At 41.4% G+C, this 120,253-nt stretch overlaps 7 protein-coding genes across 7 annotated transcripts in view; 5 read left to right on the forward strand and 2 right to left on the reverse strand.

Annotated features, from left to right (window-relative positions):
- The window catches only part of LOC139292945 (platelet-derived growth factor subunit A-like), a 10,934-nt gene extending 8,089 nt beyond the window's left edge, over positions 1-2,845 (reverse strand). The window contains exons 1-2 of the mRNA XM_070915358.1: positions 2,783-2,845; positions 2,359-2,455 (exon numbers count right to left, since the gene is read on the reverse strand). Of these exons, the coding sequence (XP_070771459.1) occupies positions 2,359-2,455; positions 2,783-2,845 (160 nt within the window). The remainder of the gene's footprint in view (positions 1-2,358; positions 2,456-2,782) is intronic.
- A 28,126-nt stretch (positions 2,846-30,971) lies between these two features.
- Positions 30,972-42,134, reverse strand: pla2g6 (phospholipase A2, group VI (cytosolic, calcium-independent)). Its single transcript, XM_070920603.1, has 17 exons — positions 41,920-42,134; positions 40,857-41,066; positions 39,268-39,448; positions 38,856-39,043; positions 38,069-38,165; positions 37,512-37,694; positions 37,062-37,170; positions 35,726-35,842; positions 35,001-35,091; positions 34,738-34,901; positions 34,504-34,654; positions 33,650-33,786; positions 32,444-32,598; positions 32,214-32,265; positions 31,995-32,110; positions 31,674-31,747; positions 30,972-31,116 (listed from the first exon to the last, which is right to left on the reverse strand). The coding sequence occupies exons 1-17, from the start codon at positions 42,132-42,134 to the stop codon at positions 30,972-30,974; spliced, it is 2,385 nt and encodes a 794-aa protein (XP_070776704.1).
- A 2,992-nt stretch (positions 42,135-45,126) lies between these two features.
- On the forward strand, positions 45,127-49,772 carry cbx6a (chromobox homolog 6a). The gene is made up of 5 exons (XM_070925631.1): positions 45,127-45,195; positions 46,456-46,499; positions 46,710-46,775; positions 47,426-47,492; positions 48,486-49,772. The coding sequence occupies exons 1-5, from the start codon at positions 45,127-45,129 to the stop codon at positions 49,770-49,772; spliced, it is 1,533 nt and encodes a 510-aa protein (XP_070781732.1).
- Positions 49,773-58,427: 8,655 nt separating this feature from the next.
- On the forward strand, positions 58,428-67,616 carry nptxrb (neuronal pentraxin receptor b). Its single transcript, XM_070921228.1, has 5 exons — positions 58,428-59,174; positions 61,634-62,018; positions 64,217-64,458; positions 65,548-65,727; positions 67,371-67,616. The coding sequence occupies exons 1-5, from the start codon at positions 58,428-58,430 to the stop codon at positions 67,614-67,616; spliced, it is 1,800 nt and encodes a 599-aa protein (XP_070777329.1).
- Positions 67,617-75,921: 8,305 nt separating this feature from the next.
- LOC139300991 (dynein axonemal light chain 4) lies at positions 75,922-78,477 on the forward strand. Its single transcript, XM_070924219.1, has 3 exons — positions 75,922-75,995; positions 77,101-77,184; positions 77,422-78,477. Exons 1-3 carry the CDS (start codon positions 75,924-75,926, stop codon positions 77,584-77,586), a joined length of 321 nt encoding a protein of 106 aa, XP_070780320.1. The 5' UTR covers positions 75,922-75,923; the 3' UTR covers positions 77,587-78,477.
- A 9,701-nt stretch (positions 78,478-88,178) lies between these two features.
- On the forward strand, positions 88,179-119,739 carry LOC139297061 (extracellular serine/threonine protein kinase FAM20C-like). Its single transcript, XM_070919647.1, has 10 exons — positions 88,179-88,693; positions 89,610-89,785; positions 91,686-91,764; positions 92,117-92,209; positions 92,396-92,511; positions 92,705-92,885; positions 93,387-93,496; positions 118,852-118,933; positions 119,021-119,080; positions 119,466-119,739. Exons 1-10 carry the CDS (start codon positions 88,179-88,181, stop codon positions 119,737-119,739), a joined length of 1,686 nt encoding a protein of 561 aa, XP_070775748.1.
- Positions 94,998-118,019, forward strand: LOC139301509 (dynein heavy chain domain-containing protein 1). Its single transcript, XM_070924933.1, is given in 44 exon segments — positions 94,998-95,371; positions 95,740-95,934; positions 96,067-96,270; positions 96,355-96,465; positions 96,623-96,779; positions 96,918-96,986; positions 97,100-97,351; positions 97,668-97,811; positions 98,294-98,405; positions 98,653-98,867; positions 98,980-99,223; positions 99,472-99,629; positions 100,111-100,236; positions 100,400-100,676; positions 100,906-101,033; positions 101,381-101,579; positions 101,660-101,751; positions 101,888-102,116; positions 102,277-102,402; positions 102,520-102,617; positions 102,746-105,878; positions 105,979-106,099; positions 106,289-106,448; positions 106,549-106,831; positions 106,934-108,485; positions 108,831-108,936; positions 109,143-109,281; positions 109,371-109,557; positions 109,955-110,057; positions 110,400-110,528; positions 110,686-110,877; positions 110,973-111,392; positions 111,501-111,912; positions 112,253-112,351; positions 112,457-112,633; positions 112,969-113,147; positions 113,998-115,026; positions 115,122-115,296; positions 115,422-115,496; positions 115,779-116,004; positions 116,230-116,321; positions 116,403-116,552; positions 116,820-117,445; positions 117,591-118,019. Coding segments are annotated over 44 exon segments (13,704 nt in total).
- Positions 119,740-120,253: the final 514 nt, after the last annotated feature.

Raw genomic sequence — 120,253 nt, forward strand, 5'->3', positions numbered from 1 at the left:
TCCACCTTTAAACTTGAAAGAAACAATGATTTGACATTCATTGTGATAATTATCGATGTTGACTGACATGATTTTTGGCCATATTATCCAGCCCTGGTATCATGAGATACTGTAAAAGTCAATCAAGTGTTTCTAAAGTGTTCACAGATCCATCAAACCATTTCAGCACTCAGCACTGCCAAACCACAGAATATCCACAGACTCGTTTATAGGCAATAAATTATGAGCTAAGTTTGTGTGTGTGGTGTGGACCTGTATGTGTGTGTGTGTGTGTGAGAGAGAGGGTGATAAAAGAAAGAAAGATTCCCGGAAATCAGCATAAATGATGTCTGGGCAGGACTGATTTAATTTGTTTCTGAATACCAAACCTCACACTTCTTTGTGTGTGTGTGTGTGTGTGTGTGTCACTCTTGCCTGCATGCAGAGCTCCCTGCCATGTGTGTGTGCAAGCAGTCACGCACACACGCTCGCCTATATACACAATGTGCTTCTAAAACACAACAAAGTCCACCTTCAGCATTTCTCTCTCCCTCTCTCTGTCTGTGTCTCTCGCTCTCTCTCGCCCTGACATGCAGGAATTTGAGCATGAATTATACATAGCAACACAGCAGCCTTCCAGCGGGCCCTGCTCTCAAACCAATAATGGGCAGCATGACAACAGCATAATGAAGCGAGCCACTTGACCCCCACCGAGCCGGGGAGCCGTCACACCCGACATTTGCATCTCAATGATGCCAGGATTAATGGTGGCACCGCTCCGAACGGCAGACATTAAAAAATGAATCAACTATTTTTCACAGGCAACGAGAAGTTCAGAGTTTGTGCGGCAGGAGTTTGAGTTTGACTGACTCGGGGCATAAATGCAATAAAGCCGGTTTTGTGCCACAGTTATTTCCTCCTGTCTCACCTCACTGATTCAGTCAGTTCTGATTTATTACCTGGATAATGAGAACTGGCATCTACTGTATTTATTGAAGGTGAATATTGGTGCAATTTGCTTTACTTATGTAATGTTTACTTTTCTTCTTTTGGGTGTTTTTTAAAGCACAACCAAAACCTTTTTACAAATTGCAGTTGCAGATTGAACTTATCTGCCCTTCCAGCTAAGAAAGATGCCACAAAAAGGAAGACAGAGAGGTCACAATTAAGTTTTTAAAGGGAAAATGTTTTTAAAGGGGTTAATTCCTGGTGGGGAGACTCCGGTTTCCTCCTGTGAGTGCCAGGTGTTTGATAGAAAGCCCAGGAAACATTTAATGTAATGTGTACATTGATATGGAGACTTTTACTCAATAAAAATGACTGTTTCATTGAAGTTGTTTCTTAAACTTTATGGCAGTAAATGGGTTCTTCTGATTGAAAGGGTTAATGTTAAAAATATTCAGACTCTTTGGAGACACCAGCAGGAAGTTTGGTAACAGTGGGGCAACCAAGACCATCAGCACATAGTAAAGGCGTATCATCGCACTTACATCATTTTGGAGGACTTGTTCAAAAGATAATGGTCAAAACCGTGCAGCAGGTGTCGAGATATCCCAACTTTTAATCCTTAGCATGGGTCGAGCTAAAAAAAACCCCACTACAATTCCCATAATGCAGCTGTCTCTTCATTAGACCCTCTTTGCCTTGTAAATGCTCACATCTTTAAAACTCCACACCCTCTGCAGTTTCTAAGGCAGGCTCTCCATTAAAAACAATCACGACGAGATAACCCTGCTGACATCGAAGCTCCTCCAGAGCAACAGCAGACCAAATACAACTGTTTTCACAGGTTGAGTTGTACTTAACATGACCAGTAAACTGATTCTGATGTGTAAAATTGGTGGAATGCCCCTTTAAACACCCCATTACTAGTGTACCATTGGAAGTGGCTGATAAGCACAAAGTTAACTCTGTCTCAGAGTTCATGGAGGGTGTAAGACGGGCCGCTGGTCTCCTAGCAACATCCGGTGAGTTATTCCAGTAATGAGACAAGAGGACAGCATCCTCTCTTACTGTGCACTGAACCAGATGCAACTAATACCTCAATTCAGAGTCTTTCAAGGCGCAGACAGGGAGGGAGGCAGCAGCCCTGACTGGAAGCCTCTGGTGGCCGATGTGTCTGTGTTGAGTGAGGACTCACTGATGATCTGTCAAGGCTACAGGTACATCATGTTCATGTTCTGTCAATGAAATCCTAAAATAAGATTGACACAACCACCGCTCCTAATTTCAGACGTCCACAGACATTTCATCCTCATAATAATCCTTTACCCTGAAAAACATTATGGTGCTCATATCACAAACTGAATGTTTTTCATGTAAGGCTCACTAATCCATCTTGTGGGAGTGAGAGAGATGTATTATAATGAAGCGCTTTACCTACGGAGTCTATCTCTAGCAGCCGCTGGAGGTCGCTGATGCTGCGGATCTCGCTGCGGGAGAGCCGCTCCAGCAGCTCCCGGGGGAGAGGAGACTCCTGTGGGAAGAAAGTCAGTCGATGAGCCGCTTTATCGGGGATGGAGATACAGAGCTGCGCGTGTTTGTGCTAAAGGACGCAAACTCATGCAAGCATCACTCATCTCCAAACTCAGTGACTCAGTTCCAGCCAACTTGTCGCATTTATAAACATGAAGAAAGGACAAGACTCTCTGCGCCAAAGAAAGAGTAAACATTGTGCGTAATTACGCGGTGAATCGAATCTGATGCATATTCCGCAGTTACCTTTTTGTTTCTGTGTGAGATGCTACTAATGTGTAACAAACCTCACTGTAAGCTGCAGCAAACATCAACCACATAGCATTACCTCAGCAGCGGTGCGTAACAGGCAGAGGCAGCCGGCGAGGAGGTGGTATACCGCAGCTCTCATCTCCTCTCAGATCCGCTGCATAGGCACCAGGACGAGGCGAAGGTCCACTGCAGGAGCCGGGCTGTCGCTCCCTGTTCTCGGGGGCCCAGAAACATCCCTCGGGAGAACAGGTCACCACCACGACCTCAATGAAAGAGCGAGCCAGGAGCGTCTACAACTTCACTTCTGATGCTTAAACTCCTGAATGAAATGCGGTTAAAGTACAGAGCCAAGCTTGTTCAGCTCCTGCATTCAGTGTCAGTCACTGTAGGTGAGAGGGGTTGATTTCCAACATAATATGAAAGGGAGCGTAAAACCCGTTTAAGTCCGAGGAGCAGGGGAAACGCTCCCAGCTGCACAGCCTTTTGTCCAGCAGCTTGAAGCATCAAAGCTCACCAAACTATCAAACCTGATTCAGGTCAAGTTGATGTCCAGCAGCTCTTCGTGTTGGCATCAAAAGAACAGGTGTCCAAATGTGAAACCTTTCTTTTACATGCACACATCCAACAATATCCATCATTTTGTCTTCAGTATGATCCGTTCAAAATCCCACATCTGTGTCCTGCAGCAATGGAGCATCATTTATATCTAAACTGAAACTTCCAGGAATAACCAGTTCTGTCCCGAGGAGGAAAAAAAGGCAAATGGCATCAACGAACGAAACAAGACAAAAGCGCTCCGCTCTGCAGCCCGGTGGAGTTTGCTGTCAGTTCCCTGCGGTCCTCTGATCTCCGGGGTGAATGAAGTCGGGATGCTTCCAGTCACAGGATATAGCCATGCGCGTCCCCGCGGCACTAAACTGCGAGCGCGCTTTGCACAATAGACTACAGAAGACTGTAGGAGCTCAAACTGCATTACAACCTCACACAACTTTGGCCGAGCAATTTACTGGAAAGAAGTGGGAAATTTGTTGAGATAAATTTAGCCAGTTTAACCAACTGATGTACATATGTCCCAAATGTTGCTTTAAAGTTTTATGATTTCATCAAATATATTTACAAATGTCCTTTTTCACTTCATCTTTGCTTTTTGTGATATATCAAGGGAAAAAAAAATCTCATTTGGATTTTGCCCTTTGTTAAAGTGAACAGGTGACGATGATAATCTTGTACACCACTAAGGACTGACTGTGGGAATTAGCTGTCTTGATGGAGGCTAATTTATAACCAACCTAAAACCATTTGTGAATCAGTTGCCCTGAAGTTGTCCTCCTCCCCAAACTCTGTGCGTGAGAGTGGGACAGCTCAGTGACCATGTCAGTGTTTAATTGCTGTGTAATAAAGCTGATTAATGAGTGTCCAGACTGGAGACTGACTGCCCTGAGAGGGAGAGAGTGAACATTTTGGCCTGATGGTGGTGCTATATACAAGGTCAAGGGGTCAACCATACTAGAGTTCATCATTTGGGAGAGCTTCCCATGGGGTGTGCTAACAGGAATCTTTGGGATACAGTAAAAAGAAACTGTATACTAAATATTGGCAGGTCTGAGTTGTGGAACTATCCCAAAACCTCTTAGGGCAGAGTTTGGGATTAATGATTGTGACAACATAAGATCTGGAGTCAGAGACCGCAGTTCACATCTTGTTACCCGCCAAGAATCAACTTTGATTTCTTTTAATCCTGAACACGAGCTTTCCCTGACTTTAATCAAGTACTTTTAGTTGTAACTAAAAAAAATGTCAACCTTAAAATGGTTACATGAGTAATTAGCGGCTTTAGAAGGCTCAGATCAGAAAATTAAATAAATGAGTTTGTTTAGGAAGGCAATGACAAACAACCTTCAAGTTTCACACTGCAATTTCATTTTCAAGCATCCATCCATCCATCCATCCATTATCTACACCACCTGATCAGGGTTGCAGGAGGCTGGAGCTCAGCACACATTGGGCGAGAGGCAGGTTCATCATCTGAAATGAATGGAAGTCAATGGCCAAGGTCAGTCTAAAAGAGCTGTGGTGTTCTTTGGATGGTTATAGTTGACAACAATGTTATGTGTGTTGTGAGCATAAACATAGAACACCTCTAACTAGGTCCTGTTAATGCATCTAACTGAGAGTCTGTGAAGTGAAAAGCAGTTTGCATTTATCCATTTCTTTGGGTTAGTGAAGGAAATTGTTGAGGGAATGTAAAAGACTTTCCGGCTCTAAAGCTTCGTAAAGCAGCGCTGGAATCTGGAAATCCAGCCTCAAGCATTCAAACATGCACGTACACATTTATTCTCCCTTTGTCTGTCTCACTTTCCCATGCTCACACAGACACATGCACAGCAATTTACCCAATATCCTTCATCCCACCACAACACACACACAGTCAACAGTTAATCTGACTCAATCTTACAGGTTCCTGTGAGGACTAAGGAAAGGGACCAAGAGGGGAGAAAGAAGGAGGTAGAGAAGGAGGAGGAAAAAGGACAGAAAAACTGGTAGTTACAAAAAAGTTGAGGACAAGAATGGCAGAGATAAGCTTGTTGATACCAAGATGAAGGCTATTTGGATGAAAGAAGACGACAGCGGGGTGTGTGTGTGTGTGTGTGTGTGTGTGTGTGTGTGTGTGTGTGGAAAGTCCAGGCTGTGTTGGACCAAACACTCCACCAATTAAAGCCCATTTAGCCTGACAGAGGCTAATACCATCACAACAGAAATCCACCTCTGTCTCTCTCCCTCCATCTCCCCTTGAATGGCTTCAGTGCACTCGACACACACACACACAGACACACACACACACACACAGACAAAGAACCGGAATGATGGAGGGGAAACGGGTCGGAACCGATTCGGATCTTGAATGGCGACACACTCGTGCCTTGACGCTGTCACTTCCTCTTGGCAGCAGCTTCTCCTCTGATGCATCCCACTCGTTCTGTTCTGTCTTCTGTCTTTTTTTACCCCCTCTTCCGTTGATGTTGTCCCAGTCGAGCTCCCTGCTGTCAAAAGGGCAAGTGTGACTGTTACAGACAGAGAGGAGGAGAAACTTTAAGTTCAACTTTCAAAAAGCACTAGAAACATTTTCTTGGAAAATCATAGTTTTGCTTTAAAGGCCTGGTCACAACAGAAAGTGGCATCGTCATGTCTTCACAAAATATCTGGTTGTAGAAGCTTGATGACATAGAAACTTTGGTCAGTCACAACATCTCTTGAAGCTCTCTCATCTCATCATGTACAGACTGTACATCAATTCATTCAATGAAGAATTATTAAAGAGGTGGGAAAAAAGCTCTATTGTCGAGACAATAAGTTCACACAGTTTACTCAAAAGACGTATTTGTACCGCCACCTCCTGTCTCATAACTGTCTGCAAACCATTTCTCTCGAAGGTGGATGGAGCTAAACATTTCACGAGGCACGATACCTTCGTCTGTTTTGGACTCTGGTAGCTCAAAGGTCAGCACTCTCAAGATGTTGTTGGTGTTGGTGAGCATTGCTGTCTGAAATAATGTCCTTTTTGAGAGCACCACTGGGAGGTGTCAATGTTATAAATTCAACACATAGTGGCTTTAAAAGTTTTGATTATGCTAAATATGTGTATATGTTTTATTTTCTTTTATCAGATAAAAGTTTTTGTAATAACATTGGAAATTTGTATTTTACATTGTCTACTTAAGTGAGAGTTAAAGCTGTTTAAACCTTCTGCAGAGAAACGTCTTTAAAACCCCACTACTTATATTTAAAAACACTTTATATGGCCATCAAGCTAAATATAGAGCTGCCCTTAAGTTCTCTGTGTTAAAAAGTTTTCATCTAAAAGGGCAGAGAGTTGAATTACTTTTTCTCCCACATAACTTTCCAAGTGGAGTAGATATTTTATAGAGTTTATTTATAACAACCCAGGGAAAAGCTTGAATCGCTTTATTTCTATAACTTTTCCAGTTTTTTTTTTTCCGAGAAGCAGACTGACACAAATACAGTATGCACCACATTGGGGTTTGGTGACCTTGCTCAGGAGCGCTTCAGCAGCTCTCCCACCCAAACTGCTGACCTGAGAGAAAAGATGCCACCAGTGCAAATAGAGTTAAATGAAAATATAAGAGACAGATTTGGGGAGGGGGTTGTTGGAGATATGAGCAGCAACAAAAGAAAGAGAGTGTTTAAGAGAGAGAGAAGCAGTAAAAGTTAATCCATCAAGGGATAAAAACTTTTACGAGCAGGGTGGGGGTTAAGGGCTATCCCCGAATTTATTCACAAAATACAAGCACATGCTGGAAAAAAACCCTTTATACACATTTTTCCACTCTTCAGTCAATCCGACATTAATTATTAAAGCGCTTTCCAAAAAAAGTCAGAATAGATTTCACCGTTAAACTCAGAGTAAGTCCACTATTGGACACCTGCCAAAACCTATTGTGCGACGCATGAATGTTTGGTCATCAGCCAACTGGAGACTTATCCTGGATTACCATCTCAAATATGCCGGCATTTACCTACATGTAATGCTACCCAACACCACCCCCTCCAACCACCCCACCCGTCTGTTCATCACAGGCCACAAGGCTCTGAGAGAATGCTTTATTTAGGTCTGTTTGGGAAAAGGGAAAACACAGGGCCCTTGTACTGTGTGAACTCATAGTCTTGAAGAGAGAGAGCCAGCTTAACTGAAGGGGCCATACAGTAAGTGCTGGACCTCCCACCAATCTGAATCAGATTTTCTCCACATTAAAGACTAAACTGGAAAGCGCTCAGGGAGCGCATACCTCCACAAACGTAGCACAAATTTCTAATTTTGTTATTTGAATAAAAGATAAATATTTAGAAATCTTTATTGAAATACACATGGTCATAGAGAATCAGGGGACACAATCGTGTGGCAGATGTTTTGTGTAAGTGCAAAATCTAAACTGTACTTCCAAGTGATTTAAATCAAACCCTTCAAATGTGATTGGATTGCTCAAAAGTGTGCGTGGTTAAGGGAACAAACCGTGAGTGTGGCAGGACTGTTGGTCGGAGGAGGAGGGTTAAATGAATAAATTAGCCAACACACACACCTCCTCGGGTAGTTACCCACCAGCTAAGTTCAAGTTTTACATGATGGGTAACCGCCCTCGAGTACGAGATGAGTCATCAAAAATATTTTTATGTTTTACAGGAAGATGTAAGAGAGGGAAACACATATTGACACATATTTAGCCTGTAACGAGAGATGAATGAACAACTAACACAGTGACACAGGATTAACATGTATTTTTCATTTCACTGTGTCCATGAGGATGTTTCTAAATGCATCTGTCCTTTGATCAGGATACTCAAAATAATCGCTGGCTCCTTGGTCAGTGGCCAAGCTGTATGAAAATGCTGCTTTCATACTCTTTTGCTTCTATCCACTCCCCAACGTGTGAAAACAAATGAGCTTTTTTCCCCATTAGCTTTGAAGGGCATTGGGAGCAGAGAGGAGGGCAACAGGCCAGAGGACGTCGCCTCCCTGATTGGATGATTGACCAGTTATGTTCCAGTGTGGCTGAGTCAAATAGAAGCTGTGAGCTGCGTTATTATGTTTCAGCCCTCTTTCAGATTTCTCTTGGATTCAAGCATACCTTAACCACACACTGTATCCCTGAACACTTTGGCATCCTGTCCTCAGGGGACAGAGAACCAGGCCTGTGATCATAAGGTTGAGTCTCTCAGCCAGCTGGGAAATTGTGAAAGAGGACAGTAAATCAGCGACGCTCTGTCCTTCAACGATGACCACCGATATGCCCTTGAGCACGGTGCTGCAGGGCAGATCTCAGGTGTGAACGTGAAGCAGAGCAGTGTGATGCTGATAAAATGCACATGGATACTTGAGCTAGGCTGGGAAAAAAATGAAATAAATCTATTTTGCCATACTTCTATAATGTTGCCCATACCACATTATAGGAAATAAATAAACTCTCAATATGCGAACTAAATAGAAGAATGTCTGAACATCTTATCTGAGCCTTGAGACAAAACATCACAGCACTGATCCAGCCTGAGTACTTCCTGTACTGTTGTTAACATCTGTAATCCTTCTCTGTGTGTTCAGGTGGTGCTGGTTCTGCACACAAGGAAGTGAAAGCAACAAGGTAATGACACTCGCACAACAGATGAGACTCCACTGCTGTTTCAGGAGACTGTCCTCCCGACAAGAACCACAGAATCAGTCGTTTCAGCAAACGCCCACGAAACGATGTGCGTTCAAGTGGCAAAGCCCTCTAGCAGCAGTGGTAATTATGACGGGAGCAAAGGAGGAAGTCAGGTGACGTCGTCATGGAGCGACAAAGTCTGTGTGAGGAGGAGGTTGAGGTGGACGGACGGGTTAACAAAACATTGGACTTCAACACGGGAGAAAGCTGTTAAGTTTCCCGTTTCAAACCGACAGCCAATGTTTTGTTTTTAAGCATGACCCCAATCCTTAACCACATGTTTATTATTGTAACCATGACAATGAATTTTAAACCCTACCACAATGTTTCCCTAACATTGACAAAGTACTTATTTAACTCAAACAACGACGTTTCCCTAAACCTTCACCGTTCAGCGTTGTCACAGTATAAATTTACTTATATTTTTATTCAAGAGTGATTTGTAACAGTTTTTAAAAGGCACAGCGGACGATGATGTTGTCCTGCAGGTAGTGGCATCAGATCAGAAAACACTTCTGTGTCACTCTAGAGGGTGTGGACAAATTACTTCTTTTGTAGTTACATTTGGAAGACTTGCTACAACACAGTTCAGATGCTCCATGAAGACACAGAAACACTAGCCCTGATGAACATTACAAAAGCAAAAGCAATAAAACGCCTTGTACCAAATGCGAAGGTGAGGCTCATCTTGAGCTCTGGAGCTTAATGAGCCTAATTGCACTTGGCAATGTTGCCAAATGGTGATTCACTCTATAACCGCTTCACAAAAGCTTCGACTTTTCTAAACACCGCTGAGTAGGATTTTGCTGGGGAACGATGCATTTAATGCAGCAGTGGCACTGGTTTGTTTAGAATAAAGTTAGTGAGCAAGAACAACGACCGCCATCACGGAAGAGAAGAGCAGCAACAACAGAAACTTAAACATCATCAATAGAAACCCATGGAGACGTCACAGAGGTGGAGCTTTTAAGTCACTCACTGTTGTGCAAAATACAATCACACAAAAGACATTGTTGTAAATCGAGTTGTAAGCACTAGAAAGGTTAGCAGTAATCTAGTGCAGTATAAGTATTCACAGCAGTAAATTTAACAGCAGTACCACAACTAGTAGTCCTAGTATCAGCAGTAGTAAGTCTCAGTTCTTCACTGGTTGTCTCGAGCCCTCTTACCTGGTTCCCTGATTTTCTCTTCCCTCAAGAGTAGATGTTTGAGTCCAAGTCCTCCACACCTGCAAGAACCAACAGTAGCAGTGATAGTAATAGTAACACAATTATGGTTGTGTACAAGGGAGACATATTTGAGGTGCTCTATTAGGTATTATTGCCAGAATCTTTTCTGTTTTGCGTGATGAAAACCAGACGTAAAGCTAAAGAGCAGTGATAAAGGTGGACAGAGTATCATGTGGAATTTCAGGGCTGCACGTGTAGTTTCACCTCATTTATTAACACCAGGTTAAAATGACACTATCCAATAGACTGTGAGAAGATATTCAGTTTATCGTTACTGGCCGGTGGAGAGTCCGAGGCATTTAAACCTGGCTGGGTCATTCACGGCACAGCTGAATAAAGCCTATTGAACTGAATTGAATTGAATTGAGAAAGAAAATGTTTTACACACAAATGAATCAAAACACAGCTGGTCAGGGCAGAGGTGGCTTGAAGGTTATGAAATTGCACTTGTGACACGATGATCGCTGTTTTTCGTTCCAAGACTGATGACATTTGGATGTTAAAGTGACAAAACGTGCATTTGTTCTTCCCTTTGTTACCAATGCTGAGGTCCCCTTGAGTCAGGCACTAAATCCCCTCTGATCCAGTGGAGCTGCTCAGTGGCAGACAGATCAGACTGTTCTGAGTAGCTTCCAGGTGTGAAAGTGTGTGATTATTGAGCAGAACTTTCATTTGAAATAGCTATCATACTCAGCTAATCTATATTGGTTTCATTTAAAAAAAATGCTCCAATAATCTTGATGTGCACAGCCTTGAGTACTGATGGTGTCTTTCCGTCCATACTTCTTTTTCTAATGTCCTTATTAACACAAGATTTGTTACATTTTAGGAGTCAGCGGATCGATCAGTGATGTTATTATTATTAAGTGAGATTTAGCATTTTTACCTCATTTTCAAATAAGGGACAAAAGAAAATCAGCATGTGATAATCCAAAACATTAATAAAATATGTTAAGATTTGAATTGTCTTTTAGTGTGTCCCGAGTCTGACCGTCTCCCACTTCCAGCCAGCTGCAGCAGAAGGTTAACACCTCTTCCCTTTTCCTCTTCCTCCTATTCTATCACCTCTCCCTCCGATGTCTGCCAATTGATTTATGTGATAAGGTGATGATCAACATAACTGTGATCGAGACAGCTGGGACTGGGCGACAAAAAAAACAAAAACAAAATCCACTCAGATTGACAAGGCCTGCCCAGCTGACAGCTGTTAGGGAACTATGACTGCTCAGTGTGAAATCAGGCGCCGCTGGATCATTTGACCAGTGGAAGATTTGATTCAAATGTTCGTCCGGGTCCCAATTGTTCATCGTCTCAGTTGGGAGAGTTTAATCTCCTCTGCGGAAATAATTTGGAGGCTGTGAGGGAGTTAATTGTGTTTTCCATTGATGAATCATCAGGAAGTGAGGTGTTGGTGAACCCCGCTGACCACACACACACTCGAATATGTGCACAGGCGTAGGAACACACACACACACATGAAGGAGTACACACACGGACTAACTGTGAGCACATGCATAGCCCACATAATAACAGACACACACAAGTATGTTATAGTGCTGTATGTACACACACACACACACACGTACATGCACACTTTTTCAAATGCTTACCACACTTATATACACAAACGAACATTTGCACACACACACACATACTGACCACACACATACACACTCACAGAGACCATATATGCACATGTATGCATTAACACACACACACATAAGCACAGATAACCACTGTGGGTAAACCTCTCTCTCTCTCTCTCTCTCTCTCTCCTATCTTCTCATATTCAACCTCTCTCACCCTCTCTGTTGCTTGATTTCGCTGCCGTTTCAAAAGATTAAGAGGCCAATTAGTAAAGCTCTCACGGCAGTTATTACCACGCTGGGAACTGGAGAGAGAAGAAATCCCCCTCTCTCCTCTTCCAAAAGAAGGATTTCTCCCTCATTGTCGCTGGGTTGAGAGCGAAGGATGTGGGGTGTATTTGGAGGGCTGCTGATGTGGTAATTTTGGCTCGGAAACAATGCTACGCTGTCTAAAGAGGGGTAATGGAGGGAAGTAGCGGAGGTAGTGTTTGCACTGTCTGTGTGTGTGTGTGTGTGTGTGTGTGTTCACATGTGATACACATGCTGCAGACACACACACAGTGAGGTGACATCATGGCATCACTCTGAAGGCCATGCTAGCTTCCAGATGAAGGAGGAAGCATCGCATTAACTCCAAATCAGGACGATGACACAGACGCTTTGTGTGATTGTAATGAGCACCAGGAAAGACAGAGTGGAACAGAGAGTGAGGCTGTTCTCCTATTAGTGTGTTTAAGTACCTGTGAAGGTAAAACCAACCCTAAATACTTATTTGCTTTTATAGACATCCAGTCTGTGATATTTTGTTGATTAATTGTGTTGTGTTCTGCTCAATCTGGGGTTTTGACAATGCCTTTCAACAGAACTGATAATAAGAGACAAATGATGACATTCATCACTGATGTTTTAGGATAATTTTTGAACTGAGTGAAGCTCAGTAATTGAAATATTTGTATGTGACCTCTATCCCCGATGCAGTATCGTCATAGTTCAAATCACAGTCCTGGAAGAGGCTACTGGAGTGAAGTGTCCATTTCTGGCATTTAATGTTGATAAAATACAGTATTGGATGAAAATGTTCAATAATGAATATGAAAAATGAACCTGTCGGAAGGAAGGTGAACTTCTCAGTGCTCTGGGAAAAGCGAAGTAAGTGGACCATGCGTTAAGTGTATTTATCACAGATCTGTTTCCCTAAGGTCAAGAATGAATCTCAGTGCTCATGAACTTCCTAATCTATTTGACTAAAATCAGGCAAATAGTTTTTGAGGTGACCTAACAGAAAGTCAAACAGACAAACTAGACGAAAAACACAACCTCCTTGATGACGGTAATTGCATGCTGTGTAACAGAGACACTTTTCATTTACCTCAGTCAGCAGGAGAACAGACATAACGCAATAAGAAAATGGCCTGTCAGCAGTGAGAGCCAGCTTGTTACACAGGTATGTGTATACACAGGCAGCAAAACATCTTTGATCCAAAGCTGCCACTAATGGCTTTTTAATAAAGTCTAAAGCTCACAGGTATTTCAAATTTAAAAAACTCTGGTACCAGAGTTTACACTGGAATGCAGTGCCTGAGACGGTACTATTTTGACGGCATTTTTGGCAAAGCCAACAAAACTGAAGCATACTTGTGGGTGTTTATGTGTTAATTATACAGTGTTGTTATTACCTGCTTGCCAACTCGCCAGCAGGTGATGGCGGCAAGACAAGAGATTCTCACTTGTGTTGAGACATGAAGTAGCCTGGCTCCGCTCTCCTTTTCATCAGCCCTCATTATTATCCTCCATATCTCTGCAGAGAAGTCAATAAAAGTCCCGGATAAAGACAGAGACAAGCGCTCAACAAGCCCGAGCTGGAGGGGCTGAACACGAGAGGGTGGAGGGTGAACCGCAGAGGAAAAAAGTTATAAAAGCTAATGAGGCTTTGCTCTGGCATTAAGGGGCAATACTTACTGGTTTGTCTTATTAATCTGTCTGGTGGTGTTTGGCACTGAGAAACAGTAGTATTGATTGAAAACAGAATAAATCACGTTTATATTTCTATATAAACAACAGATCAAATTACTGTGTAACGTGTCGTTTGTAGAGAATTATCACCCGACTCTGCAATTCCTCTCTACAGAGCTTTTTAGCCCTTTTCAGCCGCTGCAGGCAGATCAGAAATCAGACAAGCTCTGGAGAACCACTGTTAACCACCTGCCCGGCACAGAACAGCAGCCAGCAGCCAAGGAGCCAGACATTTCCCTCAAGAGTTGGTGGAGAGCAAAACGTAGCTAACAGAAGAGTGAATAATGACCTTGCATTGGCGGCCACAAACATGACTCCACATGAATGTTAATGTTGTGTCTTCTCAATGTGTAAATAGTCCACTGTTTGCTAACAACGTCATATCATGGTGATAATATATTGTGTTTATAGCTTGTTCCACTTCTCCCAAGTCGCCAAAAAATCCATTCATTCGTACAGGTTTAACAAATCACTATTTCTTGTCTGTGGTATTTTATGCATATTCATGTATATTAATTGTGGTAACAATACAGAAAGCTTTCAAAAGTTCACAGTACAGAATAACACAGTACTATAAGATGTTTCTGGAAAGGTTTAAGAGAAATTATTATGAGACATTATCAAATCTCAGTTTATCATTGGGCCTCTTGATTGTAAAAGTTCACCTTGAAATACTGATTAGAGGTGGTCCTGATACACTGTACACACAGATGCAGGTGTGTTATTTTATTCCCGTGTATTATTTCAGTGTGCTCACCTGCTGGTCGCCTCATGACTATGAGGTCAGCATGCACAACACCTGAGTCTAGTTTTTATGTTAGCAACAGTTAAGAAATATGTGAAATTCATAGTTTTCATAAGGGTTTTGATGACTGAAGAATTTGGGCTTGATACTTACTTTTAATTCTGCTAACACAGGTATCAATTTATGTTTATGAAATTCCGATGGATATAAGATAATAATCATTCACAGCTGCTCTCGGTCTCACCTGTCCTTACCCATCCTGCTGCATCTATAATCAAACTTCTCACAGTCAGGTGTGTGCAGTTAATCCAGTGAATACATTTGATATATTTCATTCCCTAAAGCTATTTCCCAGAGAGCAGCAATGGGCCTTTGCAAAACAAAGAACCATTAAAGAACTGTATTAAGTTTAAACCCTGGTACGATTAACTTTAACGCATGCAAAGCATTGACCTTGGTCTCAGGTTCAAACACAGTCTGGTCTGTCCACACAGAGCAGCATGAGAACAATCAGTCACCCCTTGTTATCTGTCTCATCAGTGTTGTCAAACATGCTAATGGGTTTTACTGGACTAACTGCAGCGAAAAACACTTGAGTCGTGTCAAAACAGTAGCAGGCTTACAGCGGCTAGCTGGTCACACATGACGGGTCAGCTGCTAAGCTGCATTAAGAGCTGCGATCCATTTTGCTTTGCCTCATTGTTGTTCATCTACTCTGTGCTTTCTGCACTTAAGTGTCACTGATCGTAAAATCAAGGTGATTAATGCTTGACTGTCTTTCACACACACACACACACACACTCACACACACACACACACACACACACACACACTCACACACACTCACACACACACACACACAGTTACAGTAATAATTATGATCTTTTGCACAATATTTATACAGGAGCACAAACAAAGCTAATTGTCTTCACATAGCTTACCTCTCTTTTACTGCACAGACTTCACACACACACACACACACACACACACACACACACACACACACACACACTCTGGCCTTGTCTCACTATCAGAGACTTCCTGTTTCTTTATGTTATGGCTGGGCACTGGGCACTATTAACCAACTCACACATGCCCTGCACCTGTTACGGGTACCAAGCATTTTCTAACATTATCTGTTGAATTTTCTCCATTTGATAAACTGAGAGCAGGGGGGTTTGACCGGGCTCCAGAAGAGAGGTCCCCGGACACATTTCCCATGAACGGCATCACATCAGCTAACCAGCTAACAGTGGAAACTATTACTGAATACACAAAGCCCACGTGGGTGTTGAGAAAAGGTGGCCAAAGGCCTCAGCAGCCTATTACTCTGCAGACAGGGAGACAAACTCAATCTCCTGCTGAGGTCATGTGCTGTGATGATGGCGCCCTCTGGAGGACAGACTCCCAGCTGCGAAAGAGCAGATTGAGGAATCAATACTGCATGTTTTACCTGAGCTGATGCATACTGGTCATTTTTTCTCTGGATGTACTCCAGAGAGAAAAGTGTGCACCTCATTTTGCTGGTGGTGACATTTTGATGGGGGGCAACAACTTTGACTGGTTTAAAAGCTTGCTTTTAGTTTCAGAGCTGCATATTACCCACTCAAATATCAACAAACAGCCCAATCCAGCCTTTACTTACATTTTTACTTTTACTTGTACTTATATTTTTTGGATGAGTATAAATTCAGCTGTTGTTACAAATACGGTCATACTTTCTGATTAGAAGCTGAAGGACTTGATTTTTGCAGAAGCTGGATGTGTGTTTATGGGTTTCATCCTGTACATCTCAGGTATGACTGATACAATAGTAACTTTAAACTGTAAGAAAAAAATATCACAGCTCTACTGAAATATAGGAGTGAAATTGTAGAAAACTGTTGATGGATGGAAAACTTAAATTAACACCCAACCGATTTGAAAAAAAAAAAAAGATTATCACTTTACCTGATGGAATGAGCTTTGCAAATGTCCTGCAAAGCGTGATTTTGCTGATCTGTCCACGTTTGCTTCAGTTAAAAGGGTTCAGGGACGAGCAAACATCCCATCGCTGGCATGAAATGGTACACCGCACACTGGGATGGATACAAGTTTGTTCAGAATGAGCTCTCTGCGGATGGAAGTCATGTAACGGTCTTGAAGTCTCAGTGGGTGAGTGACGACGTGTTATAGCCTTAAATTGTAAAGATTGTGAAATATAATGGCTAACTGACTAAATTCACCAAAAAGTGACACCATTTATTTTACTCTGTCACATCGACCTGCTTCAATGTGACCTACGCTAAAGGGAGAATGTGTTTGTTTAGGCAGACATCAGTGGATGAGCCCTGCTCCATCACATTTCCCGGAGGTTACGTTTCCCTCTAATGCCTTTAAAGACACGATCATTTCACATTCAACAATTCATGTCATTGAATCAGTACGTTATAGACATGTTCAGAAGACTCTGGTCATACTGACCTGTCACATCAGCTGTCCTCTGATTGACACCCACACTGCCTATAGGTGGTACAGACATGGGTATTTCACATACAGTGAGAGTCAACAGTTTTCAGGTTCCTGCTCCTCTGATGAAAGACTCTCGTGTGCTGTACAAGACCACGAGGTTCTGCTTTCTGCTCAAGTCTGTGAGTATGAACCAACTTAGGGTCTGTTATAACTCGGGACCAGGACATTTTTGTCGTTTGTCTCCGATGTTAGAGAGGAAATAAAAAATAACATAGTTTGAATAATGTTCAAACATCAGAGGAGGTGGACAAAATAACAAAGACCTTACCAGCTGTCCTCCGACAGATAACACAACCTACATCTGGTACTTGAACAGTCGACCTCTGACCCAGCCAGAGAAACAAAACAAACACCTGGTTCTAGACCCAGTCAGCGGTCAGCATGCAGGAAGCTACTCCTGTGCTGCCAAAATCCACAACAACATCAGCTCCTGTGAAGAGACATTCACCATCTACAGAAAAATGGGAATATGGACACTAGCAGCCGCTGCAAGAGTCGTAGCTGTTCTCCTGGTTATAATACTCCTTACTATCTTTTCGTGGATTAGGTGAGAAACACTGTGCTTTGTTTCAGAGTATAGACTGTATATAAAGATAGACGACATGACAGCCAAAACCTCTCGATCGCCCCCTGGTGGCTGGCTGCAGTATAGGTCATAAACCCTGCCCCCTCCGGGTTAGCGGATGGGACACGGGCCAAACAAAAAAAATCAAAGTACACGTTAAATACATTTTTCCCAAAGATGATTTCTGTCATTTTAAGTAGTTCTTATCATCTGATGTTTGTTCAAGTGTTCATTTTGGTTTTAATTAGTTTGATTGAAAAAAATATTTCTTTATATTATATTCTATATTATATTCTGTTGTTAACGTTAACCAACCAGATAACATTGACTGCCTCACTTTCTGCAGCTCTCATTCCGACAACTTTTTGATGAATAGATGTCGCAGGTTGTTTTTGCATGTTGTATAAAAAGCCAAAAAATAAAGTAGGTAATGACTGTGTTGATTAAAGCATGACACCATAAACTACAAGACGAACAAGGAGTTGTCACTTTTTGTTTCCTTTTTACTAAGAATATCAACCACTTAAGGTGGAAGGAAGTGACATTTTGCTGTCAGAGCTGCATGCAATCTATTTGCAAACCGCCATCACATTGACCAACAGGCTACCCTTTAGGTTGTAAGCAAACTGCTGTTGATTTTAACTACTGGATTACATTTTCTTTTCTTTTTGGGCGTTTTGGTTTTTATAAATGCAGCCATTGTGAAAAGGCCAATACAATCAACTTTCTGATTAGAAACTGAAGGACTACAACAGTCATGTTATTGGCAGAAGCTGGATGTGTGTTTATGGGCTTTATCCTGTGTAACTCAGGTATGTATGAAAATTATTATGAACTGTAAACTATTTTAAAATATTTTACTGAAGTGTATGAGTCAAAATGCGAAAAACATTTTTGACTTACTGTCAAACTAAAAGATTTAACTAAACTGAAAATTGATTCATAGAAACAAAAAAATTTGATATTACGATTATCGATTACGATTTGATATTACGATATTACGATTATCGATTACGATTAAGATTATGACCTGTTACAATTAGCTCTTCAAATTGTAGAAATCTGTCCAGATGTTAAATAAAATCTTCTGTTAAAGGGGTTCAGGGACGAGCAAACAGCGTCTGTGCCTTAAAAGGCTCGTCAGTGCATCTGCCCTGCTCAGCTGAACATCCCACTTCAAGCATGAAATGGTACACCATTTACATGAATGACTCCACATTAATCCAGAATGAGCTCTCTGCAGATGGGAATCATGTAACGTACAACATGTCGGAAGAGAGTAACTTCACTCTAACAATCAAAGATCTGAGAGACAGTGATGCAAAGTTTTACAGCTGCAGAGAAACTACTGACAAACAAGAAAACTGGTGGAAAACCGCAGTTCAGCTCCAAGTCGCAGGTACAGTGGTTGTCACTAATTTATTACTTCAAGAATAATCAGGACATTAATTCTTATCTTATACACCATCATCCCAGACCTGCAGGTAAAGGTGACTCCTGCCACAGAGGGACAGACAGTAACACTGATGTGTAGCACCAGCTGTCCTCTGACTGAAAACCCTGCAGCCTACATCTGGTACAAGAACAGAAGGTTTCTCTATCAGGACTGGTCTCCCTGGTACCAGCAGCTGGTCAGCAGTGAGGACGCAGTCAGATACTCCTGTGCTATCAGAGGCTACGAGGATCTCAGAGCCCCTGAAGTCTCAGTGGGTGAGTGACAACATTTAGTTCCTGATCATGTTACACAACCTGTGTTTTAACATGTTACATTTTCAAGAAAAACTGAACCATTGAGGAACCTATGACACAATAATTCTATGTTCGCCAATATAAATACCTGGTTCATTTATTTTTGTTCAGATTCTGTCACATCGACCTGCTTTAGTGTGACCTACGCTAAAGGGAGAATGTGTTCTTACAAGCAGACATCAGTGCATGAGCCCTGCTCCATCACATATCCAACAGGTTAAGTGTATCAAACATTTACAAACCTCTCACCCTCAGACCTCTATTCATTTTTCAACAATACAGATCTAAATCACAATCAGTCATTTGATTTGATCTTTTTCTCATGTTTTATTTATTATATACAAATTTTACAAATTCTGTTTCTGTACCAATCACACTTTGAGAGTTTATATTTTGCACTGATGTAATTATTAGTTTATTTAATTTAATATGGGACAAATGAAAAGTGTATTTGTCATCTTCCAACAGAAGTAACAGAAGTACATGTTCATAGGACTTCTGGGGCACTGTTTGCACTGACCTGTACCACCAGCTGTCCTCTGACTGACCCTAGACCTGCCTATAGCTGGTACCTGAACAGAAAATTACACAGACACAATCAACAATTTTCAGTTCACAACTCCGCTGAAAGCTTCTCCTGTGCTGTAAAAGGCTTTGAGCATCTTCTGTCTGCTGAAGTCTGTGAGTATGAGTCTATTAACGTACTGTGTCGTCTGTTTTAACTCACGGTACATCGGTGTCATAAATCTGAATACATAAAAAGGAAACAAGAAAGATGATGATCTGAATAATGCTGCAGCATCATAGGAGTGGAAAAAATAACAGTAATACTGTACAGTTTATAGCCCTGAAGTAAGTTCCATGTATCCTCCTTTCACTCCATTATTTGATTCAATCTAGAAAATTTCGATTTTGTTACTTTTGTGGGTATCAGGAATGGAAAATGAGTGTGTGTTTTCCTGGTTAGGAGTCAGGCGGGGAAAACAGGGGCATTGTCTCGTCATAAAACTGTTCAATAAAACGGGAAATTGGACAAATCTGGTTGAGTCAACAGTTCTACAACAGTCTGCATTGTAGAGCATACAGAAACTTTTGCAACTCAAGAAATTCTTTGAAACATTTTCATTTGACTCCGAACGCATATAGGTAAAATATGGGGATATATACTGTATATATATATATACAGTGCTTAACAAATTTATTAGACCACCACCCAGTGGAAGGTGTTTGCCACCGCTGCCCTAAATTAACAGTATTGCTGATGACCAAAATACTTTATGTTTCTGTAATGGTTAATCCACCAGTATGTGCAAGCCAAGCTCTTTAATCAAAATGATATCTTTAATGCTAAAATATAATTATTGTTGTTATCCATGAATTCTCAAATTTACTGTTTTACAAAAAAGCAGAAAAAAATAGTAAAGCACATTATTGTTTTTGATTGAGATGCCAAATTACAGTTATTCACTTGCATTCCTGAACAGAAAAATTTGTTTTGTGGTTGCAAGAATGCAAGCTGTTATCAGGGCCAAAGGAGGTCGTACAAAATATTACGATTTTTGGTTAATATATGTGAATATATATATATATATATATATATATATATATATATAGATAGATAGATAGATATAGATATATATATATATAATACAAATATTCCATTTCCAAATTGATGATGAAAAGTCATCCATAAGTCCCTGATACTGAGACACACTCTGTTGTTAATGTCGTCAATGAGTGATAATCATTTATCCTAAAGAACTACTCTTAGTCCTTTATCTATATTTCAGGTACTGAGGATAAGAACTGCTGGAGTGTGAATTATGTCACCAGGAGAATCTGCGCCCTGCAGGGCTCTTCAGTCAACATTTCAAGTGAATATTCGCATCCTGACAGCCAGAAGCCAAAGTCGAAATCATGGTATAAAATAAAGAGAGGTGGGAGGGAAGAGGCTCGAGAGCCGAATAAGGCTGCAGGTCGTGTGGAGTATCATGACGACATGAGAAACCACCACATCCTGACAATCAATAACCTGAAGAAGAATGACTCAGCAGAATACACATTCAGACTCCAACGACAAAATGAAGAATGGAAACGCTCGGACTTTCCTGGGGTGACTTTGGTTGTCACAGGTAATTCTGTAGAATAAATACAGTGCTGATGGTACCTCATTGTGAACGTTTGTCTAACAATTAGGAACAAAAATGACTGATTACAGCGTTTTAGTTTGTTGTTTTTTGTTGCAATGTGCATAAGAACAGGTGATTTTTTCTGTAGCCCAAAGTCTCCGGTTCACCTCACTAATACTTTTTCTATAGGCAATCTCAAAATGTCTTCTTCCTCATCCAAATATGCACAGCCAATCAGTGTATTTTGTTTGTTCTTTGTGAATAAACTCTCACAGTAGCAAAGGTAGAACAGAACTAGCAAGATGTTGTTATATCACTTCAAAGCAATGTTCTGAAAACGTTCATATGAGTCATTTTTGGAAGAGTCATTGAACTGTTTGTTTTTTTGGGGCACTGACAAATTAGCTATTGTGTCGTTTAGGTATATGGTCTTGTTATTTATGTTTGAGTACATTTACTGACACATTAAATAATCTTTCAGGCCTGAGGGTGAAGTTGCATCCTGCAGAGGTGACAGACGGCCAGAGTGTCACAATGAGCTGCATTACCAGCTGTCCTCTGGCTGACAACACAACCTACATTTGGTACTTGAACGGTCAAGCTCTGACCCTGCCACACAACCAAAACAAACATGTGGTTCTCGACGCAGTCAGCAGTCAGCATGCAGGAAACTACTCCTGTGCTGTCAAAAGCGGCACAAAAAACGTTACCTCTAAGGAAAAAACTCTGACTGTCCAAAATATTGACGTGAAACCAACATCAGCAGCAGCGACTCCTGCAGCTGCTGCTCTCCTGGTTATCATACCCCTTGTTGTCTTCTTATGGATTAGGTGAGTAACACTGTGCTCTGCTGCAGATCATTGGCATTCAATTTCTAATCTAAGATCTCTTGTTCTATATATTCATTCCTTTCACCAAGCAGAAGAAAGAGGACTTCTCCTCGAACTGAAGCAACCGATAACATTGAGCAGGTAAAGATTAGACAATCAACAATGTTCTGGCTCAACATTTAAGTCTTAAAAACATGACCATAGGATTTAAAACTCTTAACAGCAAAGGAGCAAAAACATCGCACACAGTGTTGTGTGTACACTTGTACTCAATTTCTTAAAACAAAAAAAAATCATCACTGTTAATAAAGTGAGCACAGCACTGGAAGTAAGATTGATTGGATTTTTGGCTTCTTCTCAAAAAACAGTATTTTAGAAATTCTGCTGCAATAGAAAACATCACCCTCATCAATCCTGCTTACTCTGTTACTCTGTTATGCTCTATGTAAATGCTGCTAAGCACCCCCAAAATTCATCAGTCCAGTTTCCAGTGTAGTGGTTTAGTGTCCCACCATGTTAACTAATATTAATTGTCTTGTCTCCTCATCAGCCAAACCCTGTGTATGAAAACATCTCCGCTCAACCAGCAGAGCAGGAAGAACTTCACTACAGCAGAGTCCGCTTCTGTAAGACCCGGACAGATCCTCTTTACTCCACCGTCCACCCACATGGGCCCAAAGAAGAGGAGCAGGTCGCTTATGCTTCTGTCAACTTTAGATACGACACGACCCCTGAGTGAGCTTCTCTTACCATTACAACTGATTCAGGATCTACTTAGCGGCCTTACTAATCATGATCAGCAGTACTATTTCCAACAATCCCTCAATACACAGTGGTGTGTCCTCACTCCATGCTAATGTGGAGCAATACCAGCAACACCAATAGTGTTAAGAACAACATTATTTCAAGACCAATGAGTTTTGACTTGTGGCTTTCATCGGGGGCATCAATATTGTAAAACAATATTGACGTGAGGTTTCCGGCCACTTTTAAATGCAGCGTTCTTGGACAAGAAGCACTATCCTGTGCTCCACAACTCCCACTGGACTTTAGATTTTTGATGGACATTGTGCGTCATTGGGACAAACTTCTGTAGGGGAATCTTAAAATTTTGATGGACCTTTGTATCCGTCAACATCACATCTTCGACACACATGTCCTTATGTGTAAGATTCAAGTAGAAAAGCATCTGAAGCGCTAAAAGCCAGTGCAGCGCAGCATGCAACACTGCTCAAAGAAAGGTTTTATGAACAGATTCCATCATCTAAAGGCGAAAAGGCGACAGATCGTGCTCCTCACTGATCCTGTCACTGCTGAATAAATCTGTTTTAAAGCCACATTATTGGCAGGTTAAGTAGCTTCTCAAGGTAAAATTGAGCAGACTGACCATACCTCATCTGCTGTACAGATTATTTGAAATTATAAAGTAATAATTATAAAGTAGATAAATGGCATTGCCAGACCACAATGCAACAAATGTGGAGTCTGGAGTGGCTTTGTCAGGTGCCTCATGTTCTGTGTTATTAGCAGCTGTGACTGTGAAAAAGCTTTTGTCAAACTGATTTTGCTCTCAAAGGCATGTTCTGCAGCGTATCAAAAGATCATACATTACATTTGCAGCTTGGTCTTCATAGAAGTTTTGTCCCAATACAAACCAACAACAGACAGCTTCACAACAGATCTCTCCACTCCCGTTCTGGCAACTTTGCGATGAAAATATTAAGCAGTTTAACACGTCTACATGTTGCATGAGGAGCCAATACATTATGTAAAAACTGAAAACAACAATATCAATGATTGTGATAAAATAAATGTGTCAAAATATCACATCAAACAACTACTGCACTACATAGATTATTCACTAGAGGTCTCTTGTTACTACTAATGATAATAATAAGGAGGAAGGAAGTGGACTTTTGGTGTCAGAGCTGCATGCAGTGTGTCTGCCAGCTGCCCTCAAAATGACTAACAGTTCATTCTGTCTCTGTAAGAAGGCTGCTGTTGGTTTTGACCATTCATTTATACTCTTTATGTTTAAATACACACAGCATTTGTAATGAGACCATTCAATTATAATCAACTTTCTGATTAGAAGCTGGAGAATACGACAGTCATGTTATTGGCAGAAGCTGGATGTGTGTGTATGGGTTTTATCCTGTACTTTTCAGGTATGAAAGACTGTTTATCCATTCTTATATAATACTACTTAACTGTTAACTGTAATGTTTTTCAGGAGTGTACAGTAGGTAGACTAATTGCAGGAAATTGCAGATTACTTCATAAAAAATGGTAAAGACGATTGAATGTCAGCTATCAAAATGTTCACACATTTGGCTGTTATCAGATCTTTAGATGTATTACAGCATATTAGTACGATCCTTTACAATATCATACTATTATCATTCGGTGATTATTGCAGAGAAGCATGTTATAAGAGGTTTAAATCTGTCCACACGTTTGCGAATAAAATCTTCTGTTAAAGGGGTTCAGGGACGAGCAAACAGCATCTGTGCCTTAAAAGGCTCGTCAGTGGATCTGCCCTGCTCAGCTGAACATCCCACTTCAAGCATGAAATGGTACACCATTTACATGAATGACTCCACATTTATCCAGAATGAGCTCTCTGCAGATGGGAATCATGTAACGTACAACATGTCGGAAGAGAGTAACTTCACTCTAACAATCAAAGATCTGAGAGACAGTGATGCAAAGTTTTACAGCTGCAGAGAAGCTACTGACAAACAAGAAAACAGGTGGAAAACCGCAGTTCAGCTCCAAGTCGCAGGTACAGTGGTTGTCACTAATTTATTACTTCAAGAATAATCAGGACATTAATTCTTATCTTATACACCATCATCCCAGACCTGCAGGTAAAGGTGACTCCTGCCACAGAGGGACGGACAGTAACACTGATGTGTAGCACCAGCTGTCCTCTGACTGAAAACCCTGCAGCCTACATCTGGTACAAGAACAGAAGGTTTCTCTATCAGGACTGGTCTCCCTGGTACCAGCAGCTGGTCAGCAGTGAGGACGCAGTCAGATACTCCTGTGCTATCAGAGGCTACGAGGATCTCAGAGCCCCTGAAGTCTCAGTGGGTGAGTGACAACATTTAGCCCCTTATCATGTTACAATAACTCTAGCTAAATATGTTATGCCTAAAGGAATAAATTATTCATGCAGTGGAACATTAAATTACAAAGCTTTTAAATTACTGTGACTGTGTACACCACTCAAAGTAATGTATTTCTTTGTGTGCAGATTCTGTCACATTGGCCTGCTTTAGTGTGACCTACGCTAAAGGGAGAATGTGTTCTTATGAACAGACATCAGTGGTTGAGCCCTGCTCCATCACATATCCCAGAGGTTAAGTTTATTTATCAAATATCCACAAAACACAAACCCACCTCCCTCCCATGGTTCACTTTGTGTTCACACTATCACATTGTTGTTCTTGTTTTCCTCCAAATTGTTATTTTGTTACAAGGACAATAACTACAGTTTTACATATTATCTCTTTCTGGATTAACCATGCTTTGACTTTATATTAAATAATTTAGGTAATAATTATTTTACATTTACTTAATTTAACAACTGATGAAAAATGTATTTGTAATATCCCGACAGAGGTACATGTTGAAAGGACTCCTACAGCCACACGGGGCAATGTCAGACTGACCTGTAACACCAGCTGTCCTCCGACTCCCTTTATATGGTACAAGAACAGAAACTTTGACAAAGAGCATGAGAAACCACAGTTTGTAGGTCTCAGCAGCTCTGCCGACAGCTTCTCCTGTGCTGTAAAAGGTCACGAGGATCTGCGCTCGGCTGAAGTCTGTGAGTATAAACCAACTTATGGCCTTATGGTATAATTACAACAGATAATAAGGTAAAATAGTAAAGACATTTCATTATGGATGGTAAGACAGTAATCACTGTTAGATCACAAACAAATTTAATATAAATCCAATCAGTGTTATATCATTTTTGGCCCACTTGTTACTACCTTATGAAAAGATTTATGAAGTATACAAGTTTGAGACTGGAGGGTCCTGATTTCTAACATTTATGTCTACAACAAAGTGGACATCTTTTACCACGCGGGAATTTTAGTTTAAATATGACTATATGACTTGTTAAGTAACTTAATGAGTGATTTAAAGTGAAACTGCCTCTTGTCTTTCTATATTTCAGGTATTGAGGATAAGAACTGCTGGACTGTGAATTGTGTCCGCAGGAGAATCTGCGCCCTGCAGGGCTCTTCAGTCAACATTTCATGTGAATATTCGCATCCTGACAACGAGAAGCCAAAGTCGAAATCATGGTATAAAATAAAGAGAGGTGGGAAGGAAGAGGCTCGAGAGCCGATTAAGGCTGCAGGTCATATGGAGTATTACGACAACATGAGAAACCACCACATCCTGACAATCAATAACCTGAAGAAGAATGACTCAGCAGAATACACATTCAGACTCCAACGACAAAATGAAGAATGGAAACGCTCGGACTTTCCCGGAGTGACTTTGGTTGTCACAGGTCATTCTTTAGATTAAATACACTACTTTTGCATAGTGATTATTGACTTCCACACCGTGTAGTCTACACCCAGCAGTCAGCATACTGAAAGGCCAGTTACACATGAAGCATGAATCAGCCTTTCAGTGTTCAGTGTATTAAGTTTATTAAATGTATTAAACAATCTAATTCAATTTACCAACTTTGTCTAAATTAGAAGAGTTGCATTCAGTCTACTTTTCCTACTGTTTTCATATGGTTGGGATAGGTGGTTGGTGCACAAAACATGCAACTTTGACACTAGAGTTTAAAGTTCACGTCTCCTACAAACAGACTGACTCCTAAAACTGCAGAAAACACTCTTTTTGCATGTATGGGTTGCTTTAGAAGACGCTGACAAACAACCTACTTCGTTGTTAAGGTATGAGGACTTGTGAGATCATACGTCTCTTCTACATTGACTGACCTATCTAACCATCTCTCAGGTCTGAAGGTGAAGTTTGCTCCTTCTGCAGAGGTGACAGAGGGCCAGAGAGTCACACTGACCTGCCGCACCAGCTGTCCTCTGACTGACAACACAACCTACGTTTGGTACTTGAACAGTCAACCTCTGACCCGGCCGGAGAGACAAAACAAACACCTGGTTCTAGACCCAGTCAGCGGTCAGCATGCAGGAAGCTACTCCTGTGCTGTCAAAACTGCTCAAAACACCATCTCCCGAGAAAAAACTCTCACTGTCCAAAGTAAAACGGGAAAATGGACACCAGCAGCAGCAGGAGTCTGTGCTGCTCTCCTGGTTTTAATACCTCTCGCTGTCTTTTTGTGGATTAGGTAAGCAACACTGTCCTCTGTCTTCAGAGCAATGACATTCACACACTGACATGGCATTACCTATCAATTTTTATATTCACATATTTATTATTATTCACTAACCATAAGAAAGAGGACTTCCAGCCAATCTCCTAGAACTGAAACCTCAGCCAACTTGGAGCAGGTAAAGAAAATAATTTCAACTACTAATTCTGCTACATTAGAAAAACATCACCATCTTCTATCCTGCTTTTCTTCAGTCAGAACCGCAGCTTCAACTCAATAATAGATAGATTTTTCTGTCTCACTAAAATCATAACATTATTCCCTACCCTTGTTTAATGCTTTTTTCTAAGGTTCTTATTTCTTAACTGTTATTCCGGTGACACAGAAACACGGGAGTTCAATGGGCCCTATATTTTGCAATGTAGGACGTAAATATTGTTCTACTGCAGTCCATATTAGGCCAATCAGTCTTTTGTAAAATAATACATATCTACTAGTCATGTTGTTCACCACTGATATGATGAAGATTACTCTCTGACTTTAGAACAGTCTGTAAAAGCTGCCACACAATTAGTTTTCTTGATGTTGGTTTCACTTCACTTGTTTTAATTTTTGCTCTAGTTGGAATCATTAAATATTGCTTTGCTTAGGAGGACCAAACTTTAAATTCAATATAATGCAGGATAGTATTATTTCTCTTGTCTCTTCATCAGCTAAACCCTGGTCACGTGTATGACGAAATCTCAGCTCAACCAACAGAGCAGGATGATCTTCACTATGGCAGAGTCCTCTTCCCTCAGAAGCACACAGATGCTGTCTACAGCACAGTCCAGCCACATCAGCCCCAAGAACAAGAGCACGTCCCCTATGCTGTTGTAAACTTTAGACCCAACACGACCCCTAAGTGAGCATCTCTTGCCATTACATCAGATTCAGGCTCTATTTGAGGGATACACTGTAAGAAATATGTAGCTTATACAGGTTGGTATCTTAGACCCTATTGGTACTATTATGATAAAACGTTTTTTCACTCTGATGTTTTAAGTTTACATTGATTTCCATGTTGGGATGATGATTGACAGTCAAAATTCAAGGGTACTTATGCCCATTGTCTCACATCACTGATCTGATTTTTATGAAACTTGAAATGGTGACAAACTGGGTTACAGGCTGCAAACCTTATAATCTAAATGTAGTCAAGGAGCCTGACAATGAGAACATTGCTTTTCTTAAATATGTTTTTTAACACTTTGTCACATGTTTAACCTACAATAGATTAACACATTATTTTCTTTACTTTATTTACCTGCGTCTAAGATGTACGGTAATTGGACATTGTTCTGTTCATGATTTAGGGACTTCAGGTGATGAGCTTATCTACACTAGCTTACTGTAAATTAGCAGGCAGTCATCCAGCATCTTATGGACACCTGCCATGGTCCAGTCTGTTAAACCATATAGCAATGACTTGCTGAGCAGACCTTTACTGTGTCAAAAATACCAGCGGTGGACAGCAATTTACTTTCCAATATGCAACAACAATACTTAATGCAATTTCTGAGAAACTTAAGAAAGTTAACAAAAACTTCTTTATCCGGCAAAATAGCCAAGACTCCTTCACTCCTGGAACATATTCCAGGGGGACTTTTTATATTTCTGAGAGATGAATGTATTTTAGGATATAGTTCAGTCAGTTCCGTCCTACAGGACAAACAAGCCAAGGTAATGTCTTTGAAATTAGCACTGAAGAGAAAAAACACCTTTCTATCAAAGTCATAACAAAATCTGGTTCTCGAAAATGTTATACTGTTGTAATGTAATGTGTTATAATATAATAAAGTATAATTATTTACAAAATGAAATGTGCTTATTGGATGGATGCAGGTCGTTCAAGTTATTATGTCCAATAACTGTATGTCTTTAGGACATTTGCTAGCTAGCTACAGGAAGCTGCTAAGTAACTGAATCAATGGCTTTGAAAAGCTAAATAATTTGTTGCTAACCAAACCAACCAAAGCACTTCATGGTTGGTTTGCAAGTCATGCTAACAGTTAGCATCTCTTCGCTATGCTAACAATGGCTAACATTAGAGCTAGGTTACTTCTTTATCTAAAATTAATATTAAGGAACTTGCGTTACTATCTCATGCCGGATTGTACGTTTAAATCAAATTGACTCTGTTGTCTTATGCTTGTGCTCTGAATTGTTTAATGGCCACATTGATTCATTAATAAAATATAGGAAAGCAGTCAGACCCAGCTTGAATTAAAGTACAAGCCAAGTGATTTAAGCAAGAGCGTGACTGCTACAACAAAGAAACAACAAGTCCTGGATACAAGTTTAGTCCATATTAATATATTTTATTATCATACCAGTATACATTTCAGTTATTAATCCAAATACAAAAAACATAGGAAATCATTTGTAATCCCTAGTTTATGTTGTGCAAGTAGCAGAGGGTACTCTGTCTCTTTGTCTTTCAAGTAAGTTGAAAATTAAAGTCTAGTTTCAAGTCCAGTTGTAACAGTACATATTAATATGTGCCCAAGACACTTTGGGCACATATTAACTGAGAGACTGAGAGGTTGTAACCGTGTAGAGTATGCAAGCAAGTAATCCATGGGAGTGAGGTCAAATATTGTGTTTAAAGTCAGTATAAACACCTTATAAAGTAAAGGCATGAAAATGGGTTGTGGAGCAAAGGAAGGAAACAGTACATATGTGGGTCCCAGACACATAAGGCAGAACTGGTTCGTCATCACCATCATCCAAGCTGTGTTACAGTATACTGCAGATCTTGTTGTGGTACTGCAGGGTCCCTTTGATCGCATGGCCTCATGAAAAATATCTGCATACTGAGTGCCCTTGTAGCTACTTGAGTAAAAAAAAAAAAAAAAAGGAGGAAGTATTTGTTATATAACACTATGACGCGGAGTGGGGGGCAACAGTTAGCTGACAGTGTCACTTTTAGTCTGTGTTACTTTTAGTTTAACTCGGTCGGTTACATGACAACACGTTTAATTTCACTGGTTTATATACAAACAGTAAACTTCAGAAACCATGATAGCGATAAGGTCAGTGATAAGGTCACATGATGCTACATAACTTAAGTGAGTCAGTTTTCCCTGTTCCTCGTTTCACACGTTTGCTTCCATGTGTGTCATTGTGGTCACGTCGTCTCAAGAAGTTTGTCTTAAAGAAAGAGCACACCAACACGGACATTACAATCTTGAATCAGACACATGGCTCACTATTCTTTGTGCCTCGTCCAATCACACTTGTTTTTGACTCCATTCTCATGTATCTTCATCTCTTCTGCTCTCATAGTCCCATCATCGCAGCCTCTCCTGGTGATTTTCTTGTGCGTTCAGTTGTCCAGTAGCAGCTTTGCCAGGGACTGGAGGTTCTCCCTCTTCTCGTACAGGTACATCTGGGTTTCCCACAGCATGTCCACCAGGACCGCGTCACTCACCTCATCCAGCATCACCTCCTGAGACAATTGGGGACTCAATCTGCACAAAAGACAATAAACACAGTGATTTGTCAAGTAGAGTTTCAAAGTACTTTAGAAATAATAAAGCAATATTAAATAAATGCAAATGTGACAAACACTAATAACATAGGATACATATGAAAGCTTGCAGTATTGTGTTTGAATATAGTGTTATGTCAAGTGGTGCAGTCATGTCTCCATAACTACACAATTCAGTCTGATGGCAAATTATTATCAAAACCGCCAGAAATATTGGCTAAAGCTATGAAAGTGAGGGTCTCAATACCTAACAATGTTCTTCATATGCATTGTAGTGTATTTGCTTGACTGACAGTTGACTAACAGTCTATAGCAACTAATTGATAACTCTTTTCCAGACATAACTGTTTGGTCTGTGTCGTTACACCTTCCAGCCCTCGTAAAGAAAAACGAACGGTGTAAAACACACGTAAAGGAAGTGTGATAAGGATGTTTACTCAGTCAAACGGATGGGGGGAGGTTGAATCAGAGATAAAACAGAGAGCAAAGGGAGCAGTAAATGAGAACAAAAGTGCAGCAGGTTAAAAGTCAGCTGACCTGTGGTAGATGGTATCGATCATTTCACACCAGGCTCTGGCTCTGTCCACTGCACAGCCATCAGAGTCCGTACACTGTTCAGTCAGAGAGAGAGAGGGGAAGATTTTTAGAATCAGACACAAAAAGACACTTTCTGAAACCTTATTGGTTATGTTCAAAATATCAGGAATATTAACAGGCTCCACAAAAAGTGGATGGAGTGGACGAATTAAAATGAAAAGTGACTTTCAGCTGTAGAATGTGGTGATGAGTATCCAGCAGTCACTGATTAAAGTGCTGTGATCACAAACAGATTGAAGCAGGTGCTGTAGCCGAACTCACGCAGTCTACCAGCATCTTGCCCAACTCCTTGGCTCCTACGAAGCTCTTGGCCAGCTCCAGGGGGTTGGAAGGTCGGAAAACATCCACAGAGCTCACCACCACCTGGGGAGGTTTACCTGGAGATACACAACGAACAGGGGAACTTTGCTCAGAGACAGTGATCTCTCAGGTTAGTTATTCACAATGTGCTGTGTGACTTTTCACAATGAAGTAGCTTACCTGTACCAAGGGAGACCACCATACCCAACTTCTTGAGTTCCTTCTCATGGCCCTGAGAGGGAAGAGGGTTAAGAAGAGTCAGAAAAGGACGGGACAGATGAATAAATGATGGAATGAAAAGGCTTAAAGCTTAAAAGCTTTAAAATCCAATTGGGTTAGCGACTGAATGTGAACTTAATGGAAGACCAAGGGAGAACTAATATACAGCATGCAACTGTCAGGCTGCCTACCTCTGCTTTTAAGGCTTTATTGTACAGATGAATTTCTGACATGGCGTCTAGCGTCGGGTTATTGGCCAGCAGCCCTCCATCCAGAAAGCGGCCCATTGGTCGGAAGTAGGTGGGGGCAGCGCCACTGGAGCGGGCAGCTCGCCACACAAGTTGTTCTGGTGTGAAGACAGGGATATAAAGATTACAAAAAGGCATGAAACAATTACGCAGAGACTTTGATTCTGGGTGCACGCATTCAGAATACAATTTGCAGAGAAAGATTGTTAGCACCCAAAACATTCACATTCCATGCTGAAAAGGGGAAACGGTGGAAACATGAATTTACTGCTGTGCTCTTAAAAGTAAGCCTGTATTTTGTATGGAATTACATTCAAAGGAAATTTTGAGAAAACACGATTATTCACTTTCTTGCTGAGACTTAGATGAGAAGACGGATACCACTCTCATATCTGCACGGTAAGAATGAAGCAACCGGCGGCAATTAGCAACAGGCTAACTTAGCTTAGCATAAAGATGGGGGGAAACAGCTAGCCTCTGTCTGAAGGTAACACAATCCACATACCAGCACCTCTAAAACTAACTAACAAATTAACATGTTTGTATCGTTATCTTGTTACAAACATGAAAGTGGTATCAATCTTCTCATCAAACTTTCAGCAAGAAAGTAAATAAGAGTATTTCCCAAGATGTCAAACTATTCTTTTAAACATGGAAGAGTGGGAATTTGTGGGGTGTTGCCCAAAACCTGAGTGACAAAATAACATTTTTTGTGATCCTGTTTCTTTTAGATGTTTCTAGTCTCTCACTCACACCGACACACACCTTCGTCTGCCACCTTCTTACGCTTAGTGGTTGGCTCCTCTGTGTATCCTACTATCAACACATCCTCATCCTCCCATCCTGCAACAACAACATGGCTGGCACTCAGACAACACAGCAGAACTAGACTTGTTCAGGAACACGATGATGCATACATTCAGACGTAGGTTTTACGGTCACCCGGAGCCTCACTTTCATTTCCTGAGAATGTATCATTCTTTTACCGTTGAGATTACCCAACCCCAGCATTTAAAGCCACTAAGTGTAGGGGTTGAAACCTGCTCACTTTGACGCCATCCAGTGGTAGCATCAATGCACTGCACACAGTACATTTGAGCATCGGTGAAGTAGGCCCAAAATCATAATTGGTTCCATTTGTTGAAGTACCTTGTGGGATGGTGAGGGGCTTGAACGTGGCATTGGTGGCATATGGTGGCTCTCTGTGGACGGAGGGAGGGTCATAGTTCCTGAAGATGTGCAGCTCGCCTGGATGTCTGTCTGCTAGAACACTGGTCACCATCACCCTGTACAGAAAGAAAGAAATGAGTAGAAAGAGAAAAGAGTAATTGTTAAAGAGAGTGGAGAGCTGAAATGTAGGCAGACGCTGCATTTGCTCTCATAAAAAAAAAGAGGTTTGACTTGACATTGTCTTTCAACCTGAAAACCAGCATTTGCACCAAATGACACAAAGAGAAATTGTTAAATTTTCAGAATTTGGCTTCTATTTAAAATTATTGTGGTGGTTTCAGAGCAGTTGCACACATTTCTAAGCAGCTGAGTCATTGTTTCCAGCGTATTGAGGCTTTTTGGAGTGCCCCATTTCAGCACTCCAGGGTAAAGTCAGCTTGAATTTTCAAGGACGCTTTACTTGACAAAGTCCTTTTTCTCAAACTGACCAATCACAGCAAAGGAGTAGGGTATTTAAAGCTGGTTGATGTCATTTTTACCAACAGCAGAAACACAGGAAAAACACCAATTACCACAAAAAAAGAAATACAGGCTGCTTTATGGGAACTTATTGGCCAAACACTGAATCTTCCGGGAAAGTTTTTTAAGAGCTTGGGTTTTATATTTGCATATTTCCTTGTGGTACCATAGTGCTGGCTTACACTATCAGCTAGCTAACACTAAAGCATTGTACCATTTGCTGGTGAGTTTGTCTGAGGAGAACATTTTTTCCTAATGCCACTGTATGCTTTTGTGCCTATTGCCTAGTAGACGCACTTAGCGTGAACAGTTACCTGGGGTATCGGACATCTGTCATCTTGGTGTTCTCTCCAAACTCTTTCTTCAGGAAGTCCTCCAGCGGTGCTGATTCATAAGGTCGTGACCCCTTGAACACCTGCTCCTTCATCCTAAAGTACAGGCAGCGCAGGTACTCCATGGACTTACCTACAAATACACGAAACATTATTATTGTTTTGATGCTACGTTATAAAAACCTTGTGAAAACAAAAAGGGAAATGCACACACACCATGGACTATAGCGAGGGCCAGGATGCCCCCAGTGCTGGTGCCAGCCACCCAGTCAAAGAGCTCTCTGGTGGGCCGACCAGCCTCTCTCTCCAGAGCGATCAACATCTGGATCAACACAAGGCCTTTAATACCTCCACCATCCAGACACAGCAGTCTGTCCATCCTGCAGAGGGGAGGCACATTTTTATACCTGAGTATTTAGTTGTCTACAGAACTGTAATATTCATGAATAAAAATGATATAATTTAAGTTTCTTACTCACTTCTTTTTCTCCATTTCGGGTCTGTCCACTTCAGACGTGCCTCTGCTCATTGCACTGACGGCAGCCCCCACATACATGATGTCCTCAAACCCTGTCAGTCAATTAGAACAGCTTTTGAGGTGGGACCAACACATGGCATCAAATCCATGCATAAAGGAGAAAGAAGTAAAGGGGAAACTGGGTTTTCTACAAGCCACATGAGAGTTTTACAAGGAGCGTCTAAGTGCAGTTTCACTGCCTGGAATAAAGATTTTGTTTCCTATAATGACATTTGCTTCATTCATTCAAGCTTTCCAAAAAGAAATCTCTTTTTGTCCCTTTTTTCGAACAGTGCTGCAGCTCAGGTTTTACAGAAAACTCTGATCTTGTTGGTCATTAATATGGCTCACGTCATCACTTAAATATAACCAATAAAAATCTGTTAATCTGTTGACAATCAGTCTATACCCTTTGGAATATGACAAAAAAATCTAAAACCCATCTTTTACCTTTGGTTTTTGGTATTAGAAATTAGAAATACAAAATACAAGTTGCATTGGCATCAGCTGTCCAAACTGTAAAATGTTTGGTAAATGTAAAAAAAAGAATAATACAGAGTTATGGAAAATGATTCAAACAAACTCCCCAGTATACATGATACCTTGATGAAGGGAGGTATTTAAATAGAAGAAAGGCTGCAACAGAGTACAGAGGAGGGAGGGCAGAAGGAGGGATGGTGGTGTTACCTATGCCTGCAGGCTTGGCCTTGTTGAAGATGGGGGGAGGACTGCTGGGGGAGGGTGGGAGGCACCGTTGGACCCCTACACTACACAGCATGTCCAGCAGTATCTTTCTATTAGGACCTTTCATGTTAACACAAACACACACACAAGCAAGCCAACATGTTAGACATGCACACACACCACAAAAAGATGAGAGAAAGAATATAGAGAGACAAAGAGAGAGGAAGAGAGAGAGAGAGAGAGAGAGAGAGAGAGAGAGAGCAAGAACATAAACATGCTGTTAGCAATTATCATGCATTTTCAAAATCAATGAATGACAGCAAACTCCACCATTTCTGTTTCAGGGCATCAAGAGAGTGGTTACATACATAATCATCTCGAATAGGCACAAATTCAGGAGCAACAATATTCTGATCTTTAATTTAAGAAATCAAACTGAAATTTAAAAAAAGATGCATTATATAGTCTGTGATTTCTATCAGCTGGTAATTATCTCTGGCACAGTCTCGTGAATCTGACAGGCATCATACTGATGATGCTTCTTTTCACCACACTACACACTGGAGAGTTAATGTGTCAAGGAAGCAACTCAACTGCATCTGAATTTCACCACCACAATGGGTAGGCCTACATTATAACATTTATTCATGCATACTACAATGAGACATTTGCACCTTAATGCCATCCAATATGAATTCTATACTTGTGACTGTGAAATTTTTAATCGTGGCGTAAAAGAGATGTTGATTAAATTGGTCATTTCTGAAATGAAGGGGCAGTGCAAATACCATACTGGAAAAACTTTGGTAACTGAAATAATTTCAAATGCTGCCTTCTACTGTTGAGAAGGTGAATATGGGAGTAGTGAGTGAAAGATTGGAGTGACAACAATTTACAGAGCAGATAACAGAAGTTTTGTTTTATTTTGACTGATTCTTTATCTGTTTCCTACCTCTTTAGACACTTTTAAAAAGACAGTGAAAGCTTTCTAACCGTGCCGCTTCTAAACAGTCACAAAACAACGTATTAGTTGCAGGGGCTGTAAAACAAGATTTAGTATATTGAGACAAGGCACTCAGGAAGTGAGTAATAAAATAAAATAACTCCTTTCACAGCCAGCCATTTTCATGCAGTAGTCTAACCGCCTACACATGCATTTAAATGAGACTACATGTAAAAACGTTATAATAAAGTTCACACTGGCATGTCAGGTCAAGCATATCAAGTTCATCACTGTTCCTTATTTGGCTCCTCTCTCTCTTTGTTTAGTTCATCCTTGTCCCCTATCTCCTCACAGTTTAAAGCTCTCTTTTCCATCCCTTCTCTCTCTCCCTCTTACCTTTGCTGGTGCGAGCAGCGATGAGTCCAGGTGTTTCTCCCAGGTCGTTGTGGATCTCCACATCAGCCCCGAACACAATCAGAGCTTTGATCAACTCCATGTGGTCCATCTAATAAACAGAGTCATTCTTTTTTTTTTAAATAATGTGCTTTTTGGTGTATCCATTTCAATTTTAATGTAGTTACATAAAAAGCATTGTTGCAACAGGAGAACATTTTTATGATTAAAAACACATTTGCTATTCAAGAGATGTCAGCAAGAACTCCTATAAAGCGAGAAAGAGAGAGAACATCTTGTAGTGTGAGCATGCTGGCCATTACAGAGAAGTTAATCCTTATACTATGTATGATGCAACCTGGTTTCCAAATGCTGGAACTTTAAAATTTAAATAAGATATTGTTGCTTTCATCTGGAAAATAAGAACAAGGCAGAGATGACATCTACACTCACCTTCATAGCTAGGTGCAGGGCTGTGTTTCCATCCTGGCCCTTCAGGTTGGCATTGGCTCCGTGGGTGAGCAGCACCATGGCCGCCTCAAAGCGGCCCTTCTTGGTCAGAATATGGAGGGCGCTCTCTCCGGTCTTACTGAGGTAGTTCACTGCACAGCCATGTTCCAGCAGCATCCGGCACATCTGGCAAAGACAGAGGAAGAGTTATGTGAACATCTGCTTGATATTTCCCCTCAAATGTTAAGTTAGTCTTCTTCAAATCTTCTTGACACATATCTAATTCCTAACATTAATGTCTTGGCTTGGTAGCCCAGAGCACCCAGAACAACCCAATTTCAGGAGCTGTGCCATAAATCTGTGCTGGATTTAAGTTTTGTAACTTACAAACTCAAACTGGTTGCTCACAGAGTTAACAGAAGTCATAAATCCATTGTTGTAGCATCAAACCTTTAACACATTTCTCTGGACGTGTACTACTAACATGCAAACAAGTGCTGTAATTCAAACAGATCATTATGTATTTCTAACCACAAAACACACATTGTAATATTTTTCACCTCAGCAGTTTTGGCCCAGTGAAGAGGCGTCCCTCCATACAAAGAGTCCTCAGCCTGGAGCTGGCCTGGGTCCGCTTTGAGGATCTCCTCCACACATCTGACAGTCAAACACAAAATAAAAGAGGACTATTTACTAGATATTAACTGAAGTATATCATTCAATATCTCTCAAACTAACTGCATAGCATCCATGCCATTTTATCTATTTATTTATTTTCCAATTTTTGTAAACCATTAACAATACCACTCTACAATTTGTACTTACTTACACACTGTCCTCACTCTCTGGAAAATTTAACAACCTCAGCAGCTCCCTATCCAACACAGACACTCTGGCAATTCAGAGGCCCAATATTACTTGTATGCCATTATCGATTCCCTTATTAATTGAAGAAATCTGCTAAGCCTGCCTGCGTGGCGCGAATGTTGTTTTAACACAGGATATGCATCCTCGGTTGGGAAGCAGTGGCACCAGGTATGTAGAGTGTCAAATACATGGCATTCCTGCAATTTATGCAGCATATTGCTGGTGTTTCTACCTTTACTTGAAATTATCATTTTATAGACATTACAACTAGCACTGTTGTCATCTTTCTTACCAGCATCTATAAAAGGAATTAAGCTCAGAGGCATACGATTCTGATGGAGTTGACAATTTGGAACCGGTTCCAGTTCAGAACCGGTTCTCGATCCCCATCCCTATTACAACCTACAAAAACATTGCCAGCAGTTAGACCACACACACACAACAGAAAAGCGAAAACTACTCATCTTTACCCATACTCACCCCTTCTCGCTGTACTTCATGGCACTGTGGATGGGGTAGCCAGCGGCACCAATGACATCACACTTGGCTCCACCCCCCAACAGAGCTTTGACGGACTCCATGCGTCCCAGACGGCAGGCCACGTGGAGCGGTGTCTCCCCGTTGTTGTTCAGCTCATTCACCCCCGAGCACAACCGCGAGCACAGGACCTGAATGAGGAAAAGGATGGAGTGATGGACGACAGCACGGTGGGGGAAGTGGAAGAAGGGAAAATCACTTTATCATGTAGTTTGGAGGACGTGACTGGTTAATAACGTTTTCAATTTTGACCTGAAACAGTGGGACACACACGGTAATAAGATCATTCCACAAGTGAAGGTCAAACTTTGATCAGACAGAAATGGAATGGAAATTCACTCCTGCTGAGTCTCACCTGGATGATGGCAGGAGAATCCTGCTTGGCGGCACAGTGCATAGGCGTCTCTCCGTTGCGGTCTTTGATGTCGGTGCGCGCCTGGCTTTCATCCAGCAGCTCCGTCACACACGCCAAGTCGCCACGCTCGCATGCCAGGTGCAGCGGCGTCTGACCTGAAGCATCCCGAGCATTGATCTGACTGGAGACAGACAGACAGACAGACGACGTGAGGACACAGGTCGTTTTGCACGGTTTAGCCACTAAATTAATATTTTGTTTAAAGCTGGTTTTGATTGATTTCCCTTCTTCCAGGCAGCCATTGTTTTCCAATCATATCACTATGAGAGTGAGCTTTCAGAGGCCTCAGAGTTGCTTGAGATACATAGTTAAACCACTACAGTGAACCTTTAGCCTACTTTATTGGCAAAGTTATGTTATCATTGTATGGTAATGCAGTTCCAGCAGGGACAGTCATGATTTCCTCATTGTGTCTTCGACATTACATTTTCCAACATCAATGTTTGTGAATGTCAGAGACTTTTAGAGAAACTGTAAACACAAATATGGAAACTAAATGTTTCTGTTGTGATATACTGACTATCTCAAGTAGCTTTTAAGTAAATGCAAGCTGATTACACTGGGGAACACAATTTTTGTTGAGTTAGGTCTGACAGCTGTTTTTAACTAATTTTTGGGTGCGGAATCCAAAACTGATCTCAGTTTTTCTCTATCACGTCAAGTTTTTGAACTATAGGATTTTCTAAAAAAAATATGAAAAATACTGTACTTAACAGATATGTGTGTGATAGTACTGACCTATTGGGAGCTGCACAAACAAGTTGCCACGTAGCTGTAGATGAGTCCAATCGTAATCAGCTGGCAAGTCTTACTACAGCTAATCAGTGGAATTTTGCTTATCTGGAGGGTAAGCTGTGGAGAAAAAACTTGACGTGCTAGAAAAAAACTGACTGCAATTTTGGAATCAGCATGCCAATTTTAGTTTTAATCAGCATAAAAATCTAACTCAACAGAATTTTTTTTTCAAATTGTTCCCCAGTGTTATCATACTGTACTGAAGTAGAGTAGAGTAATTATAAGAGTTATTTTCAGTTAGCAGGCTAAAACCTAAACCTAAAACTACTGGAGGGGTTTTAAATCCCTGTTGTTATGAACTAATTATAAACAGTTAATAGTATTTGTGGCATTGTGTGCATTTATCTGGCAGTCTCACACTGACTGCCTCACAATGAATGCTTACACATTATAATCCTCTCCCCATTCAGCTTCATCCTGAAGCACTTATCTCTGGGCAAACTGCCAGAAACTAGTGCTGAAATTATTTATCAGTTCCTCCTTTAGTGAATCAATAACAGTTTTGATAATCATTCAACAATACAACAATTTAACTGATTTTTCAAGCAAGAAATGCCAAACTTTTGCTGGTCGCAGCTTCTCAAATGATAAGAAGTTTTCTTTATTTTCTATCTTTGTGTGGACTGTTGGCACAGAAATTTGAAAACATTATTTTGAACTCGTCATCGGACCATCAAAAGCATTCGAATTTTTCTCACGCAGCAACAGCCGACCAATTCAAAATCAGCACTTACCTCTGCACATAGTTATGTTTGAGACACTCTCTCAGGCCTGTCTCCACGGCGATGTGGGCAGAACTCCAGTCCGGGTGGTTTCGAATGCAGTCCACGATTGGCTGGGTGGTCTCGGCCTTCAGAGGAAGTGTCTCATAGAAGGGGCGAAGCTTGAGGGCATATTGGGGAAACCAGTTCATGGCATCCTCCTCTGACGCCACCTGAAACAGCCTGGTCCACACAGTGAAATGATAGCAAGGTCACATTTCACAAGAACCATGAGGGGAAATCTGAATGAGGGCCAAAAACTTTCTGTGTGTAATGTGGTAACACTGGTACAAATGACAGATAGGATCAATAAAAATATCGTAGGCAACTATTTTTCTCCACTCTGATAAATAATTCCAAAGAGTCCTGAGACTCAAGACTGCCTTTGAATTTTATTTCCTGATTGCATTTGTAGTGAAAGAGCACCTTTGTTCATTGAATTTCAAATTCTTTTTTACTACTACCACTACTAATTATTTTGTAACCTTTAAGTCCACAATACAAATATTTGCAGAATCTGTGATATTGAGACACTTTCGGGAACGTTCCAGTTTTATAAGTAGCTTTGACTGTTCTCTGCAAACTAGCACAACAGTGGTACATGTTCAATGTAACCTACAGGTTAGGTGAGGCACAACACCATATGACAGATTAAACATTTGGTTTCACTTCTGACAAACCGTAAAAACCACCTCATCTTCTTTGCTTAACACTGCTTTTCAGATCTATGGCTGAATGACCCAGCACTGTTTCATTCAAGATAAAGGGCTTTGATTTAGTTAAGCTGCTTTGTTGGGTAATGGTGTAGGTCAATAGTGAGCTAAACTAAATCATTAAGATGTTGTAAGCTGAATGTAGCAACCAAATCTGGAGTGGGTCATAGAATCACAAACTACCAGAAGTCAGCGTCTTATAAACACACATGTGGTCATTTCAGCTGACATTTGCACATTTAAACATGGTTCAGTGGCTGTATTACGCTACAAATGACACATACGACACCACTCTCCCTGTCTGTGATGTGATCAGTACTGACCTCATAGTCACAGTAGGCGTCTCAGGGCACATAAGCAGACAGTCCCATGACTGGCACTGGGTGTTTTTGTACAGGACCATGCGTCCCTCCTCTTTCAGCATGACTTTGCCTCCTCCACCGTAGTCAGAGAGCGGCACATCCCTGACCCGGTAGGGGTTGGTGAAGAGGGTTGACACAGAGGACACTGTGTCCAACAGCCGTCCCAGGAACTGCATTGTTACCTGAGACAAAGAACAGAGAGCTTGGTGACGACTCAAGACATCTCAGACCTACAGCACAGTCTCTATGATCTCTAACCGATATAACACAAGAGGTTCTGGCAGGACATGCAGCCTGTAGGATTGTTTTCAACATTAATGAATGATTTATTATATCCCCAGGACAGGATGTAACCCCTCAAGAATAGCTACAGGTGTAATATCCCAGATATTACATATTATGGCAGCTGAGAGTCTCTAATTTGTGGTTAGATCAGTTGAGTAACGAACAGCACAATCAAAAACAAATTCCTGTGAGGTTTAGCTGAATATACTATCGTTTTTAACAGCTGGGCTGCCACATCAGTGGTTATCTCCCAACTCTCCACTTCCTATTACACTCCACGACCTTCCAGTGAGTATGACAAATGAGGCTGCCCCTCATTTAAAAGATGAACAAGTGGCTCCATTCATGCTGCTCACGAGTTCCTACTTACACAGAATCAATTTAACATCATACCAACGCTAAAAGTCAGAGGCAGCGCACACTGTCAACGGAAATAAACAATAAAATCCCAAATACGCTACAGTTAGCTACGCAGTGTAATCGCATTAACTCGTGTACACGCAGCCTGCCGCTTACCTGCTAGCTCTCCTCTGCGTTGGCTGACTTCTGACAGATACATCAACAACCGCGACACTGCAACCAAACTTGCTACAAATCTTGACTGACGCGAGTTTCTCCAATCAGAGCTCAAGAACTAGATGACTGCTGTTTGAAAGGGGTGGGTCATAACGCATAAACCGTGCTCGGGTTTTCTTCACGTTGTAAAGTGCCGCCAGCAACGATAAGACCATTGACAGTCCAATGGCCGTTAGTACCATACATTTAATGAGGCTACAATGATAATTGATCATTTAAAGAAAGAGATAAAGATAAAGAAAAATCAATTTAAAAAAAACTGAATTATCTTTTTTACTGGAACAATAATAGGCACGTGCAAAGGGAAACCACATCTGTTAGGGCAATTGTGAACATAAACTACTTAATAATAAATGTGTCTTACTAACAGTAAACATCTACAATACATTAAAATTATGTATTATGTATATTATATTTGGTTCGACAGCCATTTTAAAACACCAATAACGCACATGACTGAAACACATTGTTTAGATTCACTTCCTTATGTGAAAGTAGCAATACCACAAAGTAAAAATACTTATTTCGAAATTAACCCTTTTTTTTTTTACAACAACTAGAAGGGGAAATGACCCACTGCTTTATGCTTTATCTGTTCATATCACTGCCTTAGTAAAATCTCTGCCATAATTCACAGGTTTAAGCTCCCAGTACTGACCTACTGACAAAAAGGGGCAGGTGCCATTTCTTGCTTCTCTCGAAATTTGCAGGAAATGGTAAAGGGGATATAAGGGAATGTTTCATTGGGAACAAGAAGCTGAAGAATATCAAGAACTGAAGCTGTTCTGGCATTTTTTTAAGAGGGCAGTGTAATTAATACATTTAAGTTAGTTAGTAAATGCATTTAAGCTCAGTTAGATTAAACAACTTGTCTGAAGGCACAGAATCAGAATCAGAATCAGAAACTGTTTATTGCCAAGTAACATACATTACAAGGAATTTGCCGTGGTCTGATGGTGCTACATTTTTTTTTAACATATAACATATAATCTGACAGACAACAAGCATGTAGAAATATAAAGGTAAAGAGAAGAAAAATGACAGCTTCCTTAATGTTACTGAGGAAGACTGGCAGGGTCGTGGACACTGAGATCATGTCCTCTGTAATTTTTCAGGAAAATGTGTGAGTTTTTTCCACAGATTGAATGTGAAGAGGTTTCAGCAATCAGGGGAGTAAAAGATGGTGCATGTTTTTATAGGCAGATTCTATTACTTTTTTTTTTTAACTCAATATATCATCAATATCCCAATTTTATAAATAAAGACAAATAAAATAAATAGAAGATAAGATAAATATCCATCCGATATCTAACTCAATTATCCTTTGTAGAGTTGCAGGGGGACTGGCGCAGCTGTCATAGACCCTTTTCAGATGACATTTTGACATGTCACAGAAGGGAAAGCACAGGTATAAATAGAATTACTGATGGCTAAATTTAATCGAACTTCAGGTTCAGGGTCCTGGTTGTGCTTGTGCATACTGGCTCACTGTCACACAGTTATGGCTTACTGGGACACTTAATAATAGAATTAAATAGTAAATTGATTTAAACAGTAAAACCTTTGCTTTACCTCAGACTACTATGACAAGTCAAATAGTGTGCTGTGAACAAAAGTATATTGGGCAAAAATCTGGACTCAGTAAATATGATATAAATCAACACAATTAAAATTGATACATTTTTTTTAAAATATAAAATATAAAACAAGAATTAAATACACTTTATATACAGTTAACTGAATCAATACAATCAAAATAAGTATAAATTCAAACATTTTATATTTGTCAGCGGGGGGCGGGGGGGGGGCAGCTCATGCTCTCAGTGTTTTTAAAATCCTGGCTATGGCCCAGGACACAGGTGAGTTTGGAATTAAAACGTGTTTTTGCAGGCTGCTGCTTACACATGTCATGCAGGAGGTTTGCAATAATATCATTAGCATTAATTATACTGTAAACGCGGTAAGTTCTGGTGTGTTTCAGGGAGGAGTTAGCATGGCGCCGCCTGTCATCAAACAGAGATGAGTAAGCAGCGCGCGGTTCTTTGCATCCTCGTGAGTGTCTTCATCGTTGCCAGGGCGACCAAAGGGGCTGACCCCGGCCACGTGACAGATAGCAGACTGGCCGCGCCGCCGCCGCTGCTGCTGTTGTAGTGGGGTGTGTGTGTGAGTGAGTGTGTGTGAGTGTGTGTTTGCATGTGTGTGTGCTGCCTCTCACACAGTTTGGCTGTGGTCGGCCCGAGAACACAGTAGAGCTTGACGTCTAGAGAGAGGAAAACAGAGACAGGTAGCTTAGTTCGGGCATGAAAGATGGAGCTCTCGGCGGTGGGAGATCGTGTTTTCGCCGCGGAAGCCATACTGAAACGCCGCGTTCGTAAGGTGAGCTACAGCCGCCACTGTCCCGCGTGTTTTGACTTCCCGCAGATGTTGGCCGCGGTCAGCACGGCACTGCTCCGGTCCATAGGCTCGGGGCTGTCTTCTTGCGCCTATGCAATGCTATGGAGGCCTTGTGGCTGGTGGATGCCTTTACTTTGCTAGCCAGAGCTAGCTAGAAGCTAACTACCGAGGCTATCAGTCATGGCTCGTATATTCAGGCATTAGCAGGGCAATAAAAACAGCGACACAAAGAAGGGGCTCGCTGCAGAACAAGGCAGCCCAGCCGATGGGATGAGGGCTGTGCCATGAAATGGAGGGGCCCGACTTCTCTGCCAGCTAATGGTAGCTAAAGCTAAATGGCCACAGTCTGCAGTTTACAGCCTGTGGAAGAGGTGTATGAAGCATCCACATTAAAGGCTGTTGGAGACTAACGTTACTGCTTTCTTCTGTAGCTTGTGAAAGATGGTTTCCAAAACATAGTACTTGCACTCATCTACTGTTGATGAGAAATGAGTCATATCAGCCACAGTTGATGAAGGACTTCAGATAGTTTCTCAGTGTTTCATCAGTTCAGTAAGGCTTGTATATAGAAAAAGACCCTGTAAGTCATGGTAGGGTATGATCTTAAGTGGCTGGTATACACAGTTAACCAGCAGGCCCACCAGGCCTCCACTTACTCTTCAATTGCCTGCTAGAACTTCGTAGTTGCACAAATTGAAATTTAAGTAGTCCAAGCACAAAACAGGAATTCCATATTTAGGTTAAATATTAGATCCTCACACAGATGTTGTTGATCCTCTTTGAAAATGATGCCATATGATGATAACTAATGATGTTACTTTTATCCAAAATGATACCCAATTTTAAATATGTTTGATGTTATTGAGCATGTATGGGATTATAACGTTGGGATGAGCTCGCATCAAGATGAGATCAGTGAAGCGTCCCAAATCTAATCCCCTACTACAACAAGTACCATTTCTGCCTTGAAACATAATCAAATTCAAACATGACATTTGTCAGACTAATATGGACTCTGACAAGGAGTCTGCATGACTGAAACATTAAAGTTAAATGAATAAAATGGTGTTGTGTTGCATGAGAAGCAAATCCCAGTAACTCCCAAATGTAGATTAAAATAATACTAAAGACTGAACAGCGAAAACAATACTGCTGAAAATGAGTTCCAGATTTAAGGAATTTTTATGTCCCGGTCATGTACAAGCTGTTTTTGTTAATCCACCATCTGCCTGTTTCTTGCAGGGACAACTTGAATACCTGGTAAAATGGAAAGGATGGGCAATGAAGTAAGTGCTTCTCTTTGACTTTGACTTAAGTGGAAGTTGACATCCCTCAGCCTCTTTAAAAGTGAGGCATTTGTGTTATGTTGTTACACTTTTCAATGTCCTCTCATTAAACTGAAAATGTGGATTAGATCCACTTTGGTGCAAAATGCTTTTTGTAGCTTTTGTTTCCTTTGCTGTGTGCTTTCTTGACGTTGCTCCATCCTTGTTTAGGCACAGCACCTGGGAGCCAGAGGAGAATATTCTGGATGACAGGCTGATAATGGGCTTCGAGCAAAAGTAAGTAAAGCCAGTAAATAATGAGAGTCCATACACCTTGTGCAAAATAAGTCTTATTTTGCACAGTGTAATGAGTGCGAGTCTGTGTCTGATCGCCTGCTGATGTTAGGATTTTGGCTCCTAACAAATGTGTAAAGCTGTTTTATTCATTTCAGTTCTTAGTCTTAATTTTACACATTGTTATATGTCCTTACTTTAGGTAAACTCCCATGTATCTTACTGTAAGTGCTTGAGTTTTTGCGTCTGCTTTTACCTCATCTGTTAGTCTTTACATTCCTCCTCCTCCACTTCTCTTCCTGATTGTAAACCGTCCATCTGAGCAGAAGTCCTTTATGTCTGCTGCCAAGCAACTTGAAAGCCTTGTGCTTAGAGTAGATGTTTACAGTAAACTAAAATGGATGCCATAAAACGGACAAAACTAAAGAGACACATCAAATGGAAACTAGAATGGACACGTGAAGACGGATAATCTGGCTGTGTTCAAACATGGCTTCAAATGTTCCCCAACTGCTCTACTTTCACACACTCACAGCTTTCATCACTTTCTTCTCTTTTGATTCGTTATATTTGCTCTCATTGTGGGGTTCTTTTTTTAGACCATCTTTACTTTTGTGATCTGTATTGTTGTAACTGTCATTTCCTTTTTATAGGGAACGGGAAAGGGAATTGCATGGGCCGAAGAAACGGGGGCCAAAACCCAAAAACTTTGTCATGAAGGTACTGTTTTTGATGCTTGTTTTAATGATTATGCATTAAGATGAGCCTCTTGGTCTCAAATGGTATTTTATGGACACATCAGCTGTGATTGAAAAGTCAGTCATGCAAAGCTGAAAAACAAGCCTTCCAGTGATGCACAATGAGCATAGATTTTAGAATTATCTCAAGATTTATACCAAAAAACATTTTTAATTAGGAAATTAAAGCCTACCTTCAATTGTAGCCTTAATTTACTGATCAGTTTTAGCGAGGTCTTCTCAGGTAGCAGCACGTTACAGGAAAGTGGAAAGTTCTGTTTGTGATTTCTACTCTAAAGTAAGAATGAGGTCAACCTACTTGAAGCAGGTTTTCTTCCTTGTTTGAAGTCTATTTTGATAATTGTACTTACAACATGCACCACTGCCAACACTGACGTACAATGGTGTATAACATTTATACTGTGCTACTTCCGTTTTAACTATGCTTACATTAGCTAACTGATCGTCATGTTATTAAGTCCCCTGAGACTACAATAAACAGTGCAGCAGGGTTAACAGAGTATCCCTTGTGTGGTCTGTCTCAAAACTTTTGTATATCTGGGGGGATCCACCTATTTGTGCAGCTGCCCTGGGCCTCTTCCTCCCTTTGGGGTCACTCCTGGCCAGCAACAGTTCAGAGGACAGGGGTCCGCAATCGACTATGTCAAATTACTTTTAGTTAAGGAGAGAGAGAGCTTAGTTGTTTTGCATAACTTTCAAAAAACATGTATCTACATGTTTAGGTGAAGCCTGGGATAAAAAATTCTGTTGGAAAGAGAACATGAAGCAGGTCCTAAAAAGCTTTTTAACCAAATTTAAAACCTAGACATCTTTTGACCTGCAAAACACCAAAAGGCAGATATGGGAAACAAAGTGGCTATTGTGCAACCTACATTTTCAAAGTGTCAGTACGAATTGTGGTGAAGGAGGCCGGTTTTCCACAAAGGTAAAGCTCATTCTTTGTCATCTCCCTCAGGCTCGTTCACAGAAAGGAGGGACCGGCAGCCGAGCCTCAAACGCCCGCCAGACTACATCACGCTCCTCTTCGTCCACTTCCAGCCGAGCAACTCCTTCCTCCTCCGCCTCACCTCATCAATTAGCATCTTCGTCCTTCTCTTCCTCAACTGTGGCACCCTCTCCTAAACTCAACTCACTTGCAGCCACCCACAAGCTGAAGAAAGACATTCACCGTTGCCACCGGATGTCCAGGCGCCCTCTGCCCCGTTCAGATCCCATGGCGGCCACCTTCTCCAACCCCGGTGGCTTCCCCTTCCGCCCGCACGTTTCCCCCTTCTCCGAGACCGTCCGCATCCTCAACCGTAGAGTCAAACCCCGGGAGGTCAAGAGAGGTCGGATCATCCTCAACCTGAAGGTCATCGACAAGCCAGGTAGGGGTGGCACAGCTGCAGGCAGCAGGAATATTACAGCAGGACGCCAAAACATCCCTTCCCGCAATCGCATCATCGGGAAGAAGGGAGAGGCACCCTATAGACCCTTCCAGCCCCCTTTGAAGATGCTGGGGTTCCCAATGTACGGGAAGCCATTTGGGCTGCAATGTGGAGGCCCTACGCCCTTTCACTCCCACCCAGGGTCATGCTCCAGCACAGGGGCCAGGGACACCCGCTCCACTTCCTCCCAGTACCAGTCACCTCCTTCTCCTTCCAGCTCCAGCGGCTCTGAAGGAAAATCTCCCACCAACACCTCAGCTGCTCAGTCCCAGCCCTTCACAGGAGCCTCATCTTCCAGCGAGGGTCCCAAGTCCAGTAAACCTCATACAGAAACCCAGAAGGGCCAGAGTGCCAAGCCGCCTGCTCCTGCCCCGTCCTCAGATGCAGACCCCGTGGGGTCGGCATCCCCCTTCCTCCCCTCCTCACCCTGTTCTTCTTTGGAAGACGAGGAGGGGGAGGAGGGTGCCCTGGACCGTTCGGTGCCCCAAGAGGGAGGCAGGAAAAATCTTCGCCAACGCCGGGCTAAATGCCAGCTTCCCGCCGCCCCTTCCTCTGTCACCCCTGGGGACCAGAGCTCTGCCCCCGCCGAACCTCAAAGGGTTCCCGCTGAAGGAGACCCCGACTGGCACCCTGAAATGGCGCCAAGCTGCAAGGATGTGGTGGTCACTGATGTCACCACCAACCTTGTCACCGTCACCATAAAAGAATTCCCCTCCCCTGCATCCTGCCCTGCCTCACCCTCCGTTAGCCCCGAAGACGCCTCATCCCCTGCCCCCAGCACCACCTCTGACGACCCCTCTACGCCCAAGCCATAGGAGATCAGATGTTATGAAGTCGATTGCCATTGATGATAGAAAAAAATATCATGCCAGTGTTGCTACTTCAGCCCCCTCCTACCTTTTCCTTAAAGGTGTGTCCATATTTGTGTAACCATTAATGAAATGTAATGTAACTTTACACCACCCAGCCATTGAATAGTAAAAAAGAGCATATTTTTTTTAAAAGAAGTGTATAAATTCAAAAAGGGGCAGCTAATACGCCCTTCTTGTCACTTAAATTGCCATATTTTGTCAACTTGCACAGCACTCAATCTTTGAAGCAGACTTGGATAGAAATGGTATTTCTTTTGTCTCACTTGCTTCAGACGTACTGAGTTCAGCTTGTTTGGTGAAATTTAAAAAGTGTAACACTCACCCATCCGGTGTGTGGGGTGAGCTTTTATCAAGCACACTTGGTGTATGTAAAGGAAAGAAATACTATTTTGATTCAGGCTCTGCTGCAACGGCTGTTATTGACAGCCTTCAGGTGTTATGCCAATTTCCTGCCCCCACTCCCGCCCGTCTCATTGGAAGTCCAGCTTGTTAAAGATAAATGAGGTGATGTGTTTTTGCACTTAACACAGTTGGACTCTCATATATTGCATCAATACAGCGAGGTAAATGCAATGCACTTGACTGCATCGAAAAACAACCTATTTTATGTAGTTCATCAATTTTTCAAGGCCTTTTCCTCTTGCTCTCTTGAACGCACACGCATATACATACAGTATGAGTAAGTATTTATATGCACGCACAACCTTAAAAGCTGCAAAAGAATATACAAAAACAATAGTTTTTAAGTTATTGCTGTCCTTGCCGTCTTTCCCTGCTTGCCTTGTTTTCTCACAAACGCACCACCTTCTTTAACTCCGTGAAGTCCACCAAGACTCTAAACTGGCCTGCAGTTAGTTTAGATTTGTGTCATATAACTTCTCAACATTGTCAAGGTCTAGAAGGTCCATGAGCTGAACACAGGTCAGGCTGAAGCCACCAACCAAATGCAGCTAAAAATAGCAGTTTGTTGAACCTTTGAGCTACTTGGCATTGAAGTGTTTGAAGCCTGTGGAACATGTATCCAGGCAGTTTTGGCTTGTAAAAATCAATAGCGACTGGTAGGTTTGTCTGTCTACCTTCCACTTTGGCAACGGCTTTACACCCTGCTTTGTTCCTTTGGATGTTGCTGGTCAGTCTTTTTAGCTTTTTTAACAGTGCTTTATCAGTATGTTCTCAAGTTTCGATAGAAGTGGTTTATGTAGCATGTTTCCGTCTCTTCCTGCTACCCTATTTGGACTAGAGGAACTGAACCAGGCCAAGACAATGCCAGGAATTTGTGGACAAAGGTTGACCCTTTTTTTTTTTTATATCAACTTATTCACTAACTCTCTACTGTGCCAGTTGTTTTTGGATATATCCTAACAGAAATACAATCTTTACACCTTCAAAACTGGCTGAAATGCATTGCAGACCACAAGTGAAACTTCTGTCGATCGTCATTGCGTCCCATTTGAAATAACGTGCAGGTTTGTCTTTCATAGCTCAGTTGCTGCTTGCAGCGAGAAAACCATGTCCTATTTCTTTGTTGCACGTTGCAGGTTTGCCACTAGCCAATCATGGCCCACCCTGAAACAAAATGTGGGTTTTTTTTTTTGTAATTCAAAGGAAACTCAGTTACACTTTAACTAGCACTTTGCATTGTGTTCCAATGTCTCCTGTTTTGGCCCTCATTTTTTCTGCTGTGGTCTCTGTGAGCAAAGCACCGTGTCCTGGCTTTAGACTCTGACCTTTGACCTTACTGGTGGTTAAACAAAGGTGTGCTCTTAATCACATGCAGAGGAACCATGAGGAGTAAGAAGCAAGCTCAGACAAATTCTCTTTTGGCTGTGGCTGATAAATGTGTCTACTCTGCACTCAGCCTCTTCACTAGGTTACACTCGATCAGACAGATCAGCTAAATTTCTACTGTCCCGGTCGACCAACTCTTTAGTTTCCTTCCTTGCTGCTTTTACCAATGCAAAAACCTACGACTAAGGACCTGTTGTGTTTTTTGACCAGAGAGCAAAGGATGTTGGCACAGTTGTTTTCTCCGAACACATCAGGTGTGCTGTCTTTCAGTGGCATCATGTTACAGTCAGAAAGTGGCCTGCTCTTTCTAGACCTTCCCAGACCTTGGCTCCTCCTCCTTTGCTCCACCTACTCTGGTGTTACCTGTATGTTACAATATTTAAAAATCTTCCGCATGTGTTGCCTTATAGCTGCTCCGTTCAACCCCATCTGCACTCCAGGCGACGTTTACCTCGTCTTTCTCAACTGTTACATGCTAAAAAAAAAAAAAAAAAACTTCCTTACCTGCCATGACTTTGGTGGTAACGATGAAGATGACAATATTGCAAACATTAATAACCTTGATCAGCTTCTGATGTCTCATGTTCCAAAGTTGCAAGCGCAGTGTTCATGTCTTCGTCAACACAGACGAGGAAGATGTCGCCTCCTCTCCTGTCATGTACTGGATGGTTCTAGTTGTTGTCAATACTCTGTTTCAATACTCTCATAGGTTACACATGGAAGGATTTATTCCAAAATGACTCATCCATTATATGAAGAAAAAAAAAAGTTACTCTTAATGAAAAGGTCTCTAGCTCAAATTCAAATTGAGGTACTAAAAAGGACAGAACTTTACTTAAATCCTTATTTGACAAAGTGAAACAGACTTGAGTCCTCTATATTTTCCAGGAACAGATGAAGGATTATTTTCTTCTCCAGTGGATTTATCGTGACTTGGAATAGATTTTTTCATCTACTATATCTTTAATATCTTTAAGTGGTGGATAGAAGTGACTCTTGCAGTTGGTAGATTTGTAAGGTATTAGGCTGATAGGCGATGTGTCCAACAGTTGATAGCAATGTTTTTCTTCTTTTTTCTTTCTCACATGGGGTAGCACAATTCAACTTAGTGGCCTATCTTTCAACCAAATAGGGCTGTTGATTTTATTATTTGACTTTTTTTAAGCCTTTTTTCCCCCCTTTTTGAATTGTTTTACATTTATAAGTGATGTAATTTTAAGTGCTCGATTTATTTGGCACTAATTGGAAAAAAAAGGAAGGATCCTTGTTTAAATGTATCGATAAAGATGCTTAATGAATTGAAAATTGTGCTTTTTAAGCCTTTTTTTCCCCTTTGTACTGTACTTTAATACTTTTTTTGAAATATGCATAATAATGTTAATGTGATGCTGTTTATTTGAACGCCATTTTTTAATAGTCCAATATGGGTTTGATCAGAAGGCACACTGCCTGATTTTAATGTGTCAAGACTGCAGTTTTGTCTGGTTTAATGCTAATATGAATTATGTACATTGTATTGATGGTAATGATGAGGAGGTGGAGGATAATGATGACATTGTAATGTATCTGAACTTCTGAAGCATGTTTTGCAAACCCTTATTGTACAGATTATGTATTCAGTGTCATGTTACCTGTTACTATTGTTGCTTTCTGTGTGTTTCTTGTACAAGGCTTTTAATTAAAAGCTGTTTAAAAAGCAGATTGCATTATTGTACTTTTTCAGCCGTCGTCTCATATTTTTGCACCTCTGTGTAGATGGATGTAGGATTGAGGGGTTGCCTGCAGTTTAAATGAACTGAGCTGTACGCGAGATGTCCTGGTTATGTTAATCTCAGCAGCAAAAGTGAAGGATACTGAATTAATTTGTATCACAAACAAGTTCACGGACAGAGAAGCATACACAGTTCAACAGTACTGCAGCAAGAAGAGAGAATTATCCTGGTTTAGTATGTCATCTGTAACCATTGCCATGTCTCCTAATGACTAATAATGGGCAGAAAAATAAGCTCAGTGGAAAAAAAGAAAAAAGAAAGCCAGGGTGAATTTTTGGTCGCTGAGGTGCTTTGCATGTAAAATAGTCTAATTTAAATAACTTGAATCAACCTTGAAGCTGCATGAATTTATTTTTTTGGCCACTTGGGGGCAGAACAACAACAACAACAACAACAACAACAACCTGGAAACATAACACTGACATATCATCACCCTATAAAGTTGTTACAGCAAATTGCCTGTTTACACACTGAAAAGACAGAGCAACATTAGCATTCATTTGGAGTCATGTCTCTTTAGCTATGTTCACCAGGTAGTCGCTGACTGTGTCTGTCTGATGTTTGGTGCTGAGCAGGTGGTGTACAGGACGCTTATTAGGGCTTTTTTTTTTGCAGAGAAAAGCTGCTGTTGTGGTTGGAAACGAGGTTGATGAGAGGGTTGAAAGTGAACCAAAAAAAGAAAAGAGGCTAAAATACTCCCTTTAGCTGAGGGAGTCAGGTGACAATTCTCTGTGTGCTCATTACTAAGAGCGACACCTTTCACATTACACACAGTCATTTGAGCCCTTGTTGATATAAAAATATTGATTAGTGCAGCTTTAAAGCCTGAATGAATATGAGCAAGACATGAGTACTAAAAGGCACTTATGTAAAAGAAAACTAAAAACTGACTCACTATAGGTGTACTTTTTATATTTCTCCTACTAACAGTAATATTCCTGTTGTAGTTCCCAAATAGCCCACAGAGAGGCGCTGTTGAGCCACTTTGGCGCTTTCGTGGCAGCGGAGCAGAACAGCCTCTGTCTGTGTGTTCAGGGGGATTTCGAAGGCTGGGGTGATTTTAAGGTCATCATCCCTGGGCATCCATCTCTGAGTGTTTTAATGCTGTGATGAATAAATAGCCTGCATCTACAGCTTTCTCGTTTTCCACAGGCAGTGTTTTATTTTATTTTCCTTCTGTTCAGATTGTTGTAATGGATGTAAACAGAGGAGAGACAGGAACTGTTTTCTTTGATCCCCCTTTTTCTCTTGTCTCTTCCCTCCCTGGCAGGATATCTTATGAGTTTATGAGCCAGATGGAACTAAAATAGTCATCATGGTTTGAACCGAGTGGCCCACATCTCTGTGTGTGTATGAGCCACATCTGGAGATTAATCCACAATCTAGGCTACTGGTCTCTGTGGGGAAGCCTGACTGGACTCTGACTGTGGTGGATATTTAAGCTTCATTTCATGCCACACAATCTGAATACTTTCATGTGTTATTTGCTCCTTAAGCATTTGACTTGAGGACGAAAACCACATTTTTTGTGGATATCTTAAACTGTTGCAATCCAGAGGTGTATTCCGCTTTTACATTCACATCTTAACAATTTAGAAGAATAGTTTGACATTTTGGGAAATACATTTACTCGCTTTCTTGCTGAGAGTTAGATGAGAAGATCGATACCACTCTCATGTTTGTACAGTGCATCCGGAAAGTATTCACACCGCTTCACCTTTTCCACATTTTGTGGTTATTCCAAAATGGATTAAATTATTATTTTTTTCCTCATAATTCTACACACAATACGCCATAATGACAAAGTGAAAAATGTTTTTTTAGACAATTTTGCAAATGTATTAAAAATAAAACACTCAAATATCGCATGCACATAAGTATTCACACCCTTTATTCAATACTTTGTTGAAGCACCTTTGGCAGCGATTACAGCCTCCAGTCTTCTTGGGTATGATGCTACAAGCTTGGCACACCTGGATTTGGGGAGTTTCTCCCATTCTTCTTTGTACATCCTCTCAAGCTCAATGAGGTTGGATGGGGAGCGTCGGTGCACAGCTATTTTCAGGTCTTTCCAGAGATGTTCAATCGGGTTCAAGTCCGGGCTCTGGCTGGGACACTCAAGGACATTCAGAGACTTGTCCCGAAGCCACTCCTTTGTCATCTTGACCTGAGCTCGATTTTATTTCTAATAAATGTGCAAAATTGTCTAAAAAACATTTTTCACTTTGTCATTATGGGCTATTGTGTGTAGAATTTTGAGAGAAAAAAAAGAATTGAATCCATTTTGGAATAAGGCTGTAACATAACAAAATGTGGAAAAAGTGAAGCGGTGTCAATACTTCCCGGATGCACTATAAATATGATGCTATCACTGGCAGTAGACAGGAAACAGGGGAGAACAAGTCAGTCTGGCTCTATAACAAAATCTGCCCACTAATTAACGCATTATATCTTGTTTGTTGAATCCATACAAAAACCAAAGTGTGAAAGCAACAGCTCATGGTTTTATGGGGAGTAATCTGCCTCACTATTTCTGTTCAAATGTGAACAATGTGGTCCATAACCTCATTTCCTTGTTCACCAAATTACAAGTAGAGCAATCTCGTTGCAGACCTTGCAGGAGACATAAAGTAAGAGCTAAGAAAGAAAGAAGACTTTTTCTTTGCACTTTTGTAAACATTGCAGCCTTTTCACTCTAAAGAGCCTACCCATGTGCAGTTTGTTTAGATGTGTCATACTGAAATACCAAACCTCGTTTCACAACATGAGGTTATGTCAGGATAAAAACTCAGCTTTCTAAAACATCAGTCCTTCAGAATCAAAGAGCGACAGCTTCCCTGTGAACTTGCACGGAAATTTAGCAATCTTGTGTGAGAAATGAATCAGAGAAGAGGCAGAGACACCGATTTCTGCACCACGCAGTTGCCTCAATAGAATAAAATCCAATGCAGTCACAAGACAAGGTTTGCTTTATGTTGACTTTTTTAGCCATGCAGGCGGTGTAGCTCAAAGGATGGCATTGTCAGCTGGTTGGTCCATGACTTTGGCCCAGACTGACATATCTCATCAACTACTGGATGGATTACCGTGACATTTATTACAGACATTCACGCCCCCCTCAGGCTGAATTGTAATAACTTTGGTGACCCTCAGACTTTTCATGCAGCACAGCCACCAGATCAAAATTATGATTTGTCAGCTGTACTTTGTGTTTAGTGCTAATTAGCAAAATATTAGCATGCTAACACACAAATGGTGAACATGGTAAACATTGCCCTTAACATTAGCATGTTAGCATTGTTATTGTGAGCATATTAGCAACATTGCCCCTAACATTAGCATGTTAGCATTGTTATTGTGAGCATATTAGCATGCTGTGCCTAAGTATTACAGAGCCGCTAGCATGGCTGTCGACTCCTTAAGTCACAGAGACTGTGCTCCATTGTTGTAATAATAATAATAATAATAATAACTTGCATTTCTATAGCGCCTTTCAGGAGACCCAAGGACGCTTTGCATAAAGGAGGCAGACATAAACATATAAGTCACTCAAAGTTTAATGAAAAGTATTCTGGAAAATACAAAGTGAAGGCGGGTTGAGGGAAAGCGTGTTCGCCAACAAAGTGAATTTTAGCATTTCATCACAAAGGAAACTCCTGAAATGTATTAAATATCACAGATGCATATCTAAGGTTATGTGTCGGTGGATTTTTCTTTTTATGTTGTGCTAATTATCAGATTTGCTTCCCTGATTGGCAGTAATGGACCACCCTGCTGAGAGAAGATCCTTCCTGTGTTGCATGTCTATGTTTAATTTGGACCAATATCAAGAGCCAACTTTCTGAAAAAGGGGTTTATCCGCCCTGTGAAGAAAGGCTTTTGAGTGAGGATGTTTGTTTGTTGAACATGGCCACAGACGACCACTGTGTCGCAGCTTATTTAGCACTGCCTCTTGAGGAAAATGTGCTCTTCCTCCTACTAATACTGTCGAAAACAGTGTTTTAATGTCCCAGCAAGCAGTCTTTGTCCTTCTTATTCTCCCTACAGTATCTCATCTTCCTCCCTCTACCTCTCACTGGAAACTGGCTGCATGACCTCTTTTTTATTATTGTCACATCTTTGAATACATGCAGGCTGCACATATTGTACGCACGACAAGGTAAGATTATTTTAAGTGGCCTATGTTGAATTGTGTCATTGCAGATGTGTGCACTTTACATTAGTTGGACATGGTATGCTGTTCTTCAGCTCCAGTTTTAATTTCTTTCTAAATGTTTGCATCATTGAAAATGTCTCTCCAAACCAAATGTCCTGTATTTGTATTACAAAATAAGAATGAATATGAATACATGCCATGCCGCAATCGAACATAAACTGTCCCTTGCTATGCTTCACTGTCTTCACTGACCTTTTCTGTTCTCTCTTTTTCTCCCTTATACACACACACACACACACACACACACGCACGCACACACACACACACACACACACACGCACACACACACGCACACACAGCACAGCACACATTGATCCATCACCGCCTTGTTAGTCCACGCTGCTGCTGGAGGTTCACCTCTGCTCTGACTGACGCATGCCCACAGCCTCGCTCCTCCTCTCCCCACGGTCCCCATGGTAACGCACGGAGGACGAGCAGCTTAGCAACACCGACACGGAGAGGGAGCATCTCCGGTCCAGACAGCGCGGTGCCATCAGTAGCATATTACACACAGAGGGCGACAAGAGGGAGAACTGCAGCGCCTCTGGCAAACATCGTCTGTGCGTAAGTGCCACATTTTTACAGCAAACTACAGCCCCGGCAGTTAATCTGAGATGTCAGAGTGAGTTGAGTTAATCGGCTGTCTAGATCGTGATTTTGTTCGGGTGATGCGGTCTTCCTACACGCTGCTGTACGGACTGATGCTGCTCTCTGCCGCCTGTTACAGCCTCCGAAAAGAAGACATTGTTCTGTTTCCAGTTGTGTGCATGTCAGCCTTTTTCCTCTGAGCCGTAATCTTTTGCGTCGATCTCCACAGTCATAATGAAGTTCGTGGTGGTGCTTGTGGGAGCGGGCACCCTGGCCTTCCTCGGCGCGGCCATCTGCATCATCGCCAGTGTTTATCCCCGGAAACGCGCCGCGCCTCCCAGCGACAACGGCACCCTGACCTCGGAGACGCTGCTCCAGCCCCTGGAGCCCGGATCGGTGGCCCATGCCGGGCCGCTGGGCGCTCTGCACGGCTCAGAGTCCTACGGTGGAGGGAACGGGCTGGGCGGCATCGGCCTGGAGGTTCCCACTCTGAACGAGCTCAACCTCGGGGAGGAGACAGGCGGAGGGTCCGCGAAACAGTTCAGCTTCAGCCGGTTGATCTGCACACCTGTACCGGTCGGAGAATGCAAGACCAAAGATCTGAGGCAGCGGCGGGAACGGCAGCAGCAGCGGCAGCAGCAAGCGGACGACCCGCTGTACGGAGCCGGGGATGAAGACTGGACTTATCTCCGGACCACCGCGGAGGAGCTCCGGCAGACGGTCCTACAGCAGAACGACCAGATACTCATGGACCATCGGACCATCCGGGAGCTGACGGGGAAGCTGAGTGAGTGTGAGAGCGGCCTGGAGGACGAGCGGAGCGTCCCGGAGCGGAGCATCGGGGTCTGGAGCGGCAACCGCCGCGTCATGGCCGGGGATGATGTGAGCTCTTCCGCCGCGGCGCAGCTGCAGACGGCGCGGGCCGTGGAGGAGCTCGCCAGGGCCATCATGGACCTGAAGGACCGCATTGAGAAACTCGAGGTAACTGGAAAGATACCGAGCATTAGACAAACTTTGGCAAAACGTGTTGTTCTTGCTGTTTTCCCTCCTGTTTTAGTTTTGTTTGACAGCAGGAGATTTGGACTGACACCCAAACCCTGAATTAGCCAGGTGAGTCACTGTTGCCCAGTGACTAAATTTGGCCTGTGTCTGGTCCATTAAACAGCCAATTGTCCCAAAGTTAGGTTGGTATCCACTGTGAAGTGCAGTTTAAGACCTCTCTGGTAAACGTGGAGAATTAATCATCTCAGAATATCCTGTTTATTAGATTAAAAGATGCAGATTTGAAAAGTGCCCAACCCATCACACTGGCTGCATGCAGAAATAATGGCAGTGAGATGGTTTACAGGCCTGAGCAGTGGCTCTATCTTCTTCATCTTAGGTGCCCTGATCGTTGACACAACACCCTCCCTCCCCCTCTTTATCCTTCCCTCCCTCTTTTATCTTCACCTCACCTCTCCTCTGACAAGTGGCTCGTGACACAGGCGCTTCTCATGTGTTGTGCGCTCTCAGCATGGACCCATGGGAAATCTTTCCACCTGCTTGCCCCCCCCCCCCCCCCCCCCCCTCCACCCCCTAGTGTCAACCGCATCTACCCTCTACCTCCGCATCCGACAGCAGGATAGAGACATAAATAAAAGATGAAGCTGGCTGGACAGGAAAGAGGGCGTGGGGAGGGTGTGTGTGCTAAGATTGAGACATAGGCAGGCTTATAGCCACACACACACACACACACACACACACACACACACTGCTGCATCACTGCCAGCCCTCTCTAAGCACAGTCAGTTACAAGGTTGTCTCCGTCAATGTGAATTTATATCCTGGTCGTCCAGATCCAGTCCTGCCTCAGCAACTCTCTTGATATTATATATCGCCCTCGCAGCCGTCTCATCCACTAACAGCAGCATCTCTCTCTTTACTGCTGCTTCGCCAACACCTTCTTATTTCAACTTCTGCCACGAATACTAATACTGCCACTGCTGGTCTACTACTATCTTCGACACAACACCTCCATTGATGCTCCGACAAAGAAAACAGGAATGGGCTCTACTCATCTGTGTTACGTTTCTTTAAGTCCTCAACCAGCGAGAAACAAAGATCCTTCATTACATCAATAGCAACAGTCCACTTGAACACAGATGTTTCAGGCTCTGCCTTCTTCTGTGTGGACGTCACCTATCAATGATTGTATTGACCACAGCTCCACCCTCCAATAGTCAATAAGGACAATCACAATCATAACATACTTCTACTACGTCTTTCGTCCCAGTCTTTAAAAGAATAAATCAAATTGATCAATATAATCATTGATTAACACACACCGAGGAAGACAGAGCCCAAGATGTCTGTGTGTTTAGGTGGACTGTTGCTCTTCATTTATTCTTGAAAGCGTTTAATTAAAAAGCCAAACGTTGGATCTTTAGACCCTCATTAGGGAAAAAAAGGGAAGAGGGAACCTCAGAGTGTATAATGACATTAAATGAGCACACATCTGATTTAGATACAACATAAATCAATACACAAAGCAATCAGGAAATTAAAACAATAGAAATGCATATCAAGTAATAAAAGGGAAAGATATATAAAAAAAAACTATAATTAGATTTAAAAAAATCATCAAAAAGAATTTATGATTGCTCATCCTACTTAAGTGTGAATACTGCCTTCAATACTACTAGAACTACAACTACAAAACTACACCAAGAGCTACTACGAGTAAAAAACAAAATGCTTTGAGGTAAATGCTAACATCAGCCTGCTAACATGCTCACAATGACGGCGTTAGCAGATATAATCTTTACCATGTTCACCATGCTAGTTTAGCATGCTGACTAGCAGTAAAGACATTTTGAGCCTGTTGATGGCGCTAGATGAAAAGTCACGGGATCACCAAAATTATTACACTTCATCCTGAGGGCAACATGAATATGTGCATTACATTTCATGGCATTAGCTGTTGAGATATTTCACTAAAAAGGCGCTGGAGGAAGAGTCAGGGATCACCAAAGTTGGCAGGATTCATCCTCTGGGGACCTTGAATGTCTGTATAAAACTTTATGGTAATCCATCCAACAGTTGTTGAGAAGTTTCAGTGTGGACCAAAGTGGTGGACCGACCAACAGACCGTCAGACTGACACTGACATGCCAAGAGCCACACCACTGACGTCGCAAAAAAACTGCTGTTATCTGCTTTATCTGCTACCATTACTACAAAAACCCTTCTATGCATACTAATTCTACTGCTACGACTACCACCACTACCTCCACGATTATAACAACAACTAAAAACTGATTTTCTGTCCTGGCTGCTTCTGCTATACATCTCTTATGAACAGATTAGTTGTTTCTCTCCTCATCTTTTATGATCTCTCTGTCCATCTTGCTGTGTGAGTTTTTAATCATACACCTACTTTTTTTCTCTCACCCTCTCTTGCAGGCTGAGATAGGCCCTGCTGCCTTGAACCTCACCGACACACCCGTGGCTCCAAGCAGCAGCAACAGCAACAGTGGCGGCAGCAGCCCAGCTGGTAACGCCGGCAAGGCTCCCACTCCGCCCACAGACAGTGCTTCCTCCCCTCCTGCAGCGGCTCCCCCAGGGGGTCGCCGTCCTGCCCCCCCTGCCCCCAAGCCCCCATCTAAGGGCTCCTCCGGGCGTGGAAAAGGCACCTGGAGGGTGGAGGACCTGGAGGGGGAGCTGGAGAGGAAGATAAAGATGTTGGAGAAGGAGCGTCAGGCCATGAGGAAGGAGACGCAGGGCCAACATGAGAAGATCAACCAGGGCATCGACACCGTCAACCACCGTGTCACTGAGCTGGAACACAGTGAGTCTGGGGGAGGCAGAGGAGGAAGAGGAGGAGGAGGGTAAAGACATGGGGTAGTGGCTAAATAAATGAAGGAAGGGATGTATGGATGAACTGATGCACACGGGGAGGTAAACAAGTTGACCAGCATGAGAGCATCGCAAGAGAAGGCTAAAATTAAACTTTAATGAGCGCTGTGGGTGAAATGGGTCATCACAGCGGTAGAGAATAATCTGTAGATTAGAATAAGATGATTAATGAGTGCTGGAGGTTGTGAAATGTCAAAGAGGGCTAGAAAACAAAAATAATACAACAAAATAAAAGTGAGATGTAAAAGAAATTGCCTTCAATCATTGGCTGCGTTTAGCTGTAAATCTTTGTAATCATAGGAATTTACAGTGCATCCGGAAAGTATTCACGGCGCTTCACTTTTTCCACATTTTGTTATGTTACACCCTTATTCCAAAATGGATTAAATTAATTTTTTTCCTCAAAATTCTACACACAACACCCCATAATGACAATGTGAAAAAAGTTTTTTTGAAATTTTTGCAAATTTATTAAAAATAAAAAACTAAGAAATCACATGTACATAAGTATTCACAGCCTTTGCCATGAAGCTCAAAATTGAGCTCAGGTGCATCCTGTTTCCACTGATCATCCTTGAGATGTTTCTGCAGCTTAATTGGAGTCCACCTGTGGTAAATTCAGTTGATTGGACATGATTTGGAAAGGCACACACCTGTCTATATAAGGTCCCACAGTTGACAGTGCATGTCAGAGCACAAACCAAGCATGAAGTCAAAGGAATTGTCTGTAGACCTCCGAGACAGGATTGTCTCGAGGCACAAATCTGGGGAAGGTTACAGAAAAATTTCTGCTGCTTTGAAGGTCCCAATGAGCACAGTGGCCTCCATCATCCGTAAGTGGAAGAAGTTCGGAACCACCAGGACTCTTCCTAGAGCTGGCCGGCCATCTAAACTGAGTAATCGGGGGAGAAGGGCCTTAGTCAGGGAGGTGACCAAGAACCCGATGGTCACTCTGTCAGAGCTCCAGAGTTCCTCTGTGGAGAGAGGAGAACCTTCCAGAAGGACAACCAGAGCGCTCTTGACCTCAGACTGGGGTGACGGTTTATCTTTCAGCAGGACAACGACCCTAAGCACACAGCCAAGATATCAAAGGAGTGGCTTCAGGACAACTCTGTGAATGTCCTTGAGTGGCCCAGCCAGAGCCCAGACTTGAATCCGATTGAACATCTCTGGAGAGATCTGAAAATGGCTGTGCACCGACGCTTCCCATCCAACCTGATGGAGCTTGAGAGGTGCTGCAAAGAGGAATGGGTGAAACTGCCCAAAGATAGGTGTGCCAAGCTTGTGGCATCATATTCAAAAAGACTTGAGGCTGTAATTGCTGCCAAAGGTGCATCAACAAAGTATTGAGCAAAGGCTGTGAATACTTATGTACATGTGATTTCTCAGGTTTTTTATTTTTAATAAATTTGCAAAAATCTCAAATAAACTTTTTTCACGTTGTCATTATGGGGTGTTGTGTGTAGAATTTTGAGGAAAAAAATGAATTTAATCCATTTTGGTATAAGGCTGCAACATAACAAAATGTGGAAAAAGTGAAGCGCTGTGAATACTTTCCGGATGCACTGTATATTAAGGATCCTTATTTTATTATGTAGTTTGGGAATGTCAGACTGGTTTTGAAGAGTATCATTTGCTGTATGTTGGTGAAATTTCCTCTACCACGAACAGGTAAGTGGGAGCTTGGTTTTTCTCTAGCAGTGATGCAGAGAGTGGAAAGAGGCTGGAAAAAGGAGAGAGATGTCTGGTAACAGGAGAAATGGAAGTCTAGAGGAGAGATTGAGAGTTCATGAGGTGCAAAGTGGTAGGTTAAAAAGGAAAGAAAAAGCACTTCTCGATTCTCTTTTTAGCTCTGTTATTCTCCGACTGCCTGTACATCTTCTCTGCGTTAAGAGCTGCAGGGTGGCCTCGAGTTAGAGAGGCTGATCATTAACTGTAAAGTTTGAGCTCTTGCCAGGCACTGTGTATGTGTGTGTGTGTGTGTGTGTGTGCGTGCACAAACTGACTGGGACAAGTGAGAAGAGAAGTAGCGTCTTTGTATAAATTGGCCATTAACGCATCATCCTCCTTCCCCATTTTCTCTCTCTGTCTGACTGTTTCTCTTTATCTCCTTCATCTGTGTCTCCAAAGCGCTGACAGAGCCGTCGTTCCCTGACGGCTTCGTCCTCTCCTTCCCCATGCGAACCAACTACATGTACGGCCTGGTGAGAAAAGAGATAACTGAGATGTATGCCTTCACTGCCTGTGTCTGGCTGAAGGCCAAAGAAGGGGGCATCGGGACCCCCTTCTCCTACTCAGTCCCGGGGCAGCCTAACGAGCTGGTTCTGCTACAGGGAGTCCACAACCCGGTGGAGCTGCTCATAAATGACAAGGTAGATGGGAGTGTTTTTTCACATCGTTTCTCATACTTTGGCGTTTGGATCCCACCTCAAGTGGTTAAAAGATGCATTTTGTGCACTTGTAGGAAACTAACTGGCATTTTTCATTTTTATTATGTCATGTTATTTTAATGGCTTCTTATGGCAGGAAGAATTAATATTTTCTACCCTGTAGGTTTCCTTATAATTAGTCAAGCAAAATAGTCCGCCAAGGAAATCATTAGCTCATTATTCTGTTCCACAGAACAGCGCAATCTAATTGGTGACTCGTTGTAATTCATTGATGAGCGATGAAAACATGTCCGTATTTTTTCATGCCATGTTACTGAACAAACAAAAAATTGGAAATGTCACAGCATCCAACTATTGTTTCAGTCAATATGATGTGTATCGGAGTTTATATTAGGTTCGGGGTTGGTTCTCTGGATGCACTATAGTCTGTGGTGTGCACGTGGGTCGATCCCCCTCTAAGCCTTATCATCCATTTAATGAGTCATGGGTTAAAAACAGATGGTGTCCTTGAACAACACATTGCATTTTTAAAACCACAAAAAGAAAGAAAGAAACAAAACAAAAAAAACACAAAGAAACTAAATGTTAAGGGCAGTTATTAATCACAGCATAAATACAATAGTAAATGACAATATTACTTTGGATCTATAATTAAATCTTTGTCATCCAAAATAAAAACCTTGAGTGGTGCTGAGTGCAAGATAAGCCCATGTTCTCAGTTTATTTTTTCACATTTGGAGTGCTGTGGCCCACAGCAAACATACGTTATTGAGGAGAGATGGCACAGAGGGAAGCTTTTTGCAGCTGTTGTTTTATATAGTGCATTAATGCTTACCTTTTTATAGTCCTTACGCTTATAGTTCCCATGGCAGAGGAGTGGGGGGTAAGGAAGGTTGGGACTGTCCACTGAGTGTAGTTTTTCTGACGTAAACCACCAGTGTGTGCACATTCTGCTGTGATTACTGCCCACACTTGTCCAATGTCCAATCACAAGCTTGATGTGTCGTAGCTCAGTGGGCTTACTCACTCACTCACTTTGTGACCATGGCCGCTGTATTTCCTGACCTGTAGGTGGCGCAGCTGCCTCTGTCCCTACCGCAGGATGAGTGGCAGCACATTTGTGTTAGCTGGACCCTGAGGGACGGGGTGTGGAAAGCCTACCAGGGGGGAAAGATGAAGGGGAGGGGAGAGGGACTGGCTGCCTGGCATCCCATCAAACCCGGAGGAGTTCTCATATTGGGACAGGAGCAGGTGAGTTATATGGATGGATGGATGAATAAACTGATGAATGGAGGGACTTTGGACAGATGGATGGATGAACAGATTAAAGGATGGACAGACATATAGGTGGATGGATGGACGCTGGACAGATGGATGGATGAACAGATTAAAGGATGGATGGATGATGGACGAATACATGGATGGACACATAGATGGATGAATGGCTGGGGCGGCGGATGGACAGATGGATGTTGGACAGATGGATGGGTGAATGGATGGATGGATGGAGGGATTAGTGGATGAACAGATTAATGGACAAATGGATGGGTGGATGGATGAGCAAACTAATGAATGGATGAATGATGGATGGAAGGATGAACAGATAGATAGGTAGATGGTTGGGTGGAGGAGCTATTTTAAGGAGCACCATTAGCTTTTGCACACACGAACAGATCAAACAGTGTTTATATCCTCCCACTGGGCTGCCTTTCTCCTTCATTAGCGAGACACCCACATTACATAACCATTATGAAATCTTACATTATCCCTCATCCCCAGCTCCTCCTGTTCACATGTCAAAGTGTCCTTGAGCAAGACACTGAAACCCAAGTTGCTCCCGATGGGCAGGCCAGTGCCTTGCGTGGATGCGAGTGTGTATGTGAGTGAGAGGCAAGTGTTTGGTCCGTTAAGGTAGAAAAGTGCTATATAACCCCAGTCCATTTACCATTTACCATTCTGCACCCCATCGCCCTTGAAAAAAGGATGAAAAGCAGAGAGCTGGGAGTTAATTCTGCGAGATGCTGCAATGATGCAAGAATACTTCATTTAATGGATATTTTTTAGAGAGAGAGGGAGAGAGAGAGAGAGAGCAAGTACTTTATTAATCTCTGTTGAGGATGAAAGATGAATTGCTGTTGATGAGATTTTATGGGTAAAATCCCTGGACATACCTCTCACGAGGGTGCTCTGAAGGGGGATAAACATTTTTAATCTTGTTTAGGGGGAATCATCAAAACACAATATTTCTGCGTATGGATAGAGCTTTAGCCTGCTACAAGAGCTCCAGGAAAAGACATTTCTTCACATTTCCATTCCGTCTGAAGAACTGTGAAGATTAGTCGAATAGACCAATAACACATCAAAACCAACTGCTTTTTTTGAGACACTCTGTTTCACACGAGACAACAAAACATAGTTCTCCCCTTGTTCTTTGTGATATTTATCTCGCTCTTTTTTTGGAGAAGGTGGGAAGTCAATAGCATAATTTTGTTTAAACATCAATAAACACTTGAAACACACACTTGTGAGATTGGGCTGTATAAATGACATTGACTTGACTTGACTTCAAACCCTTGAAACACTCCAAATCCTAATATTTGATACCAGCAACATCAGGGGCTTGCTAACTGTGTGAATGAATCCTGTATACAAGCTGTAGCAGCCCTCAAGCAGGGACGTTTGGGGGAGCAGGACCAGGAACTCTATTTAAAACCTAGTTTTTCCAGTCGAAACTCAAGTAAAGTTCCCAAATTCCTAAAACATGAAAAATTCTCTCACGAACAGTTAAACAGCTAAAAGATGCCCTTTGAAAATGATACCAGCAAAGTTGGTCTCTCGGCTATCCATGCTAGTATTCTGATATTCAACCCTTTTTTCCAACTCTTCTACCCAAGGACACATTGGGCGGGCGTTTTGATGCCTCCCAGGCCCTGGTCGGAGAGCTCTCCCAGTTCAACCTGTGGGATCGGGTGTTGAAGCCAGCAGAGGTGGCCGCCCTGGCCGACTGCAACTCCTCAGCACTGGGCAACATCGCCCCCTGGACCGACCATGACGTAGATGTCTACGGCGGTGCCACCAAGGAGTCCTTGGATCCGTGCCATGCTTCCCAGAGATCCAACCCCTCCAGCCCCAAACAGTGAAATGGGGACTGGGAGAGGTCAGCCAAGGATGGCTGTATTTGATAGGTAGATTTAGGAGACGATTTCGGAGGTGTGTAACGATGTATCACATTGGGGTTTACAGTATATTTGTTGGGGATGGGAAGCTTGCTGGTGGACTGAAATATGTGATGGAGCTATTAAGCCGCTAAGGGCGGTGTATCTGTTTCGTTTTTAGTGTTGGTGTCCACGCTCATGTGTTAACTTCTGCAGTGAGATACAGTGAGTTTAGTCACAGAATCGCCTTAGTGAAGGCTGCATGGGTGGATCAACTTCTGGCATGAACAGGACTCTTATGGAAGCATTCCATAATAGATCAATTATTGGCTCTGGTTAAGTGTACCACCCTCTGTTTTAGGTATTAATCTGTTAATAACAGACAGAAGGATTTGAATACAGTTATGGAAGGAACCTTTAATGATGCCATATATATGGGTTCCTTAATTTTACAACAAAGTGACACAAAGCTCCGTCTGTCCTCATCTCGTGTCCAGTTGGTTGTGTTTAATGCTAAAACTGAACTCTGTGGTGTTATCATGATTATATTGATTTCAACACTCAATGGGAAACAAAATTTTCATTTTTGACTGTATATGATCCCGTTGAGTATTGTCTTTGTACTTTACGTTTTCTACATGGCATACCATCATTTGGTAAAACAGTGGTCTTATAAATGTATATTGTGTAATGTATCTCTGGTAATGTTGCTCTGTGCCAGTCTGCTCCCCCTGCTGTAGCCTCTCACACACATCTCACAGTCCTGCAAAGTTCAGTTGCAGCATTTTTGTTCTGCAACTTACACAAAGCAGAGCTCTCAATTGACCTCTGAAATAAACACTAGATATCTATCTAAGCACCATTAAGACACAGAAATTGTGACAAACCTGAGTGAGTTTGGTAAATTTGTGTTGTATTCTTGAATGTAAAACAGATGGAATTGAAGTGTATTCGCATGAGCATAGTCACATTTCCTTTCACTAAAAAACAAACTCAAAATGTGTAAATTACAGTGTTGGTGTCCCCAAAATACCCCACACTCTGAAGCTCACAGATGTCTCTTTGGTAAATCCGATCCTCACAGAATACTCGACAGGGAGGGAGGTGTATGAATTGGATTAAATGTACGGTGGCCATTTTGTACTTAACATCTGACTCTGTATAGAGGATCCGTACAAAAAAGTCGTTTTTAGTAAATTACAGAACTACCAAGCTTATATGAGCAAAAATAAATAAGTACATAAACCGTTGCATGTCTGTTGCAATCTCCAAACCTGATGCCTTTTTTCTTTCAAGACATTCCCTGTTATAAAAATCTATCTGGCCAAAACTGCCTCTAATAACTTAAATTTTCTTTATCTCCAAAGCCCTAATGCAATGTTTATATCATGTGGGACTGAAGGTAGTAAAAGGAAAGATTTCCTTGGTTAGTAAGCTTGTTTATCAAAAGGAGAGTCATTTTGCACTCTGAATAAAGGCAGAGTTGATTATGTGGTGGTAAAAATAGCGATCATGATAAAAATAGCATTAAATTAAGATTATTGACAGTTACCTTGAATGATAAGCCATCCATGTTACTTTGATTTGATTTACGGCAAAGTTAGTTATTATTCAACCTTTTAAATCATTTGGAAACTCTAGTTATAGTTCTGGCTGTTAATGTAAATTTTATTTAATAGAAATTGGGGTAACTTCCATATGACATGAATGGGACCTAAAAGCAGAATTAAGATGCTACAACGCTACATTTATCCTGAGAAAAGAAATGACGTATGATGTATGCTTTCCTGATTAGAGCACCTCAAAGAAGCCACATTTTCCATCTGAGGAGCACCAGCTGCTATCTCAGAAAACATTACAAAGTGAGGCATCTCAGTAATGCACAATGTTTCAAACTCACTGATGATAATATATATAAAGTATGTCTCGCTGCCAGATGAAGGCCAAAGTACGGATGGTTAAATCAAACAATCGCGGCTACTGCATGATTTCTAACCACGAGCCAGCATACCATGTATTAGTTAGCTACGGTATAGTGGGCAAATACATATTACTGTAATGTTAGGTCCAGAATCTTAGATCAGTTTGGTCCGTTGGTTTTCATTCAAGAGACTGTGAGATAATCATGTTTCTCAGATAATGTTGATTGATTGATTTTCATCTTATTATGACAAGAAAGTTTGGAAGTTAATCTTAATTGATTCGAGTAGAACAAGGCACCCACTGTGCTGGTGTGTGGCCAACTAAACACGTAAACATGTAACACTGTGCAGTAAAGTGAACTGTCGTTAAAATACAGTCAGTGCTTCTGTTCACTTATTACCTCAAGACATCAGCGCCACATACAATTTGACACCCGGTTGTAAAGTGCCTGCCTGGGCTCTCAAGCCCGAAATAATAGTGAAATGTTTTTATGTTTTCTTCTTTGTGGTCTATTTCTTCTCCCTCTCTCTGTCTCTCTCTCTGTCTCTGTCTCTCTCTCTCTCTCTCTGTCTCTCTCTCTCTTGCTTTTGGTCGTTGAAGGCTGTGACAGTGTTGCGCTTGTCCTTATTTGCATCTTCATGGATCTTCTATGATATTGTGAAATAGATGGATAAAAAATGAAAATAAAAAATAAAATGGCTATGACAACATTCCCCGACTCGCACCTTAAAAAATGACATCAAAGAAATATGGAATTGGTGTGTGTTGGGATACATGTCTGTGTGTGTGTGTGTGTGTGTGTGTGTGTGTGTTGGGTGTGAGCTCAGTTTATTGTGACAGATCTCTTTACACCTGTCAGCTCATCTGGATTACACCTCAACTAAGCAACTGCAGGCATACTATAAGCCTTCATGACCCCAACACACACACACACACAGGCATGTAGCCTAATCTCATTTAGTTGGAGTCAGATTAGATTAGCTGCATCTTTGCTGTCAGACGAATTTGCCTTTGACGTGTGTGTGTGTGTGTGTGTGTGTGTGTTGAAATGGAGATGGAGAGGCGAGTGTTCAGCAGAGACACCGCAGAAAGTCTGATCTTTGGTGTAGACATAATAGATTACTCATAGTTTTAACAAAGACCGTGTTGATTCGTGACTGCTGATCTGCCCACACACAACGTTTCTTGGCGTTCGGCTCAGCTGAACTGTGATCTGACGTGTAACCTCCCACTGCCAACATTTCATAATATTATTTGTCTTGTCACTTCCTGTCTTTTCCTCAAGGTACATGGTCTCTGTTTCATGACCAAAGAAATATGATTAAAGTATTTTTTATTACTGAAGCTACTTGTATGAAACACACCACCATCACTGCTGCTGTTGCTGATAAACAATTCTAAAACCAGTGCTGTGGAAATAACTCCATTTCTGTACTTATCACTCACTTAAAAATGTCTGCACTCATTACTCTAAAAGGAAACTTACTCATTACATAATTTTAAGTTTTATAAAATTCATAAACCTTCTCTTCATTTCTCCTCGAGTTACTTGTTTCACTGCTGGTTGAAAACAGATCTTTGTCGTTGTGGGACGATGTTCCCATCTGTTCAGTGTGGGTGTGTTTTCTGATCAGGTGCTTTGACAGATTGCTTGTGGACATGTGATTCTGACCTTGAGATAAATTACATTGCAGGAGATATTCTAAAAACATTGGGAGACTCTTCACTCATCAAAGGATCCAGCCTGACTTTCAGTGTTTAGTTACCTTCTTCTCTCCTGCATCCGATTCACCTGGATCAGCTAAATAAAAGGTTTGGGCCCTTATTGACACACCACCACCACCACCACCTCCTACCTTGTGTATGAGAAGCTAATTTCCACAGAAGATGAATCTTACTGATTTTGGTGAGCCCTTGACTTTTCCTCCAGCGCCACCATGAGGTGGACATTTTCTTAGTGAAATGTCTCAATAACTGTTGGAATGAGACACACACACATAACTTTGTTGATCTCTTAACTTTAGCGCCATCATCAAGTCAAACTTTTATTTTCCCAACACTTTTGTTTGCAACCAAATGCCTAGAAAAAAAGTGACATTCACATCAACCTCAGCTGCACTTTTTAAGAATAAACAGCAAAATTGGCAAATGCATAAAAAATACCTTGAAGATGATAAATTCACCCTCCACAGTTCTAACCTGATTTGGCTGCCTGTAGCCATTGATCACTTACAAGATCAATCAATCAATGAGTGCCTGAGTTAGTGAGTGAGTGAGTGAGTGAATCATCAACCACTCAGTCAATTAGGTAATCAGTCTGCCAGTCAGTGAGTGAGTGAGTGAGTCATCCAGTCAGTGGATATTTTTCTTCTTCTCTGCTCCGTCTCTCTGTTGATCTCTGTCACAGCTTGTTAGCAGAGTCACATGGGGTCTTCCTCTCCCCTACCCAACAATCTGCTTCCTCTGCTGTTGAATTATAGATATGCCTTAATTACCTCTCTCTGAGGCAGGCAGAAATTATGGAAATCCTTGTGTGACCCACCACACTCCCTGTCACACACAGACACAAACACGCCGACTCAAATATTCATTTTTACTGCAAATGTTCATTCTTTTCATAATCTTTCTCAACTCATCTCCTGCAGCACAGACGCTCACAGCGTGTCAGCCTTCCTCGTGACTACAGAAACAGATTACAAATGGTCCTCATTCTCACTGCAACGCATCGCTGCAAGCTCTCCAGACAAGCATCCTTACACATGCTCCATATCTATATATCTATGTTCTGTAATTGCACTGTTGATCGGTCCATCTTGAATTGTTTCTCCCTCAAAAGTCTTTATCCAAAGCAATTTTCCTTGATTGTCTTCATCATGTGCAGCAGCGTTTTCTGTTTTTGTTCATGACTCACGTCTCATCTCGTCTCATCTCGGTGGTGGTACAAAGACCTCAAGGTCTTTGTACCACCACCACCTCTCATCGCCAGTCGGCATCTTTTCACTACACCATCTGTCAAACACAGCTCCATCTCCTATTTTCCATCCCTCTGCTTTGTTTTGACATTGTTATTTCAGCGTACCTTCAAGCCTTCTGGCACTTTTCTTTGTGAGTACCTCACCTGGGTATTTAATGCTCCATCTCATTCTCTCTCTCAGTGTATTTTAAGATGTTTCACACTTGATCTAAGACGAGGGCACACACCCAAATGCACAAGTTGTTATTGTCATTGTCATTTCTCTTATTCTAATAAAAAAAATCAAATACATTAAGACGCTGATATATAACAATCAAACAAATAACATCCTCTTGTTGAGAATAGAGAAATCTTTTTTTTTTGCTTTCTCAAAAATACATTATTCAAACTAAACATACAGTACATATGCCGTTATGAACATTCATTTTACTTTTTCATGTAATGTGCTCTGAATACAATTAATTGACCTTTTAGTCCAGTATCATTGCTTATTAAAAATTCCTAAACTAAAAAAAAAAAATGTTATTCCCTCAGATGAAACATGTACAGTATGTGTTTAATGATATTTCTCTTTCCTCTTTTGTCTCTTTATAGTCAATAATTTCTTTCATCTTTTCACCTTTTTCAAATTGTCTTTTTTTCCCTCTCTTTTTGCAGATCTAGCTGTATCTTTCATTTACATAAAAATACACATCCAATTATGAGAAAAATAGGAAAAACAAAACAGAGATTCAATCAAACATGGGACATAGACAGGATACATATGTGCACGCATTTATTTATCTGATAAGCATTAATTGAGTACATTTTTTGACCTTGGAAATAGTAGTTTGACAAAGCAATTCCAACTCCAAGTCCATGATGAAGATGACCACGATGAAGAAGTGAATGAAGACTGTGTGATGCAGCTGAAAGCTTTGGAAAAAGCTAGTAAGAAGATTGTTTTGTCAAACTACCATTTCCAAGGTCAAGAATGAAACTCTGAACTTTAGGGATGCCTGGTAGCCTAATGATTAAGGTGTGTACTACATGACTGCAACATCCATTGTTCAATTCTGTCTGGGGACCTTTGTTGAATGTCTAACTGCCCATCTGTCTTCATATGTATCCTGTCTCCCTCTACACTGTTGACTGTCAAATGAAGACAAAAATGTTAAATATGAAATAATCTGAAATAAGAAAGAAGTGTCATGCTTTACTTTAGGACAAGACATCTTAAAAATACTATGGATTAAATTGTAACAGCTGCTGAGCTCTATTTCAACAGACACGTCGCTATGACAACTGAGCGAACTCCTTCTGCCGGTGAAGACATAAGAAAAAAGTAAGTTTGAGTCAGGATTGTCCTGTGAAGCGGTATTTATTTGGCTCTAGAACCAATGTTATAATCAACCTGGGTCAATTGGGCTGATCAAAGACCCTGCTGAAACATTTCATAAAGTAATCCGTTACTGTGTTATCAGTTGATGGCTCACTGCTTCTCTGAGCCAACACACTCCTGGAGAGGAGGCAGTAGGGGAGACGTGAGAGGTGGGGGTTTAAAGTTATTGTCAACAAGTTGCATCCTTCTTCTGGTTGCATACAGACAACTAGAGATAAGGGCGGAAGAGAGAGAGAGAGAGAGAAGAAGAAGAGAAATATAATCATGTGATCTGTTTGTCTGCCTTTCCAGAGATTAACAATCCACTCTAATCCAGAGGAGAGTCATTGTTTCAGAAACGGCAGGGTTACTCCATCCTAAATGCACAACCCAGGTTAACAGACACAACTGTCACACAGAGACTAATCAGTTTCAAAGCTTTGTGGGTTTTTTGTGAGTGTGTGTGTGTGTGTCGAGCAGACTGACAATTCTGGGTCAAAACTCTCCACTTGGGGATTCCACCCAGATGTTTCCAGCAGTATGTGGGTCAGATTCAGTAAGAGGGCTGATTAGCGTAGGATAGAAAAAAGGTTTTACTCACACACAGCCTGATAGACAGTGGTGTGATTTCAGAACAGACAGTCAGACAGACATATAGACAGTGATGGAAAGTAAGTAACTAAGTACATTTACTCAAGAACTGCACATAGGTACAATTATGAGGTATTTTCACTTCACTTCACTTCAATTTTATTCTACGTTTTACTTCTACTCTGCTACATTTCTGGGACAAATATAGTGCTTTTTACCTTACAGACTAAGATTTTAAACACAAAACATCATCTATAGACTATACTGCATTGTAATAGAATAAAATAGTGTATAAAGCTGTTAAAATTCACCGCAGTCATCTGGCCACAACAGATAAGCTAAAGAGGAGCTACTTCCCTCAGTCCATCCAGATCCTGAACAAGGACACTGCCAGGGCTCCTGATGGACTACACCTCTGATGTTGTGGACAATTACCTCCACCCCTCCCCTGCATCCCTTTGATATTTGGACCTTATTTAATATTCCATATGTAATATTTTTTGCATCTATTATCCTATCCTTCATTGTATATATTTTCTTATTGTATTTTGAATATTTGATATTTTATCATGTCAAACACATGTCAAACTTGAAATGATCTCAACCTCCATTAAACATGATTTAATGATGTAATACTATAACATTGACAGAGACAGTGCTGCAAAATGAGTGAGAGTACATTATTTCCAATACTTCTATAGTAGTAGTGTCTGTGTAGATAGTTAATGGCTCTGGATAGATAGATTGACTTTTTCAGTTGACTGATAGACTCTGAACCAATAGGGACGAAGCTGTACTGTAGTGGGCGGGGTTTTCCCTGTACGGACATCAGTTGTTTAAAATGTCTCCTTAACAACCGAACTGGAGTCAAACAGAAGAAGTTTTCGCTGGACAAACGCCTCGTAAGTCTCTCACATCCATGTAGTCGACTATAAGTCATTCTGCATTCATTAACTACCGGCAACACACTGTAACTTGTAATATCACGACGGTGGATTTAAAGAAGTCGATTTTGAGGTATAAAACATCAACCGGTAGCATCAGCTGTTTGCTATCCAACAAGCTAAGCTAATTAGCTAGCTCGTAAAACCTGGTTCGCTACTTACCGTTGCTAACCTGAGGGAGCCTGGTCACGTTTACAAACCAACCGTTATGTGCGATAGCTGTCTGTATCGTCTAAGGGAGAAAACGCATATTCTGATGTGAACTACGATGAAATACTTGTTGTAGCTAGCTAGCAGAAGCTAAGTGGTTTTAGCTAGTGGTCCTCGTCCCCAGCTGGGTCATGTTACAGAGTGTTGTTAGCTACAGATGTGAGCTTGCTCTGTAATACAGGACTGTCCGAGCTCCTCATGAAATGCTTGTCTGTCACGCAGTTAGTAGACCCTCTAACTTGGTGGGTTCATGGGTTAAATGTATAAAATGTCCTTTTGCAGGAGTCGGAATGGCTGGGACTGGCGAGGGAAAGAAGGAAGAGGCCGACTACAAGAGACTGCACAGCTTCCCTCTCATCAGGGTAGGAGAGAAGCGGGACAGTGCCTCTGGATACAGGATAAGAACATCCTAACTGCGGCTGGGAGCAGCCCCTTCTGCAATGACAACATCAGAATCACATTTTGATTGTAACCTTTTGCTGTGCACATTTTTAGGCTGCTGGGGTTTAGTAGGTACAGTTGTGTATTATCATGTTGCAAATGAACTGTGTGTGCATTGGGACTGAGTCTGTGCATAAATCCTAAGTACCTTAAATGTGCCTGCAGAAGTCTGTGGCAGTTTTATGTAACTTAGGCGTTTTGGAGATGTATGAAATCTTCCCAATGCTGCATTTGCTGACTCAGTCACCAAAACACATACACGTTCACAAGCAGACGCAATTGTGACTGATCTGCAGCCTCAATCCATGAGAGTATGTACACTGTATAGACTCATAGTTTACAGCTTTCTATTTAAGCCATGGGTTATTGATTATAGACAGGCACACGTAAGATTCTTTGAAGACATTTTCACACATTATATGATTCAAGAGGAGTAAGGAGTTTATTTTACCTTAAGACTTTCCTGTTGTGTCCATGAAACAAGAGGACACCCACTGATTCACAAGACTGAATTTCACAAAACAAAGTCTGGTATTTAACTGTGCACGCTATACTGACAACAGTGATCAACCGTTAACCCATTGTTGACAATCACACACCACTTTTGTTTGACTTTGTCATCAGTGTTGGGTTACGCTCAGACAGGAATAGTTCATACGACGTGTTGTCTGCCACGTCGGGAATCAAAAGTGTTTATAGTTGTTCCAAGTGGATCAATATCGGATCAGTCAGATCGTCAGTTTCAGAAAGTTACAGAAAGCTATCTGACAAGCAGTTCTGTAGAAGCATACTGGCAGCTTAGCAGTTAACATGAAAGACCGATGTGACTGTCCTGACTGAGTCTTAACGGCGACAGACACACCTATGCTGTCTTGACATGCGTCATCACGCGGTGACACACGTCAACTTGTCAGGACACCACTGTCCTATGTCCCAGCGTCAAGGTGCGACTCATATACTTGTATGTAATGGAACTGACAGATTCAGACAGGAGAACATAGGCCCTTACCATTTGTTTGTCTTCAGCACACAGACATGCCAGAAGAAATGAGGGTTGAGACCATGGAGCTCTGTGTTACAGCCTGTGAAAAGTTTGCCACCAACAACGAGGTAAGTGTATATTGGGCTGTATTTGATGTTTATTTGGTAGCCTGGTCTCAAATTCATATGTTCCTGATATGCTGTGTCTGCAGTTAATGGCTTTTGCAAGGGACAGTGACAATACAGGGACAAGGGACAATACCTTGACAGTGGTATTGTGTCAGGAAACACTATTAGCCTTTATTCCCTTTACCAAGATCATAGTCTTTGTTGGTTGATCTTTTTCGTCCTCGCTGTCTTCCCCAGAGTGCAGCGAAGATGATCAAAGAGTCTATGGACAAGAAATTCGGCAGCTCGTGGCACGTGGTGATCGGCGAAGGCTTCGGCTTTGAGGTCACACACGAAGTGAAGAACCTGCTCTACATGTTCTTCGGAGGGAGCCTGGCCGTGTGTGTGTGGAAGTGCTCGTAGCACCCCCTCGCCGTCCCTCCTCCCCTCTGACGTGGTCACTGGGCTGGGAACGAACACCAGCTACCAGCCAGACGCTGGTTACTCTTTTGTTGCGGCAGGTTAGTTTGCCCACACTACCAGCCACTGTGGCAGAAAATAAGTCATCATTTGGAGATCTTGTCCAGTTTAAGAATGCCGTTGGCAGGGAAAAAAGTTGAAAGGGAATTTTGAGTGTGGCAGTCACTTTGGCTGGTAGGCATAAAAATAGCTTCCTGCCTCGTCTGTCACTTTCCTTTTTCTCTCCATCCGTCTCTGAAGCCGTATCCATGGTCCTAAACATTCGTGAGCGTGCATGTGCAAGAACGCAAGTTCAACTTTTACAAACAATACAGCCAGCCAGGGTCTCCAAAGTCCTTTATCCTCATTCGTCTTCAGGGAGCGCGTGTGTGTGTGAGTGAGTTTATATGTTTGTGTGTGCTGGACACACACAGTTTTTTGAAATAACATTTCATTGACACCTTCCTCAGCAGTTTGTGTAAACTGTCCACGCCATCTGTAACTTTTCACACGTGTCTTTCTCTCTCTTTCTCTTCGACCGCACTAGTCTTTAATGAAATTTTTAATATTTTTTATGTGTACATATTTTGATGCGACTTGAAAAACTTCTTTTTAAAGACCAGTGTCATCTTCTTACAACTAAAGGCTCAGAATCTCCTGAGCCAAACAACACTAAACCCAATCCACCTTTTCTCTCTTTAAAGGTGTTTGTAATAATCCCGAATAATATCCCCTCGCCGGGTGATATTAGCAATGTGATTGTTTTCATGTTGATGCCAGTTTTAATGATCCAGTGCAATGGAGCATTTTGTGTGAATTGACCTGATTGTACAATAAACTCTGAAATGTGGTAAAATAGGAGCTTAAACTGCAGTCTGTGTTTTTCATAATGCACATTTTAGGTCAAATCTATATTAAGCAAATACATTTTTTGTTACCCCAGCAGGGAAAAAACAATTGCTACCGAGGTAGAGGGGATTTCTGGTAAGATGAGAACAAATTGGAATGAGTAGAAGAGGTATGATTTAACCTTTTTGAAAAACAGTTATGCAGTCATTAGTGACTGCACCAGCATTGCTAAGAGTCAAATTACACATTTGTCTCAGGTATCAATAGATTCAATGCCTGATTTTGAAGAGTAACATTTTAGAAAAGAATAAAAGTGTATGCATCACACAGAGGAATAACATGCCAGCAGCTGCTTTCACAAGGCTTTTCTATAAATAAAAAAATACACAGAGGAGGAGACTAACAAAGGTGCCTCCAAAAATACCTGACAAGGGTTTATGTTCACAAGGAAAAAGTAAAAAAGGTAAATGATTGAGTGTTCGGGACTTGTCAGAGTGGATGATGAAGATCGGATGAGGCAGGTTTTCCCTGAGAAACTGGAGAAAGTTGTGTTCAAGAGATGCTTCTTGACAATTTAAATGTTACTCTCCTCTAAAGGCAATTGACTTATTTTGGGGGAAAGTTTCTCAAACGACCAGATTTGCTTAAATGTCTTTTAAAAAGTTCTGCTACGTGGTTCCAACGAGGGATACTCCAGTTCATGCAATCCATTTTAGATGCAGCAATACTGCAAAAAATCTCAGTGTCTCAGTGAAACGTGATCTTGGCGCACCTGTCGACCGACCTGCGTGGAGAGAAGAGCGCAAATGATGAGAAAAATATCAAAAATAACCTCTGGCACGCTGTCGACGCTTACATGAAACTTTTGTCAGGCATTTCATGATAGTAAAAAGTCAGCAAATTAATGATTAGGATCATGTAGAGAGACAAAGGACCTAAGAGTTTCAAGGATATTTGCTAATCCATAATAGTACATATTACTCATCATTAACAATACAGCAATTCAAGGGACTATTGAGCACGTTGTGTAAACGTGTTAGTCTACTACATGTGAGACTTTCAGATGGACCTAACAAACGTATGTATTTATCCCGAACCTGTCCTCAAATTAACCCCAATTCTAATCATAATGCCGTTTCAAACTCAAACGAATCTTATTTCCAAAAATAAACGATGGTCATGATGTTATAACACAAAACATTTGAGGCATCACTGTAACACCAGCTTTGATTTCTTGACGCTGGCTTCCCATCAAATTCAGAATCCAGTTCAAGATTCTTGTGATCACGTTGAGAGCCTTGCATGGTCAGACACCTGCCTACATTAAAGCGCTTCTGCAGACCTGTAATTCCAGCAGGAATCTGAGGTTCAAAGGAGGCTGTGCTTTTGAGGTTGTAGCTCCTAAACTTTGCAACTCTCTCCAGTTGGACTTAAGATCTGTGGACATGTTTAAAGAGCAGCTCAAGACACGTTTCTTTAGACTTGCTTTTATGTTTTTAGCCTGATGTCTGCATTTCATGTCTGTTGCTGTCTTCTATTTGCTTTTTTGTCTTTTATCGTGGAGCACTTTGTGACGCCTTCTCTTGAAAGGTGCTATACAAATAACCTTTATCTAATGTTTAGAATATTAATGTGTGGCCTTATATGAGCAAATCTTGTGCTCTGACACACATGAACCATTGACCACAGCTGATATGCAACAAATAAATAGAAAAGGTGCCTTCACTTTTAGAGCACGTGCAGAAACAGTATGTTAAGAGTGTATTCTTGACCACAGCTGACCGTAAGCACAGTTCTTAAGATTGGTACTGCAGATTTTATGAGCTGAAAGAACTTGTGTGATGTAATGAAGTGTCTCTTTGGCTCCACGACAGTGCAGAAGGCGTTTTGACCCAGCAGTGGAGGGAGGGAGAGAGGGAGGGAGGCCGCCATTATTGACAGATTAGCAGAATGTGGCAACTTCCTACCTCAGCATTTGTGTACCCAAACACCATGACCCTGGATCAGGTCGGCCTGCACTCTGGCCTCACAAACAAGACGACTCTCGCCAAACCTCTTTCTCGCTATTTCCCTTCTGTTCACACTCTTGTCACCGACACCTCTAATTGGTCACAAAACTCGAGCCTGATGGTTAAGCCACAAATTGAGCTATCCAAATGCTTTCTGCGTACTTATATTCTGCTTATTAGTTAAACTGTATCTGCGAATCTGTACCCGTAGATGTTTTATAAATATATACATATATATATTATAATACAGGCAGCGTCTCCCTTTGCTCTCTGTGATGTCTCTGCACAGTATTCGTCTAGTTCTGAGTCCTGAAACTGTCTGAAAAGTGAGTTTGGTCTTTAAAGCTGTGGGTTTCAGTGCGTGTTCTTGTAAATTTGCTCAACATACAATTTCAGGGCAAAGACATTCCCAAATCTGAAGAATGCAAACAACCACAATGATTTTCATTTCTGGTCCGCAAAAAATGTTTATGGTTCGGTGACTTTGTCAGTGAGAATGAATCAGACGTTTAAGATTTAGTAATTTAGAGAATAGTTGTGGGAGTGACAACCCGCAATTGTTTAATTAGCTTTTATCTTTATTCCAGTGCATCCTGTTTCAGTATGTGTGACTTTCATTAATGACTCATTTGAAAGTTTCCTCTGAAGTTCTTTGAAAGTCTGTTGCGTTATCCAGTTTTGCGGTGTCACTACCCGTTAATAGCTATACGTTGGCATAGTCTGCAACACTGACAGGTGCTATCGCCGTCCTTGTGATGTTGCCAGAGAGTTCTTAAAAGGAGTTTTGGCAAGAAAGTCCCTCTCAACAACACAAACCCATTTACAGCATTTCTGATGGCGAGAAAAAGTCCAAGTTTGAGAACCACTGACTCACAAATCCTTCGGCATTTCTCCATCTTGTGAACATCGACCCTTTATGATTGAAATGGATTTGACAGGGATACATCTGGATTTGTGGGGATTTCCACCAGTATAATACACTGATAACTTTCACCCGGATTCACCGGGATCCTGCACATTCTGCAATCATCGTAACAACCCTCTTATTAATCCGGTGTGTTTTGTGTCAGTAAACGTGGTTCCACCCTGTGTTGCATCTCATTCATTATTCACCTCAGACACTCTTTATATATCTCCTCCCTCTCTCTGTGTCTCCTCGACGTTGTTAAATATTCATACAAAGAGCCACGGAGTCACACAAAAGGCTCTGCTAGTTTGCTCAGTCTCAGCACTGAAACGCTCTCCCCAGTGCACATAACAAGGCTCGTTATCCTGCAAGAGGCTCACATTATCTTTCAGTGAAGTTAGAGACACATTACCACCAGAGGGATGTTAGAAGTCATGCACACAGCTCCCTAATACCACACAGGCAATCTGCATGTTACTGGTTTTTATATCTGGTGTTAAGAACTGAGCTGTGGTGTTTGATCAAATGGCCAGGACACACACACTTGTCAAGTCATAAAACTTGAATTTGATCACATGACCAGGTCATTTATAGCAGGTAGGTGATTGCTTTAGGTAAGACTGTTAGCAGGCTGAACATTTTGTTCATCAGCAAATGTTGCCCTTTACAATCATTTACACAAGTTTTGATAAAGAATTGGAAGTTAAGGCAATATGTTTTCATGTGACCTGCTACATCCACTCACCTTTTGGCTTAGTTTTGCGCTCGATCAACTCCTGAGGGAAATATCTGGCTCATTAGCTGCTAAATGCTGCACTATGTTCACCAGCTACTCGCTGACTTTTTCTGTCTGCCTTTTGGTGCTGAGCAGGTAGCGCACAGTGCGTTTTTCAGAGTTTTTTTGCTGGAAACAGCAGCTGGAGACGGGGTTGATGAGAGCGGTGAGAGTGGACCAGTGTTGTTGCAGGCCGTAAAACCAATGCTAAACTTGGAAATGAGGGGAAATGCATAGTTGTGTGGTAATTCACGAGCTACACCTTTCACATCACGCATAGTGGTTTGATCCAATGTGTATAACAAAATATTGATTACTGCAGCTGGAGGTTCTTCTTCTCTTTTTCTAGTTCCATTTATTGCAAATTAATCACAGTTGCTGCTGCTGTCGAGGTTTTAGCTACGATTGGGGATACAGAAGTCACGTCCTCTGTATTCTTTTCTGGCAATTTGGGGACCTAAAGTGCAGTTCACAATTTATGATTTAAAGTTGGATTAAAGTTAGTACATGACTCTTTGCATAACAAATAAATACAATAATTTAATAATATTCCTCGCCAAACATAATTCCTGGCAGAGTGGAGGAAACTATTCAACTTTTTACCATCATGCAGGGAAACTCCGCGACATATTACTGTTTTTAAATGAATAAAAATACAAAACCTAGGATGGAACAGTGGAATAATGAAAAAAGGCCTCTCCAGAAATTACCTGCAGTAGTGGTGGTGGCTGCTAGGGCAGCGTTTGTCAAAGCTTTCACACATCGTGTCACAGCAACAAGCGGTGGAGAAATAGAGTTTTATTAATGTGGAAATAACATTGATTAGTACTTTAACTGTTGATGTTGAACTTCAAACACAGTTTTGTGCCATCACACTGTGTCGAAACATCTCTGTGTTGGAAAAGCTCAGTGCCGTATCTTAGCAACCTCCTTACCACCTGCAGTGATGGGTTGAAGGTTGGAGCCTTCCTGAGTGTGTGTGTGTGTGTGTAAAAGACACAGGAAGTAAGAGAGAAGACATCCGTAGGGGGTTGAAAATATAGTGGCAACTCACAGAATTCAATAGCTGGTACTGAAAAAAAGAGACTTCCTGAAAAAAGAGACTTTGTGATAGAGAGAAAGTGGGTTTTTGAGAGTTTAGAGAGTGAAAATTCACAGATTTCAACAGTCACTCAAGGATGCAGAGAGTTAGAGAGGAGTAGAGCGAGAGAAGAGTGTGCCGGGCAGCCAGTAGTTAGAGATGGAGGGTGACAGAGTACAGCAAAAGAGAGCGAGAGGGATACATTTTTCATCTGAACGTCGCCAGTGGGCTTTTTTTATTGAGAAATGAGAAACAATCCAATATTAATGAGTGTGTGCGTCTTTCTGCAAGCGTGTGCGTGAGGCAGCTCTTATTTTGACCAGCTGTGGCTGTGTGTTTCATTAGCTCATTTCCAGACGGAAATAAAAGGGGACCACAAGTTTTGGGAGAAATGGAGGATGGTGGTGAAATGAAGCGAGAGTAAAGAGGCAGAGGGGGATAAAAGACGAGTGGTGCGGATGTGGATGTGTGAATCAAGCCTGAAACAGCTTGTTTATAATACATCAGCGAGGGACAGAGACAGAGACAGTGCATTAGACACAAAGTAAGAAAGAAAGAAAAAGGCCCAGAGGGCTGGTAGGTGAGCCGAAGTAAGAAAAACAAATCAAAACATTGGAGGGAAAGACATGTAGATGACAGTTGTGATGCTGTTTGCATCCCGTCTTCTGATAGATTTCTCTTATCGCCTTGCCGAAAGCTGAATATATCATATATATATGAGAACTTTTTTTCTTTGCCTGTAATATTTGTCAACTAAAGCAAGGAAATGACAAAAATAGAAATGACATCTTGAAAGTGGCTCAGAGGGTCACAAAATCTGATGTGCACTTTAATTCTAGATGGTGCTGACAACCTTTAAAATCAAATAACAAGGAACAAGGATGCAACCGCAATTAAATCAGCAGCAGGGCCATAGAGTTCAAGAACACACTACCTTTAATTTTTGATTTTAATGAATGCAAACAGCTAAATTAATTATAGAGAGAAAATCAAGTATTTTCTGCACCATGAAAAGATAATTGGGTGGATTTTCTGCTTTCTTTCTTTATTTAAAGCGTCCTTGAATTTCATGACTGACCGATGATTTATTACCTCTATTATTAGTATCACAGTTTCCTGGTTCACAGTCATAGTTCACAGTCAATGGTAGCTATGGCCGTGGGGGAAAACATGAACAAATAAGTGGAAAAGTATAATGAATCCAGATGATTCCGTTCAGGGCACCAGGGATCACTAAATGATTTGAGTGTGAAAATGATGTGAATCATACAACAAGTCCGACAAATTTAACAACAAAATACTTGTTGTTGATCAGCCAAAACTATACCTTGTGTTTAGTGCTAATTAGCAAATGTTAGCATGCTAATACTGACGTTAGTATCTACGTAGAATTAAAGCTGCTGCAACAGGAGTACAGTCTCACAGAGCCTCTAATGTGACTGTAGACTCTTTATTTGTTTCACCCATCTGCATATCAGCCCAGCTGTTAATCCCTCTCTGTAGCTACCTACCAGCATATGCCCCATATAATTACAAAAACGTTCAAACTTACATCTTCTCTTTTTCACCCTGTTTCAACATTTTTTTCATGTCACGTATCTCTGTTATGCCCTTTAACATAACTCTTTTGCTGGACAGCTGACATCCATTGAGATGTGTGTCCTAATCTTTGAATTTGAAACCTGTGCACCCACTGAGACATCTCTGGCAGCTAAAATAAACCACAGCCATTATATCTTTATGTGTTCTCTTTAGTCACAGAGCGTCGTATTTGTTTTTGATTGTCACTCATTAAGAGAGACTCATCTTTATAGAGAATAAACACACACATTCAAAAATCTCCTTCCTTCAGTCTCCAACACTGTGGTTTTCATAATGTTCAATCTGTTTTCTTCATTTGCTTGTAGCTCATGTTGCAATCTAAAACATCCATGTTTTATGAGTGCTGATGAATAATAAATTAATATGACCACCTGCATGAATACAGGAAAAATGTGTGCCCTAAATCTGTTCAATGCATTCTATTAAGCTGATAGAGATGAATCATTTTTTAGGTAGGTGATCCTTTTCTTTGCACAGTTGATGTACACAGACTACAGATGGTCTCATGGGTATGACACGTGCATTTTGTTAAACTCTCTCAGCTTTCACGTGGATTGCGCTGCATGAACACAAACACACACACACACACACACACACAAAGCAAAGATACACACACACACAGACTTTAAAGAGCCATACTTCACAGAAACAGTGTATCCTGCGGGACTCTCCATGAGGTCTGAGGTGCCTGAATCAAAGTCTCAGCGCAAACACACACTCAGAATATGAAACATCTGTCTTGTGACTGTCTGGTTATGAAGTCTACTCTGTTGAAGCCTCTAACAGATTGCAGATAATTTACTGTTTATGTACATCCAGTATATTTACACATTCATTTTTTCAATAACACACTGACTAATGCTTCCTCTCTATTTTTATTTCTCTTGCAGTAGTGTTAGATCTACAGGAAACTGTATCAAAGCCAAAATGTTGTAAAGCATTTACTTGACCAAACCAAAACTTTGAGTCACTTTTTGGGGAAATTAGGCCTCGTCCAGACTTCTTAATCATTGGCCAAGTTTTTAATTTTTCTCAAAAAGAGACTTAAACTCTTTATTCTACAGCCAAGGCCCAAATAAAAACAAACCAAATACTGTTATTACAATATTTTGTGTGGTGAATTTCTGTGTTATTTCTGTGTAGACACTGGATCTCTGCTCTGATTAGCTTTCTCTTGGGGCAATATGGTTTGAGCCACTTCAAGGAGGGTGTTTCCAACAACTATTTTAACTTTATAGGTACAGTACCTCATACAATAATAATAATAATAATAATAATAATGATAATAATAACAAACTTTATTTATATAGCACCTTTCAAAGCACAGTTACAAAGTGCTGTACAATAAAAACAAAACATTAAACACAAAGCAACATAAAGTAAAAGCCATAAAAATGAACACAACAGTAGAATGAACTAAAATGTTGTGTAGGTCGTAACATAATGGTAACATAAATAAAATCAATGGAAGACAATTTTAAAAAGGTGAGTTTTTAAAGTGTAGAGTGTTTTAAAAGAGGAGTTCGCCACCCTGATTTCCACTGGCTGGTCAATCCAAAGTCTGGGAGCCCTGACTGCAAACGCTCTATCACCTTTGTGAATTAATCTGGATCTTGGAACAACAAGGAGCGAAGCATCTGTGGATCTCAGGGGGCGGGAAGGGTCAGGCCTCTCAGGGCTTAGTAAGTGATCAGTAATATCTTAAAATCAATTCTAAAAGCAGCTGGTAGCCAGTGTAAGGAAGCCAGGATCTGTGAAATGTGCTAATTTTTCCTAAAAATCCTGGCAGTAGAGTTTTGGATGAGCTGAAGGCGGGAGAGAGATTTTTTACAGATGCCAGGAATTGCAGTCGTCTAAAGGCATGGATGATAGTTTCCAGATTGGGAAAGAGAGAAATGGTGTGATCCTAGAAATGTTTCTGAGGTGATGAAAACAGGATTGACCCAGTGATTTAACATATTTGTCTAAGCTGAGGTTTTGATCAAAAATGACCACTAAGATTTCTGAAATGTTGCGTTATTGAATGCAACCCAGACTGTTTGATATTACAGTGTTAGCACTATCTTGATCTATGATCAGTGTCTCAGTCTTATTACCGTTCAGCTGGAGGAAATTTTGAGACAGGTTGACCTGAGTATCGTCTGCATAAAAATGGAAACTGATATTATGACTGCGTATAAGGTGGCCCAGGGGGAGCATGTAAACAGAGAAGAGGATTGGACCCAGCACCGAACCTTGGGGTACCCCACAGTACCCTACAAGCTGCAGATTGATGCCAATGAAGGTCAGAGATTATGTAACGCCTGTCTCCAGCTCATGAATTTCTCTGCTCAGTCAGTTTTGACAGATGTTTTTGGGGTAACAGATTCTCCATCTCTACATTGTTGTCAGAAGTGCAACAGAAAGTGAAGATTTCAGAAGGACAGGAGTGTGGGAGTGATTTCCTGTCATCAGAAGCAGAACTTCATTCAGAAATTGTTGAATTTAAGGACAGAGTAATACAATTTTTAATAGTAGCCATATTTTAGCCAAGTGTCCACATCAAAGAAACATAATTTTGTCTTAAGATCACCCTGCAACTGTTTAGCATCAAATAAATGTGATGATAGCATTTACATTTAAGTTTTCGTGCTTCAAGCCACACTCTTTTATGACGTGACTTCGGCAGAATAAGATTAAATTCCTGGATCATCAGTGTACAAATTAAGTTGTGGAAGCGACACCCTTAAGTAGAAGTTTGAAATGTCTAACTGATGAATGCACTGACAAAAGGACACACAAAACAAATACACTGCCAGAAAAAGACTGACTGACTAAAAGACAGAGTAAACACATTGATCCGTATCCAGATCACTTTAACCTGGCACCACTCCCTACTTTAGCCTGGTTGCAGAAGTATAGAAAAGTACAAACAACTGGGTAAAGGCTGACTGGATACTGGATAGAGTCCTTCATATTCCACTGGGAAACAACAACAGCAGCAGCAGCAGCGGGACAAAAAGCATTTTAAAAGGAGGAAAGCTGTGTGTAAGTTGCCTTTTGTTTCTCTGCTATGTAAGATGATTTGTACATTGACTTCAGTAAGGTCATATGAGAATAGTAAAAGGTAGGAAGAGTTGACTGATAGTGTTAAAAGCTTCCTTAATGCCTTTATCAAGACCATGTTCATTATGTCGGCAATGGTTTTCTTGATGCTGTTGCTTTAATTTGTTTTTAACGCTGACACCATATGGCTTTTCTCATATTCTCCTAACAAATCTTTTACACTGCATTTTTCTTTCTCCCTTCTTGCCTTCACTTCTCCCGACCCTCTCCCTCCCTCTTCTCCGTAGGATGATGTGGCGTATGCGCTGTCGCTCCAGGACAATCTGTCTGTCCTTGGCCTTCATCACTATTTTCCTCCACCTCCTCCTGGCATTTGTCTCTCTTCCCATTTACCACCAGCCCTGTGACCCCCTGCTGCCACCCAGGACACAGATTCTGAGAGACTTGGCACACACCAACTACACCTCTGTGGGGATCAGTGATCCAGCTGAGCCACCAACTGATATCACACACAGAGATTCTTCCAACAAAGATGCCAAGAAGGATGCCAAAGGTCATGTGCAGACACTTTCTGATGTGTTCTCATTAGTAAAAGAGGGTAAAAATGCCTCAATGAATATGCCAGTCAATGTGGGTCGCTATGGCACCAACCGAGCTGAACTTGTGGAGTCTGGATTGTCAAAGCTGGAGGCGCTGTTTGACCATCCTCTTTACAACATGCCCAGCCTTCCTATCCCGGAGGAGGACTGGCTGTTGAAAGTGAAATCAAAGGTCAAAGCCAGTGAAAAGAGCTCCCAGATGTGGTCAGTATATGATACAGCGAATGTGCAAATTGGAGACAAAAGCCATGTCCCCAAAAGTAGATTGTTGAGTCAATGGTAAAGGTTAGGATGAGGCAAGTAGTGGGAATTAATCTAAGTCTATGTAATGTCCCCAAAAGTGACCTGAGTAATATTACCTAAGTTATATTCTACATCTCGCTACCCGGGACAATACATATACACCCAAAATATATTAGGGAAAAACAGTTAAACACAAAGCTAAAGCAAGTAAAAGCTATAAGCTAAACACTGAATGGACAAATTAATTTGGAATTTTGGTAATATTACACTTTTTCTTTGTTTCTTTGCATATTCCTCTGAAATACAAATACATGCAAGATTTTCAGGGACTGCAGGGAGCAAACATGATCTCCTGTTGTCAAGGATGTTTTATGCTCGTCACAATTCTGCAGCTATAGGTTTCTGCAGGGACGTACAGACCTACTGTATGTTGTCAGTTAATGTATGTCTTCAGGCTACACAGCCTTTGCAGACACAAGAAATGTGAGCGACCTCCTCAGAATACTTGTATTTTTCCGTTGCATCTTTCCACTGGAATTCCCTTCCTGATCCACAATCTAAGATGACATCTTCAAATGACCAACAGTCCAAAACCCAGAGATTCAGTTTTCAATCATATAAAAAGCAGCAGATTGTCACTTTAGAAAGCTATTTTTCTTGACTTAATAAATTATCAAAATTGTTGCAGAGTACTTTTTTGTTGATCAATGAATTTGTTAATTGTCTAAGCACTTGTTTTGTATGTAATTTTCTTAGTAATGCTGCTGGACAAATCATTAATCAGTAATCTCTGTATCACAAAGTGAATCTGAGAGAATAACATCATTCCCCCCTCAACCTCCCACCCCATCACTCACTAACCTCCTTCTCTTTCCAGGGTGAGCGCTAGCCAGGAAGGCTACGAGGACGTCCAGTGGAACAGCAGCAGTAACAGCCATCCTCCTTGGCTGCGCTTCCACCTGGGCATCTCCCGCTGGCAGCTGTACCCGCATCGTGACCCCAACATGGAGCCGCTGACCCAGCAGCTCGCCACGCACCGCATCGTCAGTGCAGGTGTGACATACATATTCTGCCCTGTGTTTTCAGCTGGGTGACATATGTCTGTACAAAGTTTCCTGTTTGTATTTGTTCAACAGTTTTACTCCACCACAGTATGATCAGAGCAGAGCACAGAGCCTGATACTGTTACACCAACAACATCACATGCATGACAGAGGAAGTGTCAGAATAGAGCAAAGACAAGATGTTTTTCAGGTTGAGGACACTAGCATCTGAGTCAGTTTATAAGATGACTCAGTGAACCTCTTGAATAGATAAGTGTGTGAAAGGACTGTTGTCGGCACAAGAGCACCATTGTGTCTTGAAAAGTACATCTATCAGAACCGAAACTAATTTATTCCCAGACCCAAACCTGTTGTGGAAAAGATGGGTGGGCTTCAGGGAGGGAGAGGGCAGGTGAATGGGAGGGTTGTTGTGATTGTGTGACACCTGAGGTTTACTTTCAAATGTAGATTCACTTTGAAGTTCTCCTGAAATGAAAGCTACTGTGAAGCTTTGAAGGGCCTTGGAGGCTCAGCAGAGGATGGACGTGAATACATGAGTCACTGAACATGTAGCAAACATCTTAGTGTCAATCAATCATGCATGTGGTGCCTCTTGGTGCGTTTTGGTTTGTGAGGACTGACCTCTGACAGTCTACTGTTGTTGTGAAGACATTTTGGTTTGGGAGGACATTCTGCCTGGGCCTCATTGTGAACATTTTAATTGGAGGTTTACTGGTTAGAATTTGGGTTATGAAATTGGTAAATGTCAATAAACTGACAGAAACATCAGCTAAATCTTGTAGACTTTCCATGTTGTTTTGCACAGGGTGTAGTCTTGGCCTCTTTTCTAACCCACCAACAAGAAAATCGTATTGTCAGACCCCCTCTAATATCCCAGCCCCTCACCCATTCAATAGCAATATCTGTCGAAAGTTTGCTAACTTTAGTTAACATTTTAGCTATTGGTCATACCAGACCGGCTGGGGCAGAAAAACCCTGAGTGAATTAACTTGAGCAAGGATGTGTTTTATTGTTTCTGAATTCAACTTTTAATTTGTAAGAGAAAGAATGTGCGATTTCATTTTTCAAAATTGACATAGCTTTGCTTTAAAAAGCAATGACATAAATATAACTGTACAGTTTGAAAGCACAAGGCCTCATATTCTATCTGTGTAAATAATTTGGATATTCCAATTTCACTGTAACAACAGTTGCTTTTTGGCAACAGGAGTAGATACAAAACAGTGGAATAAAATGTAATTTCTTTAACCATATGTCACTATTACAGAAAAGACCAGGTTTGTGACTCTAACAGCCCAGTGTGACAATGAATATAATCAAAGTGCACAAGGACAGTAACCATGTGCTCAAAAAAAGGGGTGCTTGTTAAGGAGTTGTGGTTTGGTCTAAATAACTTCTTGACTCCTGAGATATAAAGATATAGAAAGAAGTCCAAAAAAGGAGAACAATAAAAACAACATTTATAGGAAAAAAAATGATGAAGATATATTCAAATTGTGATATTATCATTGTACATATTAGAAAAGATATAAATGGATATGATGCACAGAAACATTAAGAATAAATCCTTATTGGACCACACACAGCTGATAAAATCACGTTATATAGTGAAGGCTGGGTAACACTCACGGGAATTTATGCCAGTAATACAATGTCCTGCCAAATACAGCAAAAGCCATGTGTGTATGTGTGTGTCAGAGAGATGACACGGTGGTGTGTCTCCACAAACTGATTGAACAGTGTTATATCTTGGAGGTGACGCACATATTTTTTCAGTTATGTGTGCCCCATTAATGGCCAATGTGTTAGGCCACAGCATGGTGTGTTGCATGTGTGTGTGTTTGCACACTGTGTGCTTTGTTGCCATGGAAACATTCTCTGTTTTTCAGTGCAGAAGTCTGGGGGGACGCAACTGAAGCTGGTGATGTCATTTCCCAACTACGGACAAGCCATGTTCAAACCCATGAAGTGAGTCGCAAATGGCAAATCCAACACATTGCTCATATTACAGGGAATGTATAAAATTCAAGAAAGATTAAATCCTTTCAGTTGTCTTAAAATGAATCCAATAAACCGTGAGGGGAAAGTGTTGATGAAGCAGGGGCGGGAGGGGGGGGTGTAATTAGAGTAAATATTAGGAAGGACGGTGTCTAACATTTCATAACCTCAAGTGTTAGTAGATTTTATGGTGAACAGAAACTTCCACATCCCTTGTGTGCTTGTTCAAAGCAAGTGATCAAATAAAAGAGGCTTTACTTGATGTATATATGAAGTTAATGAGTGTATTATGTGCTGTTATGACTTTGCCTCTCCCTGGCAGGCAGGAGAGAGACGAAGAAACCAACTATAACCTCTACTACTTCTCAGACTTTGAGAGACACAATGCAGAAATCGCAGCTTTTCACCTGGACAGGTACCAAACTACAACGTCACACTGCTTGTGTTTGCACAGCGAGTGAAATGGTGGATGACATGGCCACATAATGAATACATGTTACGTAACACAGAATTGTACTTTCTTCTTTCCTCCCTTTGCCTCTCTTTGTCCGTCCCACTGGTCTGTGTCCTCATCTCGTACTTTCTTTCACTCTCTCTGCAGGATTTTGGGTTACAGGAGAATCCCTCCAGTGGTGGGGAGGCTGGTGGATGTGGTCAAGGAGATCAAAGACGTCTCTACCGACCGCAAGCTGGCCCGAACCTTTTTTACCTCCCCCGGTACCGCTCACGCACTCCTCCATTATTCATTTATCCTGCTTAAAATGCCCTTGTGTGTCAACTGATTATGAATCTCTTTGAATGTATTTCCTTTCTTCTAATTCTCTCTGGCTACAGAAACCCACAACCTCTTTTATCCCAATTTTTCATTGGTATTTTTCTCTCCTCTCTGTGCTCATCTGGCTCCCCCTAGTGGGTAATGTGTGTCTCTATGGCCAGTGCTCCTACTACTGTTCAACAGAGCACGCTGTGTGTGGCCGCCCCAGAGACCTTGAGGCCTCGCTGGCCGTCATGCTGCCAGATCTCTCCCTGGCGTCTCGCAGGACCTGGAGATCCCCCTGGAGACGTTCCTACAGCCGCAGCAAGCTGGCAAAGTTAGTGGGTAAAGGGGTCTTTAATCATAGAGGCACCAATGTGCTGGATGACATGAAGTGATGCAACACATCACCTCAACACGCCACCAAATCTGAAAGTCTCTATATGAGATCATAATAATGAAGAAGGCTGTTAAATGTTTTTTAATCATCCTAATTTTGTTTTTCACACAGGGTTTAATCTTTTTTTCATTTAGGCTACAGCGGTTGTGATGCATTTTAATATGAAATGAATCATCATTAATTAATGTCATACCAGATGAAATTTGCAATACCGGCAGAGTTACTGAACACAAACAAAACTTAAGTAATTGGCAGCTTCTACTAGCATCTGCACTGCATGGCTGGATTTTAAACAAAACTTAAGATTGTTAGAATGATGTTTTGAAAAACATCAGCAATAAGAAATAGTGAGAGACAGAGGCTACCAGTCATACCAACCACAGGTGCTTTTGTTTAAGGTGATTATGCCAAAGGGTGAATGATGTCTGTCTGTTCCAGGTGGGAATCAGAACCAGACTACTGCTCGATGGTGAAGAAGACCCTGCCATACAACAAAGGCACAAGACTGGTGGACTTCATAGATATGGTCATACTGGACTTCTTGATGAGTAGGTGTACACTGTGTACATTGTGTGTTAAGAGGCCAGAAACCGATGTCAAAGTTAGTTAATGGGGTAGCTGTTGGTCAGCTGGTCACACAGCAGAAGAGTCTAGCACACGTTTGGCTTCATTCTCAAACCTTTTCAACGTTTTTTCACAGTAGACATTTTAGACATGCTGGAAAACCACAGGTGCAATTAACCTTAATTATATCTGCTTTCTATTTAGGTTTTGCAATTTCCAGGAGTAGAGGCCCTGTGCTTTTGCTATAACAAGTCAAACATGTCTGCTGTGAGAAGGAGAGGTCTATAAAGTTGAACACTTATAATTAAGATATGGTGTTGAATTTAACGCCAAAATGTTGATGTGTCCACCTCGACCTTTGAAGAATTTAATAATTAATATTGGAATTACTGGAATGATCTGCCGTGATTTCTTGTTAGCCAGCGCTTTCTGTGGTTTACTGGAGTCTTGACGAGATATGTCGGATGGAAAAAAAATAAATGTTAAGAACAGTATTTTATAAGCTGGCATACTTGACCTTCACCGGCAGACCGACCAGCTCCGCAACACAAGTTACTGTGCGTTACCGTGGCAACCAGCCGTCGCCTTGGTTGCGCTGACAACTTGTTCACAGCCAGGTAAGGAAGTCACACAAGTTAGTTTTGTTCCTTTTTTTTTGTCGTTAGCTAGTTAGTTGTTTTTACTTACTTTCTGCTTTCTAATTCTGCTGGTGTCTGAACTATTGAGAACAGGCGTTAACATCAGTATAACGTTAGAACAACGTCTTTGTTTTATTGCTACTAACGTTAACTCGAGTTGACTTTAGCTGTTAACAACGCGGTTAACGTAACTAGCTGACGTTAGTTAGCAAAACGTGCTTGCTACTTTATGCATATTGTAATGGAAGGTAACATGAACCCATAAAAAGTCATTTGAATGATTTTAAACATCATATCATGTATAATGTACGACATATAAAACGGTCTTTCAGTCGAAACAAGTTATGTCAGTTAATGTAAGCTATCGTTTGTCGGCACAGAAAGTCACCATCAAGATTTTACCTCCAGGCTGCACCCTGCATGCTACTACTTCTCTCTCACTTTTTCACATTTTATTTGAGGTAAAAAAGTCTGTGTAGATATGACAGTTGTACACCAAGACGGTAACATTATCAGGATTTGTATTATCAGATATATGGGAAGGAAATTTGTATGCTCTTATGTAATTCTGTGTCCAGCAAACAGTATTCATATTAACACTGGTTCTGCTTATCCCTGTCTGAAATCATTTCATGTACATCTATATCTAAAAAATGGATCACGTGTCAGGTATGTGGCTAGTTAAAGCAGGATAGGTATAATAGCAATGTATGGTGGTGATTCACGCAACAGGTTTAAGTTGCCTGTTTGTTTTTTTCTTTCAGACATTCCAGAGTAAAGTCCTCATGTAGATTGGAAGTTTGTGGTACCTAAACCTGCTGATGGTATTCATAAAGAGATGAGCAGCATGTTCGCTGCCCCTTCAAAGGAAAGATCCCATGATGGAGCTTCTCAGACAAGTGGTAAAGACACTGCTAGGCCTGGATCCAAGGTTAAGAAAAAGACCCCCTCTTTTGAAGTGACTTTACCACCTCTATGTCCGGAGCCACCGTCTCTCTCAGCAGCCTTTGTGGCCAGGCCTCTGTTCAGTCGTACCCCCATCCTCAGAAATGCTCCCTCTGACAGACCTTTATCAGTGGGGGAACTCCCTCGTCTTATAGGCCAAGTAGGACCTAGGAGAGCCATAGGTGACACAAAATGGACAGAAGGACCTCGACTAAAAGCCTCAGCATTAGGGACCGACATCCCTATCAGAACTGCTGATGAGTCGACAGCACAGAGGTACATGGAATAATTAGAGATTTGATTGTAATGTACCCATTCGTTCTGATACAATTTTTTAAGTTTTGGGTATTTGAGTGTCATCCTGAATTTAGTTTATGTGAAAAGGTATGCTAATTTATGACAAATATAATCACAGAACATCAGAAAAAAATATCATGATGAAATATGTAATGATGATGATGATGGCATGTAATATGACTAGGTGTGTCTTGATAGGCTTTTGACATAATGTCTGCTGGAAGTATATTATATTTTCCAGTCATAGTTTTATCCCAGTGTATTACAGGAACTCTGTCGCACTGTGTTTTTTCACTCCGTCCTGAATTAATTGCTCTGTTGTTGACACTCAGTTTTTATTGTTTCAGTCTTACAGAGGAAGAATCCATAAAAGTCACAACATTTAAGGATAAAAAGATAACAACTGTGAAAGATGGGAAAGTGACCAAACCAAATAAAGTTCCTCCCACTGGCACAGAGGTAGTTCATATCTTTGCCAAGAAAAGAGACCTGGGAGACGTGGAGCTTTATTACCTGAAAGAAATGGATGGGGACTCTTACAGGTACACTGAAATAAGGTCATCTACCCTTTAATTTCAGACTCCCAGAGATGTCCTCATGCAGAGATTTCATTCTTGCTAGAATGCACACAATTAAACTATGAATGCACAGCGATATGTCCTCTTCGTTTTCAGACCCTATGACCTACGAGTGGTCCATTCCAGTGAAGCTGGCTCTGAGCACTACATCTTCTCCCCTAATACTGTGCTACATGTGACAGAAAGGGGTTATGGTGGACTTGTCAGTCTGGCAGAGTGGTACAGAGAGTCTTTGTTGTGGACAGCTTTGCAGGAAATCCCGTTTTTCAGGGACTTTAGACTGCAGAAAGCTTTCACCTGGTAAGTACATATAAGCCGTACTTTCTGTGTTTTATTTTTTTATCTGTTAATGCTTTGTTTGCTTGGTGTGTTTGTTTTTGCCAGGTGGCATAGAAATGTCCGCAAGATCTTATTTCAGGGAAAGCGTAAGAATCTGCAGGATATGCTGGTTATAGCTGTACCTCAGTTCAGAAATGCTCTTTTTCAGTTCAACAGGTGAGTCCCATCCATGTGCAGATTATTCAATATTAGTTCCATTTTTGAGTTTGGTGTAATACGTAATGAGCTATGAGACTTCTAGCCAGTTTTGGATCTGACCTTTAACAACATTAGTTGTTCGGATTACCTGGTAATAATACTCCATCTTTTGCAGAATAATTGAAGAACTGAAAGGGATACACTGGCTGCCCCAGGAGGAGTCTAAAACCTACACATTACAGGAATTCAAGAATGTGCAGATAACCATGAATCAAGAGTGTTTCCAGATATTGGAGAAGTTATCACAGTATCGCTCTGTCATCCTAAATATGGTACCGCATTATTTTTTCTGCTGTAAAACAAAACAATAACAAACTCTAACCTGTTTTAAGGTGTTAAGAATAGCTTAATAATACAGCAATCTAGAGCTTTTCACATCTTTTCATTGGTTCATGAATAAAATTTCAGAGCATGAAAACAAAATGTACAGTTTCATCTCAGAAAGAAGCCTGTTGATTTCTGAAAAAGATGGGCGTGTGGTCAGTTTTCTATGACGCATCATTTTTTACAACATATGTTATTAAAATCTCGTCACTGTAGAACTTTATCTAAATATTTTTTTTATTGCAGTGATGTCCTTTTCTATCCCCAGGTGAAGGAGGACAGCTACAAGGCACACCAGGACCTGCAGCTGCACATGGAATATGCTAAAAAGCCAAATAAAAGCTACGAACCCATTCACCTCCATCTGGCCCACCAGCAGCAGCTGAAGAGAGAGTTGGCCCGGTCTGAAAGCATTTTGCAGAAATTGGGCAACTTTGGTGCTCTCATCAATCAAATGATTGTGCAGAGTCTCGTCACGATCGTCCGAGAAGATGCTATTTCTTTTCTCAAAGTTTTGAAGGTGAAAAGAGAGCATTCATTAACTCCACTTATGTAGCAGTGTCCCGCCACAAGAACACAAAACTTCCTGCTATGAAAAAATAGTTGATTAAAAGTGAATTGCCTCGTCACTTTTGTCTTTAACACAGTTTTTTCAGTTACAGCACTGTTGCAACCTGCTCTCGGGCTATTACCAGAGATATATGGATGCAAAACTTACATTACTATGAAGCACCACTGCTACATAAAATGGAGGAAGCATCAGATAAAGCAAATTGACAAAGAACTTAATTAACATTTAATTTAATTAATGCTATTGCTGTATTTTTGTTTGTTAGAGGAAGACATCTCAGCAGTGCTGTCTCTTCCAAACTGAGCTGTGTTTCACTGGCAATAGTCAGCTTACTGTGGACCCACCAATACATCTGTTCCAAGAAGCAGTGAGTGAAGCCCTCCTGACTGTTGGCGACTCTGTAATTCAGGTGATTTACACATTTCCACAGTTGCAAATACAGGTACACCTACATTACAGTGTATTTTTCAGTTGTGGGCACTGGGAAATGTGCCTCATATTTATGACAATTGGTGATAAAAATAAATTAGAACACATTTTCTGGTTCATAATCCAAGCACCCCATAAAGAGTAAAGTGCTTACACCAGTAACATGACTGGATTATTACAACACATTGAAATGTGAAGGACAAAAAACTAATTTTGACTATATCCAAAAGGTTAATTTGCACAGATGTAAAGCCTTGGATATACGTGATATGTGATTTTTAATTTGCTGTACAGCACCATTTTCAATAAGACAAATCCAGCAATTATATAGGATTAATACCTGCATTATATTTAACAATATGCTTATTGTGTCTGTTCATTCAAGCAGGATTTCTGTAATTTTGAGCAGCATTTTGAACATGAATTTATCACCAATCTCATAACACCTTTCTTCTCTGGTAGATGTGTGACACTTGTGGATTCTTCCTGGAGATCAGCAACAGTGTCTTCAGCTCTGGTTTTGCTCAGGATTCAACCTCTGACTTCAGTTGTATTGAACATCCTATGATTACAGGTTTGGCCATTTACATTGAAGTTGTTGCTGGTCTTCACATTTCACTATTTTGATTTCAATTTATTTGAGCTTCTGCTGACCCAAATATGCAGTATTCATATGAAAATGTGCCTGAACCTGACCCAAAGGTGTCATTTCTGTTTCTGTATGGATCAATGTTATGTATTAGTTTTATATTTTTTGTCATTTACTTTATTAACAGTTGGAAGACAGATTGTTTTGAGTGTCCATGTGTTTTAATTCCCAGCAGAGAATAAGAACAATGATGGAATGACTGGACGCAGAAAATTTTGCTGTTGGCGTTTTCTCAGAGACCTGCCAGGTCTGCCTAAACAACCAACTGTGCAGGGCAACAGGGTGCATGGCTGCTACTATCCCCTCCCCAAGAGACAGCTGGAGTGGCAGATCAGCATCAACGACATTACAAAAGAAGTTGAGAAAGAGCAGGCCAAGATCATGCAGGCAAGACTGCCACTTTCAAATCAAATACTAGCCAGTATTAATGCATTATCAGTAGTCGTGTTAAAGAATTTGCTCGTGTGTTTTTTAGTAATTCTCACTGTTCTCTGGACAGGAAGCTCAACTTGAAATCCAGCAGTTGTGTGAGAGCTACTCATGGTTGATGGACATCCATTTGTTCATTAGCCAATGGAGTCGAGCCTCTTTGGAATCCATGAAGGGTCAACCTGCTTTACTGTATGAGGAGCACATAAAGAAGTTACGCCACTGGACCGAAATAACCTACACAGTTCCCTCATCAATCTCTACCTCCAACCAGCTGTTCATCATTCAGTGCACCCGCATAAAGGAAAATCTAGGCATGTCTGCTTTAAAGTAATTAGATCTCCTCCACTGTGTTACTTGAAGACTCCTAAAGATTCCTATTCAAGAACTTGTCAAATCAACATTAACCCATACCAGGAAGGAGTAATGAAACAATGTTCCCTATAATAAATGACTAGTTAGTTGCTCCCCGGCTTTGTGAAACAGTTAACTGTATGGACAGTTGATGGGATACTTGTCTTTATGCTGAATGCTCTAATACTCTTTGCCTTTGTTTTTCAAGGGCAACAGCTGAGGTTCATTGAGGACGAAGTGCTAGAGCAACTTGTTGAGCAGATAAAGCTGCACTCAGAAAGCCTCATATCGGACTTGGAGAGGGCTACTGCGGAACTCAAGACAGAACCCAGAGACTTACACAACCTCTCAAAATATGCTCTTATGGTATAGAAATACTTTAAACTTACTTGCTTGAATAATAAAAATGTAAAAGAAGAAAAGCATATAATGTACAGAGAAGTAGATCACCAGTTATGCAAAAGAGATAAAACAGCCATGAGGGTAAGAAAATGATCTCATAAAAAGACAATACCCTGGTTTCCCCGTTTTACCTTTACATGGTTGGTAAATGGAAGATTCAGATCCTCTTAGTTTCTTTTCCTCATACATTCACTTTAATTAAATTATTCATCCCAAGGACTCTGCCTTGTCAGAGCAAATGTGTTCTGAATTTAGATTCCGTTATCCAAGAATGATCAGGGGATGCAAAAGCTTTTTTATCTTCAAATTCAAGTTAAAAACTATGGTCACCAAAATGTGATGCACCCTCCATGACCTTACAGCCAGGAGATACATTTTAGATCACTAATTAAACATAGTTTGTTTGCCATAAACTTGTACAATTGAATCTGTCTTCTCTCTTCAGGTGAGGGAGTCTGTGGAAATGTTGGCTGACATGCAGAAACATCTGGAATACATTCACTCCCTCCAGAACACTATTTGCATGAACTATAGGAAGATGACTGAACAGGAGGTGACTTTGGAAGAAAAGGTCTGCATAAAAGTGAAAATGATGCCATTAATAACCACATTATAGTTGTACATAGTAGTATAGTTGAGTTTCATGCATTATTTCAGAACATTACAGCTGCTTGATAGCTTTTTATTTTTTTTACACTGCAGTGTGTGTGCTTCTCTTTGTGTTCTATATTTAGATGATGGCCATGCTGGATTGCTTTATTTCCCTCTTGAAGCAAGCAGATAGCATTGTGTGCCAGCGTCTTCCTTCAATGGCTAACGCATTGGACACAATGTTCTCATTTTTGGTCTGTGACCTTAAAAATATGGTCTCTAAAGCTACATCTGGACCCTTCCTTGACCCAAGCCAGAATGCAAAAGAGACGGTCTCCAAACTGAACCACATGTGTGCACATGTGCACATTCTCAATGCAAAGCTGGAGCAACTTAGTAGGGACAGTCAAAGCCTACAAGGTGAGATAGTATACATTAAGGATATAAGTTATATCTAGGCTTGAGAAAGTTACTTTTGAACTTGTATTCTCAGCTTTGACCACAGGTAGATTAAACAAGAAAAAGAAGAAAACTTAACAGCAAGAAAACTTGTTGGTTTTGGTCTTAAATGTGGAAAAAACTCTTGTCATGTATTCATTTACAGAAAACCTAATCTTATCAGACTGTTATGTTTAATGCCTCCCATTAGAAAATCCTATGGATTTGACCATTTTGACAACAGATGTTCAGAAGATCAAAGCCTGTAAAGAGTTGTGGGAGCTGTTAGCTGTGTACACAACATGGATGGAAGAATGGAAACAGTTGCTTTTCACTGAGGTAACATGTCAAATGAACCTCTCTCTGCTTATTGACCAGATGATAAAATCAAAAAACTTTGTCAAGGAGGTAATTATTTGTATGCATTCATGATGATGACAAACTTGAATTTTCTCTCTCCTTAATTGATTGTCTTTTTTAACATCTTGGAGAAAAAAAATAGTCTGATGTTAATAACCGTTGGCATGCACAGCCTCATACAGCATATGCAGATGTGCGAAACACTGCTTATAAACCATTCTGAATTATGAAATTAAGAATATTTTGTTTTGTAATGATAAAAACCCATAAGCTATCACCATTGTCCACATGAATTAAACCAACAAATCTGAAATATTTTTTGTCAGGTTGTGGTGTCACAAGCTCAGGGGAAAATTGTCAAGTGGAAGGAGCAAGCTCTATCTCTGACAGGCATCATACCTACCCATGATGCAGTTCTGCAGGAGACTTTAGGAGTCCTGGAAAGCTTAAGTCGTCAGCTTGCAGTCATGGCCATGCTGCAGAGCTCCACACTCAAACATAAACACTGGAAAGCTATTTTCGAAGGTCAGACACTGTACTCATATTGTAACACATGCATGCAACCACAGCATATTTGAAAGTTCAAAATACATTCCATCTGGCAGGCATGGGTCTACTGTATGTCCCAGAGAAGAAGGTGACTGTTGCTGAACTGATGTCTCAACTACTTAAAGTTGACCAGGAACTTATTACCAAGGTGAGAGCAGGAAAGATGTTACATATTGGGCATGTTATGACAGTGCTAGTAAAATCAGGAAACATTAAACTATCCTTATACATTAACACATGATACCTGATTACTTTTGTTTATGGCACCTTTTTGTCTCTGTCAGATATGCAGAGGTGCACAAGCAGAGTGTAACATGGAGCAGGTTTTCCAAAAGCTTCGACAGGGATGGGAAGCCAGACTCTTCCAGCTTGATAAATTCAATCTCCCTGTTTGGCTGCATTGTGACCCACAACATGGATCAACAGAGACAGAGAAGCCCAGAGAGGGCACCGTTTCAAATCCCCAAACTGCCAGTCAACACTCCTGTAATGATGTGAGATTCACCATCATCGGTGAGACTGAATAGCAAGCTAGCAAATTAACATTACATTGTTGTAGTCATTGTAAGCATAATTGTTGATTTACTACTTTGGCTCTGTCACAAGGGGGAAATGTGTAAAAGAAACACTGTGCTAACAAGTTTCTGGGATTTGCCATGTGTTTTTCACTAAGGTCTGGAAATACATTGTGCTGAGATAGAGAACGATTTGATGACCCTTTCCACCATGTTGAAGTCCCCACACAGTGTTGAATTCAGGCTGCAGATGGAAGATTGGGTGCAATCACTGCAAGATCTTGGTAAGCTGGATATTCAGAAGAAAAAAAAAAGAAAGAAAGATTTTGAAAATGTACCACCAAGTGCAGAAATAGTATGAACACTCTATTGTCTTTTGCTTTCTCTTTCAATATTAATAGGGAAGCTGCTTTATTTATTTGAAAGATTCCAGCAAATCTGGGCCTTCCTGAACAAGATATTCCATGAAACATCCTTTGGTGTTCAGAGAGTGGATCTGGTATATATATCCCTGTGCCATCACAAGTCAAACATACTGTATTTCATTTTTGCAATGTTATGAAACTGTTACATTTCAGAGCTTTGCTTTAAGTTTACATGTCAGATAAATGTGTTTTTTTTTCATAGCTGGAGCGATTCCAACCAGTTGATGAGACATTTAAGGAAATTGTGCACTCTATAGCAAGTGATCCTCATGTGTGGAACTTCGTTCATTCCAAGAAGACAAATGACAGATTCCATGGTAATAGCCTTTGCCAGGTTCTCATTGATGGTCTGTCTACAATGGAGGCAATTTCCAACCAGATGGTGGATCTCCTGGACACCCTCTGTGAACAGTTTCCAAGACTCTGGTTCTTGAGTGACAGGGAAGTGATACAACTACTCTCCTTGCACCCAACGCCTTTCACACTGCAACCCTTTGTACGCAAATGCTTTAAAGGGGTACGGTGGCTTGAAGTGGATTGTGAAATACCATCTAATACGAGAGATGGAAAGAGCTGTGGGGCTACATCTGAAAGCCACACACAGATGAAGGTGCTGGGTTTTTTTGGCAGCCTCCAGGAGCACATTACCTTTCCGTCTCCTTTGGAACCAAATCTCAAGGCCTTGGTTTGGCTTTGTGTCTTTGAGAAACAATTAAAGTTGACCATGGTACACCTCATGAGACAATGTGCTGTTGTGCGAAACCAGCTTGAACCATTCAGTCAAGATTTGGCATGTGATAAGAAAGTTGAAGACATCCATATTGCTGATTGGAGAAAAATTGCACTACCTGTGCTGGATCTGCTGTCTGAATATCCTCTTCAGTGTCTGCTGGTGGCTGAGGAGGCAGTTTGGTGCAGTGTTGTTCTACAAGCTTTCCAAGAATCGAGCCCAGTGAAGTTGAGCAACATAAAGGCACACAACTCTTTAAAACTGAAAAACCTTGGCCGATCCATAAGAGATGGAGTCACAGGGGCTAGATGTGAATTTCTGGTTTCTAAGTACACAATGATGTGTCTGCGTGCTTTAGTGCAGCTTACAATGAATCATGCACAGCAGTTATCTCGACTCATGGAGGTACAATGTGCACCTCTCGAGTCATCTTTTGAGTGGCTAAGTTTGATGAAGTATCATATAAACTCAGAAGATTGGGGTCTGAAAGGCAATAATGATCCAGCGTGTTATGTGGATGTTTTTGGCCATCAACTCCAACATGACTTTGAGTATTTTGGTCCAGAAGATTGGGTGATGGTGCATACTCCGTCCACAGATCGGGCGATACTGGGGATTCTCCTTGCTCTGACAAGCTACAGATGTGGGTTTGTGAGTGGACCTTGCATGTCTGGAAAGAAAATGACTGTAGTCCAGTTAGGAAAAGCGCTGGGGCGACAGGTTGTCAATTTACAGTGTTGTCCAAGCATGAGACTAGGTGTTGTTCAGCGGATGCTGTTGGGTGCCCTCCAGACTGGTGCGTGGCTTCTCCTGGACTCTGTTGACTTACTAACACAAGGAGTCCTGTCATTATTGGGACAGCATCTGGTAGACATCCACCAGTCCTTCTCTGAGTTAACAAGAAATAAGAATCACAGAGTGAATGATGGGGTCACAGGTTTCAAAAACATTGTTGATTCAGAATGCCATATGGAACTTGCAGGGAAAAGCATTTCTGCCAGCCTAAGCTATGGATGTGTTCTCATCTCATCAAAGGGCTATACATCTGAGGTTCCAGAAAGTCTACGATGTGCAACCAGACCCATTGCGTTAGCCCATCCAGATTACAGGATCATTGCAGAAGTAATGCTGACTTCTATTGGTTTCTCAGAGGCCACGTCTTTAAGTCGACAGCTGGTGTGCCTCATCAGCCTGGCCAAGGATTACCTCTGTCTGCCGAATTTCATCACTGACGACCAGAGCTGCTATCTTGTTGTCTTGCAAAAGATCATCTCCGCCTCTGAAATACACTTACAACAAAGTGTAAGTCAACGAGAAATTTCAGAGAAGGCTAAAGGATTGGGTCCAGAGCAAACTGATCTTACGTCTTCACAAAATGTGACTGCCAGAGTTGTTGAGAAGGATAGAAAAGAAACTGAAAAGCCTTTCAGGTTGCACAGTTCTCATTTGTCAATTATACAGGGATTAATGGAGGAGACAGCCATTGTCAAAGCGATTCTGTCTGTCTTATTACCTGCTCTTTATGAGCACAAGAAAGCTGCACAGTTCTACATAATTTTCAAGGACACATTCCCTATAGCCTGCCAGTTTCCTCTTTTCCAACAATACATTGAGGAAGAAGAAAAGAACCAACTTAAAGATGCAGTTACAGAAGAATTACAAAGGAAGTGGTTTCACCTTGACAGCGAAATAGTTTGCAATACTCTTACACTTTACCAGACCATGAAGTTCTCTCAGGCAGTTATGCTTATAGGCCCCTCAGGTAGTGGAAAGACAACCTGTTACTGTACTCTAGCTGGAGCACTCAATCGTCTGGCTGCTAAGGCAGTGGAATATGTGATTGGAAATGACAATATGATTGATGGAGATACCCCACAGGCAGAGCCACAGATCTCTGCTTCTACCTGGAACTCTGTTGACACTGTGGTCTTATTTCCTAATGCCATGTCCCATGAAGAGGTATTTGGCTGCTTCTGTGAAAAGAGAGGATGGCAAGATGGAGCTGTTGCAAAGGTGCTAAGAGATTCAGAGCGACGTGAACCAACAAGCTCTAGAATCTGCAACAACAAGAAGAAAAGTGATCAGACACCGATACTGAAATGGCTGGTAATGGATGGGAAGCCTGTGGGTCAGCCCAGCTGGTTAGATTACTTAACCACACTGTGCAGTCCTGAGGACCCATTTCTGTGCCTGTCATCAGGTGAAACACTGCCATCCCAATCACACCTTAAGCTACTTATGGAGATCACTGACCTACGTGATGCAAGTCCCTCTGCAGTGACCCGTTGCAGCCTTGTTTATTTCACAGGTACTGATCTGTGGAAGGCTGTGTGGAAGAGTGAAATGGATGCCCTCTCTTCTAAACACAATCTGGATCAAGGAACCTCGAAAATGTGGAATCGTCTGTCTGAAGATCTTTTCTCGAGCACTCTTAGTTTGCTTAGGCAAAAGGCTTTAACCTCTGCAATCCATAATGAATCTTTTAAAAGCCTCATGTCTGGATTACAAGAAATCATGTCATTTGTTCGGATCCTACGTGCCCTCCTTGAGCATTTTGGGAAGGAAATGGAAAAAGCTGAGGCAATACCACAAACAGACAAAAGAGGTATAACCATCACACATGAAAATATAACCTTGTAAACATACACACTAGTTAAGATAGTGACTTTGCTTTTATTAATACTGCATCATTTTTCTCCCACCAGATATGCCTCTACACAGAACCGGCACAGCAGGCACAGATTCCCATGCTAAACAAGACCTGCTGGCCAGAAACCTTTTTCTGGTGGCTTATATTTGGGGATTTAGTGGACATCTGTATCCTTGGTAAGATAATCTTTATGGAACTTCTTATGTAGTCACATATACTACTACTACTACTAATATATTATCTATGCAATTACTATATATATATATATATATATATATATATATATATATAATTTTTTTTTTTACGAAAGCCAAACTGAATGTCAGTCACTAATTTTCTTCATATATTTTATGTTTTTACTTAAGCCACTTGCCACGGTTCGACTTACTTGCCCGCCAAGTGCTGTTTGCTTGCCGGTACAAAATTGTGGTTCCTGATGAAGAGAGTGTGTTTGAACACTTTTTTAACATCGACAGAAAGATATGCCCCAAGAACACACTGTTGACAAATTCCATCGCTCCCAAGGTTTGTCCTGAACATTCAGTCTAGTCAAAGTAAAATGAGTAGTGATCACTGCATTTAAACATTTTAACTGACAAGTGTCTTTTTAAATCTATTTGCACAGTATGGGAAATATACCTATCTCCTGAACCTCATGTTGGAGGCAAACCAGCCAGTGTTGCTCGCAGGAGAGCCTGGGTCTGGAAAAACCACTCTGTGCAAAACTTTGCTGAGTTTTGACAGACCACATATTAGCCTGCCAGCCAGTCCACTCATGACCTCCAGAGACCTGCGCACTATACTGAAAAGGATGAGCTGCCAGAAGAACTGCAAAGATACTATGAGTTCCATGCCGAAACAGCCGAGACTGCTTCTTTTTGTGGATGATTTGCATGAAGCCCCATGTGGTGAGTAAGAACATTTATCTTAGGAGACCTAATATGATTAAAACTGATTTTGCACTGTGTGAAGCTTTATAAGGTTTATATTTCTATCGTTTTTGTTGATAGATGTCTTTGGGAAGACGTCAACAGCTCTAGAGACGCTACGACAGAGTATTTCAAAGGGAGAGATTCTAACATTTGATACCTACAACTTCAAGTTATTGAGCTCTGTAACCATCAGCTACATGGCTACCTGCTGTGTCTTTGGATTGGGCAGTCACCACAGTAATGTGATATCCTCCAGGCTCTCACGCCTATTCTCCATCTTTGTGCTACCTAGCTTATCTATGGATGTTATATTGTCTATCCATTCTAACCAGCTAACATTCTGGCTCAAAGACATGCCACTTAAGCAGAGTGGTGAAGATATGGCATGTTGTATCATCACTGCAACTAAAAATCTGTATCATGCAATATGTGACCAATTCCAGCCTACTGTGCTGAGGCCCCATTTCATATTTTCCCATCATGACCTTCAGAAGGTGTTTTGGGGCATGTGCCTGTGGCATCCTAACATACCAAACACAGGGACAATGCAGAAAAATGACTATTCACTACCAGGCTTTCCTCCAGTCCTGCCAGGGCCTGCAGCATCAGTTCTTAACATAGCGCATCTCTGGATGCATGAGTGTATGCGTACTTTCAGTGATAGGTCATGCTCAGAGGATGAAAGGAAAACTCTTGTGGCACTCATTGCCAAGACAGCAACAACACACTATGGAATAAGATTGGTTGATGAGACCCAGCCAGTCAGTTTAGATGACCCACCCACTGTCACAAGCCTTGTTATTCACACATTACCTGTGGACACAGCAGACACACGTAAGCCAACAGGTCGGAGTCTAAATACACTAAATCTGCCTCAAGATCCAAAACCAGCTGGCTGGCCAGACCTGAAGAAAGGCCATACACTGACTGAACCGTCCCCTCTGTCTGACAACAACCGCTCAGAAGAGCCAAGCCTAAAAACTCACTCTCTGCAACCTCAGATTCTTCAGCATATGGAGGCCATAATGGCTAAGCTTGTATATGGTCCTGTTCTCTCTGGGGCCCTCAAGTCAATGAACCAGCAACGCAGTTTTAAATGTAGCTGTTCTTATCAGGACCGAGACCTTGATGTACTACTGCAGGAGCTGTCTGCACTCATCGACAGAGGAGACACAGGACAGAAAGTTGATAATGACTACAACATTACAACCAGATGCATTGTACACAGACAGAGGGTGAGTCATCTGTTACATATCCTCCGGGCGTTGCTCATACCTGGAGGTCATGGAGTGCTGATTGGCTCAGATAGAGGCACAGGCCGTAAAACCACTGTGCGTTTAGCTGCCTATGTAACAGGCCATCAGTTGATGGAGGTGCATCCTGGTAATGAGAATAAGTTGCATGAAATCCTGAAAGAGGCTGGGAATCAAACTCGAGTGAATGGAGTTAATGTCATCATACTGGTCCATGAAGGAATTAGCCAGTCTGTCAGAGAAGAACTGTTGGTGGCGATGGCCTACAGAACCTATCCAGGGCTCTACACAGATGAGGAGTTGAGAAACCTTGTCTCCAGAGTGACTGCAGTGAAAAACTCAAGAAGATACCTTATGGACAGTTGGATGTTTGACAAGTGAGAAAATGCATGATTCATCTGTTTGTCCTCATGCTAGTTTAACACATTGTTCAGGCCTAATTTAGTTACCACTGAACCGCATCAAATTGTGTTATTGAAAGATTTGGCCTAGAAATACACTTAGTGTTTTTACTTACAGCCAAAAGTGTACGTAATGCTAATGGCCTCGTGATGTGGGCATTCATCACTGCATTCATTTTGAATGTAGCAGTACTGATGATGGTGATGTAACATCATTTACAAGAATGGGCCTATAGGAAAGTTGTCTTGCAGTAAATATTTGAAAAAAAAATAATAGTGAGTACATTGCAAACCATATTCGTTCTGTTTCTTTTAACAAAGGTACTTGAGCCAAATCCACAGAAATGTACATGTGTTCCTGTTGCTTCCCCTCACCATGTCAGACAGCAGTGAGATACCTGCCAGCAACAGAACCCATGGATGGAATGTAAAGTATTTTCTTTGAATTACTACACTTATTGAACCTTTGTACCTGTAATCAATAACACCCAAACTGTACTTTTCAGACTAGTAATGTGGAGAACTCAGCCCAGGCACATTTAAGGGGCTCTGTATACTAAGGGCTGGTTGTGCCATTAAGTAATAAATAAATAGTAGACCTAAATGGGTATCTTTTTATCCTTTGTGATCTAGTCACAACTGACGAAGGCCCTGAGCTCCAGTTGCTGTGTGGAGGTGTACCAGCCTTGGTCCAAACAGTCTTTAGTGGAAGTTGCTGCTCAATGCCTCAAAACCAGTCCCCACAAATGTCAGTCACACCAGCAAAATTAATGTATACTCACTTTATTTTGACCACTTTGTATTGGCAGTGTTATGTCCAGGCTGTGCCAAGACATATCCCTTTTTCCTTTTTTTATTTAGTGGAGAGAGAAGGCTCAGAAGCCTCTCTGTCTGTGGCTATGGCAGGAATCCATCAATCTGGATGTCAGTATGCTTCTGTCCTTCTAAGATCACAGCCTTTCAGCCCTCAGACTTACATGGAGTTCATTGCCCACTTTGATTACCTGTGCATCCATCTGCACAAGCAACGGCAGAGCCAAGCTAACAGGTAGTTGCTCTTAAACAACATTTTTTCTCTATTTAATGTGCTGCTGTGCACATACCCATACAGTTGTGATTATACTACCATGAGCTTGCTTTATCTGACAAAGTGACCCTATACTGTACTTACAAGAAACAAAAAAATATTAGGTACACTAAAATGTATCATGCAAGCCAACACAGCTGCACTACAAACTACATCCTGAACAATATCTGACATAGTTGTTACAAAAACTAAACACACACATAACCTTGACAAAGGTAGCGTTTGTTGCAGAGCTGTTTAATTTGATTGCAGTAGACTTCATGGGACTAAATGATATTTTCTGGACACTATCCTATGTCTTTTTAAAACAAAACAGAAACACACATGCTGGTCTACAGTAATTATTGTATTTTTTCAGAGTTGCCACTGTTTTGTCTCATTTTGATGTCATGAACAACACAGCTGTGCTGTACAAACAGCACTTAATAAGACTGCAAGAGACGGTTGCTGAGACACGGCAGGTATGTAGAGCAATTCAGCATGCAGTTCAAGTGGAGTCAATATTCTGTATAAGGTTGCAGCAGTATTAATTATTATTATTTAAGCAACCTTGCAAGCAATATATGGCTTATGGAGGCTGAATCACATAATGTGCACTAGGGAAAATTGTTTATTATTTTCAAACTGAGAAACTCTTAACAGTAACATTTATTTTTTTGAATCTCATTTTTAAAGAAGACATTATGTTACAGTCACCCTACATAATATTGCAATTTGAATGTTCAGTAATATTTACCTCATAACATATTTACAAATGTAGATATCTTCATAAATGGTATGTTTTCTTCCTCTCCATCCTGCAGTGTGAGAAAGAGATCCTCAGAACTGTAGATTACCAGAGGAAACTGCTCGAGGAAGCCAAGGAGACCTGTATGGTGGAGGAGAACAAGCTGTATCATCTGGAAGAGCAGATAAATCACGCTCAGGAACAGGTTAACAGATTTCCTGTTTTATTAATATCTGCATCCAAAATCATATGAATAATACAACATATACTCAGATATTTAGATATTGGGCAGTCGAATCCCTATCACCTACCTATCACAGACAATAAAGTTAATGTTTTAAATCTCTTTTTTTTTTTTTCAGGTGAGACCTGTGTTCCTGTCAGGCCTCAAGATTTTTAATTGTCTGAATCCATCTGACCTGGAGGAGGTGCGCCACTACAGAGATCCACCTGATGGAGTGGTGAAAATCCTGGACGCCATTTGTTTGCTGTTTAATCGTCCACAAGGCTGGGAGAGCGCTAAACAGCTTCTTGGACAATCCAACTTTTTCCAGGTGTGTTTGAAAAAATGTTTATATTGGAACCTACCTCTTTTAATAATAAAAATAGTACAGAAGTAACATACATCTCTTGCTAATATCTCTCCTAGGAGTTGGAATTCTTTGACCGCTACAGTCTGACAGATGAACAGCTGCAGCAGCTCGGCCAGATAGTTCACAGTCCTCAGTTTGTGCCGGAGTCTGTGCGAGAGGTAAGCAAGGCCTGTGAGTCCCTGTGTCGGTGGGTCCAGGCCGTGTATGAGTGCTGCTGTATGCAACGCCAACTGTTGGTCAAGCAGCAGTTGGATGTGCTGGCGGAAGAGGCACAAGGTCAACTGCACCTGGCCAAGCAGTACAAGGAAGACGCATACCATCATCTAGAGGATGTCAAGCTTCAGCTGCAGTCGGTACAAAAAAAACTGGAGGAGCAACTGCTGGAGCTGCACACAGCTAAGAGCTCAGAAAGAGAAGCTACTATAGCTGCAGGGCATTTGGAGATACATGTCAGAGACTGGAGAGCTGCTGCTCAGGTAAGAAAGCATTTGAAAATATACCATACTTATCACTTAAACACGCCACTTAATTTTATACTTTTTTTTAATATTTTTTATTTGAATAATTATGATTTTCTTCCTCAGGAGGCAGAGTTAAATAACCAAACCTTACCAGGAGATGCCCTTTTCCTGGCTGCAATCATCTCTTACTTAGGCCCCTTTGGACCTGATATACGTGCAGAACTGCTGAACAAGTGGAGGGAGCTATGTCAGACAGGAAGCATCAACATAAACCCCAAGGACCCCAGAACCTCCCTGTTTACACACTCTGACACTGCACCTTTTTGTCCCCTTCTCGGTTTTCCCATCCCTGTGTCTGAGAGGCTGCAGCTGCCTCTGGGTCAGGCATTAGGTATGCCCCAGGATGCTCCATCTGCCAGAATGGTTGTAAAGCTACTGCTGTGGGGCTGCAGAAGTGCCTGGGTCCAGCGCTGGCCTCTACTGGCTGACACCCAGCAACATCTAGATATAAGCTCTCAAAGCTGGCCCATCACAGGTATGTCCATAGATTTACAAAACACCTGTGCTTGGATTTTCCCATTTGTTGGGAAATTGATGATGACAATTAGTTAGTTAACCCTTTAGAAATAATAACTAATGCCTATTGCAACTTCCCAGAGGCGAAAAAATGTCACAAGTTTTTCATCAAACCCCAAAGTATTTTCTTACTTGGGATTTTATTACCTGCCTGGATAAACATCATTACAAGCAACAAAACATTGTACTCAGAAAATACATGTAGCAAATACATATCATTTATATAGAAAATCACTACAAAGCTTGTGTGAATTGTATATTGTATTGTAAAACCAGTACAATACGTGTCTGCCCTGCAGGAGAGAATGCCAAGCTTGAGAAGGAGGCAGATTGTGGAATGGTGGTTTGTGCTGATGATCCAGAGCTGCTGGACAAGCTGGACCAGGCTGCGGCGAAAGGTGAATCAGGGGGATGTTGCACAAATGTAAAATATCATAATACTTGTAATCCTAATTTGGTACCCAAGGATGTGCAATTTCTCATTCTAACCTTTCGTTTTGCAGGTCTGAGAGTCCTGGTAACTCATGCGGAACGTGCTATTCCAAGTCCACAGTTTCTGGCGAGATTAGCGCGCCCTGCTGGATGTTGCCTTCCAGGGTTAAAACAGCATGTTCAGCCGACCCACCCTGAATTCTGTCTCTTCCTTAGCACCCATGTGCCTGTCCAACTGCTTAGCAGTGGTAAGAAGGATTTGTTGAATTAATACAAATGTACGGGAATAGTCTCTGACAAAGTCGATTACTTAGCATTTTTCTTGCAACAGAAGCGCAGCGTTTTCAAATTCATTCATCATTTGTCTTGGTGATTGGCTCAAGTTGTAACTGATACAGAGATATAGCAAGAACTTTTCACTGATCACAATGACAGCATACTGCTCTATACATATTACTCTGCACATAACGAGTCAGGTCCTAACATGGGATATCTAAAAACAGAAAGTAATGTGATGGAAATGAGCTCTTCTAACTCATTTTTAAGCGTTGGCTCACTAGGTATTCTTGCTTTTGTTCCTTAGAGATCCATCCGTCCATCTTGGCTCAGGTACGCGTGATTGACCTCTCTCTGAGCTCAGAAGAGATCCAGGAGCTGATGCTGACTCAGCTGCTGCAGTCTGAATGTAAAGTGCTGCTGATTCAACACTTGAAGTTCCAGAATGACAAGCAGTTGCTGCAGGAGAAACTGGTCACAGAAGAGGTGACGAGACCATTATTTACCATCATATCAAGCAAATATTGTTTTTTAGTCTCATATGATTCATTGAAGTAGAATGAAATCAGTGTGGGACATTTGAGGCTACTTTTCAGCATGATATGAAAAGTGTTAAAAAGTCTCAATTTTTGCTTTGCTTCCCATATCCACCCATAGTCATGGTCAATAAGCATTTGTTTGGAATTTACATAATTTCAAGCTGTAATCGATGAGTGACAGTTATCCTCTCACATATCAGCACCAACCCTTCTTTCACCTGATTGGACGGCAGCACCACTTGCTATCATTTGTCTTTGTTCCCATGGCAGTTGTCATTGTCAGTTTTCTTCTTAACTATGCACCAACATCATCAGTTTGTGAATTTGAGCCCATGGAGTTGCAGAATACATTTTATATCTAAAATACCATGTTAAAATATGTTTCACAGGGTTCTTGAGTTCTGTGGGGTGGCAGTTTACTTATTGATCTCGCTGAACAATTAATCATTTTCCAGACTTGAATCTTATAATGTATGTTGTGCCCTCAAGTTGTAGCATGGCTTTGCATGTCCACATAATCTACATTAGATTGTGGACTATGTTAACCTTGGCCTGCAGTTGGAATGGAGATCATGTGGACTTTGTACACCAATCATGGACTGGGCTTTTGAGTGGTTCACTCATTTCTTAATCAGGCTGCCACTGTGATTGTGTTCAATTAATGAAAAGGTTATTTTCTACTTTTTTCTGAATGCAGTCCTTTTATCCAAAATCTTTGGACTTGATGGATGATAATGCAATTATCTGCTGTTGTTTGTAGCTGTATCATCAGTTGACTGTACACAATCTTATCTTAGGATGCTCTGATGGACTACATCCTGCAGTGTAACACCTCACTGCTGCGGGACTCTGAATTTCTCCCCCGCATGGCAGTTTGTCAAGATGTAATGAAGAAACTGCAGGCTGAGATCCAGCAGCTGAGTGAGGAACTGGAGTACCACGAGTCCTTACTGGCTGCGCCCCGACAATTAATGAGGCTGGCTGTTGCCCTCTACCAGGCTCTGCAGGAGGTGTCCAGGCTTTCCCCTGCCTACTACTTTTCCCTATGTGGCTTCATCAGAGTTATGCAAGAGGCCTTCATAGTGAAGGGTAGACCATTAGTATCATACATCAGGAAAGTGCCAGGGGGCATAATACCAGAGGTCACAAACCGTATGGTAACCCAGCTGCTGATCCATTACAGACCTTGTCTCTTCAAGAGCCATGTTGCTGTTCTGAAGCTGCTGGTGTCTGTTGCTCTGCTCCAACACAACCAGCTTTGCTCTGAGGCTGAGAGGGTGGCTTTCCTCAGGGGCCTTCAAGACATAGAACATCCTGTCACTAAAGTGAAACGCTGTTCCCCTCCTCCCACTGTCTCGCAGTCCACCAGGGCTCTGCCCCACTGGATACCCCCGCATATCCACCCAGAGGTCCTCTGCTTGGAGAAGATCCCGGTCTTCAAAGGGTTGATTGCCTCTCTCTCCTCTCGGCCCACACAGTGGCAGGAGTACCTGCACTTCCCTTCCTCCACTGTAGCAGGTGCCGTTCCCTGTCTGTCTCACTCCCATCTATCCTTGCTACAGCGGGCTCTACTCTGGAAGACCATCCTCCCAAACTGTCTGGAGGGACTAGCTGAGGCCATGGCCTCCTACCACCTCTACCTGCCTGGACTTACAGCTGGGACTGAGGCCCCTCACACTGGGAACCCAGAGGCTCTCTCACAATATCTTGTCAAACATGAGGGACCCATCATCCTTACATTGCCCAGTCCAAGAGGAGATAAGTGGACAAGCATTCAACCTTTTCACTTAATTAACAAATTGGCCCACTTTGTAGCAGAAACAAAGGTAACACACACGGCTTCATTTTGTTTCAAGTTAATGGTTGTAACCAATGTACATCAATGCAGCGCTTGATGTTGTTCTTAATGAATGTGTTTTAGGTTCAGGTGAAAGTCATTTCTTTTGGGGCTCTGTGTGACAGAGAGACGATTCTTTCAATGCTGGACAAAGCTGTTAATGATGGCCACTGGTTGGTTTTTAACAACTGTCACCTGTTGGAACAATGGGATGATAAAGTAGTGGCCCACCTCAGTCGATTGATCACCTCTTTCAGCGGTAGGTGGTCGATCAAGAATCAATTTAAATTGCATTTGTGTCATTAACAAATGCTTACAATCCAATCTTTCTGTTTATGTATCTTCCTATGCACCCACTTGCCTGCCTGCCTACCTATTGCACAGAGGAGCGAGGCCTGATTCACCCGTGCTTCCGAATGTGGTTTATAACTCAAGAACATGCATCCTGCGCATTACCAGGTAGATCTATTATATTGTCATTACTGCTCTCTCCAAGAGATGAAACAGTCTTTGTTTTTCACCACCACCACCACTGGTACCAAGTTAGAAATATTGTTCAATATAGAGTGTCAGTCTAATCATGAGCTTCTACAAACAGAATTACACTCAGTTCATTCCTCTCACCATCTTTAATTTTCTCTCTCAATAATGACATTTATGATTGTTCCTAAGTGATCTTAATCTATTGCCTCTTTTTCATTCTGCTTAAGTTGTAATAAGGATTATTTTAATATTAAACAGTGGCAGTGCGAATGTGTGCCCTGCCTCTGGTCTGTGACTTTCCCTGGGATCTGACGGAGGATCTGAGCTGTTCCTTGCAACAGGTGGTGTCCATCATACAGTGTCAATCACTGCCGGATGTCACAGCAGACAAGATGGAGCACCTCCTCTGCTGTGCCATCTTCCACTCTGTGTTACTGCAGAGACAGACCTATAAATACTTAGGCCAAGGGAGAATCTGCAATTGGTGAGGATATGGGCCCACATACTGTATACTGTAGTTAATATACGGTAGAGGTTTTGTCTCATAGCAAAACATTTTCCTGTCATATCCATTTAGTGTGTGAAAGTGAAAAGTGTGTGAAACCAAATATGACCTGTAACTTTATCTCAGTATCTTAAAACCAAGTTGGATATGTCATGATGGATTAAGAGTTTATGCTTGTGAATGTGGATTGTTTCTGTTTTGAAGGAGTCAGGAAGACCTCCTGGCTTTGATGGATGCACACATTTGCATTGCGAGTCTCTGCCATGACAAGACAAAGGCTTTGCAGTATATAGCAGGTGAGGCAGCATTAACAGATAAACCTGGCCTTCTGGTTGAGTTACTGTATGCTTTAACCTTGTTGTACTTTTCATGCACAGTTAACCTAGTGCATGGCGGCCATGTACTAGACTCTGCAGATTTGGAAGTGTTGGAGAGTGTTGCCAATACCTGCCTCAGCAGAGTGTCACCCCTCCGGGGCAGTGGACCACACATCCTCTCAAATATTATCAACAATCCCGGCCACTTTGGTAACCAAACAACTTTAATGTATTTTGGACAGTACACATCTTACAAGCTGATTGATGAAACCGAAGGAAAGGGATCATGCAAAGAATTTGTCTTTACTCTTCTTTCTTTGTTTTAAACATGCTGCTGACGCCTCTATGTAGAACAAGTTACATGATTACAGCATTTAAAAGAGGCTTTTTCTAAATTTCTAACAGTGGGTGTTTCTGTTTGTCAACTATCTTGTGTAAATATAAGGTATTGATTGTGGCTATGTTTCATGTCCTCAGATTTGTCAGGACTAATGCAGATTTTGGAGCAGGTTCTTCAGAATTCAGCGAACATCAATGACCCCCTTGTGCTGGGCTTCAGTGCAGATGTGGCAGCTGAGATAATCAAGATCAATAGCCACAACTTGAACATACTGCTGCAGGCCTCCCAGACTCCTCTAGGAACAGCGATGACTTCCTACACTCAGCTAAACCAGCCTGCCACACTGCCATCCTACAGCCATGCAAGAGACAGACTGCAGGCTCTGAAGAGTGACCTCGCACACCAGAATGACAACACACTTACAAATGCAGGAGCTGTTTCTCACAGTCCCCTACGTGACTTCCTCCAGGCTGAGTGGGATGATCTCATTGATTTGGTGTCCTCACTCCTCTCACAGCTGCAACAGCCCGTTCAATACAGCATGCCGACCTTTGCTTCCCTCCTCAAGCTCACTGACTTGTCTCACTTAGAGAGGAGGGCAGAGTTGCTCAGTGCTTATCTCTGGCACCATAACACTTCAGATCCACTTGGTGCCTACCGACTATCTGCTTTCAAAAATGCCAGAGGCTTTCTGGCAGCAGTGATAAGAGAGGCTGCTCAAGTAAATCGCAAATATATCAGTGATATAGCCCTGCATTTTCACGTAAGACATACAAATAATGCAATCATACTAAAATGGTATTTCAATTATGGAACCCAGTGGATAAAACTAGTTCATTTTCTTCTATTGCTCTAACTATTTGTAGGTGCTGCAGATTTTCGACTTATATTGTTCTCTTCTTCTCCAGATTCTGAGTGATAGTACACACCCAGCCTCACTTCCCCTGGACGCTGTGTATTTGTGTGGCCTGGAACTGAGAGGGGCATCATGGGATACACAGCTCGGAGCCCTACGGGACACAGTCTCTCTGCAGCCATGCTCACTGCCCCTTGTTTGTGTCAAGGCTCAAGTCAGCAGCACAAACGCTGTTCGAGATACCGTCCCTTGTAAAACTTCACATTTAAAGGACGGCAGCAATGTCCTGGTCCCACATGCTTCTCCATCGATTGCCCCGCAGTTACCACTCTATCACTGCCCGCTCTATCTCGATGGAGAGCGGGAGAGTGGAAACTGGGGACTAGCAGATGTTAACATTATCACTACGTTTCCCCTTCATGCTAAGCTAAACCCTGTTTTGTGTAGTTTGAGAAGGGTGAGGCTAGTGAGTATGCTCTAACTAAACCAACCTGGTTTTATCTGCTGTGATGCACCAGACTGACGCTCAGATGCTTTTACTGAATAAACAACTCTCGACTGATAAAAGAGTTCTTATTGATACTACATGAAAAATCTTGTAAATGTATTTGTCATTAGGACTACTGCTCTACATGCAGTTATGTGACTTGCTGTTGCTGTATAATGCATCTTTATACATTATGTTATGTAATGTTTTGCATTTTTGTTTTTCATTAAAGTCATTATACAATGTCGTAATGGCAGTTTATAGCATTTTGTGTGATCCACCTGATCCACCTGGCATCACTGTTGTGGTGTGGGGTCAGAGGTGTGGTCTTGTGCACCCGTAACCACACCAAACAGTGATGTCATGATGTACCGACACGTCCTGTATTACTTCTATATCAGCTGGTTCTCAGCTGGTGTTAAGTTCTTTTGAAAGCTGTTGAAATGTTGTATGTATATACACCTATATGATTTTGCACCCACACGTAGAAACATAAAATGGCCTCCACCACCTCCTAGATGTTCCTCTTTCTCCACCAGCTATATATATATATATATTATCTTCTGTGTATCAGTGTTGGCATATTGTATTATATAATTTTTGTAAATAGATTTATAATCATTGAACGCTAAACACAAATTATATTTTGTAAACATTATAAAGCCGTTAATGTCAGTACACATGCTGTATTTAGTTTTAGCACTACCAAATGTTAGGTTTGCATATAGCTGGTAAAGAATAAAATAAAACTATTTTCAGTGTTTGAGAAATAACCATAAAGCTCTACAGAGGAGATGTCAACAAATTCCCTTTTCTCTTCCTCTAGGTAACATGGACAGGCACCATTATGAAACCTTTGAGAAGTTTGGCAACAATACTTTCCTATTACACCTTGACAACGGGAGGGCGTGAGTATTTCTAACACTAACACAGTGTGTGTCTATGTTAAACATTGTTATGTGGCTTGACTGACTCTGGGTCTGTTCTCATTGCAGATTTGGGCGTCACTCCAAAGATGAGCCTTCTATCCTAACTCCTCTAGAACAGTGTTGCAGGTACAAACAAGAATGTGATCAAAAGTGGTGAAATTAATTACAATTGTCCTTGTGTACTCTGCAGTTATTTACCTTCTTGTCTTCAGTTAAATTCAGTTAGTTGAAGTTCATTTAGAGTTCATTTAGCACAGTTGAGATAATCCAATTTTGTGTAACAGTTTTTGCCTCAACTATGTTAAACAAATAAAAACACATACAATATCACTTTAATATCACAAACAAAACCCAAGAAGTTACGGCTGATGTTGCCAAAAAGCGGGTTCTTTGGTTCCTAGAAGTGCAAGGAAACTCCTTGCTCTTCTCCGTTATTTCTTCCTCCCTAATCACCCCATACTGTCCTCCTTTCTCTCCAACACCTCTCCCTGTCCTTTTGCTCTTTCTCCAGAATCCGTCATTCCACCTTGCTACGCCTGCGTCTACTGTCCCTGCCACAGTATCGTCTCAGTGATGTCATGAGGGCCTCGCTCTCCCACGATCCCCTTCACAGTGTGGCTCCACTGCTGTTGGAGCCCCACCTCGCTGCTCTCGATCGACGCTTGAAAACTGTGCTGGAGACTGTAAGTCGTTGCCAAAATAGACAGAGTAAAGATGGTGGTGATGATGAGGTCATCTATGACGACACTGCCTACTTGAAAGACATAGTCACACCTGCTGGGTAGGGCAGTCTGTACCTCCCTTATGTTATATTGATGTAAATGATTACATGTCACACTAGCACATGCAAAATGGTGTCAGCGGTTATATTAATATCATCGTTAAAGTCACAAGTACTTTAATGGTGTCTTAAAATAGCATCCAAATTCCACTGCAACTCATTTGCCAACTCAACGTTTTAAAAGTTATGAGTTTAAGGTTATGTAGGAGGTTTATACATCAGCATCAATGGAACGAACTGTGGTCAGATATCGTAAGATTTTAAGACTTTTTAAGACACTTGTACCATTTCCCGGGAAGTATTATAATTATTATGAAATATTCAATATTGAAATACAAAAAAAGGATTTTATTTACTTGAAAAGTTGGTGCATTCAAATGTGATGACAACAAAATTGGTCTTACCGGTTAAAATGTTTGTGTCTGTGTGCAGTAAGGGAGGGGATTTGTGACTACGTGTTTGAGATGCAGGTTAGTTTGACTGGTGACAAACAATTTGTTTTTAGTTTTGTTATTTAG

Source organism: Enoplosus armatus, chromosome 2 (assembly GCF_043641665.1).
Source record: "Enoplosus armatus isolate fEnoArm2 chromosome 2, fEnoArm2.hap1, whole genome shotgun sequence".
NCBI classification, from domain to species: Eukaryota; Metazoa; Chordata; class Actinopteri; order Centrarchiformes; family Enoplosidae; genus Enoplosus; species Enoplosus armatus.

Bases quoted from the DNA above. Each gene is read 5' to 3' on its own strand.
- pla2g6 (XM_070920603.1), bottom strand. From the start codon at position 42,134: ATGCAGTTCCTGGGACGGCTGTTGGACACAGTGTCCTCTGTGTCAACC. The intron at 35,843-37,061 runs GTAAGAGGGAGA...TTAACATGAAAG, and splicing joins CGCTGCTCGCACCAGCAAAG to GTCCTAATAGAAAGATACTG. The intron at 32,111-32,213 runs GTAAGCTACTTC...GTGTATCTCCAG, and splicing joins GGTGGTCTCCCTTGGTACAG to GTAAACCTCCCCAGGTGGTG.
- cbx6a (XM_070925631.1), top strand. From the start codon at position 45,127: ATGGAGCTCTCGGCGGTGGGAGATCGTGTTTTCGCCGCGGAAGCCATA. The intron at 46,500-46,709 runs GTAAGTGCTTCT...ATCCTTGTTTAG, and splicing joins TGGAAAGGATGGGCAATGAA to GCACAGCACCTGGGAGCCAG. The intron at 47,493-48,485 runs GTACTGTTTTTG...CATCTCCCTCAG, and splicing joins CCAAAAACTTTGTCATGAAG to GCTCGTTCACAGAAAGGAGG.
- nptxrb (XM_070921228.1), top strand. From the start codon at position 58,428: ATGAAGTTCGTGGTGGTGCTTGTGGGAGCGGGCACCCTGGCCTTCCTC. The intron at 59,175-61,633 runs GTAACTGGAAAG...CCTCTCTTGCAG, and splicing joins ACCGCATTGAGAAACTCGAG to GCTGAGATAGGCCCTGCTGC. The intron at 65,728-67,370 runs GTGAGTTATATG...CTTCTACCCAAG, and splicing joins TCATATTGGGACAGGAGCAG to GACACATTGGGCGGGCGTTT.
- LOC139300991 (XM_070924219.1), top strand. From the start codon at position 75,924: ATGGCTGGGACTGGCGAGGGAAAGAAGGAAGAGGCCGACTACAAGAGA. The intron at 75,996-77,100 runs GTAGGAGAGAAG...GTTTGTCTTCAG, and splicing joins ACAGCTTCCCTCTCATCAGG to CACACAGACATGCCAGAAGA. The intron at 77,185-77,421 runs GTAAGTGTATAT...TGTCTTCCCCAG, and splicing joins AGTTTGCCACCAACAACGAG to AGTGCAGCGAAGATGATCAA.
- LOC139297061 (XM_070919647.1), top strand. From the start codon at position 88,179: ATGATGTGGCGTATGCGCTGTCGCTCCAGGACAATCTGTCTGTCCTTG. The intron at 89,786-91,685 runs GTGTGACATACA...TCTGTTTTTCAG, and splicing joins GCACCGCATCGTCAGTGCAG to TGCAGAAGTCTGGGGGGACG. The intron at 118,934-119,020 runs GTGAGTATTTCT...TTCTCATTGCAG, and splicing joins CACCTTGACAACGGGAGGGC to ATTTGGGCGTCACTCCAAAG.